The 144,179-nt window shown below is 41.8% G+C and overlaps 1 protein-coding gene across 1 annotated transcript; it reads right to left on the reverse strand.

Annotated features, from left to right (window-relative positions):
• Nucleotides 1-10,955: 10,955 nt before the first annotated feature.
• DNTT (DNA nucleotidylexotransferase) lies at nucleotides 10,956-117,641 on the reverse strand. The gene is made up of 11 exons (XM_077350952.1): nucleotides 117,615-117,641; nucleotides 116,711-116,815; nucleotides 116,048-116,167; nucleotides 101,124-101,294; nucleotides 98,520-98,591; nucleotides 96,179-96,302; nucleotides 93,311-93,443; nucleotides 51,015-51,117; nucleotides 35,684-35,947; nucleotides 31,366-31,449; nucleotides 10,956-11,931 (listed from the first exon to the last, which is right to left on the reverse strand). The coding sequence occupies exons 1-11, from the start codon at nucleotides 117,639-117,641 to the stop codon at nucleotides 11,845-11,847; spliced, it is 1,290 nt and encodes a 429-aa protein (XP_077207067.1). The 3' UTR covers nucleotides 10,956-11,844.
• Nucleotides 117,642-144,179: the final 26,538 nt, after the last annotated feature.

Consider the following 144,179-nt stretch of genomic DNA (forward strand, 5'->3'; position numbering starts at 1 on the left):
CTTAGAACATGTGAGGACCACAGGTCTGTAGCCCAGGGTACCCGGAGGAGGTGACCTTTCCCAGATGAAAGAAAGGTGAAGCTGTATGACTGTATAGATGAAGAAACAGCACCAAAGAAGAAACTGTATCAAATTGATTGATTGTAGCTTAATACTTTTGATGCCTATTTAAGAAAAGGATTGATTTCTTTTAAGGAGAAAGAGAAGACTGCACTCAGTCAGTCAGTCAGTAACCTTTTATTGGCGTAAAAAGTATAAGACATATAAAAATACGGTTTAAAATTTCAACAAAATAATAAAATGGGGTTACATGACCAAACAGATCTTAAAATGATTAAATAAACTATAAGAGATAAAATACAAGGTAGGCAGCATATTATAAAAGCATCTTAGTTAAAACTCTGGCAACTAAAATGGTTATCTCTGGGTCTTTGTCAGAGAGCAGAAATTGCAAGGTCATAGATTTACTTACAGAAGGCTTGTTTCCCAGCAAGGCAACAAAGCTGTCATCCCGACACTGCTCATATAAGGGGCAGTCTAACAAAATGTGTGAGACAGAGTCAGGGCAACCAGAACCACACGGACAGAGTCTCGCATGGTATGGGATATGGTGGAATCTTCCCTCTAAGACTTTTGAGGGGAAAGCATTCATTCGTGCGAGGAGAAAAGCTCTTCTCAGGGGTGGGACATCAAGGAGATGCAAATATGAAGGCATAATATTTCTCTGCATAATGATGCCAAAGAATGCTGGTGAGCAGACTCGAGGCTGGGTAGGTATGAGTTCCTGCTGCTCATGGTCTAAAATTCTCTGTTTAATAATCCGGAAGATACATTTTTCTTCCAGAGGTAGAAGGGAGTTCAGATCAATGCCAATGGAGACTAATTTTTGTTCAATAGCCTGGAACCATTGAAATTTAAGAGGGTCACTTTTTAGACAAGTTAAAAGGCTGCCAGTTTCTATTCTAAAAAACAGAGAAGACTGCACTCAAACATGAATTCTGGAGGGGAAGACCTTGCAATAACATCCACCAGCACCTAGCATATTGACCGATTTTCAAACGAGAGAGTAACATTTCTTCTTTTAGTTCCAGACGGGTAACCATGTTTGTCTGTAAGACCAGAATAAAGCAAGAGTTCCAGTGGCACTTACTACTTTTTCTCTGGAAAACTGAAAGGATTTAATATTTGAATCCTTTTTTTTAAAGATATGTTAAACTGAATAGCTAAAAAGCAGACATTGAGATGCAAGCATATATCTGAAGTAATACCTGTATAAAAGCATCAGTAACATTTGCAATTTTGGACAAAGAACTCAGGGAAGGATGACACTGGATTTGCTGAATACTGAAGAACCTTCAAAGAAAACATTCAGATTCATGCATCCCTAATTACATCCAAGGATTTCTGATCTTTCTAACTTGAGACCTTCTTCCTGTGCAAAGTTACTCCATTCTAAAACCCTGGAAATGAGATGACAATCTGGCTTAATTCTGCATAGGACTGTACTCTTAACTCAACAGATCTGGAAATGTGCATTTAAACCTTTTCCATTGTGGTATAACTCTTCCCACAAATTTATCTATGTAAAGCACAACCCCATTATTTTACTTTTTTTGAGCCACATTTTACATATAAATTACGTAAAGTTGGAATTGTAATTTAACAGAAAATAGAATTGGTCCCTGATAGGAACAGGAGCATATAACTTCTCGCATAAAAGACTTGTAGACTGTGTACTTCACCTGTCTTCAGTGAAGGTAAAAGGAGAACACCAGAATTTTTTGTTCTCATGTTGGTAGTAAATCTTCCACTTAGACTCTAGAAGGTAGGCACACACACCACTAGTAACTCCTTGCAGAACAATACTGTTTTCTCCATACTGAATTGTTGTCTTTCTCAGTCATATTTATTAATGCTAGGGGGGGAGCTAAATAGTCTATAGCAGGGGTAGTCAAACTGCGGCCCTCCAGATGTACATGGACTACAATTCCCAGAAGCCCCTGCCAGCATTCGCTGGCAGGGGCTCCTGGGAATTGTAGTCCACGGACATCTGGAGGGCCGCAGTTTGACTACCCCTGGTCTATAGTGTCAAACACTGCCCTTATCCACAGCAGAAAGCTCTATAGAAATGATGTTTTTTTCCCAATATAATAAAACTATCTGTTACTCCTTTATAGAGAGACATTGTCCAGAAACAAGTAGTTAAAACAGCCTTTCACAGTATTAAACACTGAGAAACCCTTGAAACATTCTTCAGGCTTTGAAAACCCCCAGAAGTGGTGTGATCACACAGAATATGGCTGGGAGGCATAGCCGTATACATGCCCACCCAGGGCCCCTCCCCTCCCCACTCCCTCCAAGCCCATGCTTGGCCATTTTGGGAGGGTTGTGTGAGTCTACTTCACTATTTATGTTCATATCACCCAATAAATGTTTAACAAATGTAAAAATGTAATAAAAATTAACTCATACCCATTCCAGAAATCCTTCAAGAAACCCCAGGTTTTCACAAAACCCTGGTTGAAAAAGCCTGGGCTAAAAAATTCCAGCCCAAGTGCTGGGATTCACCAGACAAATGTCTGACTTGTTTCCCTTCCCCCAATTTCACACTGAGTTTGCAACTCCCCTTTTCAAAGAGATTAACCATGAAGCATGGGGGTCTTTCGGGGAGATGTATCATGACTGTTGTCATTAAAGCAAAATGCAAAGTCCTGTTCCTTGAATCCAATAGAGAAGGAGTATCCCTTAACCTGGAACTGTTGTCCATAGTACACAGGCTTACTTTGCCTGTATCAGCTTTCCATGTTGTGCTTCCTATGCCTACTCAGTATGTGTGCATATGTGTCTGATGTGCCATCAAGTCACTTCCAATTTACAGTGATCCCATGAATCTCTGGCCTCCCAAACATTCTATCATTAATAGGCTTGCTCAGGTCTTGCAAACTGCAGGCTATAGCTTCATTTACTGAGTCAATCCATCTCATGTTAGGTCATTCTCCTTTTTTCTTTACTGCTTTCAGCTTTTCATAGCATTGATCTAGAATCCCCACATTTGTTTTTTGGGGGGGGGCAGGGGGGGCATGGTATTCTTAAAACTGTCCTCCAACACCACATTCCAAATGAATCAATTTTCTTCCCATCAGTTTTCTTTGTCGTCCAACCTTCGTGTCCATGCGTAGTAACTGAGTATGAATCTTGGTCTTCGGCACACTTCCTTATGCTCACTAGTGGAAGCTGCCAATGTGGGGTGAAGTAGAAGGTGGAGAAATACACAGCACCATGGGGTCACAACATAAAGGGAGTGATCCAACAAGTTATTTCTGGGGAGAAGGTTACAAGTTAGCTCAGAATGCAGAAGTGGCATTTTATTGGAGTTTTCCCACGTCACATGAAATATGTAGCACATGAGAATCTAGAGCCACTGAAGACCAGGTTATATTCATCAGATTTCTCTCAGGCTGAACTTTCTTAAAGAGTTGGTAGGTTGATGTGATATTTACAGTTCTGTTGTACTTGTTCCAATAAATTAAGCCTCCTTGCACTAATCTCCAGTCTGGATCTTCCTGTGTTCATAAAATATGGTGTAGGCACAACTGAAAATAAATTGTAACTCACACAGAGTTTCACCTACTTTGCACTTTGTAGTCTGAACTTGGAATTGTGAGCTCATTTGCGAACCTCGCCCACTGATGGCTGAGGCTTCATTGCGGATTAAGCTTGCTCTTTGCTGCCAGCCCCATTCAACTTGGATCCAACATTACTTGCATCCAAGTCTCTGACTCAGTTTCAGCTCAGAAAACCTGACACGGGTTCACCTACCAGCCCCCAGCACTACTACTTAGCTTGCCTTCCAATTAATTCCAAAAGCATTTTGGGATATAATTGCAGATGCAGCAGCCTGTCAATGACTGGCTTGAGATAAAGCCATCTGGTCAGGATGTTGCATTGCCATTTCCTCTGCTCCTTCTCAAAACTGCTTGCAGCTGAGTGCTTCCTTTTTGCAAACTTAAAAAAAAAAAGCAGTTGAATCATTTTAGCACAATATATCGTCAACATTCCACTGATTTATTCCATACAGTATTTGAGCATATTGCATACCACGTCAACTCTGCAACTTACATTTTCCAACAGCTGTTTTTCTCTTTTGAAGCAGATGGTACATTGAGTGTACCATGACATAATTCACATTTGCATTATCAGTCACAAATGCTAATGTGTTTGAGGAAACTGAATTTTTGTGTCGAGCTAAGATATTTTTAGTAGCCACAGCACTTTTTTAGTACCTTCCTGAAACCTATTAGTTTGATAGTGCAATCATTAGCAAAAAACAACTTCTGCTCCAAGCTGTGTGAGTAAGAGCAGTATTCACTCTATTAGCTGTAATAATATGTCTTGATTATATATATTATACTATCACTTTTTCCAATTTACATGTCCTTTTACTCTCCGTATTAGTTACGCAGTCAGAGTTCCTATACTGTGCAGCAAGCTGAATCTGATGCACCGGGTATTCACAAAAGGCATTTTTGCTTTGCTGCTACCTTGCAGAAAACCATAACGATAATTTCTTTCTGAAGTCAATACTCATATAAGTGCAACACTATCTGGCAGAACAAAGTTGTCACAGAGAAAATGCCATATTTGTTGCAGCCTTTGGTGATATTTGAAGAAAACATAGTTGTGTTGGTTGGAATCTGTTCTTTGGCTGAACTTCTCCATTCATGTTTTAAAATTGAGAAAGTCTGGATTTAATATACAGAATTTGGTATTGTATACTTTTTGTGCTTAATAACCTATAAAACATCCTCAACAACCTTCCTGGATGAACCAGCATCCCACTACTTTATGAGGTAACTGAAGATCTTTCTCCTTAGGAAATACACCCCTGATTTCCCCTTTCTAACCAGGCAGAGTTTCTCCGTCTCTTTCTTCAAAGGATTTAACTTACTCTTTGGCCTAATTTGGGAATAATCACCTGACTACCCAAATTCTCACTGCCAAATAATTGCTCTAGTTGTCCAGAGACTGCATGGCATGTATATCTCAACAGAAAACTCTGTTCTCTCACCTCAGTTTGTCCTCAAAGGAGTTTATCAGCTAAGGATATATCAGATACTCTCAGACGGAACTATCTTCTCTCCAGCCCATAGTCAGCATGCATATCAACTTTGACCCAGCTGTGACTATCTAATCACAGGGCTCAGAGCAGCCCATGCCCTAGTTCATAGAATCATGGAATCATAGAGTTGGAAGGGGCCATACAGGCCATCTAGTCCAACCCCCGGCTCAACGCAGGATCAGCCCAAAGCATTCTAAAGCATCCAAGAAAAGTGTGTATCCAACCTTTGCTTGAAGACTGCCAGTGAGGGGGAGCTCACCACCTCCTTAGGCAGCCTATTCCACTGCTGAACTACTCTGACTGTGATTTTTTCCCCCTGATATCTAGCCTATATCGTTGTACTTGTAGTTTAAACCCATTACTGCATGTCTTTTCCTCTGCAGCCAATTGGAACAGCATCCTGCCCTACTTCAAAATGACAACCTTTCAAATACTTAAAGAGGGCTATCATGTCCCCTCTCAACCTCCTTTTCTCCAGGCTGAACATTCCCAAGTCCCTCAACCTATCTTCATAGGGCTTGGTCCCTTGGCCCCAGATCATCCTTGTTGCTCTCCTCTGTACCCTTTCAATTTTATCGACGTCCTTCTTGAAGTGAGGCCTCCAGAACTGCACACAGTACTCCAGGTGTGGTATGACCAGTGCCATATGCAATGGGACTATGACATCTTGTGATTTTGATGTGATACAGCCCTGTTTGGCCTGTTGATACAGCCCAAAATGGCATTCACCTTTTTTACTGCTGCATCACACTGCCTGCTCATGTTTAGTTTACAATCCACAAGTACCCCAAGGTCTCGTTCACACACAGTGTTACCTAGAAGCTGTTGCTGTTGTTTCAGCACTTAGAGCCTTATTTTCTGCTTGGCCTGCTGCCCAAGAAACCTTGTACCAAGATACTCTCCAATCATTTTGTGATGAATAAATGATGGCAAGTGTGAACAGGCATATATTTCTATTTATTTTACAGATATATCCCACATCCCACAGGTTGAAGAATGGATCAGCAACCACAATATGTGTAAGCAGGGCTTTCCTGGATATAGACTTTAGATACCTGGGCAAAAAAATTGGATTTTTTAGGCAAACCAACCGGAGCTGCACTTATATACTAATCCAACTAGAATGTTTCCTGTATAAATAGTGTTGCTCCTTGGGACAAGTAATCTTCTTTGCCTGTGTCATACTGCAAAGTGCCAAGCACATTGATAACACTAGCTCTTCCAATTCTATAAATTATCTGAATATACTTCAGGCCATTTAGAGAAATTAAAACTACAACATATTGATATTCAGTTGAGATCACTGCCTTCTCTAGTCAAGGTCTTGGCAAATGACTCTGTGCAGAATGACCTTCATAGATGCAAAATCAGATATGAAGCTCAAATCTGTGCAAGCAACCTCTATGGGAAAGTTAAGCAGAAAGGAATCTAGAAGACGGAATCTGGAAAATGGTATCTTTACAGCCTGTGAACTCTGCTCGGAGGCTTTTCCCTCTTGATAGGCACCATGCCACAATATAAACACATGTCAATTAAAGTTAATAGGAAATGGTGATAGGAAGAGTTTTCTCAATGGGAACCCGAAGCATCAAGGAGAGTATTCACACTCTGCTATATGTACTGTTTAAATGCCTTTGTTCACTTGTTTGTAACCCCAATTGCATGGACAAGTGCTGGACCCAGTAGAGTGTAAATTGTTTCTGCATAGTATCCATTTGGAATATTATTGCTCAATTCATGTCCCAATGCAGCTTCATTTCCCTTGCATTTCCCTTCCCTTAGCTACTATTGTTCTTGCAGTACATGGTTCTTTTCTACCAAGCATGACAGAATACCAGCATCTGAGGTCTTATAGCACGACCAGAAATTTACCAGAAAGTAAAGCACAAAGGAAGCTCTTCTACTTTTAAAAACAATACAAATCTTTAGAGTTTAATATTACTACAAAAATTCATCAAAACAACTTGTCATTTAATTGTCAGGATCCACTGGAGCTGAGTCTGACGCCAGAATTGTCTCACTCTCCAGGGTTGCTTTCTTGTTAGAGCCTCCAAGCAGAATAAAAGGAATGTGTTTCATTTCATCCTGTTTCCCCACCTGCCAAGAAATGGGTCTCACTTTCCCTCCCTGGCTGCTCCTGGGAACACCTTTTAAATGCTTTCCCAAGGGAAGGCCAGCCCTGGGCTCACCCAATCCTCTCTTCTCAACCCAGTCCTGGGGAGTGACTGGTCCCATGGATACTCACCTGGTATTAATGAGTTCATTGGCCCTTCTTCCTGAATTTCTTCAAAGAGTTAGTTGCTCCTCTTGACCTCCTCAAAGGTCAGTACTGGCTGCTAGCTCCACTAAGTCTCAGTGCCAGTATTCCCGCTAGTAAAAATTTGGCTGGGTTGGCTTCTGATGGTGACCATGCCACTGACTCCTTTAAGTCTGCTGACTCCTGATTAGACTCACCCTGCTGTAACTTGGCAGACAGCTTCCTCAACTTCAAGGCTTGCTGGTGCAGCACACATGTGGTGGGTACTGCAGTCTCCTGAATGAAGTGTGTGTGTGTGGGGGGGGGGGGTGGAGGTGCCAAACCCAAGCATTAGCTCCAAGCAAATAATAGATCCTATCAATAATTGTGTTATGAATGTACATTTCCAAAAAAAAAAAATTTGACATTGGAATTGTCACCAACAATTTCCTCTTGGTTTATGGCCAAAAGTTTAAAATTTATCCACATTTTCAGAGTCACAAGTTTTCCAAAAAACTTTTCCATTTAGCAGTCTGTGGCTGAAACCTAAGACAACTCATAAATGAGAAATTCCTCTGTTGTAAACAGACTTCTCATGAGTAAACATGTTTAGCTTAAATTACATTCATCAAAATGAATTATGGATAGGTTTTCACAATTAAAAATCCACATTTCGCTTCCTTCCTCTAATTAATCTAATTTTACAGGACTTAATTATGTTTCAAATCCAAGTAGAAAATAATGGTATATAGAGTTCAACTTTGGTTTTAAGCACTGCCTTAGCTGAATAATTTTGTTGACTTAAGTTACATTCCAAGTTAAGTTCCACAATATACTTAACCTTGACTAATATCAATTTTATGTGAACAAAAGCACTTCTGGATTGTATTATTCATGCAAAAAAAAATTCTGTTGAACTTACCTGTGACTATTGCTCATCAAATTGTCACTGTGCAGGCACATATGGATATTGTGTAGGCCAGCCACAGGAAAATTATCTAGTTAGCATAGTCAACCAGCCCAAAGAAGAAGCACTTCCCAACTTGACATATTGGAGATGTTTTCCAACCTAAAGGACATGTGATCCAGGAAGGAGCTCTGCACACTTCCTCAATTCTCCTGAACCACTGCTATGAGCCAAAGATAAAATTTTAAAAGAGGAATAGTTCAAAGTGGAGTAGGAGGGAGGGATGTGTGCCTGCACAGTAACAATTCAATGAACAAGTTAAAAGTGCAACACTGTTTCCATTGTTGCTGTCCTGTGCAGTCCCACATGGGAGACTAGCAAGCTGACTTATCAGGAGGTGGGGTGAGCAATTCACTGGGAAATGGAATGCAAGTGTACTGTTCCCACTGACGTCTGTAGACTGGTGTTTAATGAAGGCATCTGCAAATGACCTAGCCTTGAATTGAGAGTGTCCTGTCCATGGCCTATTATGCATGGAGGGGAAGGTCCACATTCGAGGTTGGATGGTGGTGGCTAAAATCACCAATAACGCATGCCACAGGCAGCAGCCGGGCACAGATTTGACGTATGGCGCCGAAAAAGCTGTATTAGCGAAATGCGGAAGAAAGTGGAGCTTCCTGGGCAACCAGGGCGCAACCAGAAGTGGCTCCGGAGTGGCTGCGTGCATAATTGGGGAGGTCCGTGGTGTACAGGGCTTCTGGGTGTGCTTGCTCTCTCCCCTTCCATGCCCTTCAGTTCTGCCGGCAGGGCCTGCACCTGCGCATGCCATGGCCGCCCTGCTTGGCAGCTCAGCCTCGGTCAGCACTGTGCTCGCCTCCCTTCCTGTTTGCTCCACATCGGCGCCTCGTCGGCTGCAGCCAGCAGCTGCTCTGGGTTTTGCCGCCGTTGCATTCCATCCCATGCGTTTGCGGTTTGCTTCGTTTCTTCCTCCTCCACATTTTCCATGTGACTGCCAACCGTCATTTCAGCGGCCGTGCATAATAGGCCCATCTGAAACCTGCTGTTTGACCTGTGCAGCAGGAGCTGAGAACACAGGCTGTTGAACCAGGGCAGATGTTTTTACTGCTCAGTTTGTAGACAGAGCTTTTTCCCACAAAGCTGCTTTTAGTTGGAAGGCACAGTCAGTCCTGCTTCTGAGGGTAAACTGCTGGCAGATTTTAGTGGGCGATACATTATAGATCCTGCCCAAACACAGCAAACAGAGAGTATTGAGGGAATGCGTGGAGTTCCTGAGGATCACGTGACCATTAGGTAGGGAAATGGCTCCAACATTTCCACTTGGGAGGAGCTCCTCCTGCTCTGTTACTAGGCTATCTAGAAAATCTTCCAGGGGCTGGCCTGTACACCCGTGTAGTACTCATGTGGGACTGCACAGGACAACACTGATTGTCTGTTTCATCTCTCCTGTCCTTCACTTCTCAGAGACTTTGATTTCATGAACAGATCCACTGACCTAATTGTCTACTATGTTCATAGTGGAATACTACACTACAAGCCTAAGCTTGCTTCATATACCTGACATAACGTAATTGTGAAAAGATTCTCATTCTTCTAAAAGATGTTTGGTTTTTAATTCATTAAAATAAGGTCACACTTCACAGAAGTACACAGTATGTTATCTATCTTTCTTTAAATAAATTGGAGTCAAATGTTGGCATAATGAAATATGTAGTGGAAGGGGATTTTGACAGTCATGTTTACTAACACAGCACTATTTCTTTACAATAGCTTTTCCCCAAAAATCACCAGGTTTTAATTACCTTTCAGAGCCATACTTCAAATCATTCCTCCATTAGTGCTGTATTTGATGCATATATGGAACCTTTTCTAAAGTGTAGCCTTGCTATTGAATACTGAATACTGATAGTTAAATATGGAGTTTTATTCATGTAGGAAATAATTTGATAGACATGATCCCTCATGACTTTTTATTTCTAATAGGCAGCCAGTAATCATGCTCAAAGCATTAATAAGAATATCTCAAGATAGAACTAAAATATTTGGACAGTCTCACTATATTCAGTTGCTCTTAGTCTTACAATGACACTTCTGTAATTACTATAATTACTATACAATCTCTGCCATGCTGACCTCCCACAGGCTCATGTTAAAAGTTGAGAGTTGTTGTCACACTGTGAATCTGTTATAGTGTTTTGTTATAATCTGTTATGTTCAATTTTGGAACCACTGTCATGTTACTATCACTAGCTTTCAATGTATACCCATGATGTTTGATGTCAACCACCCTGAGCATTTTGGGAGGGCGGTATAGACATCCAATAAATAAACAAACAGACAAACAAACAAACAAACAAATAAATAAATAAATATTTTGTGAAATGTTTTGTGAAAGAGTAAATAAATATTTTTGTTCAAAATAAAGGTGAGAAACACAAGCATTAAGCAACTAGTAACTGTCATGACTGTTGCTAATCACATTGCCTACATCTGAGAGCTGATGTCTGCCACTTAGCACCACATAAAACTGTAGATCATTCGTTTAGCAATGGATCTAGCAGAACACAGAGACAAGACCTTTTTTGGCATAAAATTAAGCACAACTTTTATTCATAGATTGCAACTCTATTTAAAGCAGAGTAATAATGTTCATTGTTCCACAGCAGACATAATGATACTGCCTTACTAAGAGGAAAGAAAGAACTATGTAATTCTTAAAGTAGGTCTATACAGCACATTCCTGTGGGTTTAGGGTTGAAGACAAGAGTGGATACTTTGCTGGGTTTAAAGTAGGCAGACTCAAAGAAAGTGAAATGTTGCTGCTGTGTTTGCAGTTAAGCTTGCTACCATAGATGTGCATTTGCAAAGAGAGGAAGGGGGGGGGTTGAAAATGGCAGCTGCTACACCAGTGGTGATGACTCAAACCAGTGGCAGAGCAACTATGAGCCTATGTCATATGGAGACTCAGCCAGCTAGATGTCACCTTTCTTATCTGAAGCCACATGGATAGCCTGGATTCTGACATTAGGGCAGTAGTCACTATTCATCTTATGAGAAAGGAAGGTGGCATGTTTTTTAAGATATCATGGGACCTGCGTGTACAAGAGACATGACTGAGTTTAAACAGTGACTGGATCAATCCCCTTTTATAGGTCTGGTTTTGTCTCCATATTTGTATGGCAAGTCAATTGTGTGCTTTAGTTTTTTTTAGTTGTCCAGAGTTCCTAAACTGCTGTAGAAATCAAATTGCAGCAACTATATGGCATCATCTTGATTTAGTTGCATCACTATTACTCCCAAATAAAGTTGGCATAAAAATTCATCTTACTGCTGACCCAAGTGCACAAAACTAGGGCAACAGATTTTCTTAAATCCCAATCCCCAAGTACAGTAGACTGCATGTGGACTACCTGCATTTATGCAAAAGAAAACTATATCTACAAAGAGTAACCATGTATATTTAATATTTCCTTCCTAAATAATAGAGACACATTTACCTGAAAAGCCTAACTGTATGAGGTTTTTTAATGACTGGGTGTTCATAAAACATTTTAGCAAGTTTCTCTATGCATTTCTTTCCCATGGTTCAATGTAATCCAAGCCAAGGTGTGCGAAAATTTCTTCCTCATTCACAGCATTCAGAAATATTCTCTGTAAGGATTTTAAAAAGATCCATATAAGTCAGGAGAGGAAGTTAATTTAAAAATAAAATGAAATATTCTTAGCTTTTATAAAGAAACTAGAAGTCTTGATTTTATTAGGAATATCTAGAAAACTCTAGCTAGAGAAACCATCCTTAGAGAAATAACCCACCTTAGAATCATTTTAAAAATTGGTATAGAAATTGTCCCCTTATCTCTACTGAGAAATGTATGTATTACGTGAGCTAACATGTCAAATAGCTATTTTCTGAATGATTTCTTTCCATAAATTGAAATGCTTAATTTTTAATTCTAGCTTCAGTGATCGATAAGTAAGTGAAGTGTGCAGTGTACAATCTTAGTTAACATTTTCATCAATAAATCACTGCTAGAGTACCAAGATCAAACTTCTGAACGTTTTAAACTCATAATTTTATCTTAATGCATTTTATTAATATTATGAATATTCCTTTTCCAAAAGTGATATAAAAGAGAATCCTGATCCACTTGTTAATTATTTCTCTTGACCAATGTTCTTGGAAAAGAGCAACAAAGAGAACCAAAAGTTCGGAAGAAGAAGAAGAAGTTGGTTCTTATATGCCGCTTTTCCCTACCCGAAGGAGGCTCAAAGCGGCTAACAGTCGCCTTCCCATTCCTCTCCCCACAACAGACACCCTGTGGGGTGGGTGAGGCTGAGAGAGCGCTGATATCACTGCTCGGTCAGAACAGTTTTATCAGTGCCGTGGCGAGCCCAAGGTAACCCAGCTGGTTGCATGTTGGGGAGCGCAGAATCGAACCCGGCATGCCAGATTAGAAGTCCGCACTCCTAACCACTACACCAAACTGACTCTCAAATGACCACTGGTATTTTGCCTTTAGGCACCTAATCCCAGAAGCATTAACTGTACTCATGCACACTGTTTTTGTTTGTTTTTGTTTTTTTCTGACAGGTCTACAGTTATTACATGACATGAAATACATGACATTAACTGAAAAAAAATTCTTCCTAACCCACAAACTTAAGGAACTACGAACAAAGTAACCTCTTGTCCAACTTGGTTCTGTTGTTTTTATCACTATTTCAAGGACAACAAGCTCTGAATTTACAGTTCTAAAAACCCACAGCTGAGAAGAAGAGTAAAAATCAGTGGAGACAGGAAGAGAGAATTTTGAAGTCTCTAATTTCAAAATCTCAGATGAAAACTAACTTGGGAGGGGTCACAGCTCCATCAAAAATTATAATATTTTAAGCACATCCCAAATACTACTGTTTTTATTATCATTATTAGATATTTTTTCTGTGGAGTTTTTATAGGCTCTCCTGCTTTTATAACACTTTTTGATCATTAAGATATAAAAGCAGGAAAGTCTATAACAACTCTACTGGGGAGGAAATACCCTACCCTCATCTAAAAAAAACAAGGAAAATAATATATTTGCCTGGTACCTAAACAAATGGTTCATTTTATGAGGTTTTAGCACCTTTCTGCTCTTTTGCCTTTACATAAAATTTTATTACTGTTCTTTAAGATCACTACATTTTAGGATCTCTGATCTTTAGTTTTAATGTGCTGTTGTTTGGGCCATTTTTTATTTATAGTGTTGCAATGTTTTGCTGGTTGTTGTGTTATTTTTATATATTTTTAGTATATATTGTGTTTGTATTTTTGTAAGTTATCTTATGGATACTTCTGCGAGGAGGCAATGGAAAATATTTTAAATAGAGAAGAGTAATCAAACCAATCTTAAGCAAGTTTAATTGTATAGTTGTCAGCAAACAGAAGTCAAATACCAGGATCAATTTAACAAATGCATTTAACATTGGCTGGATAGAACTGCAGGATCTTTTCTCTAAAAGAATATGAAATGATTAGATTATTTCCCTTTAATGCTCAGAATAGGATCCTCTTTACTTGTGCAGTATTTAATGTGTACATGTAGCTTAATGATGTACAGGACAAACCGAATGCTGAGGCTGCATCTATTATCCAATGTTATCACCATATTACCTCAATAGTGAGACTAAGGAAAAGCCTGAGAAATTCAAGATGGAAAAATGGATAACGATCACATCATCCATCTGACCTCGCACCCCTACATAGACATATTGTACAATATGTCAGAAGATATTGGAGAGATCAGGTAGGAAAGTCTATTGCTTTGCTTGACTGTAGAAACATTTCTTCAGACGTAAAGTGATGGAAAAATACCGAACATCTACAGTCAAATAGTTCTGGGTTCATGAACTTGCCATGCTGTGATTGTTTAGCAAAAAGAAAACTCCAGATATTTTACCATCATATTGGATTTGTCCTCCTTGACAGTGTGAAAAATAAATGCTATGGCAGTTTTCCATTAGATCCCATGACCTGCATAGCCTTCCCATGAACCTTGTCAAGCAAGTCTTCTGAATGATAAGCAATCCGACTGTTGCTACTCTGGGTGGGGGTTCGGGGCTGCTCTGCATCACAGATTGGAATGCGTCCATTAGGCCTGTAGCCAAGAGAGCTCGACAGAACATCACTGGAAATGTAGGTGACAGTAATGATAACCTCTGGGATATTCAGTCTTCCTTGAAATAAAAATGAGCAATCTCCAAAGTAAGGTTGTTGCATCCAGGCAACTAGACAAGAATATTAGATCTTGTCTTGAAACAAGTTCTGTGTCCTATTAAATACTATAATAGGACAGGGCTCATCCCCTCAGGGTCAGTCTTACCCATCTGCCTATCACAAAGTTTCAATAATCCATCTTCAGTGTCCAGCTACAAGGGGATTCAGCTGCACAGCATAGCAAGTAAGACAGAAAAGGAGAGAACAGATTGCAGCATCTCTTGACACTTAGGGTCACCTATCAACCTGAAAGCTGACAGATTTTTGGAAGACGTATGTATTTGCTACTAGACATTGGACTGCATAGAGAACATCAAAGTAATGAGAAATATGTCCAATTCATGTACTTTCACAAAGACTATGGTGTCGTGGTATGTTGGATTAGGTCTGAGTGACTTTGGTTCAAAATAACAGAATGACTTTTGGGCCAGTTACTCTCTTGAACAGATTATCTGCCATTCTAAGCAGATCAACACCCTTCTAAGTGCATTAAATTTGATGGACCTACAGAAGAAGTATACAGGGCAAATAGGGCAAATGCAGTGGTAAGGGGAATCACAGTCCTCTCTTCCAAAGATGGAAATACCTTTAGGACTTCAAAATTGCATGGCTGCATACAAACCAGTCTTTCAATCTCCCCCACCGCTTAAAAAAAAACAACCCTAAGTCCATCAAAAATCACATGAATAATCACATGTTAACAAAACAAATGCCACAGACCCAATTACTGGATGGTCCTCTTATTGGCATTCAAATTTTTGCATGACTCAAAATAGCAGTTGGAAGTGATGATTTTCTTGTTGTGTATCGATTTCAATTACTTTTACTCCATTCCCAGGAGTCTCGAACACTTGGCAACATGCATCCTAAAGCACTCAAGACTGAATAATCTTAAAGAAAAGCAAAGAATAGAAGATCCACCTCTGATGACCGATGACCATGGGGGAAAACTTGACAAGGGAAGGCAATATAGTGAATGATAAATTAGACATAAGCTCAAAGGTATGTCCAAATAACAGAAGGCAAAAAGAGATGTAATTGCTCAGCCCAAATATTTCTGTAGCAAAATATCAAGGGCAATAAAGTCTTCATTTAAAATAGTGGCACAGCTACACACTTTGCCTACTAAAACCAGATCCAGAAGTACAAAAGCAAATAACTTGATGACTATCATAAAGACCCTCCGACCTGCACTGCTGACTTCTCCTATAAGTAACACATCTGTCCGGGAAGGAATCAACAGCAAGCTCACTGGTTAAACTTTGTCTATCCGTCCATAGTAAGCTCAAGCTATTTTGTTCAGCTGTCTGTAAAGCTGAATGGAGATATCATTGACTGATTCCTGTCAACAATCAGAGTTGCCATTTTGATCCACCATTTGATTTTGAGTTAATTATTACAGCATAAGACCACTCTTTTATCAGACCTGTGTGAGGGAAACATAAATAACAGAGACTAAAGGCTCATTGGTTTGCTGTTTTGGGCTGGTTGACAAATTCCTTCTTTTTGTGAACTCAAAGGACTCAGAGGTGGCCTCAAGTACAGTGTACCCTAGTGGCACTTTTGGAATATGCTAGGTATCTCTGCCTGACCATGAATGCTGTGCATGCTGGGACTGAGATCAAGTACTGTGGCTGAGTGGCTTTGCCAGCCTCACATACAGAACACTACTGAAAGTATGCAGCTTTCAAACACTGGCTAAGTTTTTTCCATGTTTGTGATGATAGTCCATTGGCTATTAGCCCTAATCAGACTTCCTGAATGTATTATCCATGACTCAGTGGTGAGGATGGGGTCATAGCCTCTGCCCCACTCCCAAAATTTACATAGTGGACTTTCCCTTGTAAAGAACTAGAGTGGTATAGTGGTTAAGAGCAGTGGACTCTGGGTTTGATCCCCCACTTCTCCAACATGCAGTCAGGTGACCTTGGGCTAGTCACACGGCAAAACTGTCTTAACACATGAACATGTTGGACAGCTGCCCAAGGGGCACTCAAGCAAAGGGGCCCCATGCTAAGCTATGTATGTATTGATAGATTGTGATATGTGAATAAACAAGAGATTTATGTAAGACTAGTGACAAAGCCCATTTCATCCAGGAATACAATGGGCACTATGCGCTGTGACCTTCCTGGATTCTGCCCCACCCCTCCTCACTCAGTCTTGAGATCCACTTAGGGCAGATTCTAATCTCAAATGACGGGTATGATTCCTGACTCCTCATCCATATACATCCAACTGGGTTGCCAACTTCCAGGTGGGGTACACCACGAAAAGAAAAGGACGGTTCAAAATTATTGTAACAGAAAACAGAACCTATCCCGGGCTATATTAAACAATTCCACAATAAATACAAATAAACGTTTATTTGTATTTATTGTGGAATTGTTTAATATAGCCCGGGATAACTTCCAGGTGGGGGCCTGGAAACCTTCAGGAAGATTAAAGAGAGAAAGACAGGATGAGAGAGAAAGAAAAAGAAAGAGTTAAAGACAATGTAGAAAAGGAGGAGGGAAAGAAGGCATCAGTTTTCCTGGAGAAAATAGCTGATTTGGAGGGATAATGGCCCTCCTATCCCAACCCCCATACAACTACACAGGTCCCCACTGTCCCCACCTGCCCATTACACCCCACATCTTCCAAAGGCCAGGGCATTCAGGCCATGTAGGGGTGAGCTGCCACTTTCCCGCCACCCACATCTTCTAAAGGTTCAGCCACAAAGCTTGCAGAGGGGGGCGGCCACCTTCCTGTCCCCCTCTCAAATTTTCCAAAGGCTGAGCTAGGCAAGAAAGGCTACAGGGGGGGCTGCCCCACTCTCACCCCTTCTCCCACATCCCCCAAAGGCCAAACCGAGTGGAGAAGGCTTTGGGGGGCTGCCTCTTTCCTACCCACCCCCATCATTCCCAAAGGACAGGCTGATCAGGGAAGGTCATAGAAGATGGGCTGCCTCCTTCCCACCCCTCCCCATCTCCCAAAGGGCAGGAAAGGCTGTTGGGGGGGACTGACTCCTTCCAACCCCTCCCCCACATCTCCAAAAGCCCAAGGGGGGGCTACCTCTTTCCCACCCTCCCCCACATCTCCCAAAGGCTAGGTTTCATGGGGACTCTCTCCCTCTCCCCACATCTCCCAAAGGGCAGGCCAGACAGGTAACGCCATGGGCTGCCTCCTTCCTCCATAACTCCTAAAGGCCAGGCAAGGCAGGGAATATTGTGGGGAGGGGGCTGCTTCCTTTCCACCCCCCCCCCACATTTCCCAAGGACCAGGTTGGGTGAGGAAGGTGCTGTATCCTCCCAGCCCCTGAGAAGAGGGAGGGTGGGGGAAAGCAAAGAACACTGTTTAAACACTGGTTTTGTTGGTGCTACTGATAAATATGTTTCATTTTATTGATAATTTACATTTTTATTTCAGAGAGTGGTTGCACACTGTTTTTCCTGGGGCCCTATAATGCGATTAAGATGGCCGTGTCTTGGGCTGTTCCCACAGCCAGTTCAGTTGGAGCTCTCTCAGTCCCACCTACCTCACAGGGTATCTGTTGTGGGGAGAGGAAGGGAAAAGTGTTTGTAAACTATGTTGGAATCCTTTGGGTAGTAAAAAAACAGGATATAAACAACCAGCTCATCTTCTCTTCTAAATAAGGCCTTATGTGATCAACTTGGGTGTATAAAGGCTTAGAGGTACCTTCCACAGTTAGAGAACAGCTGAAATGTGCATAATTGAGGGAGTCCAAGACTCAAGGGGAACTGAAGGGTCTAGTCAGCCCTGAAACGTTTGGAAGGACATATAGGATAAGGTCAGGGAAAAGATAATGACATGAAATTTGTGCAGGGAGAAGACAATTTTGTACATGATATATTTATGTACATTCTCCTTGAGAAAACTATGGTCTCCAGAGAGTAAACAATTTGATATGCCTAAGGCATTACCATACACCAAGAATGCAAATTTCACATTTAACTGGTATTTTGTTGTAGAAATATTTATATTACAGCTCCTACATTAAATATCTAATCTTTTCCTAATCCAGCAACACATATAATGACAAATAAGGTAGATGGAAAAGCATCACTTTTTGAAATGACATTATAACAAACTCTGATTGAAGAAGGAGTTTCCTAGGCATAAGCCATTGATTCTGAGCCCTTGAGAAAAATCACAAAAATGGGATTACAATATGTAATACAATTCATTCTAATCATGAATATATTTTGAAGCTTATAGGTACCAGTAATGATGCACCCAAGTTTCATTTTACCACTGGACACATTTCTTGAATTCAGAATCAGAAATAAAATGGTTGAATATATATTTTAATATGAAAAGTTTTCACAATTCCTAATCTATGAAAGTCACCCACAATGAGCTGATTAGATAACAGAGATTTATTATGCTAACTTTAGAAAACCAACAAACATTTACAAATAGCTGGAGATACTGAGAACCATATTAATAAAAAATAATTTCACAAGCCTATTAGGCTTATTCTCCTCTACTGATTTCAAAATAAGGGGGGGGGGTGTACAGATATACAACCCAAGTATGAACATGCCTAACTAAGGTTAACACATATGAACTCGTGAAGCTACTCTATACCAAGTCAAATCCACTGGTCTATTAAAACCACATTGTCTATTCTGACCAGCAGCAACATTCCATGATCTCAGATAGAGGACTTCCACATTTTCCTACTTTCTGATCTGAAGATGCCAAGGGTTGAATCATGAATCTTCTGTATGCAAAATAGATCTTCTGTCATTGCATCACAGTCCCTCCCCTTAATTAAATGGTCACTCTAATTCTGTAGATATCTTTTGTATCTGCCAGCTGATCTTTAAATGGAGATGCCAGGAATTGAATGTGCCAGGTACCTTCTGCAAGCAAAGCAGATGCTTTATGAATCATCAAGTTCTGTTTTAAAAGTTTTAATTAAGATATAGATGGAAGGCCGAGTGGGTTAGACAATTTGTGGCTTTTAAAACGGAACTTGATGATTCACAGAGCACCTGCTTTGCTTGCAGAAGGTATCTGGCACATTCAGTTCCTGAGATTGGCCTTGACCAGAGTCAAGGCCTTTTCAGCCCTGGCTCCATCCTGGTGGAGTGAGTTGCCAGCCAAGACTTGGGTCCTATCAGAGTTGACAGAGTTCCGGAGGTCCTGAAAGGCAGCACTCTTCCACCAGGCATACGGTCAAGGACAACTTGTGCACATTGTTAGATTCAAGTGGATAGCCCTGTTGGTCTGAAGTAGCACAACAAAAATTAAGTCCAATAGCACCTTTAAGCCACCCTGAGCCTGAAACCATGGAGTGGTGGTCAATAAATCCAGATAAACAAACAAATAATAATACATGGACAGGAATTTTCAAAAAGCAGCAAAACAATTGTTCCTAATGCCAGTTGTTGGAGGCCACAACCACAGAGTGCTCTTGCTTTTATGTTGTGGGCTTTCAGAATATATCTATTGGCTGCTATAGGAAACAGGATGTTGAATTAGAAAGATCACTGGTAGGGATGACAGGCTGCGGGTGGGATCTGGAGATCCCATGGAAAGACAGCTCATCTCTGAACTACAGAGATCAGTTCCCCTGGAGAAGATGGCAGCCTTGGATGTGGACTCAGTCCCATTGTGCCCTACTGAGGTCCCTGCCGTCTATAGGTTCCACCCCCAAATCTCCTGGAGTTTCCCAACCTGAATCTAGCACAGGTGGATGGGGGTAGGTCGACTGGCAACCTTAATCACTAAACTTATCCAACTGGCCCTCCTTTTGTTCCTGTTTTCCTTTTGTTAATGAAGAGCTTTTGATAGAGATTGTAACTAATTTATCTATGATGGCAGCCACAGTTTTATTCTGAATGCCTGTAATGCAGTACAACTCATTTAGAATCCAGGGCTCAAATGCAGCTGTGGCTATGTAGAATTGCACATCATGCCTTCAAGTTAAATGAAGAATTTCTGCTTCCCATCTAATAACCAGGGTTGTGTGTAGTCCTAAAAAGCTGGAATCCCATTTATGTATGAGTTCAGGAGGGGAAAACACTCCCTTTGCACACCTTCCCATCAAATTCCTCATATGTATGCTTTTACCTTTTTCTAAACCACCAGAGCCTCTTGTGGCGCAGAGTGGTAAGGCAGCCATCTGAAAGCTTTGCCCATGAGGCTGGGAGTTCAATCCCAGGAGCCGGCTCAAGGTTGACTCAGCCTTCCATCCTTCCGAGGTCGGTAAAATGAGTACCCAGCTTGCTGGGGGGTAAACGGTAATGACTGGGGAAGGCACTGGCAAACCACCCGGTATTGAGTCTGCCATGAAAACGCTGGAGGGCGTCACCCCAAGGGTCAGACATGACTCGGTGCTTGCACAGGGGATACCTTTACCTTTAAACCACCAGATGAAATTTCAATTGGATCAGAAGTTGCCAATTCCACGTTGTGACATTCCTGGAGATTTTGAGGTGGTGTCTGAAAAAGACAGGATTTGAGGAGGCACTTTGGCTGTAAAGTCCTCCAGAGGGACTAATTTCTGCCATCTGGAGATCAGGTATAATTCCAGGAGATCTTTAGGCCCCAGCTGGAGTGTGACAACTATCGGCACACAAATATAATATTGATTGATGTTTCTTGTGTAATACAGCAGAATTAATAAATGTTCAGAACAGAGAAGACTACTGTCCTCAAAACCAACAACAACAAGGTTTGGGTCTACACTAGCAATTTATGGGACAATAACCAATAAAATGCATCTACCCATATAGAGAAGGTCCCTCAAAACACAAAATATCGTTACTCATCAGATACTGCTGCCAGAAAATAGGAAAATATTCTGATAAATAGGGAAGAACGGAGCATTAATCATCATCATCATCTTTATTTTTATAGCCCACCCTTCCTAAACACTCAGGTCAGGTAATGTAACAAAAATCAATAAAAGCATAAAGCACGTAAATAATCAGGAAAACATTTCCTATTCATAGCAGGAAAAATAAAACTCAATGGCAAGAGCAGCATCCATTGGTCTCCCCCTCTTCTATCTTATTCCAGCACCAACCCTTTGAGATGTATTGCACCAACAGAGAGCGAGCCTCACTTTGAAGGAACCAGGTCTCTTTCAAAATCAGGGTCAGAACAGTTACACAGATTGTTCATTTGAGTCAGATGGTTTCAAAGTTACATGAATTTCAAATGTGTAAAAAGAAACTGGATGCTATAAGAGTCTAACAGTTGTCAAAGTTGTCCACAGGCTTGTTTATAGAGAAACCTTTCATATGCACAAAATGCAAGGCCATTCTTTTTTCTGTATCATGGAGGAGGAGCTGAGATTCTTTTAATCTTTGCTTTCTAAAGAAGGCCAGGTGCATAGAAGAGCAAATTCCCAGAGTCGGATGCATAATTGCTCTTCTGCCCAAAGAGATAAAAGCGGTGAAAGCACTTAGTAAGTGAAAGACTGTGCATCTGTTTACAATGACTCAGTGTTTAATTGTAGTAATGACTATGTGAACAACACCAATCACATTGGAAATCAATATTATAAACTCAGAATCTTTATGTTTACTTTATGGCTAATCCAGTCATTACTGCAGACATCTAAAGCAAACACTGCAGCTGGACCATGTTTAATTCATCAGGATGTTCTCTCAAGACTGACTGCCTCTCTGTTATCACCACATAATTTTAGCACAGCATCTGCCAAACTTAGGCTATAGCATCCAGTTTTGTAAAGACCCATTAAACCCGCCCCCCCTAACTTGGTGAGCAAAGCCACCACCACAATATCTTGGTAATAAAAGCAAACATAAAACAAGCATTCTCTGTCGGTACTGAAAGAAAATGGCCTGGGGGGGGAACCTTCCCCAGTTTATTAAGATGCTAGATGTGTAACAAAACATGTAGGTCAGCCATCCAGAGAGCTACCACATACAGTAGGGCTTCCTCTACTCCCTCCTCCAGACACAGCTCTAAAAATAGCCCAAAAATCATTACTGGAGTCAATGGGAAAATGTAGGAGTAATCTCTTGTACTATGTGAGGCACTGCAGTCAGGGGAGAAAGGGGGCTTAATTTTAGGGCTCAGTTAGATCCCTGCTGCATCCACTGCAAGAAAAGCCTATCATTTGTAAGCCGTGGGGGTGTGGCAGAGCTAGAGCCACTGCTCAGGCAGTGTAATGGTTAGAGTAGGTATTAGATTATCTGTATGATGTTGGCAAAGTTTAATATGCAAGGGGGGCAGCACTAGGATGCCTAAAATAATAAGACAGTTTTATTTAGAAGAGAAACAACTTTGTGTAGAAAAAAAGAGGGGGAGAGAGAGTCCTAACTAACTGTTCTGTTATCTTCATTCAGTCTGTTCTTGAGCAAAGCATAGAGGAAGTACGCTCAGAGGAACCGGAAGTCTCCAACTGAGTCTATCAGCGCCCAGGAGGAGATAAATTTTAAAGTATCAGGAAGTCCCTATACTAAGTATGCTAAATACACATCTCCTCCAATGCCCCCTGTAGGATATTCTTCATATCCTTTTGAATCATGCACACTACAGATACTGTGTATTTGAACATGGAGTAGGATTACCAGCAGGCCCCCCTTGACAGCAGCAGGGGATGGTGGGGAAGGGTTGGGAATATTCTGGAGATATGGGCATGGAGCCTGGGAAGAACAGGAACCTCAGTGGGGTACAGTGCTACAGAGTCCACACTTCAAAGCTTCCATTTTCTCCAGGAGAACTGATCTCTGCAGTCTGGAGATGAGCTGTAATTCTAGAGGATCCCCAGTTCTGACAAGCAAGCTGGCATCCCTAGAGTGGGAAGATGCAGATTCAAGTCTCCCTCTGCCATCGATGACCCTGGGTTAGTCATTCTCTTTCTCATCTTAACCTACCTCCACGAGGTTCCTTGTGAAGTCAAAATGGAGGAGAGCTAAGCATGCCATCCCTGATCTCCTTGCAGGAGAAAAATGTGACTGACAAGACTGACTACCATACTTGATCCCACAGATGAGTGGCAAATCCAATCCCATACGTTTGAAAGTACTATCCATAAGGTAAGTGTTAGTCTCTTCTACTCATAACATCCATTACCACATTATATGCATTAATTTATGAAATTAACACACAGCGGCATTAGCACAGTTCATCTTTTTTAAAAAATACTTCCTGCTTCCCAGAACTGATTGCCATTTATTTATGCAAAATATTGTTAAGCCTGCCTTTATCCCAGCTGGTTCCTGATGCCTGAAATTATGCTAAAACAACAGAACCATATAATAACTATAAATATTCAATATTACTCTCACCTACCACAGAACGTCTGTCACCGTGTCTTATGCTGCCTGGATTCTGAAGGCATACAAAGCTGAGGAGAGCGGGATGCCTCACAGTGTTTGTGAATGGGAAGAGTGAATCCAAGATACTCCTTGTCCAAGTCAAGCCAAGGTGGGGCAGGGAGAAGGTTCCCAGAAGAGACCTTGAATGGGCATGTGAGGCAGTAGCTTGACTCCAGATGTCTCCTAGCCCTCTTTCTTTCACACAGCTATCTCTGTGAAGTACTGAAGAAGCAAATGCTTGGCTCCTGGACTTTGTTGCTTCCCTGGAGTGGCTCATTTTTGTTACCTGCTATGTCTGGTCCTGCATTAACAAGCTGATTATAGAGATTACTCCTCTACTGAGCTCTCACCAACATTTCCAAAGATCAACTCCAGCTGCTTTTTAAAACAGGTAGCAGAAGGTTCAGTAGGAGGCTAATAGAACAGTCTCAGGTGTACTCATTCTGTCTGTCAATTCCTCAAGGCATTCTGGATTCATGCACAGGTTTTTATGCCTCCCCCACTTACAATGACTTTTAGCTGTGCACGGGTAGCACAGGTGGCACTGTGATAGCATAAAAGCCCTCCACACCTTTTTTGCTTCTGCAACCTGCTCTTTTCATTCAGTTCTTTAAGCCAGAAGTAGAATCATCTTCTGGTTCGAACAATGATAAATATTTTAGGTCAATACATGAAAAATGAAGCAACAATATTTTCTTTTGAGGTTGAATTTCTTATTAGCTTGGTATAATCACCAAGTACAGATAAACATCTGTACCATAAACCATATCATCAAACCTGATTTTGTAACTCAAAATTAGATTTCCCTGCACCAGTCTATATGCCTCTATCCAAGGACAAGGAATTTTATTTCAGTTATAGGGATAACTGCCTGAAATACAAGCAAAATTGTAGAAACATTAACATCTTTTAAAGTGTATAGCCTATCTAATAGGAGAATACTATTGAAGCAGATTGTATAGAAGAGTTTTCTATGCAAAAATCCAATATTTAGGAATTTGATAGAAGCAGGCCCATGTTAAAAACAAGATTCAAAAACTACATTAATAGAAGCAAGCTAAAAAGCTGCCAGCATTGAGAAGCAATAAAATCAGTAGAAGGAAACAGGAAGACTAGCTTCTATAAAAGCAGAAAAGGGGACAATGATGACAAATGGCCCGGGAAAATAGACCTTAGGGGTGGATTGGTCATTTACCTTACAGGGGAATTTTCCAGTGGGCCACTACCCTAGAGAGATGCTGGTGGCCAGGAGGAAGCAGAACTAGGCCCCAAGAACTCTGCCAATGACTTAGAGGTGATTTTGCTCAGACCCTTCAATAGGAACACCAACTGTTGTCAGCTCAACAATTGTCTTCTCCTGCATTGCTGTTGGTTTGTGGGATGATACAGTGGGCAAACTAATACCCACTACTGGCCCATTCAGCTGAATGAACATGCAGCACTGGTTTGTGGCAACACAAGGAAATCTCAGCTTGGGTCGCTCCAGGGTCATATTCACTTCCGAGTCTGCTCCCGGTTGACATGTTTTGGCTCATGACCTGAAACTCAGTAAGCTCTGGGTCAATTTGCACATCATGGAATACACATTTTTGTCTGTGACTCCTCACCCTTTGTAATGTGGTACTGATTTCACATTGCAGAATACACAGGGTCCTGCACAACAGTCTCTGGTGAGTTGCACATTTTTCTCACTTCCCGTATGTGTGATGCCTGACTCAGATTGCAACTGAGGCATGTGTGGAAAAGGACTTTAGTACTTTGCCCCATCAAATCAGTTTTCCATGCTGGGATTTGTCCATCAGGTTGGGAAAGTGGTGGAAAGGGATCCTCCATGCTCACTGAAGCTGTGATCCAAATTGGGCACCCGGATCTGAGGAGAGCATCTGTTACACAAAGTGACAATGCCAGACCCAACCCATATATGCTAGAATGTATAAATCAGTGAATCAATGTTAGGTATACTGAAGAGATGAAATTATTCCATAATCAAGGTGCTACAATAGAAAAGGCCCTGTAAACTAGCCCAGAAAATGGTTTGCAAAGCACAAACCTTCCCCCTAGTATTAGAATATGCAAGATCTATTGTGCATATATACAAAGAAGTTACTGGAAAATCCTGAAGGGGACAGCTAAATAGAACAGCAAGGGTAAGGACCTCCCTTTATTTCAAACAATCCCCCTTCTTGCCTCTGATTGGTTCATTCAGGCTTTTCCCTGTTCTTCTGAGAACGTTTAGTTTCCTTTTTCAAGAAATCTATTTAGTTCTTAATTGGCATGTGCTCAGCTTCTATGCATATTTAGAATCTGCCAACATAACGTTTCAGAAGCTGGCCATATTGTTCTTCAGTAGCAGATTTAAGGCCAGCAGCACCTTAGAGACCCATAAGATTTTCAGGTTACAAGCGTATGAGAGTCAGTGCTTCTTTCTTCAGACACAATTAGGAATGGAAATTGGAGTCTTTTGAGCTCAGTCAGTCAGTGGGTAAATAACACTTGTAAAGTATGCAAAGGCACAATGCATACTGTAATCAGCATGAGTAGAACAGAGGAGAATGTTCAGGGACAGAAAATTAGCAACTGTAGCGAGATAAGAATCCTATGTCCTCCGGTTCAGGTTCAGTAATCTTACGCTGTAATTTGCTTGGAAGTGTTTCTTTGTTTGAGAACTGCCACTCTTAGGCTAGCAATGCAATGACAGGGAATGGTGCTGGAACAGCTGTGATAGTACTTCACCCATAACAGATATTCCAAAACCTGGAACCTTCATTCTGGATATTCCAGAACCTAGAACGTGAAACTTTCATTTTGTAACTCTTAATGTTTGATTACTACAGTCTGAGGCATCTCAGATCCTTGATTATCAACCACCCAAATGCTTTCAACAAAATATGTATTTAAAACTTCTGCTCCAGGTATGTTTCTAATGTATGACTGATTCCGCATGGAAGCAGAAAACACACGCTTGCCTCCTGCTTGCAAACGTACTATAGTAAACCATGTGTTTTTTCACGCTTTCTGACGGGAGACCCCTCCCATGTTATCCTCCCCCATCTTTTTGCCTCCCCATGAAGCAGCAGAGAAGCAGGAAGTGTGGAAAACCCAAAGTTTCCCCCCAGCTCCTCAAGTTGTCAATCAACACAAGCCACCAATCCCTTCACAGCAGTGGTTACACCCTTCTGGGTTGCCACAGGGACACACCACAACAGTAAAACATTTTTCAAAAAAACGTACACTTCCGTATTGCTACTGGATCACGCCAGAACAAGAAAACATTTATGTAGATCTCTTTTGGGAATTTTTTATATGATGTTTTTATGTTCAGGTAGATTTGTGATAGGCTGGCCATGGTAATTGGACCCTGATGATTGTGTGTTCACAATGAAGATTTAAAACACAATGCACAGACGTTAAGCTAAGCGCTGCTTCATCGAACACACAGCCCCTCTTTCCCTGTTCATACCCCAATGCCAGAAAACACAACAGGAATGTGTTGCGTCCCAATCCCAATATTACTGTGCATACTGAAGAGAACATTTTATTTTAACTGAGGGCAAGTCACTTTGCGGTCCTGTAGCTATGCAGACCGCACCATTTAAAAAAAAATTCAATCCAGAAACGGGGAAGGGAAAGTGGGTGCAAGGGTGGGCACAGCACTAAAAAGACCGTTGCACATTTCTCCCTTCAGACAGGCTTGCCCCTGTTTGTGCCCTGATTCGCATCACAACAAAAAAAGGGGGAAAGGAGGATTTTGCGATTTCCCTCATTGTACAGTAAACTTGACGAAAATCTGCGCCACCCACTGGAGAGCTACGGGTTACTAGTGACATTATGAGGAAGCAGCTCTAAAACCTACGAGCAATGGGAGACTGTGCAAGGGAACAAATTCCTGATTTGGAATTGGTCTATGACTGGCTAGGAAAAGCGAGCTCTTGATTGGCAGACTCTCTATGGCTTCTCTTTTGGGAAGTGCAGTGTTCATCATTGCTAAACCTGTGCTGCATCTGCGCATAACTGGATATTGTGCACTTACTATATGACAGCAAACATTTGCAACTTGATTGTCTTTTCCATACAGTTGCAAATGCTTGTTAGAGCGTAACAGGACAATTTCTTTATATATTAATTTCCATACTGCCACTCCCAAAATGGCCCATGGTAGTTAACTACTTTCTACAGTAAAACCCCATAAAACAAGCATTAAAATTCCCCAGTTACAACCCACCTTGATGGCAAAACTCCCTCTTCCTCCTGGCTCAAGGGACCTTCTAATACTGAGCCTCTGGGGAGATCTTCCTAAGGGGAGCTTGATGTCCTCAATGTGGACTCTGATATTCTATGGCCTCAACCAAAAAACTGGTGGAATTTTCCAGGGATGTATAGATGGATCCATTTGTGTTTGTTGCCCATCGTCGGTTATATGTGGACTGTTTGGCTTTTGTGAGTCCACTGATGAGAATATCAGTTTCTGATGCTGATGATCTATTTCCTGATAGTTTTAGAAGACAGGGACAGAACTGGAAAACGAATCACTGAATCCTCCCATATTGTGTGATGCTTCTTCGGATGCCAGGGATTTTTTCTTGCATCATCACAAAGGTTGTGTTTGGCAGAGAAAGGTGGTGCCCTCTCCTCTCCAGCTCCACAGTTGAGAGTAAGGAGATTGTCTAAAACAGCCATAAAACAGCCGTAAGGTGACATGCTTAGCTGCACAGTCTGCAGTGCCTTCCCTGCTTTTGAAAGTCTTGCTTTAAAAAACAAAATCTCTGCAGGGTAATAAATTGCTTTGGAACAATACATGCCTTCTGGAGGGAACAGGCTCAGGGTAGGTCTTAGAGCCTGGCAAAGGAAGCAAACAATGGTAAACGTTTTCACCCTGCAAACAGGCCAGCAATTGCAAGCTTCTCTTCCGGACATGCTATTTTCTTGGCTTCCCGGGTCACAGGAAACAATTCAACATAAGAGCCCCAAGATGCTAAACTGGCTTGTATCAAATTCCTCTTCATGACCCAATGAAGCCATTTGGAAGCAGCAGTAGCAGCAGGGATTTTTTTGGGGGGAGGGGGCTCTTTTCAATGAAAAGCACAAGTCCAGGGAGCCTTCGCAGCAGGACTTCCCACCCTCGTCACTAAAAAATAATACTGCATTATGAGAAGAGAACAACTCTTCAGCGCTCAGCTATAAAATATTTGGTGACTGAAGAAGCCTGTCTGTAAACAGGATACAGAAGAAACGTATAATGTGCATAGGAAAAAAAAATAACTTGTCTGTGTCCAAATTTATTAGAAGTATAGGACACCCCAGAGTACAGTCTCAGACTGTAGTGGAACTAGTGGATACGGAAAGCTCTCTCTCCCAAAAGACTCAGTGTTGCAAATGGCCATGAAGCTGCCATGAAGCAACTGCTGAAATGCAGGAAGATGACAATGAACAGTAATTTATCAGACAATTAACCGACAAGCCGGTGTAAGGCCAGTGTGCTAGATGAGGACAAAAGTTATTCATCTAACTTTTTTAAAAAAATCAAAAGCTGTGCTCCAGCAAAGAAAATAAAGAAAAAAGAGGCAAAGTGATGTCACATACATACAACTATGAAGACTTATTAAAAGCTAGAGGCTAAGCTTGTTACACCCAGGAATGCAACAGGCATTAGAACATACACCTGCTCTGTTACCTTCCTGGGTTCTGCTCCCCACGATCTTGAAATCCAGAGTGGTAAAGTGGTTAAAGAATAGGTAAAGGTAAAGGTATCCCCTGTGCAAGCACCGAGTCATGTCTGACCCTTGGGGTGACGCCCTCCAGCGTTTTCATGGCAGACTCAATACGGGGTGGTTTGCCAGTGCCTTCCCCAGTCATGACCGTTTACCCCCCAGCAAGCTGGGTACTCATTTTACCGACCTCGGAAGGATGGAAGGCTGAGTCAACCTTGAGCCGGCTGCTGGGATTGAACTCCCAACCTCATGGGCAAAGCTTTCAGGCGGCTGCCTTAACACTCTGCGCCACAAGAGGCTCTTCGGTTAAAGAATAGCAGACTCTAATTTCAAAAGCTGAGTTTGATTCTTGACTCCTCTTCCACATGCAGCCAGCAGGATTGACAAGTTCCAGGCGGGGCCCAGAAATCTTCAGGAAGATGAAAGACAGAATGAAAGAAAGTGAAAGAGGCAGAAAAAGAAAGAGAAAAAAAGAGGGGTGAGGGAAGGAAGGAAGGCATCCGGTCTCCTGGAGAAAACAGCTGTTTTGGAGGATCACTGGCCCTCCTATCTCCCCATAAAACATCTCCCCATAAAACAGGTTCTACACAGGTCACCACTATTCCCACCTTCCCACTCCACATATCTTTCAAAGGCCTGGCCAGGCATGGAAGGTCACAGGGGGGATGCCTCCTTTCTTCCCCTTCCTCCACATCTTCCAAAGACCAGGCTGGGTAGAGAAGACCATGGGGGATGGGCTGCCTCCTCCCCACCCTCCAACTCCCAATGGCTGGGCAGGAAAGGCTGTAGGGGATGGGTAAGCTTCCCCCTTATTGTCCCCCTATGTCTTGCAAGGCCAGGCCAGGCAGGGAAGGTTGTGGGGAGCTGCCTCCATCCCACCCTCCACATCTCCCAAAGGACAGGCTGCCTTTTTCCCATCCCCCATTTCTCCCAAGGCCCAGCCTGGGTGGGAGCTGGATTAACCTGAGGCTGGGAGGCCTCGGTTATGGACCAGCACCTTCTGCTGATGCCCTTGGACTGCCTGAGAAAGCACTCTGCCACTGAAAGCCAATTGTGGGGGCTGATCTGGCATCTTCTTCCTCTTCCTGCTGCTTGCTGAGTGGAAGAGGTGCTGGCCTTTCTGAAAGGCCCTGCTGCTGGTAAGTTGCCCCATCCTCAGCCTCTTCCCACCCTTCATCTCCCCCAGGCAAATGAGGGAAGCCTGCTGCTTCCTTTGCCTCCTGTGTTGGTCTCAGGTTTCAGCTCTCTGCTGGAAGAAAGCATAGACAGTGGGGACTGTGTAAATACTGTTTTATGGGGGTGTAGGTAGGAAGGGCAGTGCCCCTCCAAAGCAGCTGTTTTTTCCAGGAGAACTGATGCCTTCTTTCCCTCTTCCATCTTTCTTTCTCTCTTTCATTTTCCTAAAGGCTTCCAGGTCTGATAGCTCGCTCCTCCACATGCTGGGTGACCTTGGGCTCGTCACAGCCCTGTTAGAGCTGTTCTGACTGAGCAGTGATATCAGGGCTCTCCTATTTCACAGGGTGTCTGTTGCGGGGAGAGGAAAGGGAAGGTGACTGTAAGCTGCTTTGAGACTCCTTCTGATAAGAACCAACTCTTCTTCTCCTATTTGAACCCATCTATTATGTATGTGTCCCAGGCTCTGCAAACAATTATTAATAGACCTTAATAGCAATAGTAGGCTTATTTGCAGATATACTAAAAGTGTTGTTTTCTGGAAGGATTGGACATTATTGTTTGACATGATGAGAGACAAGTCAAAATAGACAGCACTCAGAAAGAGGGTAATTGCTTTTGTGGCATTTGCAGGGATAGGAAATACCTTTGTTTTGTCATATAGGGCATGATTATCCAGCATCATTTTCTTTTCATGAGTAGCATATCTCCGCAAGTCACGCTCAAATTGCTGCAAACACATAAAAGTCTCAATGTTAGTCTTAGAAACCAAAATGAATATATTAAGCTCAAACCTGCTTAAAGAAAGCCAGTGGGATGTAGTGGTTATGAGCTGCAAACTCTAATATGGAGAACTGGCCTTGATTCCTTGCACCTTCACACACAGCCAGCTGGGTGACCTAGAGCTTGCCATAGATTTCTTAGGGTTGTTCTTGCAGAGCAGTTCTGTTAGAGCTCTCTCAGTTTCACTTACCTCATAGGGAAGAAGCAGGGGAGATGCTTTGAGATTCCTTTGGGTAGTGAAAAGTGGGGCATAAAAACCAACTCCTTTTCTTAAGAAAACACGATATTTGCAGTTGCAAGTAAAAACTCCGTCATAGCATCTGGCTGAGCACAGACCTACGTTAAATGCTTAGGCTTTCAACTGGTGTATGCAAAAAAAACAACAACAACAGTGGATTTGGAAACACAAGAGAATTGTGGATCTCATTAAGTTGGTCTTAGAAGGATGGGATGGGAAAACACAGTCACCATTTACAAGGAAGTCTGTCAGGTCCCTCTTGCTGTAGAGATAACATTAAGAAATATGAAAGTGTGATCATACATTACCATCTTCCCTGTAATGAATGTAGCCTGCAGTTCATGTGAGTGTCTTAATGGATGCTCACCCAGAGGGACTGTCTTTTGACATGTAATACTATATCACATTAGCTTTGTCTGATACAAACGGCCCCACCGATTGTTATAGTTTTACAAGAAGAGATGGTTTAATTTAAACACATACTGGACTCCATTTGCTTGTGACTCACACAATTTGTCTGAGTCAAAACCGGAGGTGTTTGCACTTTTTCAGTGAGCACAAAAGTTTTCAAAGTATTCAGAGGTACCTGCCTGAAGCCATTTAGAAGCCACTGCCAAGGAAAGACACCTCATATAATGTTTGTTAGGCCTTAATCGACACACACTGTTCATTGCTTCTCAATTACAATTTAGACACACATTGATTAAAGCATCTTAGAAGCCAGGAATGCAGTTTTAAAAGGTTCAAGGATGTTGTTTTCATAAGCATCAAAGCTTGCTTTGATTTTTTCTTAAAGGTACTGGTATGTTTCTAGCTCTCATCATTTCATGCTTATCATGAACCAAAGAGCAGAAGTACTTTGCATGTGATTCCCATTAGGGATGTAAAACAATTTTTCATGTGCCTTGGTTTGAATTAAAACATGCTGTTGCAAATGCATTCTTTTTAAGTTACAGAACGGATTCTCAACTCTTGAACATGTCTGATTGTCATATTCAAAGTTCCAGAGACAGACATCTGCTTTTCACTTTTTTGATATCTAAAATGGGCTGCTTAGTCTAGTGTATTCTGGCCATCTGATTTCTTGTTAACATCCCGTTATTGTCTTTGGTTCTTTATGTCCGGGTGGTAGCTTCCTACTGGTTGTTTTTTGCCAATTAACTGACAAGGGTGAATCTTTGTTTCTTGTTTATCAAGAGCATTTGAAATTTTAAAAGCAGCAAGATTTCAATACCAGGATAGTCCTGTAATTTGACAAGGCTCATTAAAACACAAATGTCTTCAATAGGCCCTGGAAGGCAGACACAGAAACATTGTGTGGGAGTAACGGGCTACAAATGGATAAATAAATGAATAAATATTACAAAGGTAACTCATGGGGAGGCATTCCAAAGGTCAGGTGAAACAGGTAGCTGAGACTATCTCAGAGTACAAGCAGCTTTATAAACAAGTAAAACTGCTCCCTCTGGTACTTTGGGCTCAAATCATTTAGGGCTTTAAAGTCCAGAAACAAACTGGGAGCCAGTGTAGTTGGAATAAGACGATTTAAGCTTTCACTTGGTAATCTTAACAGCTATGTTTTGACCCCATGGAGATATCTGGACTATTTTTAAAGGTAGCTTCATGTGGAATGTGTTGGCCATGACCAATCTAGACATTTCAAGGACTGTTAGACTGGCCAGGTCCACTATCTCCAGGAATGGCCACAGTTGCATACCAGTTTAAGCTTATGAAAGCACTCCTAGCTATCTCCATCTACTTATGGAGGTGGTAGGTGGGGGGGGGATCTAAGAACACTCCCAGAAGTCAAGCTTGCTATTTTAAGGGTAATTTAACCCATCCATCTGACTGTATGCCTATTCTGGCATCAGTTTATCCTCAAAACCACCACACTTCTGTTTTGCCTGGATTATATTTCAGTTTGTTCCTTCCCATTGTTTTAACCACCTTCAGACCCCAGTTAAGTACACCCAATGGAGTTTGATAAACAGAAAAGAGAGCAGAGAGTCATCTGCATAGTGGTCTTCCAGAAAAACACTTATTTTGATTTCATGAAGATCGTTTCAGATTGCAGCTGTGTTGGTCTGCATCAGAACAACTAGGTTTGGGTCCTTCTGATGAAGGGAGCTTTGACTCTCTATACCTCCCAAATCTTTTTGGCCTCTACTGAATCTTTACTGAATCTCGTTGTCCTGGTGATTTCAGGTACATCTCATATAGAACAAGAACAAAATGGAACTTTGGACAGTCCCATAGATCAACAGCCAAGGGATGGAACCAAAGGTATCTTAGTTGTATCTTCTGCAACCTATGTTCCAAGAAGGACTGAAATCATTCCAGCATAATACGAAAAAGGCTCACTCCTATCAGTTGCAACTGAATTTATTTACACATAATTGAAGCCAGTTACCCTTCCGTCTTCCAATGCAAGGAATGCCTCTTTCAGAGCACAAAGTATCCTGCTCTGTTAAGGCATCATTCTACACTGAACATTTCTTGGTGAAAGACAACCTGCCAATCACGCACAAAAACACAGGCTCCAGTTCCAGTCAAAGATAATTCACAACATCTGTAACTGTTGATCAAAAATTATTCAGGCCATTTTGATCAATTTAAAACCTGGCTGAGACATAAAAGTCAGCCAAGACGATGTCAACAAGAAGATACCAAAAGCAACTGAACACTAAACTAGAGGGATTTCTTTTAAAAGTAGTATGAAAGCTCTGGTTCCGGGCAGAAAACAGCTTGCATGACAAAAGCAATATCAATTCACAGCAAGCACAGGATAGGAGACAGAAACTGCAAGTCTGGAAGAGAAAATCTACTTTGCCAGGTGTTGAAGAGAGCTTTCTTACTTTTGAAAGCTTGTACCTTGGACATGTTGTTGGTCTTTAAGGTACAAGCTGGCCTCAAAGCTTGCTCTTCTACTGCAGGCCAGCATGGCTACCCATCTGAAAGTTTGCCACAGGAAGGTAAACTTTAACAACAGAATCACATCAGCCCATTTATACTTCTGGGAGGGGGTGTGGTGCTCAGTTCAGACACAGAAAGGGCTTTTCAGACACCTCTTATATAGAAAGCAACATGTTTAATGGATTAAAAGATTGATTCAAATTCATTTTTAAAAGAAAGCTTAAAGCTAATGGTGTAAAACAATTTTTTCAAAAGCATAAAGAAGATAATCTGAATCTTGATTCCTTTGGAAAATAAACCCTGGATGAGACAAACCTGGGTTCCTCAAGCTAAAAGAACCAAAAAACATTCAGGCATTTTTATGTTCCAGTGGTCCTTTTTGCTAAAATGTTCAGTCAATCAAACCATGCATACAGTGGTGGTGCTCATTCAGTTGTAGCCAATCCAATAAGAATTCCAAGGAAAGAGACTTCAGAGGTGTTTTGCCCTTGCCTGCCTCTGCATAGCTACCCTGGACTTCTTTGGTGGTCTCCCATTCAAATATTGACCGGGGCTGTCCCTGCTTAGCTTCTGAGATTGGGCATGATGAGGGCCATCAAAAAAACAGGAAAAAATTAAAATGCAAATCCTTCTTACCTATTATGTACCATTGCTAAACTATTTCAATTATTTATACAGAAATCTGAACATGTGAAAGTTTCATAATTTATTCTAACTCTAATTTTACCATGCAGGGTTTGGTTTGGTTTGTTTGTTTGTTTTTACATTGTCGAGCACACACAATACACCCCAGTAACAGATACCGTTTGATTCAGGATTAGAGAGATGGAAGTTCAAATGACTTTAAGATCATGATTTATCAGCCTGTGGGAAGAAGATAAAAATAGTAGCCTAATCTCCTTGGAAGAAGCATCGAATAACAGTAAAAGAGGGAAAACACAGCACAAACCCAGAAATACTTTCCAGAACTAGGGATCTCCAGGCTACCTTGCGTTATCAAAATTCATTTAGGATTATGTCCATTACTTACCCTTGATCCACTCCATCCTAACAGAGCAAATGGATACTGTTCAAAGGGGCTGACAACCAGATCCACTCGGATTGCTTTCCAGCCTTTCACGTCTTCCTCAGCTGAATCATCTGAAACAACAGAACTGCTGCAATCCGCTCTTTCTTTGTGTAACTTTAAAATTGCAAAGCATTTTTGAAAATGATCAAAACTATCAACTTTTCTGCTGGGCAGCTTTGTCTTTTCAAAGGTTGATTCAATGATGTCATAGTATAACAGCAATCCCTAGAAAGAACAAACAATGCAGTATTAATTACTTCAATTAACTCAAAATCAAATGCATATATCGCACTTTTTCAGCAATGGTTCAGGGCAGTGGTCACCAACCTTTTTCTCACCGGGGACCGGTCAATGGTTGACAATTTTACTGAGGCCCGGGGGGTAGTCTTTTGCTGAGGGATGTCACGGCCGCCGCCTGGGCTCCTGCTCTGCTTGCTTTCCTGCCGGCGCTGCTGACTTCCTGCTGCCCCTGGGGGGGCGCTGCCAGCAGCAGCTGCGCAGTGCCACGCCGAGGGGGAGCCCCAGCCATGGCAGCTGCCAGAGAACACCAAAGGTGAGCCATCAGCAGAGTGGCAGGGCAGCCCCCGAGGCAGCAACCAGAGAGGAGGACAAGGAGGAGCCGAGGCCCGGTACCGACTGATCAGTACTGGTCCCAGGACCGGGGGTTGGGGACCACTGGTTTAGGGTATGGCAATTTGGGAGTAAAGACTAATTAGTCTAGACATTACAGTCAACCTTGACAATGATTCATGTGTTACCAAAGTTGCATAGCATCCCTTTTTCCGTAGCTGGTACCCACATGATTCCAATAATATTTGTGACTAGAGGCAAACCAGGAATAAATCGGGCGCTAGGATGCAAACCTGCATGATGGCCTTTCTGAGGGCTGGCTGCATGGCAAAAGCTCTTGCCCACTCTTGGATTCTTGAGGCCCGCCTCCTGACCCAGGGGTCAGCAACCTCCAGGTGTGGCCTGAAAATCTCCTGGAATTGGACTATAGAAATGAGCTTCCCAGGGGAAAGTGGCTGTTTTGGAAGGGGACTCTACAATGAGAACTCATGTCCAGGATCCTGGAGAAGAAAGGGCTTACTTAGGAGGGGGATCATAAACGTAAACACAAGCCATGTAAAACAGAGGTGCTGTTGCTTAGTGTGTATAGTTGACAAGGAAACTTAAATTCACATTATTCTACCTTCCCTATTTAGGGCAAGCTACACTTTTCTCGACAAACATAATATCCTCATATTTATCTATGCTAGGCTTTCTGAACCAGGGTTTCATTAAATGGGTGGGAGTTAATTAATTTTTAATATATTTATTTTAATTTGTTGGGTTATATGACTATATATGGTCATGTCACCCTCCCCCCCTCCCTCCCAAAATAGCAAATGATGGGTGGGAAGGGGAAGGACCCTGGTTGGGTGTGTACACAACTATGCTTCCCAACCATATTCTGCACAATTGCGCCACTTCTGCAGTTTGTCTAAGCTTGAAGAATGTTTCAGGAGTTTCCCAATGAAAAAAAGTTGAAAAAGGCTGAGCTATGCCATGATATCCAAATCAGATTACTTTCATATGTTTTAGGAATCAAACAGGTTCACAATGTTACATTGATGTTGTAAATCAGAAAGAGTAGAACTGATCGTACATCTCTATTGCTTAAAGATTTACAGCTGTTAACCGTTTAGTTCCTGGCTTGACCTAATGAGCCTTAATGTTTGAGGTTTGGGTTATAAAATGCTCTCCTGCTCATGTAGCAACCTGTTCAAAAGAGATCTTCTATGAAGACTCAATTCGTGGCTGCCTCATGTATGGAGACAAAGTGATCAGTAATCTGAGACAGGGCCTCGCTGTCATGGCACCCTGGCTGTAAAATTCTTTCCCCAGATTAATTTACCAAGTATAGTTCAGCATTTCATCAGCTACTAGTGCAAGTACTTAGGGGAGGGGCTGTGACTCGGTAGAAGAGGCTCTGCTTTACACACAGAAGATCCCAGGTCCAGTTTAAAGGACCAGGCAGTATGTGATGTGAAAGCCCTATGGCTGAAACCACTGAGATCCACTGACAGTCTTAGTAGGCCACACTGACCTTGATGGAACAATGCAGTAAAAGGCAACTTCATGTGTGTTTATCTATGTACTGTTTGTTTATTTAGAGGGGAAGATGGCATGGCATAGCCTGATCTCTTCTGATCTCAGATGCTAAGCAGGGTTGATACTTGGGAGGGAGACCTCCAAGGAAGACTGCAGAGGGTGGCAAAGGCAAGCCATCTTGGCTATTCACTTGCCTTGAAAGCCCCTTGCTGGCATCACCATAAGTCAGCTGTAACTTGACCGTGTTTTATACACACACACACACTTATTTTTGTTTGTTTGTTTATTTATTTTATTTAGAAACTCTCTATTAACATTCAGATCAAATGTTAACATTTGGCTTCTCTCTCTGGTCTGTAGTGTTAATTCTGTAGGGCCTGTGCTGATTTTGTTTGGTGAATTATTTTATGCATGGAGGATTTTTGTCATAACTATATTATTCTTCTAATGGGTAGTTATATGTAAACCCTTTGGAAACCAGGAAAATCAAAAGTGCATCAAAAGTACATTATCTAGTGTGTGAAAAACAGGCCCTGATGGGATAAAACTATTTTAATAATGGTAGGAGTCCTAACTGAGCACCTTCCAAATTAAATGTCGGCTTCACAGAAAGGCGGCAAATAATGGTTCAAAAACTTTGATGTAGCCTTCAAGTACTAAAAGCGAAATTCTGCCTTTCTCTTCAGCCCGAAAACAGATACTACAGGATGTTTGCAGCTAAAAAGCTTGTGTTTCTGCAGCTCACAGACTCTTTTCCATGGGAGCCCATGTCTCCTTTAAATCTACAGTCATTTAAATCTACACTACCAGTGTTGCACCGAGAACTAGGAAATTATGTGCATTGATTGATTTCAGTGAGCTGAAGCCCACTTTACTGACACTTAAGGTTTCAAGCCCTCATGAGCAGAGATTATCTACAGACAAAATTTGCTAAACACAAGGTAGCAAATTATAAGAAACTGAAATCCATAACATTTCCAGATGTCACTCCCTTGGAAATCAATTTTAATTGTTTTCTCTCACTCAACATAAATTTTTTTCAAGGTTTCGTGCATTTAAATTTATGAGGAGGATAAATATGTTCTCTTCCACAGTCCCCGATCTGGCAGCCTTCACTACTTTACTGGCTACATGCTGATGGTGTTTGTTACACAGAATTTTCAAACTGATCTTTGTTCTGTCATATTGAATGCCCTGGTTTTGTTTTTGTTTTAGAGGGTGCTGTGTTGGGCTGTAGTAGAACAGCTTGGTTCAAGGCCAGGCACCTCAGAAACCTTCATCAGCTGTGATTCTCAAAAGCCCATATCTCCAAAATCTAGTTGATCTAGAAAAGGTCTTATTGGACTCAAATCTAGCTTGATCTTTTCTGTCCCATTTTTTCATCTGTTGTAATAATTTTTGTTCAGATATTTGTCTTACCTTAACATTTTGTTTTCTGGATCTGATTTCTGGTAGACATTCCTTTATGGTAATACCTCTAGGCAGCTTTTACATTTTATTTAAATTGAGATTTTACAGTGTCTCCTGCCATTTTGTAGAAACGCAAAATGGAGATGACGTATTTGCTACAGGAATCTTCGTCTAGTTTGGACTCTTCCAGAAAACATTTTACTACCTTTGGATCCCTCCAGGCAATTAGGGGCCTATTAAATAAGTCAGTAATAAAACTCATCTATGAAACACTCCTGTTCCCCTTGATGATCAAATCATGTAAACTCAAGTGGATACAGTTGCAGAATCTGCAGCTGGTGCTGGGTAGCAAATGTGATGAGAAGGGCATTTCAGAACTAAACATTTCTAAGTTATCCTTTACAGTTTTTCCATCATTAAGCAGCTTAGCAATTTGTAAAAGAAAGCAAGAAGAACATATAAAAACTACCAAACTGCAAATAGCTAGATCAATGTTTTTTCAGTTAAAAACACAATTAGGCAACAGTTCCTCGGGTGCTGACTTCAGCAAGCAAGTCAAATCTGACCCAAAGTCAGAATGCCACTTTTAAATAGCAATCAACGCCTAGGATATATCCATTGGGAGAAGGTTTCTGATTAACCTAATTTGATGAGGCACTGGACAATACCTTTGTTTCACAGAAGGCAGCTGATTTAGCATTTCTCTAGGTTACAAAAAGTCCCTTTTGGAATAAAAGCAGTTAGCCGAGAAAAACTTTAAAGGTCCTAATCCGGGAGGCATATTACCTATTGTGCCAGTATCTTTATTGAATATTTTTGCTTTAGCACACAATTCCTTAACCATCCTCCTATCTTTTCACTCATAGTTTAGGGATCATAATTATTATGAGATGTGTACTAGCCCAACTTTAGCCATGTTCAATCTGCAGCAAGTATTCTCAACCAGGGAGTTAATTAATATTTATATATATATATTTAAAAGTATCAGACAATATGACCATGCATGTTCATGTCGACCTGCCCCCCCCCAAATGGCCACTAATGGGCCTGGAGTGGGTGGTAGGGGAGGGCCCTTGTGTGGGTGTTTACACAGATATCCTTCCCAACCATATTCTGCATGATTGTACCACTTCCGGGATTACTCAAACCTGAACAATATTTCAGGGATTTCTCAATGGTAAAAAAGTTGAGAAAAGCTGATTTGCAGATTGAAGCAATCGACTTGGTGGTGGTATGGCCATTTTAGCTAAATTTTGTGGTTATAACTTCATCCTGTGGTTGAAAGGCCAATGTGTACAGTTCTATCTCCTGATAGACGGCTGCCCAGACTTCTCCCTGGTACATTTGTCAGATGTTTTGAAGCCATAGCTGGATGGTTAGAGCAGAGTAGCCTGAAACTCAACCCTTTCAAGATGGAGGTCCTGTGGCTGGGTAGGAAGGCAATGGATCAGGGAGCATGCCTCCCAATCCTGGCAAGGGTGCAACTCAATATCTCACTCTCAGCCAGAAATTTGGGTGTGATCCTGGATGCCTCCCTTTCGTTGGATGCCCACGTCACAGGAATAGCTCGCACAGCGTTCTTCCATCTGTGCCACGTGAGGCTACTAGTGCCCTAACTGTCTTTGGACTGCTTGGCCACAGTCATCCATGTAATGGTCACTTCCAGATTAGACTTTTGTAACTCACTCTATGTGGGCCTACCCTTTGACCTAGAAATTGCAGCTGATACAAAATGCAGCTGCTAGGGTCTTGGAGGGCTCATATCCAGCCGGTGCTGAGGCAGCTACATTGGCTGCTGGTTGCTGCCCAGATCAGGTTCAAGGTTTTGGTATTAACCTTTAAAGCCAGCTGCAGTCTGGGCCCCACATATATGTGACATCTCCTGTCTCTTTATGCCCCTCACAGGGCTCTTCACTCTGTGGCTGCAAATCTGTTAGAGGTTCCCCACATGAGAAAGGTTCGCCTGGCCTGAACCAGAGCCAGAGACTTTTCAGTGGAGTGAACTCCTGGGAGATGATGGAACTTTCCCAGTTCCAGAGGGCTTGCAAGATAAGCTCTTCCACCAGGTTGGTCTTTGGTTGAGGCTAGGGCGGGTAAGATCTGGGCCTCTTCCTGTGCTAGCCAGGTCATCAGCTGCTGTGCTCCCCTAGAGTCTATCTTGTAGTCTGTGAGAGGGGAAGGGTGGAAGTTATGTCACCATTTAGAATGGGATTTAATGGGTCTTAATGGGATTTTTATGATTGTTGGGGTTTTATGAGAATTTTGTGACCCATCACAAGCCACTTTGTAAGAGTGGGGGGATATAAATTTAATTATAAATAAATAAAAATAAAGGATGAGGCATGAAGGACAGACTATGTTTATTGCCTGGGTTGAGGAGCTGATAAAAACACTGGAGTAAGCTACGTTCATGCCCATACTGCTCTTGTCTGTTCAGATGTATCTCAATTGTGCTATGCAATTAAATTGGGGACTTTAGCACTTTTGACTGCCTCTTCATTTCAGCCACTATTACAAAACAGAATTGTATTTATCTTCACAAACATGACAAACTACTGGCAGCTGATTCACTACTTTAAGTTCTCACCCTGTAGGTTTTGCAATATTTTTGAACTCCATGAAGGTATCAGTCATCATTCATAACCTCCAAGAGCATGCCAAGGTCTCAGCCGGTGTCAAACGTCAACAGCCCACTGACTCCCAGAGAAGCTGTGGCAATTCAAGCTAGCTGAGTATCTGAGCTAGAATCTCCACCGAGCTTCACTCGACAAGCACAAATGGTTCTGTCTTTAGACAGCTGCTAAACCAGTCAGCATGAGTGAGACTGTAATTGTTTTACATAGCAGGAAACCACTGTTCTACCAACAGAAACACGTGGAAACTGTTCGCCTGGAAAAATTACAAACGGCATAATTTTAGAGTCCATCTAATATGCAAATTTTAAACTGTCATTTCACTTTTCTTTTTCAGTGACCGAGCTATAGCCTTACCAATAAACTATTGTGCTACTTTCCTGATAAAGTTTAGGCAGGAAAATGTCAGGGTAATTCAGCCAATTAAGATGAACTCACATTCACTCATCCACCTAAGATTTTGCTATTTCTAGATTTTCAGACCATAAATTCAAGTTGATGTGAGGATACTTCTTCTCTATCCAGTCACTTCAACAATATTTGGAGGTCAGAAAATCATCTATTCAATATTAAGGGCTAAACCACACATCGTGTTCGAAACTGGTTATCCCCCCCCCCTAATTTTTTTTTTTTTTTTTTTTGCTAAACTCCATGAATCTGTCTTATCCCCATTTAAAGCTGTTGATGCCTGTGGCCATCGCTATATCCTCTGGCAGGGAATTCCAATTTTAATCAGTCATTGAGTAAATAAATTTTTCTGGCCTGAAACTACTGCTCATTAGCTTCATTGGATGCCCTCAAATTCTAGTATTTTGGGATAGAAATGGGGGGGATCTCTATGTCCACTCTCTCTACCCCAGGCACAATGTTATAGACCTCTATCATATTGCCCCTTAGTTGTCTCTTATCTAAATTAAAAGTCCCACACTGTTCAGACTTTCCTCACAGGAAAGGTAACCCTTTGGGGGTCCTCGGCAATGCCTGTCAAAATCTCAGAAGACAGAAAAGTTGCTGAATAAGATTTTCAATGGGTAGAGTTTTGGTGTGCCCACTCTTGTCTCAGTGACTGAACAAAGCAAAATTTATGATGTAATAAAGTTGCCAAAAAAGTTGAACAAACCAGGAAAATTATTTTCTACCACAAATTCACTTGAATTGGAAACCTGTGGAATATAGCTTGCCACCGTGCAGAATTTTAACTGGCCATTCTTTTAAATCTCAGCACAGCTGTTGTAATTTTTTTCATCAATGGTATGACACCATTCAGACACAAGATTGGTTTTAGAACATTCAACAGCAATTTTGAAATGGTCTATGAGCTCTCAAAGAACTCTGCAAGCACTGGTTTCACTGTAGTTGTGTTCAGAGTTCAACAGCTAAAAGCCTATAGATTTTCAATAGAACTCAAAACATTGATTTTGGGCCCCAAGGGCTAGACTTTCAAAATCCAAGTTATCAAAATGGGAAAGTGCCATTGGCTTTCAATGGATATTAATTTTGATATTATCGTTCATACTTTCAATCACAGCAGGCAATGTTGCAGAGAGCAAAAAAGACAGCCTCCCAAAAAACAGTGCTGTATAGCTGCAAGAAACAGAATGTCAAAATAATTCCTCCATACTTCATTTTAATGCTCTTAGTATGAATTATTAAATCATAGTAACCCACCTTCAGTTCTTGTAAATGGTAGAAAAAATAAGATATTTTAACAAATGTTTTGGAACAAACTTACTAAAAAGAATTATGGGAAAACAGATACTTATCGGAATATACATTGTTGATTTATTATTTCAATGTAATTTATTAGATGTCTTGAAAAACTACTAATTGTCAGAATGGACAGCATTTGGGGCGTAGTCAGTAGTTACTTGATTATTTTAGCCACATGTCTTGCTCAAACACTAGCTGAAATCTAATTGATGTTTTTAAAATGACTTTTTCACACCACTTTGGCTTCATCTGCAGCTGGGCATGCCGGGTGGCCCTTAGGTTGAAATGTCTGGCAGCTGTTTCAGTGGCCCATTTCACTTCCCCCACTTGGAAGGGGAGGGCAAAATGATGGTTAAACAGCTGAATTGAACAAGAGAAAAATCCAGAAAAATACTCGATGAAGACTTCCCACAATCCTCAGTTCATGAGCCTTGAACCAGGCCAAATTCATCACAAATTTTGGCTCATGAACCATTTTGTGCCCATGCCTATTCAGAAGTATTCTACAGAGGGCTGGACTAGAAGACCCTGTAGATCCCTTCCAACTCCGTGATTCTATGATTCCAAGTGACAGAGTAGGAGCTTTCAACTCTACCTCTGTGAGCTATATTCCACAATTTTAATGGCAACAGTTCAATCCCATCTGCTCTATTCTTATACCAGTGTGTGTGCTTTATATATGTCTTTATTAACTATATGTGTTTCTCCCTCTTTAAAATCTTCTCAATAAACTAGGAAAGCATTCAATTACTATTCCAAGGCTCTTAACTCCTGGAGGCTTGGACTCTCTTGCACCATCCTCTCATCTACGCGCTGAAATATTACCCCAAATACAGGCTACATACATTTATTATAAAGCATATCAATATATACTAATGACTAGCCTACAGCATTCCAAAATGCAGCCCACAGGGAAGTCATTTTAAAAGACCCATGAAGCATGTTTAAAAGCATTTTTAGAAAACATTATCCATCGACTGCAATGCAGCTTTTCTGTTTTATTGTTCCCCTTTTAAGTTGAGAAGAGTGTGTGTGTGTTTTTTGCCTCTGTTCCTAGCCTCTCTTATTCCCAGTGATGCCACTTCAAAGAGCATCGCAGGGTTGACTTACCCCATTAGTTTTTCAACAGCTTTTAGGGAAGATTTGACAATGTTAAACTTTCGGCTGAAAAAAGAAGAAGCTTGCCTAACTACTGAACTTCGAGGAGGAGGTGGGTTTATTCATAGTTTACAAGTCAAATGCTGCAGAATCCTCCTCCCTACAAAGCAGCTGAAAGAAAGACAACATTGTGACCCTAGTGACATTCTTTGATGCATTTTTAAGCTTTGAAGCAGCTGCCCAAAAGCAGAGGAGGAGTGAGTACAGAGGCAGGCTTACTGTCACAAGTATGAAAGTGCTTTCCATTTTTATAGAAATCAAAGATGCCTTTTAGAAAAAAGTAAAAAGAGTATAATTTTCCTCTTTGTTTTTTTGGGGGAGGGGAAGGTGTCCCCCCCCCCTTTATTTTGATTACGATGGCAGCAGATATCTTGATAGTTGGAAAAGAATTACAAAAATGGCACAGTACCGGGCCTGTTCCACATGGTGGGGAAATGGGGGTATCCATTACGAACCACAGGGGCTGCAGGGGAGGAATAAGAGAAAATGAAAGGGTTCCAAGTTTCACCATGCTCAGTTGCACATCATTTTTCTATTACCTGTTCTGTCTTTGCAGATTCATATATTCACTCATGCATTTATAGAATGATAATGAGGAAATGTGCTCAAGGCACATTCATTCAGGTCTTTGTGCATCCCAAGTACCTTTGAAGAATGATTCCAAGGTGGCTCTTAGACTGCTAAATCCTTTGATTAGTTAAATTCCTTGATAGCTCACCCCCTGAGACTTGCCATGCACTCTAAAAAGTACATCTTGAATGCTCCCTGGTCATCTAACATTGGCATACAGAGGCTCAGTGACTGCTTCACAGTTGAATAAATGGGTGCATCAGGGACTTGTTAGAACTTTGACATCTTTCAGAAGCACTGCAAGATCCTACTAGCAGGAATGGCTTTTTGGTTGATGGGGCCAATTCAATTGCTATAACCTTGACCGTGTTAATTTTAATTGGCGTTTTCCAAAGGTTCTAGGTTTTTCAGTGGTACCCACCTTGAACTTGTAGAGTTGAAGTTTAAATAAACGAAAAGTATGTTGTGGAGTAAATTCTGGATAAAACAGTACTGGATATAACAGAAAGTATTTAATACAATTCTTCTTGCAATTTGGAAAATTTCCCTCACCTACCCAGAGAACTGCAGTCTGCCTGGGGAGCACAATATTCCAGAGAGGAACTACCTGCAAACAGGATACTTTCTTCTCGTGTTTAAAGATTTAATATTGCAGGCACCTAAGCTTCTATGTTGATAACTACAGAACCCGCGAAGAAGGAACTCTGAAACTTCTTGCCATAGCAAATTATGCCTGTTACCTCTGGCTGGCTGGTTTTCAGAGAGAGACTGAAAAGCTTTATTCTACTCCTCTCATAATGTCAGGTTAAGTACTCAGAACTACAGATCCTCATACACACACATTAATGGGCTGAGTCCATGTACAATGACTGGCATGCTTGCGGGCTGAACAGATGACTGTCAGAAGGCTGAAAAATGTATGAAGTTAGTGTTGAGGAGAAGAACACTATCAAACACTTTGACAAATCTTTTAGTGGCAGGGAGCTGCTGAAACATGGCTTTCTCCTGTGCCATTTGGAAAAGATGCCATGAATTCTTCTGTTATTGATGCCCCTTCCAAAAACTGGAACAATGCTGACATGAGAAAGAGCCACAGTATTAATTCCTCCCACATGATCTCAAACTTCTAACTTTGTTAAGTGGTGCAGAAAGAAGCCACCCCTCAGCTTCTTCCAGGCAATGAAAGGTCATATCAAAAATGACCTTTAGGGAATTTAAACTGAAGAAATCAAACATGACTGTACAGGGAGGTTTGAACTCCACTCCTTCTATTAAGTCAGGGGAGCCCAGGTAAGACAACCAACCTTATATTCAAAATAAATAGTGAATCTTAGTAGTTATGAAACAGAAGGAAGCTTCAGCATGTAACCCAGCCTTAGAAACAAACTTCAGAATAACAAACTTCAGAATAAAGAAAAAGGGAGTACCTAAAAGACAGCACAGTTGAGTAATCCAATAAGAACTACTAAAATGGCTGGAGGTTCAGGTGAAAGAGGGTAATGATTTGAACAGCTGCACAGCTCTGTTAGGAAATGGAAGAGCTTACTTGAGTAGGGATTGACATGAACCAGCTCATTAAATAACGTTTGTGATGCATTTGGGCTGGTTTGTGGTTCACCAAGTGCAGTTCACGACAGGTCAGCCAGCACAAATTTTTCATATACTTTCAAGCAGTTTGGGGAGGTTCTTGTGATTTGTGAATAGATACATTTCCAGACAGTCTCTCCACTCAATCTAAATGTTTATCAAATTTCAAAGCAGTGGGGGAGACTTGGAGGGCTGGTCAATGATTATCTGGGAGAGGTCCCCTGTGACTTTGATGTATCTACCTTTCATAGGGTCTATTCTTGAACTTCCTGAACCTGTGCCTGTTAAAATGACCACCTGTCATTTCCCCAGAAAGCACTTTTCTGGGTGCACCTTTGAGGAGGAGTGCAATTCACACCCTGTAAATTCAATCTGCATCAGACTTGTAGGGCAGATAGAGAAGAGTCAGCTATGATAGTTCTTGGTTTGTGAACCAAGCATGCCGTAAACAGAGCCACATTTTCCCAATTTGTGCCCATCCCTATCCCTGCCATGCTCAGAAGTTACAAAATAGACCTGCAAACAAAATTAATATGAACTCTGAAGAAGCTTGATTCTTCCAGTAAACAACCTACCTGAGTAAACAGAGAATGAAGGATTGATTATATTCACTAAGGATAAATAACAGATATAGAGGAGATCCCACTCATAATGAATACAGAGTTGCTAGCAGATATGGAGTCTCATCAGTAAGCCAGCCAAGAAAAAAAAATAGTAAAATTTGTAAGCATTACATTGAGGAATGCAGCCTTACAAGAGGCAAAAAGAGAATGATGTTTGCAATATTAAAATGCTGAGGTATTATTTTGGAGGATGCCTCTTCATCCAATGTCCCACAAATGATGAGAATTTAAAACTGAGACCTTCTGAATTAAGGGATTCAAATATTGGTACAGACACTATATATATAGCTGCTAACCTGAAAGAAGGTCTGGCACTTTTGAACAAACTTGGTTTGCATCCCAAAGAATCAGAAAGAACCCAGAAAGCTGACAGAATTGAATCCAGTCAGGTTTTCTACTGCTCAAAAAGGAGAAGAGGGTCCTTTGATCACCAAAAAGGCTATGTGTAAGATCACATGTCCTGCATGGATAAAATTCATGTGAGCTGGGGCTATAGTGAAGAGGAGGAAATGGGTGAGGTTAACAACAAAAAATGTGTGGATTGAATTCTTAGCTTGAATCCCTCAAAGCATTTGTGAAGATGGAACGCTTTCCATCCATGAAGCATAACTTTCCCCCAACCCAAAGTGTCCAGTAAAATGTTGCTCCTCAGGATAGGGGACGTTTTGGATTGCAGAGGAAAAGAGAGGACATTAAAGTTCAGTTTCATAGGTGGAAATCCTTCCATCCACAAAAACATTCCAGTGGCTCCAGGCCTATGCTTATTTTAAATGAATTCAAAGGATGGAAGGCAAAGAAGAAAAAGAAATTCTGGGAAGGTCTACTTTTCTGTCCTTCAGAACCTGTCTTTGGAGACTTGTGGGGCTGCAAGTACAGGGGAAAGATTTGCCTTGTTTCCAGTGTCTGGCTGGGGGGAGGCCTGGGCAGGTGAAGTTTGAGTTTCATGTCACTGGCTTGCTCCTGAGCCATTCCATAGGCTCATGTAACTGCAACTTTCTTTTCCAGAGAGAGAACTGGAGAGACCTTTTTTTTGGGGGGGGGAGGGGATCTGTAATTGGGACCCCAGAAATATAATCTATTGCCAACTTGGAAATATTGTAGATGAATGAGCATCAGGGTGAGATTTCCTATACTTGGTGTGTGTGGCTTGCAGGCAGTTCATTCTACACATATTTGAGCCTGTGTCTGATATATCCCCCCCCAAACAAAAACACTTTCCTGGCTTGATCTTAGTCCTTTCAGGTTTATAGCATCACGGGGACACTAATTCTGTGAGGCCTTCCGAAATGCCCTCCCCTTCATTTTCTTAGGGACTTTGATTATGTTTTGCTGGGCTTCTACTGACCTCGCTTTTCTGTTTGCTTATTTTTGCTGTTTTTTCCTTCAGTATAAATAATGGATGGGGCACCGTCTTTGAATGGCTATAACTCAGAGCCCCATAAAGCCAATTTTCACCAAACTTGGAGAGGTAAAAGAGAGTCAGTCAGGAAGATGCTGTGAGTTTGGTATCTCTAGCTTGCATGGGGTCAATTCTATACGATGCCTCTAAACCTCCTGAACCTGTGTCTGACATTTTTCCAGAATGCAGTTTCTTCAAGACTCAATCTTGGGGAGGGTGGTGGTAGCATATACTCTATAAATCCCATCATCACCAAACGTGGAGGGCAGATAAAGGAGAGTCATCAAGAGATCTTACGTGAGTTTGGTGTCTCTAGAACACTAGAGTCACACTGTGTCACAAACTTCATAAAGACCGTTTACACACAGGAGGTTTCATGCCGGGCTGCAGTTTTAGTCATGGCAGGTTGCCCCACCTCTTCCTGCACCCACACGGGGGAGCATTTGGCCTGGTGCACCTCATCTTCCCCCAGTTTGTGCTCATGCGTGGGAACTGAAGCAGTGAATTTCCCAGTGCGTAAATGGTCAAATTGAGTCAGTTCTAGCATTTAAAAAATGAACCATGCACGCCACAAACCATGAACCAATATGACCTGTATTTTCCCAGTTCATGCCCATCTCTTGGTTTGGTAGCTTTACTGCTTGTTTTTATATTGCAGAAAAGAAATTAAGTAGCACTTTATGATTAATCAGATTTATTTCAGCATAAAGTTTTATGCGTCAGATTTCACTTTTTCAAATGCATACTATTATACTGTTCATATTATAATCCCATTAAACATCTGAAGAAGTGAGGTCTGACTCAAAACAGCTTATGGGGGAATGAACTTGGCTAGCCTTAAAGCTGCCACTGTCTGACTGACTAAGTAAAAACCTAACACTGCTGCTGTTTTGAAATCCCTTTTTAAATTGATTGTCTGACTGCCACAGTAGTTGTAGCTGAAGCAAGCCAACCAGCCACCCAACAAACATTTTCATCTTAAACACATGTCTTTGTCTTCCTGTCTTGCTCCCAGATTGGTAAACTGAGGTCCAGATTTTTTTTTCAACCAAGGAAAAACCTTTAGGTCCCAAACCAAATTGGGTAGTGGCTAAATTTGGTTGCCACCATAGTGAAAATTCTTTGTGCCATTTTCCAATGCATGGGGTAGATTTGTATGCCTTAAACATTTGGTATGCCTTAAAGAGCATCATGGAGAAAAATACTTACAATGGAAGCAAAAATGTGCAGTGAGCAGATTTACATGGACAACTCCCATATGAAAAAAGCACCCAGGTAGAAGGGCTGTGATTCAGAGGTGGACCATTTTGCTTTGCATGAAGAAGGCTCCAGTTCATTCTGTGGCCAATTAAAAACGATCAGGTAGTAAGTGATTTGAGAGACCTCTGCCTTGGACCCTGAAGAGCCACCACCAGTCAGAGCAGGCAGTACTGACTTTGATAGACCAATGGTCTCACTCTTTCCAGGGTAACGTCATGTTCTCAGGCAGTTTCTATCACCATGGGATGACTATTGTGAGAAAGGGGCACACATTGGTTAAAACCATTAAAAGGAAAAAGAATGCTGTGACATTATTGTATCATGTTAATCCCATCTCCCTCAGATAGCACTATTGCTTCATTCCTACAGACTGATTCCCTACCTTGTATTTTCAGTGACTTCTCCTTGTAACCTAACACATGTATTGGCCCATATATTGCTGAGCTTAGCTGATTTATAGATTATAAGGAGTTTCCCTCCTCCCCATTCAGTTACTTGAGGTGTTTTGATAAAATGCCAGCAACTAGAGTCATGGACATACTGTTACACTATTGGATTTTGCTTAGGAAATAAATTTCAGGGTGAGAATTACCGTGTATCAACCTGTAAAGGACAGTTTCCCCCTGGTCATTCTGGCAAGCAAGAGAGCTTTTTTGTCACTGTGGCTGGGGAATAGCAAGAAAAGCAGATTGTTTAGCACCCCTCACAAATTAACACAAGCCACTGTGAGATGGAAAAACAGCTTCTGAGGTGTTGATTGGAACAGACAAAGCATTCTGTATCTACATAAGTTAATCGTTGCATTCTGAGAGTGCTGAATGCAGTGATCTTAAGACAATTTGTCCAACCTGCTTTTTCCAGACGTCAATCACTTGGTGTAAGAGTTCATCTTCCTGCCTTGCTCCGGGAATGGTAATCAAAAAGTCTACATCGTGTCCCTTCTTCTTTTCCCTGTCGATAACAAACAAGCAAGGCAAAATAAAACCATACAATTTCCACTGAGACTCTCAAATCCTACTTTCAAAGTGAGTTCCCCCCCCCCACACACACACACACACTTAAAAAAATGTCTTGTGGAATAAAATGATAGCAGTGTTTCCTAAAACATAATCAAAATGTAATCTCTTATTTCTTTTATGAGGTCTGTCGTCGTTCTTTGTTATGCAATAATTTAAAGTGCTTGATGTTTTTCATCTCTTATTCAAACTAGATAATGCAGATCTTCTGGGTAAATTGTGGTGTTGCCTTTTTTTTGGTTTGTTTAATCCTAAAAAACAAGGCATTAGTCTTCTGTAAGGAAAATTGCAGTTGAGGTACAGATCTAGACGTGTTTTATTAATACAAGGCAGTAATTTCTGATAAGCTTAGCTGCCTTGTCACTGTCTAATGTTCTGGTTTAAATTTTGATGGACATTTTAATTACAAAAAATAAAGAATGTCTGGGTACAGGTAATTTATTCTCTTTCTTCTCTACAAACATGAAATGCCAGCAATTCAAATGTTTCTTTCAGAAGGAATAAATGAAGGCCTTTTCTGTTTTGGCTTTAACAATGGAGCATCTCCGAAGGACGGGAAATTCTAAGCACATTTATTTGTATTTCAGTGACGAGAAAATGATCTCTACCTGCTTCTGAAAAGAGAATAAAAATGAATTATGGGACAAATAGTCTTAGAGGAAAGAACAAGGTTCTTCCTTCCTCCATAGGAATGACCCAGGGCCTTTCTTTCTATTCCAAACACTCCCAAATTCTGGGCAGCATTGGTCATTGTTGGTTCAAAATTGCAGCCTTGAGGGCTGAGAGACTGCTAATCAAAGACACTTGAACACCTGGAAAAGTGAGTCACTACAGAACAGTAGAGGATCAAGTACAGGGATAGAATCAGTGTACCATGTATGGGAAAATCCCATTCCCCGAGCTGCAATCAAAGATACCAAGAGAGGGTACACGATTCTTCTGATCTGAAAGTGGCAACACATATTTTCAGTCTTGGTACCTCAGAGCCCACACACATGAGGAGCATTGCATGACATCCTCTCAGTACACATGATATCTGTGCCAGCAACTTTATTCATTTTATTTTTATGTTTATTTATGTTTATACCCCAGCTTTTGCCCTGCTTGAGGAGCCTATGTCTTTTCCTCCCCTCTAAGCCTGTTTGTTTGTTTATTTGTTGTATGGCATGTGCATTATGTAGTCAAGAGATTCTAGATTGTCTGGCAGCCAAGCAAGAGAAGTTCAGAGGTGATTTGCCATTGCCTGCCCGGATATTCCTTGGAGGTAACCCTTCTTAGACCTAACCGGGGCAGCCCTTTTAGCTTCTAAGATCTGATAGGACTGGGTTTACCAGGGCTATCCAGGTCTGAACAGGACTCATGAGACATGTGCATCCTGTCAATGACACCTGAACTTTACACAGAAATGTCATGGCCTGAAATGCTCGCATGCCATCACCTTTTGACTCCCTTGTTTACAATTCTTTTCTCTTCTCCCTTGTGTATATTTCTCCTGACTGAGGACACAGTTCATGGATTTGACTTTTTAAAAAACACACTAGTTCATGAAAGCTTAGGCCAGACAGTCCCACAATATTTTTGTTGCTGTTGTTCTGTCAGTGGATGGCATCCATACAACAAGCATACATGTTTCCACTATGAAATGGAGAGCCATCTTGGTAGTCCTTAAGAATGGCAGCCTCTAATCTGAAGAGCCGGGTTTCATTCCCCACTCCTCCACATGCAGCCAGCTGGGTGACCTTGAGCTAGTCATAGTTCTTTTAGGGATGTTCTGGCACAGTTCTGTCAGAGCTCTCTCAGCCCCACCAACCTCACAGGTGTCTGTTATGGGTAGTGCAAAGCGGGGTATACAAAACAATTCTTCTAAATATTGCTTGAAAAAATAATGTCTGTTTTCTGATTACTTTACACTCCAAGGTGGCAAGGGGCAAGCATATACACAGGGAGGCCCATACTAGTTCCAGAGGCATTCTGTCAGTTTTACAAAACAGATAGGGCTCACGTCTGGCTATGCGAACCTTGGCAGCTGGATGTATATCTCTGACATCCTCATCAAGCAAGTGTTACTCACAGAGACTTTCACTGGGCTATACTGGGGCGATGGGTATCAGTCATAAGCTTGATAAGATCCGGAGCCAAGTACATGCTCACTTCATCTGTTTTGTAGTGGTGTTTGTTGCAAGAATTTTATGGCAGGATTTCTCCTGCCTCCTAGTTCATTCATCTCACTTTGCAGCCACTCAAGTTTAGTTCAGGTAACATTTTCAACAGAGAGGAACAGCCGACAAATATGAAGTTACAACTCAAGCTTGTCAGAAAAATCACTCTGGGCACTTGTCATCTCCCGAGTGATTTTTTGAGAAAAAGAAACCTCTCTTGAAATTTTTTCCATTAAAAAAAATAAGTCCAGACATGTTTACCTGGAAATCAGGAGCAGAAGGAGATGGTGCAGGACAGACACTAGAACTCTAAAAATAACATGAAGTTGCAGGTAGAGTTGGGAGAGGCCTAAAAAAAACGTTTGGTGGTGCTCTAGAGCAGTGGTCCCCAACCTTTTTATCACCGGGGACCGGTCAATGCTTGACAATTTTACTGAGGCCCGGTGGGGGGGGTAGTCTTTTGCTGAGGGATGTCACTGCCGGTGCCTGAGCCCCTGCTCCACTTGCTTTCCCGCTGGCGCCCCTGACTTCCCGTTGCCCGCTGGGGGGCGCTGCCAGCAGTAGCTGTGCAGTGCCGCGCCAAGGGGGAGCCCCAGCCATGGCAGCCACTGGAGAGCACCAAAGGTGAGCCAGCAGCAGCAGTGGCAGGGCAGCCCCTGAGGCAGCAGCCAGGGAGGACAAGGAGGAGCCGCGGCCCAGTACCGACTGATCCATGGACCGGCACCGGGGGACCACTGCTCTAGAGAACGTTACTAAACTAACTTGAAAATAATGAGTTATGTTAGAATAACGGTCAATTTACCTTGGCAAAAGTTCTTATACATTTATAATGCCCTGAGCTTCTCCTCTGGTCTTATTGCTCACTTGTCTACATTTCAGTGTTTTTACCACAAGTTTTTTGTATCCTTCTTCCATCCCTCCCTCTTACGGACCAATCTTTTCAGACCAGGGCTTGATACTAGCTCTCCTGCTCATGGGTCTTCTTTTCTCAATTTTATATTTATATTTATATTTATATTTATATTTATATTTATATTTATATTTATATTTATATTTATATTTATATTTATATTTATATTTATATTTATATTTATATTTATATTTATATTTATATTTATATTTATATTTATATTTATATTTATATTTATATTTATATTTATATTTATATTTATATTTATATATTACCCGCCTCCCCCCAGAAGCTTGAGGTGGGTTACAATTCAAGATAAAAACCCAATATATCCCATAAAACCAATAAAACTAATACATATGATTTAAAAATCCTATTGAGTGTCTTGGGAGTGACCCTCCAGCTACCATTTAGTCTTTCATAGACATATGACCTCCATCTTGAATGGAATCAACTTCAGCCAGCTCCCCCTTAACCACTGTCTACTGCATCTAGGCACTGAGATGATATTTATTGGAATGTAAACAGAAATTGTCAATGGAAACAACCAGTGCTGTCTCAGTCCCTGATGCCCAAATGAAAAGGGTCCAGGGCAGATGTCGCATCCAGGAAAATCAGGAGCTATTTGGCTGCTGTTCGCTCAATTACCTTCCCCAGAAAAGGTAGATTAGACACTGGGTAGTAATTGGCCAGCTGCCTATTATCTAAGGAGAGTTTCTTTAGCAAAGGTCTAACAATCACCTCCTTAAGGGAGCTGGAGAAACAGCCCTGTGTGAGAGACAAATTAATAATATGTCTCAAAGGGCCACTTATCATTGCATAGCATGATTTTACCAGCCACGAGGAAGAAAGATCTAAGGAGCAGGTAGTTGGTTTCACAGTCAACATCTGCAAGGGTGAGCAGGCCCAAAAGAGTCTAAAAAGAACCAGATGGTGCAAGCAGAGCCCCCATCCCATTATTAAAATCAGCAGCCAACTCCAGGTAGAGCTTGGATACTTTGTCCACAAAAACTTTTGCAAATGAATCACAGATGAGAGCCAAATCAGTATCGGTTTTAGGGCATACCAAAGAAGTGGTCAGTTGTTAAATCAAATTGAATAACTGAGCTAGCTGCAAGCTAGTGGACGCAATGGAGGTGGCAAAATAATCTTTTTTCAGTGCTTTCACTGCCACCTAATAGGCCTTCAACTGGGATCTGTAGTGTGTTCTCACAACTTTGTCCAGTTTTTGTTGCTAGTTCTGTTCTAGCCATCTAAGCAACTTCTTAAAAACTCTTAGATTCTAATTATTCCAAGAATCCAAAAATAATATGAGAGCGCAGAGGCTGTCAGAGAGCAATTTGATTGATAGCTTACTGAAAACCTCTTCCAAATCTCAACTGAGAAGGCTAGCAAGGAGGGGTGGGAGGAAGAGTGATGACCCCAATTTGGGCCAGGCAAAGAAATAGACCTTCTAGTAGAGGGAAGAAATTCTCTGCCCAGTTGATAAGAGAAATGATTCTAAAGAGTGGAATGATTACTGGTGTGTTCAGAGAAGGAATTTGGGTACTTGATATTGTATTTCTGCCTTTTGAAACCTGATAATGATGTCATCTGTTCAGTTGTGTCTGACCCTTGGCGATTCTGTAGGAAAGTCTTGGCCATGCATCCCTGTCTCTGACTGCTTCTTTTAGTTGGTTTGTGGCCATCCCAGTATCAGCTTTGATCGTGTCGAGCCAACGGATCCTTTGGCAACCACGTTTCCTTTTGCCACTGACCATGCCGAGCATTAATGATTTTTTAAGCAAGTTTGATCATATGATGTGTCCAAAGTAAGCGAGTTTTAGCCGTAATATCTTGACTTCTAATGACATAGTTGGTTTGCTCCTCTCCAAAACTATCTTGTTGGTAACTTTGGCTGTCCATGGTATTTGCAGCATTCGTCTGCAACACCTGAAACCTGAAGATTTGGTTTAACTCAAGAAAGTATACTGGAGCATTTAGGAAATACTGAAACCAAAGCCTCTCATCTCAAAGATTCTGAGATTCTGTTAAAAGCTTTAAAACTCTCAACTGCTGGAAATATGTGAAATGTAGTTTGTCAAAATACTAAATTACCACAGAGTTCATTATAGATTTATGCAAGATATTTCACCCTTGATTTCACCTGACCTTTTTGCCTTTACATTGAATAAAATATCTTGTTTGTTTTTGAACAGTCATGTGTCATTTTCAGATGTTTGTTAATGAGATGGGTCTTGTCTCTTCCCTCAGCTTCCTGAGCTGAGAAATAAAAAAAATACAATAAAGTGACAGGCTGGGACAGCCACTTATCTTCAGAAAAGAAGAAAATAAATGGTCTGCTCAGCCAGAAAGGAAATAAAAATATGGAGGGAAAATCCTGCATCTGAGTGATGGCTACTAGTATGTAGTCTGTTTCATGTGTGGGAGTCAATACAAATTGGGATTCTCTGCTTAGGCTCTCCTCTGCAATGATAGTGTCCCATCAGCTTGATTCAGTACCAGATGCAAAATCATGATATATTAACTAGGAAGCATCACTCAGAAAGCTACCAAAATGCTGGTTGGTCTCAGCATATCAATCAAGCATTGGCCTCTACTTTGTTATGTTCTGCTGTGATGTTCTGCTGTGCATGGCATCTTGCTGTTACTGTTACCAGAACCATTCCATAGCTGGGTACAGAGTTATCAGAATGCATGTGCAATAACAGCCATTTACTTCACTGACAGATGAATACTACCAACTCTGTTAATCCCGGACCATAGTCTTGATCAGGGCCAATGAAGGAACAAGACATAATATCTGCCTGCAAGTTTGACGTTCATCAAGATCACCTTCTATTTCACAGGCCACCAACAGAGAAGCCACTATCTTTGATAAGTATATTCCAAAAGGGCTCTGCAACCAGATCTGGTTTATAAATTTTCAGAAAGGGCCACCAGTTGATGTGATAGAAGATGCATGCCATTGAAACGCCAAATTATAGCAATGGTAGCCTTTCAGTGTGCTCAGTAACTAAATGTCTGCGCACTGGGGCTCCCCATCATTTTTCATCCTATATGAACCATTGGAATTCTGACACAGGGTGGTAGATGCAACTACAAAATAGCTGCTGTAGGAAGCAAAGCCAACCACAAAATATCAAGGATTTAGGTTATATGTAATTCTGAGAGTAACTCTGAAACATTTCAAGCAGGATGCCTTTTGAAATTGCCAGACTTGTTTTAAAACAGTGATTACCAAAGTGGGAGCTACTGCCCCCTGGTGGGTGCTGCAGCAATCCAGGGGGGCGGTGATGGGCCACAGGTGCATTTGGGGGTGATGAATAACTATTAAAATTAAAAAAATTAATTTCCAGGGGGCGCTAAGTAATATTTTTTTCTGGAAAGGGGGCGGTAGCCCAGATAAGTTTGGGAACCACTGTTTTAAAATATTGTCTTCAATACATATAGCTTACCTTCAGTCACACAGTGAAGATATTTCTACACAGCCAATCAGAACTCCACTGGCCAATCAGAAGTCCTGCTGGTCAAGTGCCCCATCTTTCAAAAAACACTTCGTAAGTACCAGGAAAGGCATTGATGGGCACAATGTTGGGAACACCTGCTCCAGGCCAATGCAAGACACCAAATCCAATATATGTTGCCATTTGTGTTAGGGTAGTTACTCTTACATGTTACTTATGAAGGGCACAAAGTCTTATGCAACTCGTTATACTTAGTAAATACCCAAAAGTATTTGTACAGTCTACAAAAAGTTCTCTACCCTGGACTGACTTGCATCTATACTTTCAGATTTTTGTCCTAGTAATACTAACTTATCTTACAGGGTAAGGAATCTTAATGCGTATGCACAATTTGGGCATTTGAAATTCTACTATCTAAACACTAAGTCTTTTTATAGCTGTGGGAGAGTACCTCCATCAAAGCATTTTCTTAAAGCATTATTGCAGGAGTATCAGCTAAAACCAAATCCAAACTAATTATCTGTTTTGACACAGCTCAGAGAATATCATATTCTGCCACTACTATATTCTCCTGCAGTTCTGAGGAACTGTCTGCCCCCCCCCCCAGCATCTACAAAGAGTTCACTAATGGAAAGACACGGACACCCTTTTCACAGAGCGTGACAATCTGTCAAAACCTTGCAAACCATTTGGTAATTTTCATGCTCATATAGAGTTCAAGTGCTTACAGAGGGGAAGACTGGACTTCCATTTCTGCTCTTGCCTCCAGGTAAACTATCAGTTTGTTGTAACCCTCCAACCCCTTGAAGTGTAAGAAAAGGAACTAACGGCAAATCACATGCCTGCAAGATTTAATGCCTGCATTAACCAGATATGTGACCAGAAAACAGAAACAGAAAGTAAAGTTAAAGGCTGTATCTCTGGACTAAATGTACAGCCCTTTGGAAAGTTCGACAAACATAACCTATTTAGAATCCTTAATGCATCCCCCTAGGGCATCAAGTTCTCTCCATGGATGATTGAAGGTTAGATCTCCTGGAATTGTGTTCATTCCTTTTAGTAACTTCAAAAAAGATGTTAACACCAGATTATGCTCTCAAAGTCTGTTCAAATGTCCTGGCCAGAGACCAAAATACAGATTTTGTAACCTTTTTTTTTTACCATTGTATTCTAATGCTGCTTCTTATTCATTATTTATAGCTTGCAATTCCCAAATGCTGAACCTTTTGATGTTCAATTTCTATAAATATTCAATACTATAAATATTCAATATGATATGCAATACATCCTACCTAAATTGCTTATAGATTGCAGCAGGATATGATGCTTATATGAATACGCTGAAAGGTTGGAAAGATCTTATGGGTTTTTTTTACAAAAATGGTGTTCTAAAAACAGTGTTTCAGATGCAGTGTATCAGCTGAATTCTTGGATCATATCCTACAATATCAAAATATTTTATGAATGCAATTATCAGAAGATAGTTCATACAGAAACAGAGATGGCTCGTCCTAAAATATTGCACTAGTACTAGACAGTAATTTTTTTTTCAACTGGTCTAAAATACATGATGCTTTACCTAAAATAGGATGCATTATTTATGCTATGCTTTATCTGAGGATTTATAGTGGAACGCTGTACTGCAGGGCACAGAATATGTCCTGGGAAAACTCCTGGAACACTCAGTCTGTGCTGACCTCATCATTCTTTGTCAGACTCTTGGACCGGTAGGATCTCAAACACTCTCAGTGCAACAATAGTTCAGTTGGTCATACCTGTCCATCATTTATCATCATCTTGCTCTATCATTATTCAGCTGACATGACAATTGGGCCTTAGAACACATTTAAAAAAAAAAAACACCACCAAGAGTCAGTAACTAACAGATTCTGAAAGGCGAAAAAAATGACTTAGTCTGTGGTGAAGCATTTGCCATTGACTTGTCTGCTTCCTTTCCCTCCAAATCTCTTTCCCTTGTGCTTGCTAATTCAGTCTTGCTAATTCAGCTCAGAATCCTTGTGGGTTTTCTTGCCCCACTTGTGACCATTTTGGGACTAATGTTTGTTGTTTTAATATTGAAAAATGTTTCCCTGTTCTTCCTAATGTCAGTAGAAGTCAGTGACCCCCCCCCCCCCCCCGAGGAGCTGATATGTGCCAACTAGTGTATTTCCCAACATCCACTTGTTTCTTCTCCAGAGAATCTCAGCTCAAAATCAGACAGCCGGTCCTGGATTTCCTCCCATCTATTAGATTACGAAATGCTTCAGTAGAGGCATCACTTTTCTACCAACAGTCTATTCATAAATGACTGCCTCTATGACCGTTTATGCACTGGGAACTTCACTGCCCCAGCTCCTGTACAGGAGCACAAATCGGGGCCGGATGAGGCACACCAGACAAAATGCTCCTCCATGTGGGTGCAGGAATAGGTGGGGCAACCTGCCATGACTAAAACTCCAGCCTGCAGCCCAGCATGAAACCTCCAGTGCATAAACGGTATATTACAGGAGAAGTCTTCTAACATTTTGTGACTGAAGCCAGCCCTTCCCCATGGTAGCCATTTTGTGATTGGTCACACACCAACTCACAGCAGCCATTTTGTGGTGACCCAGCTCATTACTGTTTTTCAAAATTATAATACCCAAAAGTGCAACAAGATTGTGGGCCCCTGTCTAAAATCCTGCTTGTGTCATATCTTGCATAGATGGTTTTACCCATCTTCTTCTCTGCTTCTACTCTTTCTCTTTTCCATCCTAACTTCCATTATTTGTTTAATTCTTTCAGTCTACCAATTTGGTAAAATATTTATCTCCCTTACTCCCACTTCTAGAGTCTCTTGTGGCGCAGGGTGGTAAGGCAGCAGAAACGCTGTCTGAAGCTGTCTGCCCACGAGGCTGGGATTTCAATCCCAGCAGCCAGCTCAAGGTTGACTCAGCCTTCCATCTTTCCGAGGTTGGTAAAATGAGTCCCCAGCTTGCTGGGGGGTAAACAGTAATGACTAGGGAAGGCACTGGCAAACCACCCCATAGTGAGTCTGCCATGAAAATGCTAGAGGGCGTCACCCCAAGGGTCAGACATGACCCGGTCCTTGACAGGGGATACCTTTACCTTTACTCCCACCTGTCTCCCTTTCTTTTCTTGAATGTTGTTCTTTCCTTGAGAGTTCTTTCCTCGAGAGTGGTTTCCCCCCCCCCACACTCATTCTCATAATTTCAGTTCCAAAGTCCTCCCATGTTTATAGTGATCAGATAGACCGATTTTGATGGGCCCATCCCGACTTTGGGGCATTTGCCCACGTCCCGCGACGTTCTCCTAATGTCCTGATTTTTTAAAATTATTTAAAAAAAAATTTTGGATGCCACGCAGCAGCCCAGCAGGCAGGCCAGGCTCTGGAGGCCCCTGGGCAGGTCCCCGGGCTCCGGGGCGGGGCTTGTGCAGTGCTCCCCACTTTGCTCAAGCAGGACGCTAGCTGGCCAGAGAGGAGGCAAAGGTGAGCCGGGCGGCAGGCAAACAAGGCAGTCACAGCTGGAGAGAGTTTTCCCCCCCACCCCCTCTGCCGAATAGGAGCCGCTGCCCGCCGCCCCCTCCTCCTGCAACAACAAACAAAATTCATAGTGTAGGCCTGTCAGATACAGACTGGGAAACTACTGGAAATTTGTGTTGGAATATGCAAGATCTGTAGTGTGAATGATTCAACAACATACATGAAGAATATCTACAGTGGGCACTGTATGTATAATTAGCATATTTAGAACTTCCTGGTATTTTTTTCAAATGATCTCATTCTATGTTTAATTGGTTCAACTGGAAACTTCCTGATCCTTTGAACATGCTTCCTCCTTGCTTGCTTTCTGATGAAGAACACAGTTATTTCTCTTCTGAATAAAACACCCAGGCAGATGCTCTGTCAAATTTATTGAAGGCAGCCACTGCTTGGGCATTCCAGTTCCCTAGGATACTTATCCTGGAAGACTTCAATGTCCATACCAATGAGCCCCCCTCCAGTTCAAATTCAGACCTAGTACCCTCCATGGTGGAGCGAAGGTTCTTGGAATTTGTTGCTGGTCCCACTAATCAGGCAGGCCACACGATGGATTTGATTTTGGATGCCAGGATAGATGTAAAAAATTGGGATAAATCAAGTGTCATGTTCTGACTGCTATATCCATAAAGTCCACTCTCCAAAGCATCCATTTTCTCCAGGAACAGATCTCTGCAATCTAAACATGAGTTGTAATTCCAGGGGATCCCTAAGTCCCATCTGGAGACTGGCATCCCTACTGGTTAGCCAATTCTTTTAGAACTGCCTTTGTCCTGACATCTGTATGACCTCTCTAGCTTTACATTCAATACAAAATATAAGGAAAAGTGAAGCTCTTGCATGCAAAGGGGTTCATCATGCCCACTGAATTCTCACATTACCAATAACATCTTGCAGCGAAGAATGATAGAAACTGTAGCTCTGAGATTTGCCTTTGCTTTGGTTTTGTTTCTTGAGCTCTTGAAGAAAGGTCTGCAAACTACTGAGCAGTGGCGATTAATAGTATTTTTGTGTTGCAAGTGTGAAGAAAACGAGAGAAATGAGTCATACCCCCATTTCACACATTCAAACAGCATTAGTAATGCTAATAGACAGTTTTAGTCATATCATTTCACTGTCTTTATTGAGTAGGGAAGAAAGTAAACTGCCACAGGGAAATAGCTCTCAGAAAATGATAGCTATTAGGCTAGACAGCTGAAAAAAGTTACCAGGCTATGCAACTAGCATTGCAAAATAAATACTGCTTCTCTAACCTCTCTCCCCTTTCCTGTTATCTTTTTGGTTGGTTTTGTTTCAATCAAAATCTTTTAATCTTCTTTTTTTTTATAAAGAAAGCGATAATCAGTCAAGACCCAAAACACAGAACTCTGTCATTTAGAATGTCGCATGGAAAGACTGAACAGGAGTGAACATACGAACAGCCAGCTTTAATTTGATGAAAGATCTCGTTGAACTTCTGTATAGAGCATATAGTACAGAATGAATTCAGGTTTTTAAAATTATTGTTTAAGCTGTGATTTTGTTTTTCATGGCCAATGGCTTAAACAAATATTTACTGCAGTTATTAAAATATAAACCAAAGAATACAGCTTGAATCCATCTGTAAGTCATTTAAACAGCCAGATAAATGCTGATTTCATTTATATGAGAATTCCTTTAGAAATAAGCCAGGTGAAATAAAATCCAAACATTATACAAAGATACATCAACGTACAGAAATTGGGAGTCACTTGTCCAGGTTAGGTGCAAGTTAACTGGGAGGCTAAAGGAGTTTTTGAAATTATGATTAGTTTATGAATTACTTGCCTTCTAGGGGTACACAAGCCACCCAATTATATTTTATATTATATTCCCACCTAATACATAATCCAGTGCTTCTACATTTTCCCAGAGGAGGAGGGAGGCTTGACATGTTTTTGTTCTTCTTTTGGGAAGCATGAAGGCTGAATGTCCAGCCAGGGATAGATGAAAATGCCTACCTAAGGGCCAAATTCTGTGACCCAGCAACAAACACCCTCTGCTGAGGTGCCAGGATACTATAGGTGGTGCATTTCAGATCTGCATTTCAATCAGCTCCACATTTTCCCACTGTTAGTGAAATTTGTACAATGGGAAAATGGTTTAAGGGCTTACCTAGGGCCACTTTTGCAGTTGCAGGGCTGGGAACCAAGCAAAGGGAATGGACATCCAGCAGTGGGCTGGGATGATTTGGCTGGGCTTGTGTAGCCAATCAGGCACTGGGCTTTAGTCTGGTCCTCTCCTCCAATCTATGGGGAGCCAAAGCCCATGGTAGCTACACAATCAGCTCAGGAGACCCCCTCAAGGGGTCTTGAGCATAGGGCTGTCCACATTATGCCTAGCTCCAAGGCTGGTGTCCCCAGGGCGATAAAAATCCTTAAAATAGCTAAGGTTCAAGAGTGCTGCCTAAAGTATCTGGACACCTAGATAGGGCCCAAGAGCCATTTAGCAATACCAATTTGAATGAACTATTCACTTTCCTTCCATGTTGAACCACTTTGGCAGGCTTAATAATTTTAGGAAAAAGGACAATCCAGTTTGGATCTAACCATCTATTTGTCATGGAAGTAAAAAGTCTTTACCATATGGATATAGAACTATATTGTATATGGGTCTGATCTGATTGGCTGATCTGACATCAAAGATGAAGATTTGCATGGGATTGGATAGGTCCACTTGTCATTCTTAAAAAGGAGACTGGTTTGGGCCCATTTAGTGTAAATACCTGGATATTTTGGATTTTACCTTATTTTCAGTCTTTTGTGGAAACTGGGCTATTGGATGTTAGGTAGCAGTTAAGGACTGCTTCCATTTTATGCTGTCATGTGGAATTCTGCACATGCTCTGAGGAACCTGCTACCTGCTGTATTGCTTTTCATTGGAATACATCTGGACTTTTGTGCTGTGTGCTTTTCCTCTGAATGTTGTTCTGCGTGGTTCCACCCGTTTTTGAATCCAACTATCTTTTCCCCTTTTTTCCTTCTCTTTTACAATAAACCTTTTTTTTATAAAGACATGCTTTGCTTCACTTATTAAAACTTCTCTGGGATATTTCTCTCAATCTCTTCCCCTTGTGCTAGATGGCACGAGTGCTCCCAGGTTGGTTATTTTGTTACTACTGTAGTACTGCACTGAAAGTCTACCTTCTCAACGGGTTAGTCTAGATGTTTTCAGGTAGTCCTGAGTGGTGGCAGCTGGTTACCCCTAGTCTACAGGCATTTCCCTGCAAGGAAAGGCACCATATTTCCCTTCCTACCATAACATCCAGCTCTAGTCCTTAGATGTCAAGGGAATCACACAATTTTTGAAACCCGTGTGAGACCCCTGGACTTGCCATCTTGCAGTTGCTCCCCCAGCAGGTGGGCTGGAGGGAAAGGAATAATCAACCCACTGACAAGTCATCTGATGCTGGATCCGAGCCCTATGCTGTGCTGGCGCTCCTACGGTTGTTTGTGGACTTTTCCCTTCCTAAGTAATATGGTGTGTTGTTTATTCTTCCCTTCACACCTCAGTCTGCAAACACTTGTTAAACTACAAAAATGGCTTAACCAAAATTAATGGTCCCCAAAGTACCTTTGTAGGGAATATACAAGGCAAAAAAGAATTCTCCCCAGGTCTGATTTCCACTGTGTACTCTGTTAAGAACAAGAATGGAGCAGAATGAGCACCAGTTGTACAAGCTCTAAAATCTTGGGCATTTGATCATATAAACCATTGCTGGGTCCAAGCTCACCCCAGCTTTTTCCTTATGATCTCTATTCTTTCATCTGCAGGGGACAAAGACACAGGATTGAAGCCAGAGGCAGGACTTAATTCTCTAATTCATCTCAATGCATGGTCAGAAGCAACAAAGAATCACAATGGCAGGGAATACCAAAGAACATGGAGTGATAGACATCACAGAAGCCATCTACAATCATTCTTCACATATTCAAAACTACATTTTTTAATTTAGGAAAAAAACTTCTGTAGTAACCCGGGGACTATCTTAGACTAGACAGATTGTAGAAGTGTTTTCCCACAGGTTTATCAGTCTTGTGGTTCCTGATGGACCCAACAACATTAATTAGGCCATCAAAGGCTTATCACATGCTCATCTCCTAACATTCTATATGCCATCAAATGCAAACAATGCCCTTCCACTCTCTATATAGGACAAACAGGACAAACTCTACGCCAAAGGATAAATAGACACAAATCTGACATCAGGAACCACAAGACTGATAAACTTGTGGGAGAACACTTCAGCCTTCCAAGACATTCAATAGGTGACCTCAAAGTGGCTGTTTCATTACAAAGGAACTTCAAGACCAAAATGGAAAGGGAAATTACTGAAATGGAATTTATTATAACACTCAGAACAATGGCATCCCCAGGACTCAACAGAGACATTGGTTTCTTAACTCACTATATGTGTTAACCTCCATTCTTAACAAACCCTCAGGAAAGCCCAATGTTCTCTCTATTTTAATTTATCTCTTAATTGGAATAATTGATTTGAACAATGCTTGGGGGGGAAAGCAGGAGGTAAAAGGGCAAGATCTCAGCTAATTGCTGTCAGCAATTTACTATCTATTTGCCCATTATTCTCTTAATGTGCACATTTACATTTTTATTGTGGCCAAATGTTTCCCGTGCAATTCCATCTCAAGTGAATACAAACAAATCCACTTTCATTATGCTGTATGTTTATTTACTCTCACATTCTACTTACATGTTTTAACAGATTACTTTCATTCCATGACACTGTATCTGAGGAAGTGAGCTTGCACACGAGAGCTCATACCTTGAATAAAACTGTCTTGATCTTAACGTTGCTACTGGCCTCTAAATTTGTTCTGCGGCTTCAGACCAACATGACTACAGAGAAGTCTACAGCAGCACTTTCTTCTATATCAAGTACTCTGTAGCCCATCCATTCACGACAGGTCTGAACAAACATCTGATTAAACAGCTGCCCTTATTAATGCAACAGTTACTCTGATGCATAGGGCTACCCCAAGGCTATCCTAGTTTGATATTGCATACCCTTCTGCCTAGCCTGTCATTTAAATGGATCCCTTATAGTGTCATTGGGGAACTATGCTAGAGACAAACAGAAGTACTATTCCAGCCAGAGGATGTTGCCCAGGTGCAAAAAGCCCTGAATCTCTATTTATTTACAATAAACTAAAACTGTTTTTTCCAAAGGAACAATGGAGAGTATGTCTCCATTCTTCGATGAGGCTCCCTTCACAACCACATGCTATTTCTTGGATAAATGATGCCATTTGTGTATGAGAGTCCACTGGTATGAAAGCATACAGCCATAGGTGGACTACTTGATGATGCCACTACTTTGGTACTATCCACAGGTCTTGGTTTGACACCTATGGCAATATTTGTGCTTATCTGTCACCCTGTGCCATAAAAGCCAATGGCTTTGTCAACAGACCTCTGTGGCTCAGTCACCATACAGAACCATGATTTGTTTTATCTAGGATAAGTATGAGCTTGGATTCACCAGAGCATTTACATGGACAGAAGAATTTCTGCCCATGAAGAATCACTTTGTCAATTTTGCTTTCCGTTGCTGTCCAAAATGTGCCCCAAAATGCAGCTCCTTGGATCCTCTGTGCACAAGGAATGGCATTTTGAAGGACTTTGGAGCTGCAAATTTTGGTATTAATTTCTCAGACCTTTGCTTCAATTATAGATTACAGCCTTGGTTAGTCCAATAGTTCTAATAAAACCATCACTATATGACCTTGAATTTTGCTGCTATTTCCATTCCAGTACACAGAGCCTTCTCAGTCTCAAACTATTATCTCCCATCTTCTTTCTTTTTTTTTGCATTAATTACCCTGCTATTGTCCCCACTTATCATGATTGTTTTTATGTACTCAGCTGTGCACATCCTCTGCAGCCTACACCTTTCCCCTGATAACTCCACAACAAAAAAAAAGCTAGATAGAAGCTTTCTTTTTTTTTGCAAATGAAACCCGGGAAGTAGGACATTGTGGCAATAGATAGTGTCCAGGAGCCATTTAGCAATACCCAGTTTTTAAAAAATAAAATCCAGTGGGGGGCATTGTGGCTGAGGGGAACTAGGGCAGAGAATATGTGGGGAAATGTGGAAATTCCATTCTCACTGTGCTGAATCATCAGCAATAGCTGTATAATGTGAAAAAAGAAGTAAAAGTACAAAAGCAATTTTAGGGCTCTCTTTCTAAATTATCCACAATCCTAAGAAGAGTTACAGCTTTCTAAATCCATTGAGGTCAATGGATTTAGAAGGGTGTGGCTCTACCTAGGATGGCACTGCCAATGTTGTTTGCCTCTCAGTGCAAACAATTTGCAAAGAATCAGCTTTATATGAGCACCGTCAGTCACAGAAAAGCCACCATGAAGGAGTGAAGGAGGTGTAACCTGGGCATGCAAAAATCATCCGAGATTCTTAGGCAGCAAGCCAAAATCCTTTTTCCAAAGCTGGTACTTCAACCTACAGATGTTGCAGTCCTTCACTGTGCTCTCAAGCTGAAGATTGCTCCTGTTTTGGCTTAGGTCCAAGATGTAGTACAAAAAAAAAACACCCTCCAGACTGGGTGATTTCCATCAGTGGAAGAAATTCAATATTTTTAACATCCAAAACCAACACTGTGGTTAAGCTTTGACTCGCTGGCAATCCAGTCTCAGGTTTGTGTAAATAATACAACTGTACCTGGAAGCCATCCCTTGAATTTCAAGCTTTTAAATCTTAGGGAATGTAACATACCAATCTGTCACTGTTGTATATGAAGTCATAAAATACATGGCTCGAGTTTTCCTTTTGCTGTCTTGGCAGATCTTGTAAATTGCATTCCCTTCCAATCAAGCATTTCAAATGACATCATGGCAACTTCCTGCATGCATAAATTTTTGAGAGTGCCAATCAATGCTGAAGGGAGAAAAAATAACTCTGACTTCTTCAAAAAAAGACATGTGCCCCAGTGAATATTGATGCAGATTCGGGACCAGCTGTACTCAGCTTAAATGTTAAGAGCATACAGGCGGCAGGCGGCAATACCTCAGTCCTTAAGCATCTATCTGGGTTTGCATACACACAAAGTAACTGTCAGCACTTTTTAGAATTTGGTGCAGCAAGTATTCTAACTGTGCGATGCCTGTGCAATGTTATGCAACAGATTCGAGAAATACAGCATTTTTTGATATTGAGACACAGACAATAGGTCCTCAGGAGAATATATATATTTTAATGACCAAAATAACCATAATCTAAGACTGAGTACTCCAATAGGCAATTATAGCCCTGTTGGTGGCACATGATTCAGGTCTTTAGTGCTGTGGTTAAAGTTGTCAACAGCTTGGAGGGGGAAAAGATATTCTGTTCCTTTAATAGAGGCTGAGTATTTAGAAGTGGGGAGTTGAAGCTTTTCATAGCAAGAATTAGAAAAAGGAGAGGAGGAGGAGGAGGAGGAGTTGGTTTTTATACCCTGCTTTTCACTGCCCAAAGGAGTCTCAAAGCAGCTTACAATCCCCTTCCCTTCCTCTCCCCACACCCTGTGGGGCTGGTGAGCTATGACAGAACTGCTAGGTCTGAACAAAACTATCAGGACTGTGACTAGCCCAAAGCTACCTAGCTGGCTGCATGTGGAAGAACGGAGAATCAAAGCCAACTCACCGGATCAGAAGCCGCCACTCTTAACCACTACACCAAACTGGTGTAGAACATCACCTGACAGCTAGTGTGGTTGTGTGATGGGTAAGAGTGGTGGCCTGTAATCTGGAGAACTGGGTTGGATTCCCTGCTCCCCCTCCACATGCCGCCAGATAGATGACCTTGAACCAGTCACAGCTCTTTGAGAGCTCTCTCAGTCTCACCTACCTCACAGGGTTCCTGTTTTGGGGTGGAAGTGATTGTAAACCAATTTGACACTCCTTTGGGTAATAAAAATTGGAGTACAGAAGTGAGCTCTTCTCCTGATATATTATATCAGATTAAGCCTCTAGCAAAGGGGCAGGAGAGTTGTTCTCCAGGTCACTGGAAGAGCTAGCTGTGTTTGCTGAGGAAAATCTGGCTACAGAGTCTCACAAGTGCATAAAAGAAGCTGAAAGTCTGAACAGACAACATGCACCAGAGTTCAGCTTGGTATAAGAGAGCTTCAAATGACAATCTGATACACAACTTATTTTTGTTCTGTCCATCTGCCGAGTCCTCGTACATATATTGCCAGACAGAATGTTGGACTAAGAGTGGAAAGACCCAGGTTCAAATTCCCCACTGGCTATGAAGCTCAGTAGCAGTGCAATCTTATGCAGAGTTACTCCAGCGTAAGCCTATAGATTAAACTGAAATAAACTAAAAAATACAATACTAGAAATATCAAAGAGGCACCAGTAGAAAAGAACTACATATAAATTTATTAGCAGGATCAGCAGAAAAGCAAGTTTCAAAGTAGCATCTACAGCAAACATTATCCATAACCAGTGTAACAGCCTATCGTCATATATGAAATGAGGAACAAAAATGGTTATAATCAACCCAAACCCTATCCAGATTAATGAAATGGGTAGCTATGCTGGTCAGGAGCAACTGCACAGAGTCTGAGTCCAGAGACACCTTAAAGACCAACAAAGTTTACTTCTGGGGATAAACTTTTGTGTGCATGCACACACATTCAGGTGTGAAGGGAGCATGCCCACAAAAGCTTATACCCAGAGTCAGACTTTGTTGGTGTTAAGAGTACCACTGGACTCAGACTTTGTTCCTCTTGAAAAATGTAAGGCAACTTTTGACACCAAAAAGACGGGTGAGAAGCAGAGGAGAGCACGTTCCATATCAAAGAGGCCATAACTAAAAATGCCCTTTTTACAACAGTCAACCTTACATCCGCCAAAGATTTGGAACAAGTGAAACACTGAGGTCAGCCAGTAAGAAATAAAGAAATATTCCTTTATACTGGGCTGGCCAATGTCTCTCTCTCACTCTCTCTCGAAAGAAAGAAAGAAAGAAAGAAAGAAAGAAAGAAAGAAAGAAAGAAAGAAAGAAAGAAAGAAAGAAAGAAAGAAAGAAAGAAAGAAAGAGGGAGGGGGGGGAGGCATGAAACAGCCATCAGGTTCGTGTGACCTGCATATGTAAATAACACGTACTTAGACTCTCAAACCATTTTTAATTCAAAATTATTTGCACACAGTCCTGTTTCTTACAAGGTAAGCAAGTTCCATAATTTCTGCAATATTTGCTGCAATTTTTTTCATAGCAATTCCACTTACGGTTGAATTATGTTTTCCATTTGCAAGCTCTTATGAGGTTTTTTTTTAATGTAAATTGTTCAGAGTCTTGACAATCTTTCAGAAATCTCACTGTACAAGGTCCAGAGGTGGCATATCTGCAGTTACGTATTTTCTCAGTGCTTCCTTCCAATTGAATCATAGAATCATAGAATCATAGAGTTGGAAGGGGCCATACAGGCCATCTAGTCCAACCCCCTGCTCAACGCAGGATTAGCCCTAAGCATCTTAAAGCATCCAAGAAAAGTGTGTATCCAACCTTTGCTTGAAGATTGCCAGTGAGGGGGAGCTCACCACCTCCTTAGGCATTCTATTCCACTGCTGAACTACTCTGACTGTGAAAATTTTTTTCCTGATATCTAGCCTATATCGTACTTGAAGTTTAAACCCATTACTGCGTGTCCTCTCCTCTGCAGCCAACAGAAACAGCATCCTGCCCTCCTCCAAGTGACAACCTTTCAAATACTTAAAGAGGGCTATCATGTCCCCTCTCAACCTCTTTTTCTCCAGGCTGAATTGCTTGGATCCTGTTTAGTGGAAGCTGAATGCTACTTTTAGCAAACTCTTCAACCCCCCTACTGTCTCTGCGGTCTGCTGTATCCACCCCCTCAAAAAAAAATCTGGACTGTGAACCCATCCCAGAAACAGAAATGGAGTGAACCAAGAGTCTGCAGTTAAGGGGTGATGAAAATACTCTCCTCTTTTTGTCCTCCTAGCCATAATGTCTTCAGCCAGTTTAAGACCTTGCTCCTTCTGCACAAGTTGGACAATGCACTTTCAGTGCACTTTAGAAGTAGATTTTCCTGTTGCACACAAGGAAATCCAGCTGTGAAAGCAAACTGAAAGTGCATTATCTAACATGTTTGGGGGAAAAAACTCACTAGTATCCAGACCAGCAGTATTTAAAGTTTCACCATCAAGTCCCCTCACTTGTTCCATCCAAAATAGCAGAGATGGTGAATTTATTAGCACATAAACTACCAAGGAGTTGCTAAATTATAAAACACATTAGTGGAGAGCCCAAGCCATGGACAGATTTGCTCAAACAATAACCTAGTGATTGCTTCAGTTTCATTAATAATATAGCAATGGGAAAGAGAAAGGTCAGCTGCATAAAAATTATTTACTGAAATAAGTGGGCAGTGTTTGTGGTTATTAATTATGAAAGCTCTGTATTCTTTTTTTAAAAACTCTGAGTTTATGAAGCTATTTCTTGCCCCCTTTTTTAACAAGGGGAAGAAGAAAATTTTGAAGCAAAGGCAATTTCCATTTACTAGTTCAGATTTTTATTATCCAAAAGAGAGTTGTTTGTTTTGGAATTATATTTCTATTCTCCTTACTCAGAATCTCATTAATATATATAAACTAATAAGTCTGAGCTATTATATTTTATTGTGGAGGAAGCAAGAGGAGGGTATTTTTCTTTATTGAAGCTCTAATAAAAGTAACAAATTACTTAATGGCATTTGTGTTTGCTGGGTTAATGCATTTTGGTGGGCTGGACAAACTGTGCATTCCGTTCCAGCTCTCTCCCTCCCCTTTCTGGGCTGCCAATGAATTATTTCATTGTCATCTTCACCAACAAAACTTTTGACAACAAGCTCTTTTAAAAATGCACATCTATTCCGGCATGTAAAAAAAAAAGAAACAATTCCTTTGAATCTTTCAAACCATAACAATCCAGCCCATAGCTCTGTGCATGCATTAGTGAATTTGGGCACCTCTATAACTGGTCTTCCCTATTAATTTTAATGGAGAGCAACTCCATGCATGTGAATGTTTTGGCTATCTCTTTTCTGAATGAATTTGGCAAGTCTAAAGTGTGCTGTTCCAGTGGAAAATCTAGCGGAGACTAATTAAGTACAGATAGTTTCAAAAACATCCCATAACACAAAACTTCCTCTCCTGTTTGGCTAACTGGCCCAGAGGAGCAGCCATCCATAAGAGGAGTTGTTGCTATTTGGTTCTTGCTCTGTTGTTGTCAAAGTTCTATAAACATGACAGCTTTCCCATTAAAACCTTTTGAAATGAAAAAAATTTTGCTTAAAATTTGCTCAAACAAAAACCATCACGCTGTTTGGGCGGTTCTTTACCATCAGATAGGAACTGTGTTGCTGCTCTCCATGAAGGGCTGCAGGAATAGCTGCAACTACTGCACAGCTCTTTGCACATCTGGTCAAGTCAATGAGACATGAAAGGGATTCATTTTAGAAAGTTAAGCTGTCTAAATATACCAAAGTTTCCTTCATGGTGAAGATATTTCCTAACAGACACCTGACATGTGACATCTTGAGGCTCGGAGCTTTTTGTAAACTTACAAGAATGGTGCATCATTATGGGGAAAACCTGTGCCATTAAGGCCCATTATGCACGGCCGCCGAAACGGCGATTTCGGGTCACGTGGAAAACGCGGAGGGGGAAGACGCGACGCATACCGGTTATGCACGGGGCGGGGCGCGACGGCGGCAAAACCCAGAGTAACCGATTATGCACGCGCCGATCCGGGTGCCGCTTCTGGTTGCGCCCCGCTCACCCGGAAGCTGCGCTTTCTTCCGCGTTTCACTGACGCGGCTTTTTCGGCGGCATGCACCGAAGCTGCAGCCGGTTGCAGCCGGCTCCGTGCGTTATCCGTGATTTTAGTCACCGCCATTCCACCCCGAATGTGCGCTAAAACCCCCGTGCATAATGGGTCCAAGTGGATCCAAACATGTCGTCCTTTACATAAATGGTTCCTCATTTATAAGTTTTAAGTTATTTGCACCACAGGAAAATACTGATATAGATACAACTCTATCAGCTATTCTTTCTCAGGGAAATCTATTGTCTCAAACACTATATTGTGGGTGGGGATGTTTTATCCATTGTTCTCCCCATTTTCCTTCTTTGTTCCCTATATTGGCTTTGATCTCCCTGTAGAATTTGATTGAAACTCCTTTTGATAACCAATGAATGCCTCCATATGCTGGGCTTCCTTCTTACATTTCTGCCTCCTTATGTCTCTTAGGGACAAACTACACAATATGGCAGGCAAGTGTCAGGTCATACATCAGGGGAAGTCACCTTCAAATGACGAAGGACATGTGGACCCAGGAAAAAGGGGCAACCCCACCAACCACTCGTGCTGCCGGCAAAAGTCGGGCAGGGAGCAACTTCACCCACTTTGCAGCACTGAGCAAATGAATGCTTTTGAAGGTGAGTTCCCTGATGTTCGTCAGACTGAGGGTATGATCACACTTATGACTTGGTGTGAATTTGGCATATTACACCCTTATTCTTCCATTTGTTCTTTGCATTTTAATGACATTTTATGTCTTACAAAACCCACATCTGCTATCTTTTGTACACATCCTTTTTTCTAGCTCTATATCATTTCTCTGGAATGATCTGCCTCCTGATGTATTAGAATGTCTTCAATCCATTTAGGTTATGACACTTTGGTATTCAGAAGCCTAAATCCATTCATTTCTTCATTTCCTTTCTTCTTGCTTGTTTCCATTTCCTTTGCCTAATTGTTTCAAAACCCTCTAATAGCAATAATTAGAGCTGAAAACATGCGAGCCATCTAGATGGCAAAACAAAAATCTGGTTTCCTGTGGGTCACATCCATTATGCAGACTGCAAAAATACGAACACCAATTCAAAAAGTACCATTGTTCTTACCAGGCATGTGCATTGAAGTATATTTGCCCAAGCCAAAAATTAAATACATCTATCCTTTTGACCATTGTTCCAATACAGACAAACTGTGGGTTGGATCCTGTACAGCAGTGGTTCTCAACCTGGGGGTTGGGACCACTTTGGGGGTCGCATGACCCTTTCACAAAGATTGTGGCAAGGCAGTCAGCTTGGCCTTGGGGGCGCCTTGCAGGGTAGATCAAGATAGAGCATTCGTCTGTCTGGAGCAGCGGAAAAGAGCAAGATCAGCATGGTGGGACAAGAGGCTGAGCTGAACTGAGAACCCCGGGGGGGGGGACCAATTTATATACAATCATGAACAATGGATCTTCTGGCCACTGGTCAGTTTCAGTTTAATTTCTGTGAAAGAACATTTGCATAATATTATCGTTGGAGGTCACCACAACATGAGGAACTGTATTAAAGGGTCACGGCATTAGGAAGGTTAAGAACCACTGCAGTACAGCACTTCCATGGGTGCCACTGCCAACCTACTCTTCACTACTGTCCCCTTGGGGCTCAGCATTTGAAAAGTATTTGAAACTAAGTTCCTTATACACAAAAGACAGTTTCCTTGCAAAGGTCTGCAAACCTATATGAATAAAATATTGACAGACAAGAAGAAATGTATTGATATACAAGAGTGAAAGGAAGCAAAACAGCAGTGGAATAGTGACAGAATGTCAGGCTTTTGCTTGTACCGCTCAGCAGGAGGAACAAACAATGCTATTTAAAGCTGAGGGAGTTTGGAAAGTGTAAATGGATAAGCTGATCAGACACAAAGGCGAGATATCAGCTTCCTAGTGCTTTAGATTATGTAGAAGGGACAACTAAGACATTAAACTTGTCCTTTCTTGACATTATAATTAATTATCTTAATTTGTCTCAGTCAGCCAGAACAGTATTAATGGCGATAGTTTTGTTAGTAAGGTCCCATACAGGGGAAAGCATTTAGGGATTTCTGCTCCAAATATTACCTCATCAATATTTTTGGATGTCTTTAGGTTCAGTTTTCTAGAGTCTTGGTAAACAGGTGCGGGGAATTTCATGGAAATTTCAGGAATATTCTGAACGAAGGCCTGTTTGTCTTCCATGTTACAGGTTTCCTGAGTGACAGGATGGAAGTGGGAAGGAAGCAGCTTTTTCAGGCAGGGGGATAAGGTATCAGGAGGGACATTACAAGTTGTACTTAAATTGGTCAGATTTTAGACCAGAAAGAACTTAAAATCACAATGAAATAGGCTAAGAAAAAGAATCCGAATGAAGCAAGCCTAGGTGCAGTTTCACCCCCCCCCCGCAACAAAGCTGTTTGAGTGTAGGGGGGAAAGGCCAGTGCTCAGGAGGACAGGTGGACAGAAAAAACAAGGTCAGCAGATCATGAGTCAGGTACAAGAGCTGGTAAATTAGTGTTCAAGGCCAGACTGTAAGTGAAGCAACTAGTTGACTTTGGGGGTGGAGCCAGGAGTGGGCAGGATTCAGGGTGGGGAGAGACCTCCCCTGAGTATAATGCTATAGAGTCCACTCTCCAATGATGGAATAGTGATAGGAGAGAAGTGCAGCAGGGCACTGACGGAGGGAACTAAGCAGAACTGTAGTGAGAGAAGAGAGGGGAGACGCTGTCCCACACACGCCCATTCAGAGGCCTGCAGTCTTCCACCACGGCCTCCACTGGCTGAGGGGGTGCAATGCGGAGTCCCCACAAGGCTCTCTGCATTGAGGCTGCAGCTGAAGCAGCCCATGGAGGGGAGCCTGAGGAAGGTGCTGGCACTGAGCAAGAGCAGGCTGTTCAGGCTGACTCTCCTCCAAATTTTGTGACTCATCAGCAGCTGCAGGAGGAACCTGAGCTGTCTTTTGGGATGAATTTGGGGGTCAGGTCTTTAATCTCTGGAGTTCACCCCAGGCACTGAAAGGAGGCTGGAGGAGAGACTGGGCATCTCATCAACAGTTCCCCAAACTCCAGCAAGCCTTCTGAGGAGAGGGATGAAGAGTGGCTGGAGGTGGTACAAGAACAAGAGATGAAGGTGCACTGCACTCCACAGTGTTCAGGCTATCCATCTGCTTCACCTGAAAGTCTACATGCTGGTGAACATGTGTGGCCTGCATATCTAGGGCAGCCTTGCCCAGCACACTGACCAGCTCATTCGGTGGTGAGTTGAGCTCTCTCAGCAAATGTTTCATTTGCAAGTCAAGGGGGACGTGGTGGATCCATGAAGGAAAAATGGCTGTAGCTATCCTGCCCCTGTCCAGTGTCTCCCCTTCTGGGCAAGATCCCTTCATATCCATTCCTGAGACAGTCATAGTAGTGCTTAAAAAACAGTCAGTCAGAAAGAGTTCCTCATAGCAAATAACCCAAAATATAACCCCCCAAGTCCAGAATTGTATTGGGGACTCAAATAAGCCAGAAAACCAGTATGGGGACTTCCTAAAATCCCAAAAATACATTCCCTCCAAAGGCCCTAGTTCTGTATCCACCAGTGGATGCAGTATGATATCTCTTGCCTCAGTTCTTCCAGGTTAAACATGTCTGCTTCATAAGGACACAGAGGGTTTCAAATTCCCACCAAGACATCTTTTGTTAACCACTAACAAAACTTAAAGCTCAAGAATAGGGAACGAGATGGGACTAGAATAAACACGTGATTTGAAATGTTGATTTTATGAACTTAGGCAGAATATGAGTAGGTTGACAGGGAAGGAGGGATGTGCCACTGTTTGTCTTTTGTAGCCCTTCCTTGCATACCCAGGGAACTGCTGATTGCCACTATGGGACGGTAGGTGAATTTCCTCCAAGCCAGGCTGGATTCTGCAGATTTTCTGGAGGGAGAGTCATTTGGGCATTAAATTTGGGTCACTGTGGGTAGGCAGGTAGTTGTAAGTTCCTGTATTGTGCAGAGTGTTGGACTAGATGACCTTGTAGGTACCTTCCAACAAATATGTTGATGTGGGAGAAAAGGGTAACTCAAGCAATAGCTTCGGAGGTGGAGTTGAAAGTCTGTAATGGACAGGGGAATTCCCCTCCCCCCCAAAAAAAATCCGCTTTCTATCCATTTCTATCTAATCGCTTTCAGGGATCCAAATCATTATATAACATTTTCAGTGTTCAAGTCCCTTCACACATATAGTACAGACCTTAAGCCAGTATTATCCCCGCAGTGCAGGTAGGGAACTGAAATCAAGAGAGAATGGCTAGCTGAAGGCCACCTCATGAGATGAGTTTTGAACTTGTAGTGCTGGGATCCAGGAATAATTCTTTCAGCTACTCTGCTGTACCACTTCCCAGTCCTAGACCCAAGGTTGTCCAGATCTGTTTGAATTAATTCTTTCCTGCGTACATCATATATCACTCAAAAGCTTTGCATTTCAGTCCTCTTCTGTGATGCACATTCTCATAGTTGTATGTGAGCCTACTGCAGGTATATGTATGAAGAGTTTCTATCTACTGTATACCATTCTCAGCTGTTAGTTCTTTCCTCAAAGAATTTTGGAGATTTTGGTTTGATGATGCTGCTTAGAATTCTGTGTGAGACACCTAATTGCCCAGTATTACAATTCCAAGGGGAGAGGAAATTATGGGGAAAATGAAGTCTGCATTCATTTTGCAAAGTTGGCATCATTTCTCATAATCTGCTTCCAATGTGGACTCGCAAAGTTAATGCTACTAGCATGTATAAGGATGTTTCAGCACCTGACTAGACCAATCATGACTTCTTCAAACTACCAAAAAACCACTTGATAATCCCACTGCCATAAAACACTACTGCTCTCATCATTTAATTTGCTCGAGGTGTGCTCATACAGCACTACTTAGCATGCTTCATGTACACTTTGAAAACATGTTTGATGCAAAATTTACCTCCATGCATGTTAACACAGTGGTTCTCAACCTGGGGGTCGGGACCCCTTTGGGGGCCGAATGACCCTTTCACAGGGAACGCAGCAGGGCAAGCAACTTGGCCAGGGGAGGGGCCGCTGCCACTGTTGCCACTCCTCCTAAAGGCGCCCGCGCTCAGCTGTCAACCACTCCAGCAGTGCCTCCAGTGCAGTGCAGTCTCCTGCCAGGCGCTCCAGGTGGCAGTGCAGCTCAGCAGGACAAAAGGCAGAACTGAACTGAGAAACCCCGGGAAAAAAACCCAATTTATATACAATCATGAACAATAGATCTTCTGTGAAAGAACACTTGCATAATTTTATGGTTGGGGGTCACCACGACATGAGGAATTGTATTAAATGGTTGCAGCATTAGGAAGGTTGAGAACCACTGCATTAACATAAGACCATTTACTTGTGCAATTTCTCTTTAATACAAATGATGTTTCTACAATGGCCTGATATTCTCACAACATCTGTGTCGTAGAATCCTGTTCATAAATTATCAGAGCATATAACGAGCTGAAGTTTAGCGGTAGTATTTGACAAAAGGAACTCTAGCACCTAAAATCATCTTGATAACTCACTGTGGTTGCAAACCCACCAAATTACCACTGCAGTACATTAACACATTCTAATAGTGCCTGAGGACAAGTGAGTTTCAGTGAGTGTAGAACATTTGGGAGAATATATGTCTTAAGACAGTGAGCATAGTTGATGGTTTCTTGTCTTCCCCTGCTGAACATTTAGCTTCCTGTCCTATTGAATTACGCAGAATTCAAATTACACTTTCTCTGCTGCCAGAAGAACTTGGAATGAAGCTCCTCTGTTACCTTGATGGTGTGGGAGCCACTATTCCTCCCTACCCTGGTGAGATACATTGAGAAGAGCCCAATCATGTAGCTCATGCCCCAAGTCTTCCTGAAGGCTGCATAAAATGAGCAAGAAGGCCAAGTAGGATGGAGAGGGACAGGATTTAAGTACCCTTGCCCCATTTCTCCTTTTTTGCCAGTTCTACCATGGCCACTGGTGGGGGTTAGAGTTGCCAGTTCCAGGTTGGGAAACACCTGGAGATTTGAGAAGTGGAGCCCCAAGAGGACTGAGCACAAAGCTTAGTGGTCTTAAAAGGGCTGCAGTTGACCATGCAGATATTCAGTAAATTATGCTACAAGAAAATAGAATAAATTAATCTAAGGGCCACCGGGAACATTCGGACTTTTCAAATTTTTCCATGTGCAAAGTGCTAAAATTCTACATCCCTCCCTTATTTAGTGGGTGTCCAGGTCCACTCTCTGTCTACCAGGGGGTGGGGGAGGTAAGGTTGCCAGATCCAGGTTGGGAAATTCCTGGAGATTTGGAAGTAGAACTTAGAAAAGATGCAGACCCCAATAGGGTACAATGCAATAGAGTCTACCCTCCAAAGCAAACATTTATTTTCCAGGGGAACTGACTGCTGTAGTCTGGAGATGAGCTGTAATTCTGGGGGTCCAGCCTGGAGACGGGCGTCCTTCCTTACCATTGACATGCTTCAAGTTATTGCACTTTCATATTATTGAGCATGTGGTTTCCTTTCCATAATCAAAAATACCCAAAGTGCATTTTATTTAAACAAGGATATCCTTGCCACACACAAAACTGCTGTTCTTTTGACACTGCTTTGTACTAAACGGATTAAATGAGCCATGAATATCAACATTTAACCAATAATAAAAACTATCTTTATTTATTTAAAATGTATCAGATTTGCTTCACCTGAAAAGGCTAATTGAAAAGGCTACTCAGGTCAGCCCCCGGTATTAAAGTTGACAGAATCGCATTAAACGCTATTTAAAGGATGTGAACAAGCTAAAAGAAAAATTAAACCAGGGCCATTAAAATTTAATTTGACTTAGCCATGCCATTAACATTTTGGTTTTATGCAATGGCAGGCTTTCTAAAAATATGCCTGTATAATTTAGAAGCCCAGAGTTGTCAAGTGGATAGCCCTTGCGCAGGAAAAATGACGATGCATGACCTTAAGGGGAAATGATAGAAAGAACCAAAGGTGATAACTTCATTGCCTCCCATGGGGACCTGACAGCCTCCTCTTATGCAGCAGGAGATAGATCATTCAGATTTGCAGCTAGTCCCAGGCAGCTCTTCCTTTTTGAGTTTTACTCTTGCTCACTTGGCTCTAATCCCCTCCCTCCCCGTTCCTCTGAACCTTGTCTGCATATCATCACCAATATCCACTGAGACACGGCAGGAGATCACACAGATGGGCAGTTGAACAGGAGAGATAATTGCTCGCTACCGTGAGCTTAGTTTAGAAGAATCAAGCTAATCAGCAGCTACTCCTTGTATCAGCTTGCTCATGATGAAGGGAATTAAAGAATGCTCGTGAATTATATTACTATCCACTCCAATGTGAAGTTCACTGAATCTGGTGCTGACTGCAAACAGAATTAAATGAATTCATACCTCACTTGAACAATATTTAAAATGCATTAAAATGGCCAGGAAGAAAACTGTCGCACTAGAGGCCGAAAGAGGTGATTGCCCCCATTTCTTTTTCTTCTTTCATACTCTATGGGAGAAGACAGAACTTCTGGGGGAAGCAGAAGCAGAGATCTGATATGAGTGGGGGAGGATAAATCAGGAATAGAGTTTTAGCCTCTTTTGATTTACCATCACCCAAACTAGCCAGGCAAGCAGATTCTTAACTGTGATACCACCAGGTTCCCTGGACTTCTTCACTCCAGGAAAATTCAGAGGGGATGAGGCTCCCTGGAGAAAAGCTGTAGGTAGCATATGGTAGAACAAGAGAAACACCATATTTATCCTCGGACTCATGCTGGCATTAATTTAACACAGTTTCTTCAGACATATATTGCCATAAGGGAATCTACAGGAAAGTTCTCTCTCGCACACCACAAACAGTTGGGAATGCCTGAAAAGGAGGAGCTGCTCTAGTCTCAAATCAGATAATATACATATCAGGTCTCTGTCTGACTTGGGATGACTTGATGGGTGACGTTAATAGTGAACTGGTATAGCCCACGTTAGATCTCTTCTCATTTCGAATGGGCGCTTTCACACATGCTAAATGATGCAGGTTTAGTCTTCTTTAGTGACCATTTGTAACTGTTTTAACACAGTAAAATCCAATTACAAAGTGCACTGGTTGAAAGTGCATTATTTAGTGTGTTTGAAAGCACCATTGGCTATTTTGCTGGTCAATGGACTATAAATAAACTGAAGGAACGAATGAACGAACAAACAAATGAAAGAATGAACCATTGGTTATTGCTCAGGGTGGCTGTTTCTGCACTGTGAAGCTGGAGGCAATCACTGGTGCAGAAAAAACTGGGGAGAAATGCCCTCCACCCAATAATTTTTCTCATTGTTTCCCTTATTGTGACTGCTGTCTGCCCAAGGACAGGAGACCTATTGCAAAAGGAGTGGAGAGAAGGATTAGAGATAGCAGAGGCCAGGATCCCAACACAGAACACTCAAGCTCTTAGTTGAACTAATGGCTCCTGTTAGTTATATGTAGAGCTGTAAGGGTGGGGAGATTAAAGTGATAGGAAGAAAACACTTCCTTTGGGACCAAAGGATCATCACTAAAGAGAGGGGATAGAAAGAGAGTTTATTAGAACTCTGAAAATAGGAGGAAAGACCTTTTTAGGCAGCCCTTCAGATGGGCACAAGCCATGATGGACTAAACTTTCATTTAGGGACTCCATCTTGTCTACAAGGCAAGGGAAATGGAGAGGAGGCCCATCCTGCAGACCTAAAGCAATTATAAACTCTCCCTTACTGGAACCTGAAATAAAGCCAGTCAGATTTAATTTAGGAAAGTGTGTGTTTTCAGCATGTTTTTACCTCAGAATCTGAAAGCTTAAACAGAATGTGTATATTATTTTATTTTTAAAACTTTCTTATAATTTGAAGTCTGAGCTCTGGAAACTCACCAGGTCTATTTGGTTGCATAGCTGGAGTAGCCACAGGTTTCTTCTGACCTCTCAGGGGTCCAATCAGAAGCAACAGGGGAGAGCTTGCAAGTCCATTCCTTCAGAGGGCCACATACAAAAAAGTGGGAACTAAGTGATCTTCAGAGGGCCACATACAAAAAAGTGGGAACTAAGTAAAAATTGTTGACTGCCTAAAGTATCATTCTTTGCTGTACTTATTAGAAAGCAGAAGAGGAGGGGAGATTTCCACATTCTTACCCCAGTTATTTCAACCTGTTTCAATATTGTTTCTTCCTCCTGAGAGTTGTTTTCAAACCCTTTTCCGTTTCCCTGCACTAAATTTTTTCTAAAAATAGTACACAATTGCTCACATTATTTGTGCAACAATAAATCGAGTTTAAAAGCAATATGGAAAGAAGCAAAATGGGAAACATTCACTCATTCCTGCAGAGGAGCAGTGGATTTCTTTCACATATAGGATTTCTTCCTCGTACAAAATTGACCTCTAGTCCACCTTGGTCATTTCTGATGGGGATTATTTCCTACTAGGAGCAGTTCAGCACCATGCTAAAGCATAACATAGCATGGGAATCCCCATCCCATGTGGATAACGGTTTCAGTGTAGTGGTGGTATGTTGGGCTTGCAGCTGAGACACCCAGATTCAAATCCCTCCATTTCTGCACGGAGGCAGCCAAGGCACACTGCCTCCTAGTTATAGATCCGTGCCCACTTACCGTGCGATTTCTGGGTTCCTGACAGGAGTCACCTCTCGCTTTATCCCCCAGACTTGTCCTGGGTGGGTTTTGCTTCCTGACAAGCCAGGCAATTGAGCAGAAGTCAGGACAACTTGCTCCCGCCCCCCATTTTGACTTGTCAATCACTGTGACACAGAGTCAACCACCAATCACCTTGCAGCACTGTATTCTCGCATTCTTGTGACCCCCCCCCAACTCTTCCAAACATAGAAAAATATTTTTTTACAAAAAATATCAAGATCCATGTAGCAATGCAGAGCTACCTCAACATATAATGATTTAAAGTTAGCCAAGTGGTGTTTTCAAGTCTCCCCCGCCCCCTCCCTTTGCAGGGGAGCTCAATTTGCAAGCAGCGCAGAGAGGTGAAGGAGAAAGCAGCCGCTTTTCCTTGGCTACGCAGCATGGCTCCAAACAGAGCAGCACAGTGGGGCAACAGAAAAAGCGGCAGGGAATGGCTTTGGCTTTGCTGGTGCAGAGAGGTGAGGGGAAAACGCGGCGGGGTGAACCACCTCTGCTTCGGCTACTTCCCACATGGTCAGGCTACAATCCCTTTAAAAAAAGGAGGAAAGAATGTGTCTCTCCCCCTCAGATCCACCTCTGCAGTGCAGCTCCAGGCCCCCTTGCCAACCCTGCAGAAGCAGGCTTTGAAAAAGTCCTTCGAAAAGGAGGACTGGGGGAGGAGATGTGATTCTTGGAGGCGGGTGGATGTGTGGGTAGTTGGGAGGGTGGGGAAAAGGACAACTCGAGTTTTTCCTTCCTGACATCCCTGCTGTGACTTGTTGCTCGTTGTCTCCTGCAATAAAAAAGGGACTGCAGATTTATCCGCATTCCCTTATTGCAGGGCAATGGCCAGGCAAAGTCATGCCAGCGCTGGGAAAACCATGGGAGGGAGGCGACATCATCTGAGAGCCTGAATAAACCCTGCAAACAAAGAGCAGTGAAGTGAGGAAAATAACTCATGCAGTAATGGTCATAGAGTTGTTGTGAGGATAAAATGAGAATGGGAGAACTATATATGCCAAACTGCACTCTGAGGAGAGTGCCAGATCTATGATATTAACTCTCTGCTAAACAAGCAGGCAGTAGACAAGCCTGGATTGCTGAACCTGTGCCCATGTGATGGGAGATACATGCCAGCTGGCTGAAGAAAATATTTCTTGCCCTTTAATAAAGGCTTAGCAGGATGTCCTTTACTTCTCTACCTTGGAAAGCTTCGGCTGCCCATTTCAGCAAATTAAGTCTTTGTTGAAGGGCTAGGACATTTTTCTCTAGACCTATTGGCAATTCTATGCACACTGCTTTGTAACCTGGAAATGCTGAATGAGAGGACAAAACTTTTGGACAAAATCGTTTGTACACCAGCCTGTTGAGACTTTCAAATCAAGCAAGGCTTCCCAGCAAAGGAGAGGTCCTCATCCTTTTCTTTAATTTCTAGGAAGCTGTTTAAAGCAGAATTTTCTACCTGAGTTTTTCTGTGATTAGTTGTTGATTACTCACCAAGTAATTATTAATTACTCATCAAGGCTTGCAACAATGACCATTGTATAAATCATCGCACAAGGTTTATATCCTGCTCAGGATGCGGCCTTGAGCCTTCATTTTTAAAAATGTAAATGGTAAACTGTTAATTTAAACTGTTGTACAAACAACATAACGAGAAAGGGACACAAACTGGGAAAATGCACAAACCTTTAGCCAGTCCAATATGTGAGGTTCATGCTAGGGTAGAATAAATAAATTTTTGTGGTCTAGGATGCTGAAAAACATGTGTACGGTTTGCCTGCTTTTTGTTTTTTTTTCATTATTGTTGAGTTTTTAAGAGATGTCTTGAGTCTCCTTCTTCAGAGAAAGTGCACGATGCAAATTTTAAAATAAATAAATAAGTAGACGATTCTTCATTTCTGTCTTGCAAGGAGCTTTGGAAGATGAGCTGGAGCGGTGACTTCTGCTGAACAACTCTTGAAAAGATTTATATGGACCAAAACTCTTTTCTGGGGCTTAAGTAATAGAGTGGATTGGTTCGCCTCTGGGGAGAATCCTGATCTGCAGTGGAATGACTTAGCAGAGGTAGAACTGAGGGCACAGAACATATCCAAAGGCTCTCTTCAGCCTCTGCCCTTGACAGAATTACCTAATCCCACCAGGATTTGCTTTACGTGAGAGAGGATGCAAGCCATCAACTCAAGTGTTTACTGAGCAAAAATTGCTGCAAGCTTCCATAGCACTGATTTCCAAGAAAATGTTTTTTTTTTTAAGCAAGATTGCTTTTAGGTGCAGGTTTTCTTTTCCTTTGCTGTAGCTTCTTTTTGGCCTAAAATGGCACCAAGCAAAGGCATCATCTGAGATACAGTCAAAGCATTCTACAATGACATCAGGTACTATAAGTAATTTCAGCTCTTTGACTAGACTGCAAGAAGCTTTCACTGACAAAATACCAATGAATATCTAATGTGCAGATTTAGTCTGCTCTGATTTAGTGACATGTGAGAAGCTATACTCAGGTCCTTGACAGTGTTTGCTCAATCTCACACTCCTGATAGGTACCTTTGAAGGTGCGAAGCCTTTCGTTGTTATCACAAATGGCTCAAGAACTGTACATGTCAGCAAAAGAGAATGGGAGGGGCAAGACCATCCATTCCAACAAGAGAGGAAGAGGAGCAAGAGACAGAGAGATGCTGCAGCTCCAAGGGGGGGCCATGTGAGGGTTGGGGCACAGGAAGGGTCTCTGCCACCAAACCATGGCTGCTTTCTCTCCCTTATACTACGTTTTTTTTTTGAAGACAATATGCAAACACAAGAAATGAAGCCCCCCAATTGCCCTCTGCAATCTGGCTCTATAAACTGGTACTACAAACATTTTAAATTCTGTTTTGGTGTCATTGTCATAATGCATTCTTGCACCATATGTAATCATCTGTAGTGATAATGCAATTGTTCTAATTCTTAGTACAGTGCTTGCAACATATTTTCTGATGTACTTCATGTGTTCAGTCAACAGCTCCGCTAAATAAACATAGACAGTGTGGGTGACAAAGAAGGAGATATATTTAATCTTTTATCACAGCTGTTCTAAATTTACATGGCACTTGGTGCTCTGCAATTTCTGTTTTAAAAATCACCCAACTATACATGAAATTGCTCAAAGGCATTTTTAGCTTCTCCAGCCTGGTGCAGCAAACACCCAAACGATACAAGTCTCAAATCATAGAGTAAAAGAGCAATACGTAAAATTCAGTTGGGTTCTTTAATTCCATCACATCACATATCTCCCATAAGGTACTATCTTACACATCTTTCCTCAAAAGAAAAGCACCACAGCACTCAAGAAGGGGGGGTTGCTTTATTACCAAATAAATATGCAAGACCTGAACTACATAATCTAAGACAGCCTTTCTCAATTTTTTACCATTGAGAAACTTCTGAAACATTCTCCAGGCTTCAAGAAACCCCAGAAGTGGTGTGATTGTGTTGAATATGGTTGGGAAGCATAGCTGTCTACATGCCCAACTAGGGTCGTTCCCTTCCCACTCCCACCAGGCCCAATATTGACCATTTGGGGAGGGGGTCGGGGGTCAACAGGACCATATATGATCATATCACATAATAAATGTTTAACAAATTTTAAAAATATAGAAACAATTAATATTAATTGCTCTAATATATGGAAAAACCCACAGTGGGAAGAGCATGTCTGAACCATTTCCAGCTGTCCAGACTCCATTTCCATCCGGACATGCTCCACAGGCCAATCTGGGTGCGGCCAGATTGGGCTGGCACCTAGAGTGCTAGCCCCCACAAGCAAGCCACGATGCACTAAGAAAGCATCACAGCCAGATGCAGCCTGGCCTGGCAGCCGCTTGCCCCAACCACCCATATGCCCAGCAGGCCGGGCAACCAGTGGAGGCATCGGGGGTCCACATGCTGCCCGGCTGACCCACCGTGAATGTGCCTCCCTGACTTGGCTGCCATTCCCCATGCATGCCCACCCGACAGTGCCATTGCAATGGGCCCACCTGCCACCTGGACAATCTGCTATGAACATACCACCATGCCACGGATGCCACTTGCCCTGCACACCCAGCAGGCCACCCAGCTGCATCGGGGCCCCCTCACCCACCCACATGCTCAGCAAGACAGCTGCCAGCAGAGGCATGGGGTACACCCGATGACCAGCCAACCCACCGCAAGCACACCACCCTGGCCCAGCCGCTGCTCACCCCACCCACTTGACCAGCAGGCCAGGCAGCTGTGGTGCCATTGTCAGAGGCCCACCTGCCACCCGGCCCACCTGCCGTGAGCATGCCACCTTACCCCAGCCACCACTCACCCCACATGCCTAGCAGACCACCCATCTGCTGACCAGCTCACCGCAGCAAGCATGACACCTGAGTACAGTGCCATCAGGGGAGCCACATCTAACACCTGTTGCACTTCTGACTGCAATCTGCTTTCTCTCTAGTAAACATTATAAAGTTGAAGTTGTGTTCAGCCAACTTTCTCCAACTTTCCTGGGAGTATGCTGCCAATAGGGAGATACCACTCTGCCAGTGTGGACCAATCAGTTAAAACTGCACTGCCAATTAGGGTTAAGCAGTGCAAACTACATTCTGACAATGAGGGCCAATCAGTTTAAATTGCAATCTGCCAATGAGGGCCAATGTGTTCAAATTGCATGAAGACAACTCAGTCCCTACCTGATTGGTTCTCCCTGGGAGTGTGCTACCAATAGGGAGATACAACTCTGCCAGTGAGGGCCAATCAGTTCAAATTGCAATCTACCAATGATAGCCAATCAGTTGAAATTGCACGCAGACAACTAAATCCCTATCTGATTTGCCCTCCCTGAGAGTGTGCAATCAATAGGGAGAGAATATTCTGCCAATAAGAGCCAATCATGGGTCTTATCTAGTCTATTCCTGTTGTTTGCTGTGTGGAAGAGGTGCTGGTTTCTTTGAAAGGCCCTGTTGCAGGTAAGTTGCTCCATTCTTAGCCTCTTCCCTCCCTCCATCACCCCCAGACAAGGGAGGGAAGCCAGCTGCTTCCTTTGCCTCCTGTGTTGGTCTCAATTTCATCTCTCTGGTGGAAAGAAGGACAGACAAGTTGCAAGGGAGGCAGAAATAATTAATATTTCAAAAATAGAAGGGAGAGACAGAATGCAATTAATGTCTTAACTCAATCCAGTGAGTCAAGGGTTCCTTCAGGAAGTGCAAGGGCATCAGCAGAATGAGCAGGTCACAGGTTGTGTCCACAACCCAGGCCTCCCAGCCTCAAGGTAATATAGACTGGCAGTAGCCTCTCTGTCCTCACTCTGTGAAGACTTACAGTCTTCTGCAGACAGCAACTGTCTTGCTAACATGGTGTAGTGCCTTTTAGACTGGAGCTCTCTTCCAGAACATAGCTTGGTTCCTTAACTGGCTCAGGAGAGCCAGGTGTGCTAACAAGGCAGGGAGCTGCAGCTGGAGGATGGGCAGAGGAATGAAGAGCTCCTGCAACAACTTTGGAATCTAAGCCCTGGTTTGTCTGTATATCCACTACCTCCTTATCATGCCCACGCAACTGGAGATTGAACATATAAATAAAATAGTAAGAGGGTACTGGGAAGAGCTGGGACTCATTGCCTACCAATGAGGTAGGCTGTCTTGGCTGTCCCTTCCCTGATGGGCCAGCTGTCCAACCAATGGCCAATCAGGAGGGATGTCCTACTCATGGCTGCATCCACCTCCATTTTTTCCATTTGGAAGACGTACCAACCCGATAATTGGGAGCTAGGAGGAAAGGTAGAGGGCCTGGGATTCTGGAGAGGGGGAAACAAAAGGGTTCCCATTGGTTCCCACTCCCCTGCCACCAGAAAGGTCCACCAAGGCCTCTTCGGGCCTTGGACGGCTTGCTCAGGGGGGCAGGCCTAGCACCCACTGTATTTTTAGATATAACAGGCTTTTATGCTAGTGTTATAATAGAGGGATCATGTTGGAGGGTGTTGAACTATCTGCCATCTTTTGCACACCTCTGTTGTTCCAACCATTTATCTCCCTTCCTAGGTTCATTACCAGAATCAGAGCTATGAATAGGGAAGTGTTCTTGGGGTGGGGGGGGGGGTTGGAAGTACAATGTCCCTGCATGGTTCTTTTAGACACACTCAGGTCTGGTTTGATTTATTTAGATCAGAAGAGTATTCCAAATCTCCGTCAGCCAAAAGTGGTTAGTAAATTTATTTGTTTTATTTATTTATTATGTGATTTATCTACCACCATGCCCAGGGTTACTAGCTCAAGGCAGTTTCCAACAAACCATTAATACATAACTATAACATTCATAAATCACATAATAAATAAATCAAATCAAATATAACATTAAAACATAATAATAATTAAAATCTATTTAAAATATAATGCCATCTATTAGCCCGTAAAACTCAGTCCAAGGCTGTTGTAGCATTATTTCTAAACTAGTAATATAGCCCGCTGTATGACGAATACAGCGGGCGCTAGCAACTTACAGTTTGGCGTGTCCCCCGGCAGCGGCTCTCTGGGGTGACGGCTCTCTGTGGCGGCGGCCTGACATGGCGAGAAGCGCTTCGCTGCGCGTGGCTCGCAGTTGCTGGGGCTGGGAATCAGAGGGACCAATCCGATTGGTCCCTCCAATTGTCTGTCCAGAGGAAGGGTCCAATCCAGACCCTTCCTCATCACGGACACATCCCGCCTCAGAACCCCTTAGCATTTTATTTAGTCCGCGGCGCCCGCGGCGCCGCGGGCAGTGTTTAGATTATTGTGATGTTCATAGATAATAATTAATATTTGACATCCTGTATAGCATGTATACCATGACTTGCAAAAAACATTACATTTCTGCTGCTGTGAAAGTGTGATCACTACCAGTGAGTAGTTCCTTATACTCACTTGTATGTCTCATTTCTTTGCAAATCAAAGAGCTGGATAGATAAAATCTGAAGGCACATTTAACAAAAATAAATGTACCACATGGGCTGAACAGATTGCTGAGAACTATTTTAGCTTGTGTTGTCACATTTTTGTTGGTATCAGAATCTCAGGACCAAAATTAAATGAGTAACACGTGCTTCCCTCTATATCAAAAGCAAAGGAAGGAGGAAACACAATAATCACATCTCTTTTTCTCTCACATATATACATGTATCAGAAAACTCAGAAGGCTCCATATTTCTAAGACAACCAACAAAATCAACTCCGCACATCCACTTTTCCCCCAAAGGCAATATTTTCCCTTTGTAACTGAGCTATCCTAGCTATCTGTTTGCTTGTCTAGTTGTTCTGTCCTGTAACAGAATATTTTACAGCTGGCTCAGCCAAGGAACCTGAAGAACTAAAATGAGGAACTAAAATGGCACTCAAGGATTTTGGAAGTCCAAAACTAAATTATATTCAACAGAGACCGATCACACACAAGGAGAAAAGACTGGACTGGCAGCAGCATGGCTGTGGGGCTAATCCCTACTTACGCATGATGTTGCTACCAGCCTGGGCCTCTCCTGGCCCTGGCTCACATGGTCTGCAGCAAGGGAACAAACACTGCATTTTCAATGTTCCCTTTTTTGCTGTGGCCACAATTGGTAACCAGGCCAGGCCCATGCACAGGGAGAAGTCCAGCTCCTCCCTGTGCTGTGGTGGTTGGGAGGGGACCAAAAATGCCCCGCTCAGCTCCACAGCGTTTCACAGTACCGCATGGTCGAATGGGATACATGTACAGAGGGGAAACATAGAGGGGGAAAAGTCAGGTAAAATCAGGGATAATTTTTTCTGAATAATTCTTAAGATCAAATCAGAAAATGCACAGACTACAGTTCATATGTTTCAGGCTAATGAGAGTTTCTTGTGGTATTCACAGTGACTTAAAATCTTTATGATGAGAGGCTTTTCCCCCAGTGTTTCTCAAACACTCTAGTACAGTGGTCATCAACCCCCAGTCAGTGGCCTGGTGGCAGGCCGCAAAAGCCTCGCCACTCAGCCGTGGTGAGGGAGCGGGAAGCACTCCCCCCCCCACAGTATGGCACTCGCCAGGCCTTCGCTCAAGGCCCGCCAGGCGCCGCGCTGCATGGAGAGAGGCACGGTCGCCGGTATGCCAGCGGGTGCAAATGCAAATGCACAAAAGCTCCGTGCATGTGCGTTTGCACAGAGCTGCCACGTGTGCGTGACGCTGCCAGGCCACCCTCTCCCTTCCACCCCTACTAGCGGTCCCCAGCCTTAAAAGGGTTGAGGGCCACTGCTCTTGTACACTTTCTTTGATTATTCACTGGCTCTTCTGCTTTCCACCAGGCTGGGACACTACATAGTAGCCAAACCCCTTTCTGAACACTCTTTTTGAGTCTAAACTCAGTTTTAAGCTTTCACAAGGTAGTATGTAACTACACCAGACCAGGGATCTCTCTACTCTTCAGAGTGATCTTCTTGTTTTGACTGGGTAAGGAAACTCTTTCACTGGAAGATCTCTCCCTTTTTCTTTGCCTGAATGGAAGTCTTTGCCTAACTACCCACTCTTCCTTGCCAACCATCCCAGTACTCTATCTACGGTAAACTTCTGGTAGTCAGGGCTGAATTCAGACAGCGTCAGTACTTGACTATTCTCAGCTAAGAATAAAATCAGACTGAATTTTTCCTCAGCATTCAGCTTTCAAGTCTTAGCTGATACTAACCAATCAAATTCCTGTCACTCAAGGTTCTCTGCTTCTGTGAATAATTAACTTTTCACAACACTTCTAAGTGCAGTCCATCACAACCTCAAATAGGATACATCCATCTTTGAGATTATCAAGGAGGTGAACAGATATTGTTGTGCTTTATATTAAGAAATACAGAAGACCAAAAAGTGATCCTTGGAATCATAAACAAGCCTTTAAAAAGATAATGGAGCAATAGACCTATATCTGAGATAGAGAAAAATTCCAAAGCTGAATTGCCCTCAATCTGTCCTTCTAATACACAGTATTTCGAAATCCTTAAGATTTGATATGTAAACTCGAAATTTTAAGAGTGCATGCCTTGTGCATTAAGATATCTTGATTAATATTCAGTTCCAATTAATCCACACACCTATATTCATTGTTAGTCCTTAACTACAATGTTGTACAGGAGGAGGAGGAGCAAAGGGTGCACACACAAGCCTGGGATCAAATGTTCATGCACATTTTATTGTCAACATTAACCACTCCTTGGTTACCAACCTCCAGGCAGTGGCTGGAAAATGAATACCAAGTGACAGATCAGTCTACTTGGAGAAAATGGCCACTTGGGAAGGTGGACTCCATGGCATAATATCCCATTGGAGTCCTTCCCCTCCCCAAACTCTCCACAAAATAGTCCATTGGAGTCCTTCCCCTCCGCAGGCTCCAACCCTCTAATCTTCAGGCATTTCCCAACATGAAGCTGACAATCCTAACTACTACAAGGCTTACTTGTGGTAGCTGTTGTGTGCCTCTACTGTGTTTCAATATAAACCATCATACAAGGTAGAAATAGTCTTATCAGAGAGATGGAAAAGCACTACAAAAGTTGGTGTATAGCTTTCTGGGATCAGTGACATGGTCTGTAGGACACAAGGAAATGGCTCCAGTACTGGAAAGAAATCTATAAGGTGCATAGCTAGTATCAAGGCAAGCCAACCCAAATGAGGATATTGAAATTTAGTAGCTGCTGTGGGAAAGTGATGAGGATTAGTGACCCCCCCCCTCCTGATTTGATTATATGTATAAGTGTGAGATTAGCAAAGTTTGTGTATTTATCTTCCAAATTATGGAAGTTATCTTCTGTTTTATGGCTGTCTATCATCCAACTGAAGATTTGTAAACAACTCCAGGATAGGTCCTACCCTTCCTGCACTGATGATGAAGAGTAGATTTCTGGAAGATTCCTTAGCTGCTTTCATTGGCACTACTTTGGAGAACTCTTCTTAATGAATCCAGCTTAAAGTTCAACTGTGTTCCAATGTGCTGCATTCCATTCTCCTTCTCATTGTTAATGATCTTAAAATATGGACAAAGACTGCAACTAATAGGTATCACTGTCTCAATGGATACACATTTCCAGTGGCTCCCCATCAAGGGCCTACTCACTGAACCAACTAGATAATACTACATGCAAAACTAAACATGAAAAGGCCTTCAAGAAATTCTACCAGTGTTCTTTGCCTGTTTCCTTTCTTCTTCCACATGTCTATGCCAACAGAAGCAAGTATATTCTCTCAAGAGGATACAGGACTTAAAAAAAAAAGCCAATAGGATTATGATCAAGTCCAGCCCAGCATCAGAAGGACATGAAAAATTTATTGGCATACCATTATGCATACAAATTCCTTGTTCTAATATAACGTTCTTGTAAACTGAGCTGTAGAATTTTACTGATTTTAAAAGATCAACGTTACTGTAAAAAAAAAAAAGCCAAGGCATTCCTCATGACAATAAATGTGACAAATACTTTAAACAAATGGGTTTATTTTCTTTGTGCCACTTCCCACAAATCAAAACCCATGATTTATTCAACTTACCTTCTGAAACCCCCAGTCAAAGTCACTAAAGCACTGGAGGAAAATCTCCACACAGTATCCTTTACAATAATGGCAATGGAATCTGCTTCTGCCTTTGATACACAGCTAATGAGGTCTTCATAGTGCAGAAATCCTGAAAATCAAGATTATATAATAAGTTGGGGGCAATGGGCATAACCTAATAGACAACATATAGGTTTGCCTCTAAGACTTATGTTCAAGTTCTAGTTGAAGCATGAACTAATTGCAGCCAATGCACCATTCACCTTTATTTGCAGTCCATTGGATTAAAAATTAGCTACTTTACAGGATTTGAATAATCATAAAATATCTCAGAAATGCATTAAGGCAAATAGACCATTTTTGTAAAAAAAAAAAAAATTCCAACAGAGGAACTAATGACCAACATAGTTCCATCCAGAGCTTCCCAGCATGAGTGCACTTAGCCAGTCACAATGCTGTCTGCATGTAATATATGCAACACAAGGCCCAGCAGTCCTCCAGAATATTGATAATTTACTAATGTACTTGAAAAAGTTTTTAATACCACATCTCCAAAGACTTGCTCAAGTTGGCTTACAGCTACAAATGAATATTGTTACAAGAGCTGAAAGGGTTAGTTAAAAGCCTGGGTAAACAAAGGTTTTGGCCAAGTGCCCAACAAAAAGTAAAAAAGGTGAGCCTCAAGGCAGGAGAGCTTTCTGAATGTTAGGGACCACCACTGAAACAGCCCTGTCTTTGGCTTCCAATCTCCTGATCTCTGACAGAGAGAAGGGCTTCAGAAAAGAAGATCAATTAGTGGAAAATATAGGCCAAGGTGGTCCTTGATAAGAAGGATTTTATGCTATCTCTACACATTGTTTTTTAAATATTTCCTAAATGATCTAGGCAATACAGATTTCAAAATATTTTGAAAATAGGATTGTTCAGTTATTAGTTTTTCTAGCATTTTTGCTCTCAAAGTTTCTGTTGTTATGAAGCCAGAGGCTATGAAACATTCCTGAAAAGTGAAATGGAAGACCTCCAACAGCAAAGCATAAGTTGCTGCATCTGTGTTTTTTTTAAATAACCTTCTGAGATGTCCCAGCAGCCATTCCATTTAAAGCTTCTCCTGAAAACCAAACCAGCACAATCCCAGAGGTTACTCCTTTAGCATAAATACATATAGATCTGTATTTTTTTCAGCTTGTTAGCTGAAAAACACAGACGACATCTCAAAACACTTACTGCCAAGGCAGAGCTCTGCAAGTATAATTAATAGGGAAAATATGAACAGTCTGTTTTAATCATAGCTATTTATTTATTTATAATCCACCGGTCTAAAAAATGGTCTCATTCAGGGTTGCCAGGTCCCTCATGGCCACTTGTAGGGGATGGGGGGATAGAGCTTCCAGAACCATGTTGGGAAAGTCCTTGAGATTTGTTGATGGAACCTAGGTTCACACATTGGGTTATGCACGTTAAATATGCTTTTGCAGTTGGATTTCCTGTGCAAAACAGGAAGTGCGTTGAAAGTGCATTATCCAATGTGTGTGGAATGAGCCCTGGGACCATTCTGCACATATTGAATGATGCACTTTCAGTTTATTTTTGTAACTGGATTATTGTGTGCAGAAGAGTATAATCTACTTCTAAAGTCTATTGAAAGTGCATTATCCTACATGTGCATAATGGACCCTGGAAAAGACAGGGAACTCATTGGGATACAATTCCATAGAGTCCACCTTCCAAAGAATCCATTTTTTCAAAGGGAAATGATCACCATATTCAGGAGATGAGTTGTAATTGCCAGGGATGTGCCACCTGGAGGCTCACATCTCTAGTCTCATTATGAGTAAAACTCTGATCTGAGTCACATCAGATAGGATTGTGGATTCCATTTCAAAAGTATTTTCTGCCCCCATGCTGCTCTGCCCCCTTTTCCTCTGTGCCCTTTAAGAGATTTTAAAAAATGGTGAGGGAGCTGCCTGAGTGTTCTGCTGGACATTCAGGCTACAGGCCCTATTGAGCTCAATGGGACTTATGTATTGCAACTGCATTGTCAGAGATCCATGTTATGGTTTGTAGGATATATATTTTAACAGTCTGACTCAGAAGAGAAGACAAAAGGCTTGGACTTAAAAAAATATTGCTGCCTATTTTAATAGTTTTTAATGATTTAAATAGTTGAGAGGTGAGTTTATAAATGTTTTTATAGGAGAGGTGAGTTTATAAATGTTTTAAACAATGAATTCATCCACATATAGTCAACAAATCAATGGGCAATGGGCAATGCAATAACAAATAAATCTAATATACTTGAATAAACACCAAGGACAAATCAATCATGAGATGGAAATATGAGTTGTGAAGAAGAGGAAGAAGTTGTTCTTATATCCCGCTTTTTTCTACCAGAAGGAGTCTCAAAGTGGGTTACATTCTCCTTCCCTTTCTTCTTCCCACAACAGACACCCTGTGAGGTAGGTGAGGCGGAGAGAGCTCTGATATCACTGCTCAGTCAGATCAGCTTTATCAGTGCTGTGGCAAGGCCAAAGTCACCCAGCTGGTTGCATGTGGGGGAGTGCAGAATTAAACCCAGCTCACCAGATTAGAAGTCCACATCCCTAACCACTACACCAAGAAGTCTTAAGCTTTACAGGACAGAAATGACTAAGCCATTTTCAGATGAACAGATCTGAGGTTCGCACCTCCTCCAAATTCTTTTATCAGAATCAAGTTTCTTGTACAGCCATAGGCCTTTTCAACGTGCACAACGCATCAAAAGCAAACAAGTGCACAAGTTATTTTATAAATTTTATATGTTGTCCTTATCGTTTGTGCAGTTTTGATTTTCAGACTGGCTTGGTTCCATCAAGAATGAAGTCCTACCTGCTGTCTGCATTCTTGTCAGCTTCAAGCTCTTGTCCTCTTTTACATCATCTAGCGTCCGCAAACCCATCCTGTACCACTTTTCGGAAGTCTTCAACCCCACTCCAAAAACAGAAGTAAATTGCTAAAGGTAATGGGGAAAATATTCAAATTACTGAGCTGCAGAACTTTTGGCTACCTCCTGTCTGAACCAACAATTCTTCATAGTATCCATTTGACATTTTAACACAAAGACAAGTATTTTAACTCCAAACAATGACCACTGAGTTCAGGAGGAGACTGGTCTGTAATCTTACTCAGAAAGCTCCCAGTGAGCCTTGGAGTCCAATACTGGCCAGGAACAAACCAAATCCCACATCTGCCATTAGGGTAGTGAGTGCTCAGCTCCTACCCAGCCAGTGGCAACAAGAACAGGTTCAAGTCCACTGCATGATTTCTGCTGCACTGCCAGATGAAGTGACCCCTGTGTACTGCTTGGCAAAGGTTGTCCAGTTCAGACTGAACTAGCAGTGGTGCAGAGGAAGGTGATGTGGGGGAGCCATTCTCCTCTGCCAGCAACACTGGGGATGGCTCAAAAAACACAGACATGTTTTTGTGTGTCTCCTATCTATTTCAATTGTATTGTTTTATTAGAAGATTATTGTTATGGAAATGTTGTTTTTGGTATATAAAGCAAATGTAAAGTAATATTGCAGAAGTAGAATGTATGTCATATTATTTATATGCATTTTTGCCAGTACAGTATTTTCCAGACATTTCACTGCCATTCACAGGATCTGAGAACAGACTGTACAGCCCCTGTTATAATTGTCCCTTTGTGATGAATCTCCTGCCTTTGAATGCAGGCCATGCTAATTTTATCTCTTCTTTCTAATGAGATTAATTTTTGGAAGCAATTATGATAAAGAAAGGCAAAGGATGAAAATCCTGGACAATTTAAAATACATATTATGTTCCATTTTAGATACACAAAGAATGGAATTACCTAGTCTTTGTGGAAAGCTCACTGTTTGTAAGGAAGTGTGATTATATTTTGCAATCTCATTTTTCAAACATTATTTAGATTTTTATCTAGTAATTTTTTTAAATACTTTGTTTGCTCAACAGGCTTTAAATGGGATCAGAAGAATTTACAGTAGTCATATTAGTTCTTGAATAAAAGAATAAGTTTTTTTTAACCATGGACTCTATCAATGGCACTAAAGGAAACAAAATTGAAGTTCTTTGTCTCTAGAGAATATTGTTTCTTTAAAAACTTTTGGTAAAGTTTGCTGTTTTGTCAGTCAAGTGAAGTGCATTTATACCTCAGCCAGAACAATACACTTTGAAGTCAGTCCCAAGTGATTCAACTAAACTAACTTCCAGGATGATTCCACATTGTTTGTACAGCAAGGGTCCCCAAAGCGGTGCCAACCAAGCAGTTTTAGAAAGTGGCTGGGCCAAGTGGGTCTTTTGCCCACCAGGGCTAGTGGTTGGCCTCTAGAGATTTGATTGACTATACATATTTTTTAAAGCTGCTCTGGCAGAAACTACTGTCAACATCACAAGGATGCACAACTGAAGATAAGCTAAATGTACATAAGAGAATATTTTAAACAAAATGTTCATTTTAAAAGACATTCTATTTAACAGCTTCTGCCTGAAATGTTGAAGATTTACCATTAGAGTTATGCATGACCTCATTCCCTGACATTTTGTGATTGACTTCGCCTCTTGTGGAAGCCATTCAGTAGGTGTTTCTGCCTCCTGTGGCTGCCATTTTGTGGTTTTGTCCACCACTCATGCAGAATTCCAAAGGTCCACATGTTGCAGAGTTTCCTTGCATATAAAGACATGAATTCCAAACATGTGCAAAACACATGCATCTGCCCCCTACACACAAATATCCAGTTCTCAGGTTAACAGAAGTTTAAAATGCATTCCTTCTAGAATATACAAAGCAGTTTTCAGAGTGGTTAAGTTTCCTGCTCCAAAATGACCAAGTATAATAACAAGGCACCAAGGTTTGTATGAAACTTATGGTTATAGTCCAATTCTCTGCATGGATTCTTCAAGATGGATTCTCCCAGTGGTTTGTTGCATATCCACGGGGATTTTAGCACTATATTTAATGAAACAGCTGCCGATTAAGCATTATACCTATAATCCCAAAAACTTTTAAATGGCAGTTGGGCCACAACTTGAGCTTAAAAACCAACCAGTTGAAGGATTTAGGAAAAGGCCCTATATCTTGTTGAATCACTGTTGGTGCCTAAGAACATGCCTGCTGCTACCTGTCATTTGCACTTTACTACCTTATCAGCTGCAGTTCAATATATACATATAGATAAAATAGCTATACCTTAAATGATCTGTAGTATTCACAGTTTAAAACAGTTTCCACTCTATGACTCTCTCCTTCTTCTATAATGTCCTGTAGATGTAAAATGCAGAATTTATAGATTCATTATACAAATGAGCTCATATCTACAAATTCATCATGCTCAGCTCCTTAATGCTGACTGTTCTAGTTGAAGTGAATGCAGGCAGGATACTATGAAGTAATCCAGGAGAGTAGGTAGTCCTTTTCCCCTTCTGATTTCCACTTCCTCTCCTGTTGCTCTCTCAATTGCTGCTGTCACCTCTTCGAAAGAGCCAGTTTGGTGTAATGGTTAGGAGTGTAGACTTCTAATCTGGCATGCTGAGTTCGATTCTGCACTTCCCCACATGCAAGCAGCTGGGTGACCCTGGGCTCGCCACGGCATTGATAAAGCTGTTCTGACCGAGCAGTAATATCAGGGCTCTCTCAGCCTCACCTCTCTCATAGGGTGTCTGTGGTGGGGAGAGGAAAGGGAAGGTGACTGTAAGCTGCTTTGAACCTCCTTCGGGTAGAGAAAAGCAGCATATAAGAACCAACTCTTCTTCTTCCTCTTCCTTTCTCTCACGCCAGTTCTCCTCCCCTCCATCTGCACCTACTTTCTTGTTCCTCCCCTCAAACCTCCTGCCTCCACTTTCCCCCGTCCTCTCACTTCTCTATATTGATGCGTTAACCACCACCCCAACCACTATCTGTATTAACTTCTGGGGGTTTCTGCAAAACTGTACATTGCCAGGTTTTTAGAAGCATCTCCTCTTTCTGTGCATGGACACATGGTACAGATTTTTGATCGGTACTTTGGAGCCAAGTTCAAAACTAGACAGATGTTATAAAATAATTTCAGATGGCAGCCATGTTAATTTGCAGTATATTTGAGTCCAGTATTGCTTTGGAGAGCAACAAGATTTTGGGGATATAAGCTGTAAAACAAGCTCCCTTCATTAGAGTAGGTACTGAGATCCATAAGTCTTTATATCCCAGTCAGAAGGTGAGAGGAGTATTGTAAATAATGCTGGTAAAGGATGCAAAGGTCCACTGCATATTGTAACCAACTTGATTAGACTGAAGGGGAAATGCTTGAGGACAGACAATTAGCATCTATAATAAGATAAGCATCCTATGTCCCTATTTGGCAAGTCAGGAGGGGGGGCATTGTTTTGAACTTGTTAATGAACTCAATATAAAATACAATTCAGATTCAGGAACAAGAAAAATTGAAGTTTGATATTTTAATCTGGGATTTTGCTAGATCTGGATTTGTTTTTCTGTTTGCACTTTGTTTGGTTGCACTCATACTATATAAAGATATTATAATGCATAAATCAAATTATAAATGAAATAAGTAAATTTTATCATGGGTACCCCAGTACTGGGTGGTGGTGGAAACTGGTGTCAAACCACAGCTGAGTTATGGTGACTTCGTAAGGTTCTCAAGACAAGTGACATTCAGATGTGGTTTGCCATTGCCTGCCACTGCATCACAACCCTGGTATTCCTTGCAGGTCCCCCATCCAAATACTGACCCTGCTTAGTTCTTGACCTGACAAGACTAGGCTAACCCGGGCTATCCAGGTCAGGGCCCAGTACTGGTCATTTTATTATACATCCAGGAAGACATTTTTCTTTTGTGTATTATTCTGGCTCCATACAACAATACTCCATTCAACTAAAGTTTTTAAGGTATATGACTTTCTCTATCTTACTCCTGCTGCGAAGAAATGGTACAAGGGAGGAGAAAGACTATAGACAGTTGTTTTGGGCTTGGTGTCAGTCCAAAACAGGGGTAACAAAAAGTAAGGACATTCCAACTACCAGAAAAAGAAAGTTGGTATTCCATCCCCCCAATAGTCTAAGACTCAACCTTCTAACCTCATACAAGGGAGAGGGGGGGGAGTGTTAAATCCATGGGTTCAGAGACCAGGACACTGGGAGTTCATTTCAGCTCTTTAATGTGACCAAAGCTCTTAGGTGCAGAGGATCAAAACTGAACCAAGAAACCCACACAAACTCTGGATTTATATACATAGTGGAACAACAGGATCTTCCTCTCAGTACGCACTAGGGGTCAGTTTCACTTTCAATGGACTGGATCCTGCAGATGAATACAACAAACACTGGCCAACTGTGTACTCAGTATTATGATCCTGGGGGGGGGGGAGACCTCCAAACAAAGAACTTGAGAGACAGTCAACTCTTGGAACTTATATTTCTTTGCTTTCCCACAGAGAACCAGCCAGGTTGATTAGACCTTCCTTCTAGCAACTGCTGCTCCCAGTGACCTCCTCATCCACCCACTATCACACCTTTCCCTGCCATGTCTGTTTTCTTCTGAGGGGCAGAAGGCTGGACTAAAGAGTAATGCCTTCCAGTGTTGTGGTTAGCCATTCTCTTCCTGTCCCTTAGCCCCACTGTGGCTGGACATTCCAAGAAGGTGGGGTTCTCTCTCAAAGAACCTACCTTTGTTGTCGCTGATCAAGACCAAGCTGTTAGGCTCTTTCCTTACAAGTGTTTTGAGCCACTATTGTCTGGAGATGTGGAAAAGAGACCAGGTATTAGTATTGCAGGTTCAGAGGTGGCTGAGGTACTTACCTCAATGACTCCTTTGACTTGTTCTCCCATCCAGGGCAAGCCTTCAATGTCCTTTGCTTTCACTATAATAAATGGAAGGTATTTCAGCACAGATGCTGCTCTCCTAAATGCGAGGCAGGAACCTCTGTTTTCTCTGAACTCATAGTTTTCAGCCAGTATTTCGAAGGCATCCTTGATGGGATGGGAAGGAGAGGGAGAAATTTGTAAGGACTGATGCATTCCACAAGCCACCAAGAAAGTTTAAAACTTCTAAGCTGTTGTACAGATTTCCTCCTACCGCAGCAAATACAAAACAGCTAACCCATTGTGACATTTTGCTCACAGGTATACTTAATAAAGGACCTTTCAGTGAACCACCATATGGCCTCTGACCTTAAAAGAGAGAGATGAGCTGACATACAACCACCAATTTGGGCAAATCTCCTGAGCCTGAGAAGGTGAACTAGTTACTGCGGTTTTCAGAAATCTGTTCATATCTCCTACCAAGAATGTCACTGTTTTTCTGTGCTTCTTCAAAACAGTCAGACAGTCTGTGGCAGGACCATATTCTTAAATTGAAATTAGCCAGGCTGAGGGGGAGAAAATATTTGGAGGACATTGGAGTGAACGAGAAAGGAATCAAGCACATCTCTATTCTAGACACTGATCCTCCTCCACATTAAATACATTTGCTGCTTGAACATCTCAGTATGTCAGCCAAATTATTCAGATGTCATAGTATACCCCAGACCTTTTGAGGTTTGCATTCATAACATTTTTATACAACTACAAAATTCACAATACATTTCTTGGAGGGACGGAAAGAAAGAGGAGAATTACCAAAATCAGTAAATATATTTACATAATCCATATTCACCCACACTGCAACCCAACAGTCTCTCTTCCTGAGCTCATACTTGGTCCTATCCACCCTCAGGTCCATTGGCCATGGGGACTTCAATGTTAATGCCAAGCCTATCCTAGCAGGAGCAGTTCAAGGCTTCATGTCTACCATGACAACTATGGGCCTGTCCCAGAAGATTCTGGTATTTATGCATGCAGCAGATTTGGTTTTCTATGGGGATAAGTTACATGGTTTGGTAAAGGGGGGATTTTACACACTGACCTTGTCACAGACTAGCCATTATCAGTGAGACTTATACTCTTAGACACTCAGAAGAACCTTCATAAAGGTAGTGGGGAAATTAGGCTGAAGGTTCCTGATATCTCCTGGGGATTTTCTGCTCAGAAAATTTTCTGCTTTTGGAGCCAATTCTGATTGATCTATGAAACATGGAGATGATCCAGGCTGTGAACACAATTGCCTCTGAGTACACAATTGCCTCTGTGATGGCACCTCACCTTTGACATGGCCTCCCCTGTGAGATTCTCCCGGTTCCTACTTTACTTTCTTTTAGATTCCATACATCTTTTTGACCAGACTTTTAAACAAGGCTTTTAATCTTATTTTTGTTGGGGGTAGGGTTGTCTTATCATCTTTTTAATAGTCTGCTTCTATTTTATAGTTTGTTCTTATGCTGCTTTAATCCAATGGCTGATCTTTTAATGACTTGCCTTTAATATTAAGGTGATTTTAATTGCAAGCTGCCTCAAGCAGGACTCTGAAAAGGCAGCATAGAAATATTCTAAATAAATAAATGTTCTCATCAGGTTTTCTCTAATAATAAACTGGCAGGCCTAAGGGTCTTTCTGATGTCTCTCTACAACTGATGCAGGGCAATTCAAAATAGAGATTTATACAGGGGAAATGAAACAGCTATGGTCCTTAGTGGACAATATAATGTCTGGTCACTCACAGACTCTTACAGTGCAACCTTGTTCAGAGTTACTGAAGTCTAAGCACACCAATTTACATGGGCTTAGATTGAACTATGTACTATTAGAATTGTTCTGCTGGTACATTTGACATTAGGAGTATGTTGCTTTTTTGGAAAATACAGTTGCAATTGCAATTAACCTTCAATTAACCCTCAATTAACTTTCAGACCTTCAGGTCCCTGAAATACAATGGAGGTTCACAAGTGTCAAATGCTTTCTTGCTCAAGTTGACTGGAGTGAGACAACACCTTATGTTGTCCACTAAGCAAAATGGCTGTATACATCACCAGTGTGAGGGCCATTTCGCACGGGGATCTTTGTTGCAAATTGGTCACTGAATGAAAAATCGCCATTTAAAATAGTGGAATTCGTCGTTTTGCATACCTGGCTTTGTAGTGGAATCAGTTGCGTTTTTTAGCGTTTCCCACAGGCTTCCGGTCTCGGCAGAAATCGCTAGAAAGGAAGCGCTATTGCCAAGCTCGTCCCGCCCCTGGCCGTCAAGCAGCCAATGGGCAGCCGTTAGCATGCTCCCAAACAGCCCCTTTCCCTTTAAGAAAGGTTTTTTTAAAAAAAAAAACACACCCATTGTAACGAATCTGAGTAGATTCGTTGCAATGGAGAGACCCATCCAGCTGCCTGGGGTGTTTGAGCTGTCGTTTGATTGTTTGATCGTTAACACGCTGGCTCCGTTTGATTGTTTGATCGTTAACACGCTGGCTCCGAGTGAAAAAAAAAAAATCCCCCCCCTCTCACGGCCCGATTTTCGGCTGAATGGAATGTGTGAAACTGAAGGTCACTTAGTGACTGAAGGGGAGGGACTGAAGCCGGGGAAGCCTCTGTTTGAGCTGTCATTTGATCATGGCCATGCTGCCTCCGAGTGGAAAAAAAAAATCCCCCCTCCCCCCCCCCCACGGGCGCGATTTTCAGCCGAAACAGTGTGAAAAATAAAGGGAAAATACATCAGCAAACGGGCTTCTGCGGGCTTCTTGTGCTTAGTGACTAAACTGCTCTGAGGAGGGACTGCAGCCTGGGAAGCCTCACTGGCTAAACGGAGGCTCGCCGGTGCGTTGATCTCCACTCGCTCGGGGAAAAAAAAATGGCGATCGCTTCGCCGGAAGTTTGGAGGACAGGCTCAGGAGGAGGGACTTTGAAGAACCCACAACAATGGTAACGCACAGGTCTTTATCGCTATTGTTGCAGATTGGTTGCAGGAGTGTATCGCTATCCGGAGGGTGAATCCACTTTTCTGGATTCCCCTGAAAGCGCCACAACGAAGCGCTTTTGGCGGGTCGGTTTCAGGATTGTTGCAGATTGTCTACGACGTCGTGGGTTATGGCAAATTAGTAGCGTTTCCAATTAGCAACCATTGTGCTATTTTGAAGCCGTGCAAAATGGCCCTCAGTCTTGATTCATTGTATACAAAGACCAAGATAGTGTTTACCAAAAAGACACTATCATCTTGTATCCAATGGGGGAGGGGGAATATCAAAATGTACATATGTCTTAGATGAGCATCTGGAAAACAGATATTGTGAGTGGTAAACATGTCATGTGCACATTTTAAACTTGGTATTCAAACCTTTATATGGCTTTTCCACATTCTCATTTACTCACTGTTAAGTTCCTCTTTCTTCATTGGGGATTCCTGCTCCAACATGTTTTTCTCCCTCTAATGGTCAATTTGATATCAAACGATTTATTTCAACTTAAAATCTGCAGGCAGATAGCTTAGAAATAAAGCTGTTTGATGTTGAATTGACCACTTGAGGCAGCAAAATGGGTGTGAGATGAAAGAAAAAACCCAGAGAAAGAGGAATTAAGTAAAATGAGAATGCAGTTTATCTTGGCCTGATCTAGTTCCTCATGTTTCTAACATTCTGTTCCCTAATTTGCTAATTATGCTTTGAATTTTAACATGTTCCTTCTGCAAGTTGCAATGTCGGGACTAGATAGAAATTACAGAATACCTTGAAAATAAAATATTTTAGGACTTGCTTATGTCTTTTTCATATACTTAGAAATGATCTGTTCTCCCTTGCTCATTCAACACCTGTTTCTCCTATCATATACAAATGTGGCAGATGTTTCGCCTGCGGACTACATTATGTTTGGGGATGCCTCATTTACCTCCCTCTTTTCTTTGTGCTTTCAGTTAACCTTTGTGCTTTCCGTTGGCTTTATGATATTAAGACCCAAATATCTGGGCTTGAAACAGAACTATGTGTATATGCATGTGCACTAATCTTCCTTCGTTGGGTCTCCTTCAGAAATATACCCACACAATGCCTTTTGGAGAAATGCGATTCACATCTTACCCCCTCAACAAAACTGAATGCCACTTAGTGAAAGGACCACAATATCAGAAGTTTTTACAAGAAAAGTAAAATGTTTGCCTTAAAGAATAATGGCAACCTTTCTAACTGAGGAAAAGACAGACTAATCACTTAATCATGTGAGGTTGCCCAGCCTATCAAGATAAATGATATTAAACATAATGCTGTTGCTATTTTGGGTTGGAGATGTATTTTCTGCTAGTGGGTGGACAGATCTTGGGGGGAAATGTGTTATTGCCTTAAGAAAACTAGAATGCCATGTCTAGTCAAATATTGTTGACAGTCAACGGAACAATGACAGTAAAGCTTTTTTGAATGGTGTTTTTATTGCTCAATATTTTCTCTGTCTACCCAGAGCTCATTAAGATATTTTAAATAAACAATTAGACTAACACTAGATGTGTATCCTTCACTAAACAAAACATTGACCACAAATGCTGAAATAGATTATAGAGTTGCATTTTCTTTTCATACAGCAAATCAGCTTGTTTGGATAGACTCAAGTTTAAAAGACAATTTCTACTTCACTGCTCTCCTTTCTGTTTACTGTGCTATAATATGAATTGGCCATTACAGAAAGAGGAATATATATCATAAATGGCACAGACATACCAAATATTTAATAGTGTATGTATGGCTTACATCTTAGTACAATGCCTCTTTTTTGTAGGGCACAGAAAAAATGTACTATCCTTTGCGCCATAGTAAACTTTCAAGTTTCCTGGGTTTGTTTTGTTTGTTTTTTAAGGATAAACATCTTAAGGCATTAAAGCTATTAAATTAATTCAGCCAACATTTCCATGTACAGCACATCTGTAAATAGAGGCACACCATTTTAAATTACATTCACTTATAAGATTTTAACATTACCTTCTAAACCATGATATTCATTGTTGGCCTGATTTTGAGTTAGAAGAAGAAGAAGAGTTGGTTCTTATATGCCACTTTTCCCTACCCGAAGGAGGCTCAAAGCAGCTTACAGTCGCCTTCCCATTCCTCTCCCCACAACAGACACCCTGTGGGGTGGGTGAGGCTGAGAGCGCGCTGATATCACTGCCCGGTCAGAACAGTTTTATCAGTGCTGTGGTGAGCCCAAGGTCACCCAGCTGGCTGCATGTGGGGAAGCGCAGAATTGAATCTGGCATGCCAGATTAGAAGTCTGCACTCCTAACCACTACACTCCTAACCACTACACCAAACTGGCTCTTAAACAGTATAGGGGTGGGAGTGGGGGGGTTAATGCTACTTCCATTAATGAGCCATCTTTGAAGTTCCTTGAAGGGTTGTTTTTTCCCCCACCCTTTTTTGGCATGCAATGTTCCTCAGAGATTTTTTAAACATTCTAAGTTGAGCACTATAGCACTAAACCAGTGGTTCCCAAACTATTTTGGGCTGTTGCCCTCTTGGCTTCTGGGCCACATCCCTAATGTCTCCCCCCCCACACACACACACATAGAGGAACACACACCTCTTTCCTACTACCAGTTCAAAACAGAATATATTGCCTACACTTACTTTTTAGTTTATTGTTTGTTTATTCATTCTTGGTTTAATAGACCACCCCATCCCCTCAAGCAACTGTTGTGCAACCATCATATTTTATTATGGAAAAAATATACAAGTTCCTCGCAAAAGTCATTTGTAAAAGCCACTTTGGGTCCTCGGGGGGGGGGGGAAAGCAAGCAAGCAATGGAAATCCCATGGTCAGGAGCAAGCAGCAGAAGGCTTTTCCAGCCTAAAAGCTGGAGACTTTTGGGGGAGGGTTGCTAACCTTGGGATAAGAAATTCCTGGGACAAAGCCTGAGAAGAACAGAGGCTGAGGAGGAGTTTGGAGTCCAGTAGGAATGTGATCCCATCCAGCACATCTTCTGAAGCAGCTGTTTTCTTCAAGAATCTAAGCAGGGTTGGCCCTGGTCAGCACTGGGATGGGAGACTACCAAGGGAGTCTAGGGTCACTATACCCTGAGGCAGGCAATGGCAAGATACCTTGGAACATTTCTTGTTGGGAAAATGCAGCAACAACAGGAAGAGTTGGACTGCAGCCCCCCCCCCTACTGCTCCAAAATGTCTCCTTGCCCCCTAGATCCTTCCACCACCCTCGGCTGGGACACACTTTGGGAACCCCTACACTAAAATAATATAGTACTTCAGTGCTATAGCAGCACCACTGAGATGCCTGACTCCACTGACACAATGCAGTAAAGGGGCAGAAAATGGAAGAAAGCAGTTTCTCTCAAAAGCAAGTGTGCTGTATGAGCAGGCAAATAAATGCCACTAGCAGCCTATTATTAAAACAAGTCTGTCTGAAATGACAGGGGGGAAATCCAGCCACTAAAACAGAATCCTAAAACAGGAGTTTGAAAATAGCCTTAGAGAGATGTATGTTTGCTTTGGCACACCTCTGACCGCCCTCTCATGCCATTCCTGGGGGTCCCCTGTTCTCCAGGAGCAGCATTGCAGGAGCACAGGGACTGCAGCAGAAAGAGTGAAGGAAGAAAATCATCGTCTATTGACAGAAACCCCTCTTCTCAGAGAGATCCAAGTTAGCTTCCATTTCTCATCACCACTGAAACCGTATACATTAATAATGCAATCCTATATCTATTGATTCCAATGAACTCAGAAGGGTATAACTCTGCTGAGGATAGCACCGTAAGCCTATGAGTAACTTCTAAACCAAATCTCTTGAAATAAACATGAGACAAACATAAATATACTTTTGGGCTTTGTCATTGACCTCTTGTGTAGGATACATTCCTAGTGGAAGGTGCCTCAAGCAATGAACCTTGCTTGCTCAGAACAAACCAACGCTAACTTATAGCTTAGGTTCATGGACAATAGATTTCTACTTCACTTTTTTGACTTACCGATTTTTTTTTAACCTAAAGACTTTCAGCAGAACAAAGTATACATTGTTTAGAGGATATATTCCCTTCAGTATATTTCAGACCATAAGAAGCCAGACTCTATTATGAAGCAAAGCAAGGGTGTTATGTCGTTGATTTAAATGACATTCAAATTTATTTGTTTACTAAACTCAGATGCAGCAGATTTGTTTTTTTTGTTTTCTGTGGTAAAGAACAAAATACACAATACATTGGGGTGAATCCTCCATCAGCCCTCCCCAGGTGCAGAACTCAACAGGTGTTCTTCCAGTATTTAAGCATTTACTTCCTTATTATCAGGAGTAATGATAAGAGGCCAGCACAATTCAGCTGAATGTGTAAATAATGAGACTTAGGATTATGGAACTATACATTCCTGACTTAACTACTTTCTCCACTCAGGATTAAATTGCATTTGTCCGTAAGAAAAATGTCCTTCTGAATTTTACTGCAGTTCAGTGTTAATATTCCTTGCTAACCAACCCTCTTGGGAGGAAGAAAGAATGACAGTGTTTATTTTACCACATAAAAATCACACTACAAGCTTGAACTGTGCCTTATGGAAGGAGATGGGAATGCAACAAGGCTTTGGTGCATGAAAGCAAGAAGAATCATTTGCTATTACTGGTCACTGACCATATTAATGTTTCATTACAGGAGCAAAGAAAGATATTAAACTATCTCTGGATAAAGACTGTCATATGATTTTACAGTCTTAGACATTTATTAATCCATAGTCATAGAGGGAGAAGCACAGACTGCTATTAAAATGTTTAAGATTAGTTAAAAGAAAGGTCCAAGGAGGAGTTGAGTGGGCTATTTAAGCAATGCATATTCAAAATAGAGCTGTGAGCAAAACCCACCCACCAACCCTTAATCAACCCAAAATGGAAAACCAAAACTAAGGAAAAATCAAACAAATAAATGTATCAGGCCCCACAGTATGGATCCAAAAGTCCATGCCACAGAGCTACATATATATATATATATATATATATATATATATATATATATATATATATATATATATATATATATATATATATATATATATATATATATATATATATATATATATATAATTTATATATTTTTTTCTACAACCCGTGGGAAATGCTAGGTTTGTAGATATTTTCCCCAAATGGCTCAAACAGCAATGTCTGCTGGGGGAGGGGAGGATTTGGATATCATTTTGAGGGGCTCCTGCACAGAGAAATATAAATAGAGGGAGAAAGCAGTAGTGTGGAAAGGAGATGAATGGAGGAGTATTGATGAGGGGAAGAAAAAAAGTTGATAGAGCAAGCAACCAAGTGAGTGAGAGTGGAGAAATAAAAACAGAATGAGGGAGAAAGAATGTGTGGGGCCATTAGTTGTTTAGCCAAGAGAACTGAAGAGGAAATGAAATGGAAAGAAAGCAGAATGGAAGGAGTTGAGACCTTTCTAGAGAGGTAATCATTGGTGATTTATGCACTTTCAACTCTCAACCACTGCCAGTCATCTGCAAAGCAGGGTCTTCCATCACCCAAGATTCCTGAGTAAACATAACAGTCATGGGATAAGAAATCAAGTTCTCTTATGGGTTAAAAATGGCTTAAATGACAGGAAGCAAAAAGTAGGAATAAATGGACAGTTCTCACAACAAAGAGAAGTAAGCATGAGGGTCCCACAAGGATCGGTACTGGGGCTTGTTAATTTATTCATAAATGATCTGGAACTAGGTCTTGGGTTGTTATTGAAATGCTATATCCCAAACTGAAGCTAAAACTCAACTTGAAGCAAAAGGCAAACTATCTCTAACTGAAATAATACACCAACTTGAAGAGGCATATAGGCATGATGGCAAGATGGCATGTTGTAGTAAAATAAAAGGGGGGAAAGGATAGCAATCAGTATATTTACCAGTTCTGGAGAGGGTAGAGGCACAGAGCAACATGACCAGTGCAGAGGGTGTTCTGAATTGGTCCTGAATCAGAAGTACACTTTGGCTTGACAAAGCCAATGTTTTTATATGTTTTTGGAGAGGGGATCATGCTGAGCTCATGATGGGGGCATGATAGGGGGAAAGTGAGCACATGATGGAATTTTCCATGGATAGGAAGTTGGGAAATGGCCTAGCCAGGTCCAGCGATGGGTGCTGATGAGCTCAAATAAAGGAAATCATCATGTCTCAATGGGTCTAGCTATAGAGGTGGGGGAAGCGATTTCCCCTGGCATAATGGCTTAGAGGGAGTTACAGGTGCAAGACTAAGGAGATTGCCTAGAAGCTTCTAGGCAAACATGGCTCTGCTGGCCACTCAGTCAGCAATACAAAGGGGGAGGAGTGTAAGGCAAGACATGGCTCAAGCTGCAGCTTTCATGCTGAACCTGTGGCTAAGAGCAAGCTGGGGAGAAGATGGAGTCTGGCCCTTCTGGGCCTTGGTAGACTTTAACAGTGTCTTGCTTTGGTATAAGACTAAACTACTGAGGAGTGCCACTGGTTGTTGGGGACAGTATGCCACTCTATAGAACAGGGTCCTGCCATAGATAACACAGAAGGTAGCCCCATGGTCATGGAATATATATACTGAGGAGGGAGTTTTGCCTTGTCCCTTCAGTGCTGTCTTTCTAGTAGGAAGACTGTTTTAGAGGGATTTTAGATTATAAATGTCCATCAGTTTATTTGGTTTGTAGGCTGTTCATTATAATTTCTTGAAGTGGAACTCATTGATTGATTTTATCTATTTTATAAATGTACTCCCACATATATCCTTTTGTATAATGAATGGCAGGATATGGTTCTTTTACATACAAAAACAAAATGTTAGAAGTGCTTTTTCAAGTAAAATTATGTTACACATGACCACCCTGGATTAATAGTAGTCCAGATACAGGGCTAACCCCAAAGTCATAATGCGTCTGTTCAGACATCACATGAAACTGAGGTTTAATTATCTTAACAATGGCTATCTTCTTAATTCAGTTCTACTCATTAACAGCAAACAGGGTTGCCAACCACCAGATGGTAGCTGATCCTGCGTTGACTAGATGGCTTGCATGGTCCCTTCCAATTCTATGATTCTATCTCCTGAGACTAAAACTGTTTTGGAAGGCAGACTCCATGGCATTAGACCAGATTGAAGCCCCTCCTCTCCCCTAACCTCCCCATTCTCAGGGAGATACACACCACTCCGTTGCCCATTCTGGATTGTCAGCCTTTGAAGAAAGTAGAGGAACCCTTGCAGAGATGGGATTCCATAAAAGCTACCTTCCAATGCTGCCATTTTCCTACAGGGTAAATTATCTCTAACTTGGAGAAGAGTTGAAATTCTGGGAGACTAAGTTTCAACACTACATGCCACCAGTGGTAGGGTATGGGAAACACATGGTTCCCAGATTTGTCTTGCTGCTCCCAGCTTCAAGGTAACCTCTAGCAGCAGAATGTAGAAGGTTGCTAATTGGGAAATCCCACCTGTTGGATATCAAGATGCTTGGATCAAGAGAGTTTTGTTTCCCTGCCCCTGCAGTGCCACTAGCCAATGATAAATTACTGTGAAGCATTGCCCTGTGTTACAATGCAGGCTAGGATAGCAGCCACTACCTGTAAGAAGGATTAGTCAAGATAAATCAGAGATAAGATAATGGCCATCTGTGAGCCAGACCCTGAATTGCTAACCACAATTAAAATAAGCCACAACCTTGTATTGTATCTGAAATAAACCAATATGGTATTGCCATAGCATGATATGGCACAGATTATATAAACTGATATCAAACAGTGTACAAATAAATCTGGAATCTATGCTATTGTAGACACAGGTCAAAACAATTACAGTATTTGCTGGCGTATAAGATTACTTCCCCCCCCCTGAAAAACATGCCTCCAAGTCGGGGGGGTCGTCCTATACGCCGGGTGCACTTCAGTTAGGATAGACATAGCTGCCCATAGTGGCCCATAGTACCGTAATGTAATGTAACAAACTCTATTTTGAGTGGAAATGTTAGGGGGTCGTTTTATACGCCCAGTCGTCTTATACGCCGGCAAATACGGTAAATCTTAAATTTTATGTATATATAGGCACATTATTGTTTTATGTATATATATACATTATTGCTATTAAATCCAAATATCAGCTTTAAAGCATATGTTAGTTACTATACTGAATGCAAAATAACACAAATTTTAATCACCTAAAAGTATTCAGCAACAACTAAGAGAGAAAGGCTATTTAAGCTTCATTATGCTCGAGAAACTGCCATGTTAACAAAACACCTGTTTTCTTGCTTCACTTGACAGCATGGAAAATGTCACATTTAATTGCCTTTATAAAACAGCTACTCTTTTAAGAGAGAAAACTGGGGGGAAAGTGAGGTTTCAGATTCCCACGGGTCACCTCTAAGTGAAAAATCCCTGTATTTATCAAAGAGTGCAAAGCCTAACGCAGACTGCAGCTCTAACATAAAAAGCTAAAAATAGTAACGCCAAGAAAAGCTATCACCAAGCTACAAAGAGAGAAGGGGAAAGGCAATATATTTACATCTTAAAATAAAGTGGTTATAACAAGATGCCTTCACCAACACATAATTCAAGATGGTTTGGACCTAATTTGCAAGCAACATGGCATTCAGCCAGAGACAATGTGTCATTTAATGGTTGGTTGCCCACAGCTTGTATGAGTAAATTATACTGATGCTTCATTTCTGATCCATATTTGTGCAAAAAAAAGTATCTTTTGGAACATTTTTTCCAAGCCTATGAATTACACCTTAGCACCAGCCTGAGTTATAGAAGTGGCAAGAAATATCTACATTTTAAAACCTTTTCTGAATAGCTTCATGGTTAGTATAACTCCTTGTTCTTCATATCAAGAGCAGGCCCTACTGCGCAATATATGGAAATTTTGAAATTAGGTAATGTTTGGAGAATTAGACAGCCAAAAGATCAAGATTTTACTTCTTTTCCAGACAGACATCAAACATATTCAAGAACTGATATGTGCTTGATATCAAAAAGTTTAACATTGAATTTAGACAAAGCAGAGAAGGAGAACGAACAGAGTAATAACATCACTAAAAAAAGGAGATTAAATTACATATGTAGAAAAAGAAATACACAAACAATGTTCTTTCAGGACTTTACAGAAAGGTTAGTTTTAGAAAGCTGAATAAGAGAAGATTTAAAAGATATTCTGAATTTTAGGTTTATAGCAGAACATAGAAAAAATTTTAATCAAATAATAACAATCCAAGAAATTTTTCAGGCAATAAAAAATACCAGAAAGGATGAAGCACCAGATCTGGATGGGCCAATAGTGATGCATTATAAACATTTCTAAGAAGTATTAGTGATTCCACTACAGAACTAATGAATGAGATAAAGAAGGAAAGATAATACCTCTGACCTGGCAAGTGCTATATATTAATGTTCATACCTAAAGAAAGCACTGGACGTTGTCACAATCATACAGACCAATGTCTTTATTAAATGTAGATTGTAAAAATATATTTATTTATTTATTTGTTTGATTTCTACACCACCCTCCCAGCAAGGCTGGCTCAAGGCAATAATGGTAGAAAGATTAAGAAAATATATACCAGACCTTTCCATACATACTAACAAAACAGGCTTTGTACCAAAGATATATATGTTATACAATAGTCAGTTCATAATAGATGCAATTGAACTTCTGAATAAGAAAAAAATAAGGCAGCATATCTATTTTTAGATTTATAAAAAGTGTTTGATAATATAACCTGGTCTTTTTTATTGAATGTACTCTATAATATTGGCTGTGGCTTGGAATTCTGGAACTGGATACAAGCCAAATAGATTGTTTATCATAATTGAAGCAAGGATCATTGTAAAGATGATGAGGAGGATGTTGGAAAGAACGTTGTTTTAATATACTGGATCATGGAAAGTAAACTGAATAATTATATAAATAATTTTGTACAATCCTTTCTGTACTCCTTATCTTTATTATATTATTTCTTTCTTCCCAGAGTGGGCAGTATACCCCCCACAGGGCAGTGATGAAGCAGTGAGGCATTTTGGGGCATTAGAGGACCAACAGTCTGACTCCCACTGCTGTGGTTGTATTTTCCTAGTGACAGATGTTATAAGGTGATTTGCCATTGCCTGCCTCTGAGTATAGTGACTCTGGACTTCCTTGGTGGTCCTCCATCCCAGTGCTGACCAGGGCCAACCCTGCTTGGATTCTGGAAGAAAATGACAGCTTCAGAAGGTAGGCTGAATGGAATCCAATACCTGCTGGGCTCCTCCCCCTCTTCAGCTTTTGGCCTTCAGACTCCACCCAAGATCTCCAGGAATTTTTAACTCTGGGTTTGCAACCCTCCCCATTTTGGAGGTTAGAAAAGCCTTCTGCTTCTTGCTTCTGATTTCCATCATTGCTTCTCTTTCTCTTGCTCTCTCTCCTCCACAATAAGGACCCAAAGTGACATTTTAAAATGACTTTTACAAGGAATTTGTATATTTTTCCATAATAAATATGACCATTGCACAACAACCAGGAAATTCATCAGGAACATGGGGTGATCATTGATGCATCCCTTGCAATGGAGGCTCTGGTCACAAAAGTAGCATGCCAGGCATTTTCCCATCTTCACCAGGCAAAGCTACTAGAATAGTATGACCCGATTTCAACATTGGTAAAGCGGGACACCATTGACCGGGGAGGAGGGGGGGTTCTTGATTAAAAATTTGGTCTACATGGAGCAAAAAGTTTCATAGAATGCATAGAGTGCAAAAATAGTATTGTAATATATATATTTTAATTTCAACATAAGTACAGTTTGCCAGGTGCCCCCAGATGTCCCTCCAAAAGTGGGACAATCTGGTCAACTTATACCAGCACCTTACCTGACCCCATAGGGACGTGGAGGCAATGGAAGGGCATAGGTCTGGCCCAGCCCAGTTTCTGCAGGCTCCCTTTGGAGAAGAACAAACTGGAAGACAGCCCAAGTATAGGTATGGTTCTGTTCACAAATCATCTGAAAATATTTCTGTGCTGTCACTTCCTGTGATGTAGGAGTGGCCTGCTGATGTCACATCTGGTGGGAGTGTCTGGGTATTGTCACATGTGACCTCTGGAGTTGTGGCAGGATAGTGTGGCCTACTGACATCACTTCCGGGATTTTTCAAAGCCTGAAGGCTGTTTCAGCAGTTTCTCAATGGTAAAAAGGTTGAGAAAAGCTGGCTTAACAGCTTGAGCACTGCGTTTAATACTCCACATTGTAACTTCCAAGGGAGGACTGGTAAGTAGTAGCACAAGAAAACATGTCTGAGTTTCTAGCAACCAGAAAAGTTGTGTGTCCAAACAACTCCAAATGGTGGATGTGGGGAAGAAACCGATTACATGCATTTCTACAGCAGCCTCACATTAGATCCCATTAGACCCTGCTTAAAAAGATGAAATTAGGTTTCTGGGGATTCTTTTGCTGCAGGGCTAGTGAGGGGGCAATTCAGGAATACACCTGAAGAAGCAAATTTTAGTGTGGAAAGAGATGCAAAAGTCAACCCTTTAAAAATGAAAATCCAAATGATATTGCTAGTATAGAAACAGTCCTGGTGTACTTTGTCATCAGCAAATAATGACTTTGTCATCAGCATACAACAGAACACTGATTTTTTGCTTCTAAGGCTGGGAGTTTACATGTTTAGGAACAGAGCTCAATAGGGCAAATTGTGTTAAGTAGAATTGTTCCAAGATCCTATGCACTGAACTCCATGGGACTTACTTTTGTGTAAACATGCATAGCATGTATTCTCCTCATCAGATGTCACCATATCCCAAAAACTTTCCAAACAATATTTAAAATCAATACTTTGTATCTAAAAGCACCTGCAGTTTATTACAATAATCCAAATTTGGAATAAAGTTACAGACATTACCGTGAATTTTTTGTTGTAATTATTTAAAGTTGTCCTCCTCTGACATGCATATTGAGAGACTGTGGCGAGAAATGAAGTGTCCAGTGGATGCACAGATGCAGAAGAATATTCTTCAGTCGCCTAGACAGAAGAGGAAAATTAGCAAATTGACATTGAAATCTGAGTTCGGACTTTATCCTTCTCAGGAATATATTCACCCTTCTTATTGTCATGCTAAAAACACCCAAAGGCCTGATCTAGCTACAAGTTGTCAGGATCCCAGACTCGTAAGCAAGAAATCCTCGTTAAAAGATAGATTCTTTATTCAAGCTGTATCACACTGAAACTCAGAGGCAGGTCTGGCTTTGCCAGGCCAAGCAGTAAATTATAAGACCCCATGACCCCACCCTCAATAGCAATTGGTAACAAAGTTATCCAGCTAAAACATAACATGAAACTACCAGGTACAGAGTCCGGGAAACCTGCCAACGAGGAATGTTGATAAAACTATCCACTGCATGACCTTGCAGCTGCAACAGCGCCTAACTTCTGGAACAGGGGTAGTCAAACTGCGGCCCTCCAGATGTCCATGGGCTACAATTCCCATGAGCCCCTGCCAGTTTGACTACCCCTGTTCTAGAAGCTAGCAAAAGCTGGGAAAGAGGTTATAGGGGAAATGGTTACATGTTTGCTAAGATGGGCAAACTGAACATCAATCATGGTAGAAGCTGCAGGATTCTGACACAAGTATTCCTGCCATTCTAGCGACAAGGAGAACGAGCTCTGGAACTGATAATATTGGAAAATAATATATTTATTTATTTTATTTATTTGTATTTTATTTATATCCATACACTCAATGGACTCCAAGCAAGCTATGGCAAATGAAAATTCACAAGCACATAAGGGTCTACTGACAGCAATATCTATTGATAGCTCAAATGTCTGGATAATCTAACACATTCATACCATCACAGATTGAACTTTCATATCACTTCACATCAGCTCCAAGCATAATGCTTTACAGGGAAGTTATTGAACATTTGGCTCACAGACATGGCTTTGAATCAGCGACTCTCAAAGGGCTGGCTCAAGTTTTGAGATATCTGTTGAAGCCTTGGTCAGGATTCCCTCTGTCTTCAGAAGCCAGGAGACTAGCTACCAAAGACAGGGGCTTGGGGGCTGTTGCATGCAGACTGAGACACATCCTCCCCAGACACCATTGTCAAGTGTCTACTTTATTGACATTTTGGTATCCATAACAGCTCTTTTTATTTACACTCCTCAGTAGCCTCTGACTCTTGGCTATTTGTGGGTTTCTGTTGGCAATAATTGGCAATCATTTTTTTCTTCTTGTTGTTTTCATTGTTTTCAAGCAGCAGAACAAGGTTTGAGTCCAGTGGCACCTTGAAGATCAACAAAATTTTATTCAAGGTGTAAGTTTTCATACGCACACAGAGTTGCCCCCAGACTCCCCAAGAGTTGAATGCAAACAAATGATTGCCTTACATATTTAGCTTGTTATTCTTGTAAGGCCCTTGACACTGTTAAACATCTTCATGGTGCTGTGTACTAATATATGGCTCACCTCTGCATCTATCTGCGGACTTGTCATTCGCATTTCATTGTGTCTGAGTAAAGTGCACATGCACATTAAAACTTACATCCAGGTGCCACTCGATTCAAACGTCATTCTACCCACCAAGGAGAGGCACACTTTACTTATTCACACATGGGTTTTGTGCCCCAGCCAGCTTACATCACCATTTTCACCACCTCCATTCAAGATCTGAGAGGTAGGTTATGCTGAAAGGATGTGATTGGACCAGGATCACCCAGTGAGCTTTCAGGGCAGAGTGGGGATTTGAACCTGGGTCTTCCAGATCATAGTCAGACACTCTAACCACTACACCAAGCTTGCTCTCATCTAATTGTGCATTTCTATGAGCAGGATCTGTGTTCCCAGCAGCTTTGAAGAGCACATATGAACTCATAGAACAAGTATTTCAAAAGAAAGTGAAAGGCTTCTGGGCAACACCCCAGTAGCAAACTGGCTCCAGCCCTAAGCAGTAGCACAGAAGGGCGATGCAAATTGGTTCACAACATGACCAGGGAGCCCAAGAGAAGGTAGGGCAGACTGGATAGTCCCGCTGCCTGTTCTGAATGGTGTCAAATATTTTGTTTTCACATGTCATTTTTAAATAAAAACTAGCATTTTAGTTAAGAAAATCAAATGGGTCTGATTCCAAAGTCCAGATTTTAAAATGATTTTAGAATCTACGAATGCTTATTGAATACCCTCTCTATCCTACAAGAGAACCAGATAGCCAGGAGAGCACAGGGCAGCCCTAAACAGAGTTGCATCATTCCAAGTCCATTGATTCAGTGGAGCTAAAAAACTGTAATTCTGCTTTTGATGGCTCTGCTAGTGACTTGTGGCAAAGGTATGGTCAACAAACCGAACAACAGATATAAATGTTTGTATGAGGGAATAGCTGTGTTTGGCTAAGAATTCACTGTCATGAACACAGAGAGCTCCTTCCTTTCTTAACAAATGTGATTCACAAACTCAAAGTATACAACCGCTTAGTTTGAAAGCATACTAACCATTGTTCCAGATGGATTAGTTCTGAATTGACAGATTTAAGGGGGAAGGGGGGGGAAACCAGGTACACAGTGGGAAGCTTTCTTTCCATGCTACTAACAGAGACATGACTGTAATATATGGGACAAAAGAGTTTTGCTACACTAGATAAGCTATTATGCTAATATTATTTCATGTAAAAGTTGCCATTATATATGATCCAGTGGAGACCGGAAATTCATTCACCTATTCAATGGACTTGTATTAGGATAATTTATAATGATGGTAGTCAGCACAGTTTTCTGGCAATTTTCGCTGTGTGTTTTGAAGGGAAAGAAATTGCTCCATGTGTGTCTGAGCATTGCCTGGTGACTAGCCCAAAGGGATTCAGTAGATTACAACAAAATTATTCAGACGATAATAATATAGTGTGTGCATTATAATTCAAAGGTGATCTTTAAGATGCAAACATCAAACTATGTTGCAGCCAACTTGCCTGCCAGAAAACACAGTTGCAGTAGAAAAGATTTGGAAGCAATCCTGATGGTTGGAAATTAACAGAATTCATCTCAGAGCTTTACAGAGTTGGGACTCCTGAGCACTGCAGTTGTAACAACGTAATCCAAGAGCAGGCTGAAGAAAGCACATATTCAAGTGTGATTTATTATTAACTATGGCTTCAGTTAGGACTGCCCCTTAATACAACATGATTAAGTATCAACATGGTCTGGGAAATAGTTTAATCACCTAAAACAAGCTCCCTCTATGGAAACGTTATACCTTTTGAGATGGCTATTTTACACAGAAACGGCCTTTGCAGAGCAGGACAAACCAAGGATTTTCTACATTAGTGGCTTCACAGTCCCTTTCACAAAGTGAAATTCCTCCCTGACCTGTTGATGATGATGATGATTATTGTTATTATTATTTTGATGTATAGCCTGCCACTCCCCTCAGGCTTGTGGCAGGTAACAACACATAAAACCCCATAAAACCCCTAATACATAAAAGCCTCCTACAAAACAGATACACCATCTAATGGTGGGCATTATCTAATGGTGATGAAGTTGTCTTAGTAGTTGATATACAATCAATTTTCTATTTTCATATAACCTCCAATGTCTGTAAAGCCTTCATCTCCACAATGCCCATATCCATAATGCCCATATCCATAAAGCCCAAATGAAATCAAAACCAATGGCATTTTACATTTATGTGTTCATGTCTGTATCTTCCCCACTTCATTTCATTTTCTTACGGCTTAAATAAATCTCATTCTGTTTATCACTTAGTGGGCTAGAAGAAGAAAAGGTGATCATAATACCTAGTCAATTTTTCTTTAAACTTGTTAGGGGAAACTAGAATTATTCAAATGGCCACCTCGCTGTAAAGCTGACACCTAGATGCTGTGTGTTCTACCCCCTTTCAAAACAATGAAGACTGCAAGAGGTACCAAGAAGTAACAGACACTTCCTCTAAATGTTTCTATTTTCTCACACCCAGTTTTCATTCACAGTTATCTTAAGATCCTAAAAGTTATAACTTGCCTACAAGCAGTAAATGACTAGGATTACCAACTCCAGGAGGGGTCTGGAGTTCTCACAGAATTACAACTGATTTTCAGATGATAGATCGGTTCCTGTGGAGAAAATAACCACCTTTGAGGATAGACTGCATGGTATCACATCCCTATTGAGCTCCCCTGCTTCTCAAACTCCAAGCACCACCCTCAAACTTCCAGTAACTTCCAAAGACAGAACTGCCAACCAAATTAAGGACACCTTATTCACTCACTCACTTCCTCCAATCCAACAATAAGCAGAAGCCATTGCTGCTCCAGACCATCCCCTTAGCTGCCTCTGTCTTACAAAGAACAGGGCTGAGTGAGTCCATCCATGTGCAAGAGACAGTAATATAGAGATTTCTTTTTCAGTGATCTCTACCTGAATGTTGAATACATACATATGAACGCGTGGATCTGTCTTATCCTGAATCAGACCACTGGCCCATCAAGGCTACTATTACTGTTTCTATTCAGATGTGTAGCAGCTGCCACTGCACCACAGCCCCTTACAGGTTCAAGTTGCACAGATCTTCTCTCCTTCTATGTCCCCTGTAGGGCGCTACATTCAGCAACTGCAAATCACCCAGCCCTAAAGAAGTCCAACTGGCCTCAAGCAGGTCCTTTTCAGCCCTGGCCCCTGCCTGGTGGAATGAGCACCACAAGAACATCAGGGCCCAGAACTAGCACAATTCCATAGGGCCCGCAAGATGGAGTTCTTCCACAAGACTTATAGTTGAGGCCAGTTTAGGCAAACGAGTATACTAACATCAAGGGCCTCCCCTGCTGCAATCCAGATGGCTCTTCCCACCTGCTACCTTATGAGAAGAACAGAATAGGGATGTCACCTATTGTTGGATGTTTTTTTAATTATTTCAGTCTCGATGTATGCTAAAAACTGCCTCAAGACAGCAAGTCCGATTGGGACAGTCTATACATTTTATAATTAATAAATACATACATACTCTGGAATGGGGAGACAATTGTAGCCGAAGAAGCAATTGCGAGGAGACCCAGATCTAAAACCCAGTAGTCTCTCAGGGCTGCCAAGAGGGGGAACTCTAGGAACACAAGTTGAGGAGCCCCGACCACTCTATGAGCTCACAGAATCGGACAAATCATGTTGGTTGAGTCCAGGTAATATGAGGAGGGCTTCAAAGGAATCTTTGTCCGGCAGCCCCATTGGCTGTTGGCAGCTCTAAATTTGTAGCCCATAAAGCAAAACAGATCATCTCTAAAAGAAAGCAAATATTTTGTCATTCAACAAAATGGCTCGCTGTGTCTTCCTTAACAAGGTTCCATTGGAAATGAGAGCCTCTTTCAGGCATTGTTTCCAAAATTATCTCTATAAACCAACATCCTTGCTCTTCTAATGGTGGTCTTTCCAGCCATTTGCTCCCCCAAGCTACTTTGCTAGAATTGCTACTGATTGACTAGTAGAACTAAATATTTTTTTAAAAAATTTAAATGTTATGTTTATTTTCAGATTTTTAGCCTGCCCTTCCCCGTGGGCTCAGGTTGGTTTCCAAAAAAAAAAAAAAAGTTAAAGTCAGTTTAAAAAATCTCAGCGCAGGGGGGGGGCAGAGAATATATGTCTCTGAATGAGAATCAGGCAGGAAGGCCTGCTGAATTCAGATGTTTCCCAGCCCCCTACCATAGGTCTGGAGGAACAACAATGTTACGCACTGTACGTCCCGCGTGGAAGAGCTCTGCCTGAGTGAGATTGGTTTTGAAGATGCAGCAGAAGATTGAAACAGCTGATTGGAACAGAGGGCAACTGTCATTTTAACGCCATCTGTGGGATTTGTTTAGGATATATGTTGTATGGAATTGTGGGTTTTAATTTTTATTCAATTTTATGGGGTACTCTGTTTTTATTGTTTGTAAGCCGCCTCGAGACAACCTAGTCAAGAGGCGCGGGGTATAAATCAAATTATAAATACAAATAAATAAATACAAATAATGACTTGATCATCCTGGACTCTCTGGACATAAAGGTTCTGTACTACAGCCCCCACGATAGACAGCGCAGGACACTCTGAAATAGAAAAACTTTGCCTGCCCAGCGGTAAAAATACAGCAGTCGTATTTTTTCCAGAAATCACAAATAAGGAATATTTAGTGGAGGCCAAAATCTGAGGCAGCTGCCTCATTTTACCTAATTGTAGCATCAGCCACCTGCAGCTCTCCACCTCCTGGGCTAGCCTGACCTTGTCTTGTCTCACCAGCTACCCTGTAGCAGAAAAGTCCACACCCTCCTAGAGTCCATTATTCTGTCCCTGACACTTGTCTAAAATTAGCTGATCACAGTAAAACAAATTTCTACTTCATGTCACTCCAATTAAATTACAACAAAAAAATTAATTTGAAACCCCTTAAAAACCAATTAACCTTTATTTCAACTCTTACTGGGTCCTCGAGGCAGCAGAATAGCTACACAATTCTACCGTTCAGCTAGGGCGACATCATGAGCTGCTTTCAAGATGCCGGCAAAAAATTAAGCCTTTTCTCCCCCTGTATTATTTGCAGCCGTTTTATTGCATTAAAATTGTTATTACTTTGATAAGCGTCATGATTAGACAAAGTTCATTTGAGATACATGCTAATTAGTATAAAACTAGCTAAGGCTCTTCTTCTTACACTAGCCATTTATAACATGAAGTATTTACACCCTGAATAATATGGAAGGTCTGCTAGGATGTCACCCTCCTCCCTCTTAATAGCAATGTGTTCATAAGAAAGGGGAAAGAAGCATGAACAATGAGCTGCAAGTTGCTCCCGTCTTTGAAACACCTGCATAGCGTAATAATTTGAGAAGGTTCAGAGAATGATTAGCAGGACTACCCTGATGTCACTGCAGATCTGAACAGTCAAGAAGGGAGTCTAGGTTTTGCCGGTCTGCTGCTAAAAGAGTATGAAGAGCAGAAGTACAATGTGAAGATTCAATAGAAACCACCATGTTTCTTTTCTTTTCTTAGACTGAACCCTAGTCCTGAAACTGGACTGGAATAGAGTTGTGCCTGCAGATATAAACTGGATTCGTTAAGACATTGCAGAAGGGAAGCTCGGAAGACTTTACTATTACCATACTTGAATTATAGGATTCAATACAATAATTTCTGTATCCAGCACACTGCTAGGTTTCCCTTTAATTAAACTGCTGTGCTCTGTACCGTTGTCTCAAAAAAAAAATTCAGTTAGAGATGTTTAACTTCTACTTCCTGTGGTTTATATCCCTTTATATAAAATGTACATATTTAATGCATTTGTGCAGAGCTGAAGATCTGGGAACTTTGCCATTTCTGCACTCACAACAGCAGCAGTTTAGCTAACTGTGCCCCAGTTTCCTCTGATACCTTTGCAGCTGCATCATATTCCATGTCATGACTCAAAGCACCTTTTGCAAACTGAAATAATTCACCTTCTAGAATTCCCCATGTAGAATTCCCCAGACCACAACTCTGCTCCTTGCCAGCAGTTACTGACATCTGCTGAGATACCTCTTCTTGACCCTTAAAAAAGACTGGTTAGCATTATTACTCCATAAATCATATTAGTCTCACACCATCCCTCTGTATGACTAGTAAGCAGTAATTCCACTAAACTTACATACAATTCCTAGAAAGCAATTGATACAACCCCTCCTCTCAATAAGGCTGCATTCAAATTTCAGCTAATTCTAGTTAAAAACTCCAAATTCTCCTTCTCAGACTTTCACCTTGGATACCAGATTGTACGAAATGGTGCTGATTCTCAGTAGTATTATAGTGCCAATGACTTGAGACACACACACACAAAAGTGTGATGAACAGGAAGTGGTGCAAAGAATGCCCATGCCACAGAAACGGTGTTTCTATTCCAAATCAACAGCAAAAGATGCAAAAATCTACTCCTGGAAAAACTGGATGAGTTATGGGGAAGGAATTGCAGGTTGTTACCAATGTCACCTGGAAGTACCCCTATAACTAAGCCCAGATAGTAACTACATCAGAATTGACTGGTATGACACTATCCGTCATCAAGAACTAGATCATGATTCCCCAGGCTGTGCATTTAGGCAAAACGCTTTTGGCAAATTTTAAAAGTGATCAAGATCACACAGCAGAATAGAGATTTGAACCTGTATCTCCCATATGCAATCCCAAGTGACCCTCTACTATATGTTATCTGCTGTGTGTTACATGCTAGGCAACTTGGTGCGTATTCAGATAAAGATGTGAAAAGAGATGGGTTGGTTTATAAGCTGAGAAACTAGGCAAATATCTAATTGGAATTTTAACACACACACACACATACTTTCCCCTTGGTCACCACAAACAACAGGCATCAGGGCTGGCAAAAGGCCAGGCCAAAGCAAAGCTGCTGCTACAAAGCTTTCCGTTATCTGAGTCACAACACCATAAGCAATATCTTACTCTTCACTACCCATGATTGATGGTATAAAACCACACTGGCCACATAACTGTTTGCTTCTTAGGATTCTTTAGGCTTCTCAAAAAAAAAATAGGTCCATTTGCTTAAAAATGAGCTCAGACGAGAAGTGAGAAATCTTACTTACAAAGAAATATCAGGCCTAAAGAGGCTTCCACAAAAATATTTGGGTGGTTAGTGTTACCACACAGCTGGTAAAAGTTAGACCCCCTGGGGTTCTCCAGAAAAGCAACAGAATGACCCAGTCATCCTGTGTAAATGGTTGGCTTAAACACAAAGTGTTCAGACCCATGTATGATCAGGGGAAGGATATTCAATCACACACATCCCTCTTTCCCAGCTCATTTCCCACCTCCAGAAAACACAAACAGGACTGTTTTTGCCTGCCTGAGTTGTGAGAAGGCTGGATGTGGTAACTGAAGCCCAAAAAGACACTTTTAGTAAATGGTTAGCTTAAAAACAAAGTGCTCATACATACCCCTGTATGAACGGGAGAAGGGTGCTTGATCACTCGCTTCCCCGACCTTTCCCAGCTCATTTCCCACCTCCAGAAAAAACACAAACAGGACTGTGTTTTGCTTGCCTGATCCCAAAAAGACTGTGGACACTTTGCAGAATATTCTATTGTACCTTTGACAATATAGCTTTGCGGTTGCGCCCCCCCCCCCATATGGGCTTGCCTCTGGTTGCTCACTGGTTGCTCACCAATGGGATGTGAGATAAAAAGTGACAAATCCACTTTTTGCGATTTCCCTCATCCTGAGGCATATCTGGGCAAAACACGAGCCAACCCTGGACAGCCTCAGGATACAGGTGACATCATTTGGAGAGGGCTCGAGAACCTGCCAGCAACCAGAGGTTATCTAGGGGCAGATTCTTCGTGCAGAAACGGTCTCATTTTAGAATTGTAGTTGACTAGAAATTTATTCAGATTCATACAACATTGTTAATTCATCAAAAGTTGCAAGTAGTCCATACCAAAAGTTGTAAAAGTCATTTACAAGTTGCTCAGAAAGCCATGGGAAAAACTTGACATCCCTGCAAACTTAGTGTATACAGAGAATGTGTGAAAGCCTTGCTTATAACAGCATTTAAGTCTTTTTTTTTCCTTTAGAGGATTTTTATGCCTCCTCTCCAGGGAACCTGCCCAAGGCAGCTTACAAATAAAGTAGTCAAAATTCTTAATTAAAATTCAGCATAAACCAACCAACCATAACACAATAGCGTAGATAACTAAGCAATTAAAAAAATAAATACCATTTTCTTGACTAAAATAAATAAGTAACGAGGTGGTAAAACATCAACCCCTTATTTAAAAACCTGGTGAATAGAAACAGTTTGGCCTGGAATCTAAAAGAACTCAACGCAGGCACCAGAGGAGCCCCAAAGGAAAGGATATTTCACATGCAAAGTGCCACTACTAAAACAAGCCCTCTCTGAATGCAGAGCTGGAAAATTTCTTTAGTGGCCCTGATCCTCAGATTTAAATATCCACAGATAGAGGCCACACATCGCTGTTAGATATATATATTCCATTGGTTCAAGGAGCTTAGCATGATCTTGTTCCTATAAAAGACCCTTAAATATGTTGTAAGGTTGTGTTCTCTTTGCCAGCATGTAAAGAAATGCTGCATTTTTTACATAGGGCCATTCCGCACAGCACTAATGTTGCTGAAGTCTAACTGTTGTGTAATGCTATTTTTTTAACATTATGCACGACCTCGTACACAATCCGCAACACTCCTGCAACACTCCCGCAAAAAGGGCTTCCATGTAGCACTTTTCGGGGAATCGTAAAAAGCGGATTCCTCCTAAAAAAAAACACTTCACTCCTGAGAACAACCTGCAACACATATGAAAAAGACATGTGCATTCTCAATATAGCAGTAGAAAGAATGTCCCTCCCTAGCTCTCGCCCCCGAGCTTCTGGAGATTCAATTGCCATTTTTCCCCCCTTAAACCGATGAAAGCAACGAATAAGCTTTTCTTCGGCTGAAGTCCCTCCACAGAAGTGCTTAACAGTAAAACAAAGCTCCCTTCTGCAATTGTCTTTAAATTTTCCAAGCACAATACAGCCCCCTGTTCAACATTGCCTGTTATTTTCAGCCAGAAATTGCACCCATCGGGGGGGGGGGGATTTTTTTTTTACTTGAAGAACATGTAAACGATTAAGCACTAGCTTCTATGCCAGCGAAAAAGGTCTTTCTGAAACATTGAATGAACAAAAATCCGTTGCTACTGGTGTTTTGGGGTTTTTTTAAAAAACAGTTTTTAAAGGGAAAGGGGTTTTCCGGGAGCACGAACACAATAGTTCATCGGCTGTTCTGTTTGATTGATGGCCAGGGGCAGGAAGAAGCATGGAAAAATACTGCCTCCTTTGTTGCAATTCCAGCGAGACCGGAAACTTGTGGGTAACGAAAACAGCGCTAGTGGGAGAGCCTTTTTTCCGCTAGAAATGGCTGTGTGTGTTGTCAAGACCTGCCGCTATTAATTGTAGCATTTTACAATAGCACTTACATTTAGCTACATTGGCAGTTGTGTGGAATGACCTATAGTTTCTTAGACTATTTTCCTTGTCATTTCTGTAGATGGTCTGTTATTTATCTCTCTGAAGGGAACCTGCTGTGTGTCTGGGATCTGAGCTTTTGTTTACTGCTGAGCATTCCATCTGTTTCTCATGGTTCTTCCACCCAAATCTATACATTTGGAAGCACCATCCCACCCATTCTTTTATCTTTCAATAAAATCTCAATGAGACAACTTGTAGAACAGAAGTGCACTGGTTCTACAATCATCTTTTCAGTACTACATTGCTTAGCACTGAGCCATGCACATAAACAGATACCTAGAGCCCAGCTATAAGACCGGTAAATAAAAAACACTTTAAAGTTGGCTTTTCCACTTCCCCCACTGTAATTTACTATCACTTCAGGCATCTGTTCCAATTACCACCAGGGAATGATTCTGCATTCATTACAGTTGGAAACTTCTGTTCATAATCCAACTCTGTCTGAATAAAGTGTTAATTAGTTGTAGTTGCTGTCATTGTTAAGTTGGCAGCCCGCAGGCAGCTGCAAAATGTTGCCACTGCATCAGACTCGGAGATACGATTCCACTAGGTGCACACAGAGGACTTGCGTGACTTATAGCCCTGATCAGAGATATTGGACAGTAACTGCTGCATCAGCAAACACTCCCTGAAAAGTGCACCATTATGTATCTATTTGTGGAAACAATGTCTGCCAGGATGTTCAAGTATGAATTATGATAAAGTACACATGGAGGTTTAATTCAGGCAGTGTGGTGCTAAGGAAATAGTGCGTAATCCCCGTGACAGGCACTGATCACAGATTCATATTAAGCCATAGAGACTCCTGGGTCTCTGTATCAACAGCTAGACAGTAGAAATGTAAATACAGGATAAAATGGAGGAGAGCAGAATGATGTAAGGCAATGGCCCCCAACCTTTTCCGGGCTGAGGACTGTTCCGCGAGAGGGGGGGAGAGGGAGGACCAGACACCGGCATGTAGGGGCAAATGCGCATGCACGGAGCTGCCACACAAACGTGCATGCATGGAGCTGCCATGCCTGCATGTTTGCACCTCCCTCTCCCCACCCATAGCACAGCGCTCGCTACACCTGAGTGATCGGCCGACGAAGGCTTGAGCTAATTGACCGCTTCATCGGCTGATCGCTCCCAGCGCAGTGAGCGCCACGCTGTGGGATGTGAGAGGGAGGTACCTCCCTCCCCCCGCAGCCCGGTACCAAGGCTTTCACGGCCCGGGGGTTGACAACCCCTGATGTAAGACACTTTGACTGCCCGTGAGGTAGAAAGGCAGGAGCAAAAAATGCAATAAGTTAGTGTGTGTTGCATGAATCAGCGGTATCAGTTCTGCATGAGGAATAAGCCCTGTCTTATTCCCTGGTGGGTGCCAGGGCAAATTCCTGTGTCCCCATGATGTTAGCACCAGTCCAGTGCCAGCTGAGGGCTGGTCTGAATCACGCCCTCGGTCTCCCCACAGAAAGGCTATGCAGATTCTCCTGTGGTCCTTTTCATGCCACAGCATTAGCAGCAGATTTCAGGCCAGGCCTGTGTCCCCTGCCTATGGCATCCCAGAGGGGGCAAGAAATGCCTCAGTCGGCTCCATGGAGCAATCCCACCTTCATGAAAATAACCCCCTTCCATTCAGCGGAACCTTTCAGCCCCAGCTGCCTGGTGTGGAGGCAGAAATCTGAGGTATGTAGGGCCTGCCACCAAAAATGGTCCCCCATGGGGACACAGGAAGTGGCAGGGCAAACAGGCCTATCGCAAGCAACTGCTGGCAGCCTGGCATAACCACCACTGTGCGGAATCAGTCCTGAAAGGGTTTTTTGTAGCTGTTTAAGGTACAGTTTCCCTGGCACTGGGAAGGTGGGAGAGTAGGTAATCCTAGGTATCTTTTATTCCAACCTTGTCCAGTTGATCAGACTATAGATACTATATAATTACAAGGCTGCGTGAATTTTAAAAAAAATCTATCTGTCTGTCATAGTCTGCTATGTAAGGGAGGGGTAGCTCTGGGGAATATCTGCCCTAAACCTCACATGTTTAGGGGCCACAATGAAGCTTCCAATGTCTATTTCAGTGTATATGTATACTCTTAGGGGCTTTTTGCACGCCTTCAAAATCGCACAATGGTTGCCAATTGGAAACGCTATTGATTTGCCATAACGCACGACGTCGTAGACAATCTGCCACACACCTGAAACCAATCTGCAAAAAGCGCTTCCTTGTAGCGCTTTCAGGGGAATCCCAAAAAGTGGATTCACCCTCCGGAAAGCGCTACACTCTTGCAACCAATCTGCAACACTAGCGAAAAAGACCTGTGCGTTAACATTGTTGCGGTTTCTTCAAAGTCCCTCCTCCTGAGCCTGTCCTCCAAACTTCCGGCGAAGCGATCGCCATTTTTTTTTCTCCGAGCGAGCGGGGATAAACGCACCAGCGAGCCTCTTTCTGTTTAGAGGCTTCCCTGGCTTCAGTCCTTCACCTTTAGTCACTAAGCACAAACCACAGAAAAGCCCGTTTGCTGAAGTATTTTCCCTTTATTTTTTTACACATTCATTCAGCCGAAAATCGGGCCCGTGAGGGGGGGGGATTTTTTTTTCACTCGAGGCAGCGTGGCAACGATCATACGATCAAACGACAGCTCACATTAGGCAGCTGGATGGGTCTCTCCGTTGCAACGAATCTACACAGATTAGTTACAATGGGTCTGTTTTTTTAAAAAAAAAACCTTTCTTAAAGGGACAGGGGCTGTTTGGGAGCATGCTAACGGCTGCCCATTGACTGCTTGACGGCCAGGGGCGGGACGAGCTTGGCAATAGCGCTTCCTTTCTAGCGATTTCTGCCGAGACCGGAAGCTGTGGGAAACGCTACAAAACGCAACTGGATTCCACTACAAAGGCAGGTATGCATAACGACGAATTCCACTATTTTAAATGGCGATTTTTCATTCAGTGACCAATTTGCAACAAAGATCCCGGTGCGTAAAGCCCCTTACTTTTACCTTGATCATGCAATTTCTTTGTTCACAAAAGAATATTGGAGAGAGATGACATGCATCAAAGTTTCTCCTTGTGCCTTCTCAGTCTAAACTTAAGTACTTTGTCATACACATCTGGAAACCAATTATAAGCATGTTTACATGCAGCTTCTAATTTTTGGAATGCCAGCAGTAAAGTGATGAAACCAAAGTATTGCAAATGGAGTTGCAAAAGGGGGAATGGAACTTGCTGAATATTGCCCCAGCAGATCAGGGAATACGCAGGAAGAACCTTGGTTATATCGTAAGGAGTCTGAAGTAAAAAGAAGAACTGGCAAAAATCTCCCAGCCCTTAAGACAATACGCTTTGAGTCCAGCTCAAAGAGTGCCTTCCAGTGCTCTCTAATACGAATGATCAGTCATAAGGTAAAGGTAAAGGTATCCCCTGTGCAAGCACCGAGTCATGTCTGACCCTTGGGGTGATGCCCTCTAGTGTTTTCTTAGCAGACTCAATACGGGGTGGTTTGCCAGTGCCTTCCCCAGTCATTACCGTTTACCCCCCAGCAAGCTGGGTACTCATTTTACTGACCTCGGAAGGATGGAAGGCTGAGTCAACCTTGAGCCAGCTGCTGGGATCGAACTCCCAACCTCATGGGCAGAGCTTCAGATAGCATATCAGCTGCCTTTCTGGTCTGTAAACTAAAAGAGAAAAGACTCATACCAAGTCCAACAAAGAAAAGGGGGGGGGCGACCACATTGGTGCCTATAGGGAAAAAAATCTTCAATATAAGACTTGATGTGAAATGCATTGAAACCCCAATGCATTTCACATCAAGCATATATTAAAATTCTTCCCCTACAAGCACCAGTTGTTGTTTTTTTCTGTTTTCTTTGTTGGTCTGTAAACTAGCCATGTCCTTAAAGTTAATACTGCCAAAAATTAATAGAGGCAGAAATTTTAATGAGAAGACAGATGCATCTCTAAGAATGTCACCCACATTAAAGAAATCTTAATTGTTGATACTTCATAAATGTATTAAATCTGCATACATTTTCATATGATTAAAATAACAGCCTTGTACAGTCCAAACAACATTGTTGCTTTGTTTCTAGTGATGCAGATATGGGTCACAGCAGGAACCACCTTAAAAGAAGAATTCCCTGCTGGGTAAGAGAGAAAGGAGGACACCTTCCCTAAGATGGATCCCGCCCCCTACGGCTTTGATAAGCAATTGTGTTGAAAAATAATTGCTTTTTTAAAAGTCTGTTTCCTGTTTAATTTGGGACACCATTTTACACAATCAGACAGTTGTAACTAGTTAATTTAACTGATTTAGCAGATGAAATACAGCTGCTGTTTTCATTTCTATGATGTTCAGAAAAATCAATGTATGGAAAGCTCCATTATTTATTTTGTAAAATATTCTGGTCTTTAAAAACATATATAGTTATCTCCATTATACCGTGGTTTTTTAGTGTTGCAGGGCATTCATTGAGTACAGAGATCAGTTTCCTTTTGGACCCCATGGGGTTCCATCTGGTCCCTAAAGCCCAACCTCCAGGATCCATCCCTAAATCTTGCAAAATTTCCCAGCCTAGATTTGGCATCTTTACAGCAGGAACTTGGCTTGGATCCAGATGGCAGCAGTGTGGGCCCAAGAGGTAAGGTGCCATGAGCACATCTTATTTGACCCATACCTTGAACCAGCCTAATATTTGGGTATGGTTCATCAAGACAATTCTTAAGAGAATTGTACAAATAACATAAAACCATGTTCTTTGGAAATATAGTTTCATAAAACAGACTCAAGTGCAATTTCTTTTTGGCCTTTATTATAACATTAGAGTGCAATATACAGAGGATCTAATACAATCACAGATAGTTATGCTTAAATCTCACCTAACAACTACCCTCTCCTGCTAATTTCAACAGGGCACACCTTCCTTTCACTGGATTAGCATCTGAGAGTTCTGACAGTAATTGCCATGCAGATAGCAAACTATGGAACGATTTGATTTACAAGATGAGCCTAAATCCTGCTTTGTCCAATATCAGAATGCAAGTCTAAATTTATAATTCTTTTGACTTAAAAGCAAAATTCCAGCTTTGTTTATATTTCCCTACAGAATACCCTGATCTCAAGGTATGTATTCATATTGACCAGAAATGAACAGTGAAGGTCATCCTAAAATACATTATTTCAAACCGCAAAGCCACATGTTTACAATAAAAGAGTATATGTACAGTAAACTGAGAGCCAGCTTGGTGTAGTGGTTAGGAGTGTGGACTTCTAATCTGGCATGCCGGGTTTGATTCTGCACTCCCCCATATGCAGCCAGCTGGGTGACCTTGGGCTAGCCACGGCACTGATAAAACTGTTCTGACCGAGCAGTGATATGAGCGCTCTCTCAGCCTCACCCATCCCACAGGGTGTCTGTTGTGGGGAGAGAAAAGGGAAGGCAACTGTAAGCCACTCTGAGCCTCCTTCGGGTACAGAAATGCGACATATAAGAACCAATTCTTCATCTTCTTCTAATAGAGTAGACCAAGAATTTAGCCCACAGTCCAACATACCCCTCACTAGTTTAAAATTATATTTTCCATTAAACATTAGATTGGATCCAAAGTATGGAGATTTTATTGATTTAGAAAATATTTGATCTGCTTCTCCAGAATCCCTGGTCAAGGTAACTCAGAAAATAAAACAAAAACTCAGCACAATGAAAATTAACAATTAAGAACCCAATATTAAAAACCCAGCCAGGGCATAAAAACAGCATAACAAAATGAACAGCTTAAAAAGAGTCCCCAAATAGTTCTCAGCCAAAAAAGCAGACTATACAAATGATGGTAAAAGCTCAGATTAAGTTGCAATGTTACTCCCTGTACTTAAGGAATCCATATAACGTTGGAATATGTGTCATTTACATCCTGGCTGCGATAGTAAAGGTTTCATTTTTGCTCACAACTTTCACTAGTCAGCAGAAGCAAGCGATGTGTGACATTACAAGGTTTGAAAAGCAAAGGAAAAAGTATGAATATTATTCTATTTTCAGTGTCCCCTTCCTTAAATATCAGTATCTAATTAGTGTAAAAGTTCTTGCTTCCACAAGTGGCTGGTATTGCTTTTAAAAGGGCAAGTTTACGGTTCATTTTGCTCCTTAACTAAGCAAAAGTGTCAAGGCACTCTTCACAAAGAAGTGAGTTGCGGCTGAGGTGGCCGTCTTTTACTCTCCATTCAGAACTGAAAGCCCCGGGTGAGGCTGGAAGGCCTCTCTCTCCGCTTCCATTTGCCTCAGAGAAAACCAGACAGGTGTTCAACCGTAAGATGAGATGCAAAGGATTCCCCCACACACCACAAGCCCAGCACAGAAATCAATTAACTGCCTCTTGTATTCTGTAAATACAAGCTGAAGAACCCAAGAACACAATAAAAAAGACCAAAGGGACATACTGGGAACTTTTCCATCAGAGTCTGAGAAAATGAGCCGTTAAGTAGCACTGTAGCAGTACATCTGTTCTACCACACATCCTAGGAACATTCTGTCAGGTTCTAAGCCGTTTATCTGTTGTAGAAAGGCAGTATTTAATGCACAGTTGACTGTTACATAAAGAACTGGGCATGTCGCTACTGCTGGCATCATGAGAATTTGTTTTTTAATTCCTCCAGATGAGAATTTTTAGAGCCCTAGTCACCTTTGTTATACAAACACTAGCCCGTTTCAGGTGTTAGAGGTATCTAATCATAAGGACCAAGCGTATATGCCCATGAATTTCGCAGTACTTTGGCATTTGCCATTTTGATTAAGTAAAGAATTCTGTTCAGATGAAATTATAACTGTGCATGTTGGAAGGATTAGTGATGGTATAGTCTTCAGGTTTGTGGGGTTAGATATCATCAAACTTAACTTCAGAGAAAGCCTAATGAGTGTCTCATGTTTAAATTCCTAAAGGCAGGGGTAGTCAACCTGTGGTCCTCCAGATGTTCATAGCCTACAATTCCCATGAGCCCCTGCCAGGAAACGCTGGCAGGGCTTATGGGAATTGTAGGCCATGGACATCTAGAGGACCACAGGTTGACTACCCCTGCCTAAAGGAACTATTGTTTCTACTAAAGCTTGCTTAAAATATGTCCACATTTTATTGTTAAGCTTTTCTTGTGTATTCCACTGTTCATAAGATAACACAGGAGACTAGGGCAGAGTCTACACTTACTTTCTTTATTCCATTGTCAATCCTGTTGAATTCAGATTGCTTTGAACTCGGGTCTTCCTCTCCCCCCTCCTCCCCACTGAAACAGGAAAGTGTTCTACACGTGGTTAGGGTAGTTCTGAAGGGGGGGGGAGCCAAGCCTCTTTCTTTCTTTTCTTGAAGGGGGGGGAAGAGGAGCCAGGCAGGGAGCCTCTTTCTTTTCTTGGAGGGGTGGGGGAGAAGATAGAAAAAGGCAGAGGAGGGAAGAAAAATACAGGACCGACAGAAGTTGAGAGAAATTAGGGGCTTCTCCTTTAAGGCAAGCGTGTCACATGACTAGGTGTGGCCTATCAGAGGTTCTCTACCACGGAGCTTGGTTTCCCAATCCAGATTTTAAAATATATTGAGCATTAAAAGCACTCCAAGATATTGCACAATAAAGGTAGGGTCACTCTGGATCAATCCTTCTTGCTGTAGAAGGAAAATTTAAATCGCCCAAAATCAAAACGGAAATCGCATTCTGTGTAGAGGGCAGGGACTGAATAGACCTGGGATTGGAATAAAAGCTCCATGCAGTTTACACCTAGATGTACAAAGTGATCCAAAATATATTTTTGCAGTGGGACTTGCTCCCCAATAAAGGTATTTGGGATTATCTGGCATATGTACTCACTGTTTTTCTCTCCCCAAGTCACCCAAAGCAACATACAATTAACCTAAAGAATGCTAAAATAACAAAGACAGCCACAGAATTCCAGCAAAAAAGAGGCAGCTATAGTTGAAATGGATCTATAGTTAATTATGCCCTAACCTTCATAGGCGTCAACATCACCCATCAACCAGCCCCAAGAACAAATATACAGTTAGCACAACACTGACTGATTCCGCATAGACAGAAAAGACCGGGCCCATGCCCATATGGCAGCAGGGCTAATCCTAGCAGCCACACAATATTAGTGCCATCTCGGCCCTATCCTGAGCTTGTCATGCTTTAGGCCCTCCATTGCCCCATGGCAAGGGAACAAGGATATGTCTGTGTTCACAGTCCACCTCGGAGGCCAATGGGTCCTATCCAGTTGAAGGCCTGTGTGGACAGAGAAAAGCCACGCCTTCCAGACCCAGGTCCTACCCCCCTACGGTGTCCCAAAGGAGACAGAAAACGCCCCACTTGGCTCTGTGGTGTTTTGCAGCATTTTTTAAAAATTGCACAAAGGGATTGCATTGTAATCCACCTCTCCCCCCTCCCGGTGGGGACAGAAATCCGGGGTGGATGGTGTGCACCCCCGAAATAGGTCCCCTGTGGGGACACAGGAAGCAGCGGGGCATACTGCTCCACCACGATGCACCAGCGGGATCCCAAAGCAGCGCTGCTGGTGCACAATCCGTAACTGAGAAAACATATGTGCAGCTGAAATCACTCTACTTGGCTCTGCAGTGCTTTGCAGTGCCACAGAACTGAGTGGAACTTTTATTTATTTTTTTACATAAAGGTGGGATTGCACTGTAAGAAACCTTCCCCCCACCCCACCCCACCCCACCCCATGTGGCAGAATCTTTCCATCTCGGCTACATTGTGGAGACACAGAAATCCGGGACGGACGGTGTGCACCACAGGACACCAGAAGCGGCAGGGCATGCTGCTCCACCAATAGTGCACCAGCGGGAACACAGAGCAGCACTACTGGTGCGGAATCAGTAACTGAGAAAACACGTGTGCAGCTAAAATCACTCTGCTAAGGCAGCTAGCCTATATTACGCAACCTTAATCCAAATGAGGCAAACCACAGTTTAGAAAAAGAGGGGAAATTATTAAGCTATGTGTAGGGAGACAGACTTCTTATCCAGTACTCCATTTCTAGTAGTAGAAGAAGATGGAGGGCTGGCTTTCTGTACGCCGTTTTTTACTACCCGGAGGAGTCTCAAAGCAGCTTACAATCACCCGCCACGATCACCCTGTGAGGTAGGTGAGGCTGAAAGAGCTCTGAGAGAACTGTGACTGACCCAAGGTCACCCAGCTGGCTGCATGTGGAGGAGTGGGGAATCAAACCTGGTTCTCCAGACTGGAGGCTGCTGCTTTTAAGCACTACACAAAGCTGGCTACACCAAGTTAGTAGGGCTGTCTGCTCTGGATAGGGGAGCTGGTGGAGATTTGAGAATGGAGTTTGAGGAAGACAAGGGGCTGGAGAAGCGATGGCCCTTTGTGGGGCATAAAGCCTTGGAATCCCCCGTCCAAATACCCATTTTTCTCTCCTCTCTCCAATAAGTCTTCAGTTGCAAGGCAGAAGCTCTGTTTAACAGGATGCCCTTTAAAATTAACATATTGCTTAAGAATATTTGATTGCATATGCACAGCTTGCCTTCAATCACTCAGTAAAGTTCCCTGTGCTGGGGTAGCATTTGGTGCCAGAGCAACTTCTTAAAGAATACCAGCTAAGGGCCAGGCCCCCTCTGGCCCTATCCAATTTCCAAAAACACATGTGCCAGAAAAGGTGCTGGTGGTTTTGCCACATGCCAAAAAAAGGTGTGGCAGGTTCTCTATTGGAGACCCCTGAGCTAGTAAAAAAAAAGCAATAACTAATACAAGCACTCAGAGAAAACAACACACAAAGCATTCCAGGAGCACTGTAGCAAAATAAAGGTACTGGCTCCCTGGGGTTCTCTGAAACATATAGCTCTGATCCCAAAAGCTGCAAACAAAAAAGCCCTACATTTACTGCCAGCATGTGAAGAGCACCTTTGCTTAGTAGCTCATCTATTACTATTTTTAAATTGTTATTAATATCCATCAAGGACTTGCTTGCAAAACAGCAGTTATTTACAACAGACAACTCTATTTGTTTTGACTAGTGTAGCTATCAACTCAGATTCTGTTCTCAAATAATTCAAAGCCCCCCGCCTCCCAAAAAAAGGACCTTTCTGTTTTATAATTTAGAGGCAATTTCGTTCAGCTGTGTCTTGCCTCGCTTATTTTTTCATTGCACCTGCTACAGATACACTAATAATTCATCATAGGGTAGATTTTTTTTCATTTGCTCTTAGCTGAAATATCATGGGACATACAAATAAACTGCCCTTGAAAATCTGTACTGACACCAGCAGGAATTCGATGTGCAGCTTCACCTATAAAATGAAACTGAAGCTCTCCTGGCAATGTGAGTCAGTCTAAAATGATGTTACCCCTTAGGTGAAAATTTTACAGGCAATGATGTTAAAGACTATGTTTGTTACCAGTTACGTGACCATAACTCTCTACAGGACTTCAGCCTGTCATCGTGCCAGGATTTTAAAATAGTCCCCCACCTAGCTATCTGCTGTGAGAAAAGATTACTTCCAGGTAACTGTTACCCAAAGCGGCAGTTTGCAATTTAGTTGCGGGGATTAGTTCAGAAGACTGTGAGAAAGGAGGGCAACCAGGGATCCTTCACCTACGAATATCCAGGTTTTTTCTTTTTAGAGACCTCTCAAATAAACCAGACAGACGTTCAACCAGAAAGGTTTCTATTTAAAAGAGAAAGAATTTTAAAAATGCACGCAATAAGTACACATGCAAAAGCTAACTAAGAGAAACACAGGGAAGAGAGGGGGAAAGCAATTCCAGAGAAGGGTGATAATTTGACGATCTTTAAGAGGTCCATGGAAGCAACAAAATGGCCAGTATTTTGTGAGAAAAGTGTATATGAGGTGTATATGAAGGATACAAGGTGCGCGCGCACACTGCTGGGAAGGGTCCTCTTGATATAGGGCAGAATGTACCCTTGGGCAAATATATGCCAAGTTTGCCAGAAAAACAATAACTTAATGGACTTTCCTTAGGTGGACAATAATGTGGGAGTGGTTTGATAAGCTTACAAGTAACAGGCAGGAAAGTTAAATGGGTGAGGTGAGTAGAATTAAGCATTGCTTAATTCAGGTAAATGGGTGCAAGGAAGTAAAATTAGGTGTTGATGGGATTAGTTCAAGGGTGAGACAATAGGTTTTCGGAGACACATTGTCCCAAATAATGCTCCTCCTTAGGGCATTATACTTCTAAAGTAGTTATACTTCTAAACTCTCCTTCATGCTATTCTTCAGGGTCTTCTGTTCCCCGAGAACAACATTTCGGTGAGAACTCTGCACATAGTGGAAGGAAAAGAAATCCCCTTTCTCCCATCAGTTATCAGCAGAGCCCAATCCACTACAGAAAGAAGAAATTAGAAGCCACTGGACTCATTAAAATGTTTTATTCTACCAGAATTATATATTTAGTAATGTATCCAGGACATACAAAGATTGTCTGGTAGCCAGGCAAGGGAGGTTGTGGTTTACCATTGCGTGCCTCCATGTCATGACTCCTAGTGGAGGAACTACATCCAAATCCTTGGAAATCTCACGTCCAAATCCTAGCCAGAGAAGCTTAGCTTCTGGTCCCCCTATTCCAATAGAATCAGGCTTGCCTGGGCTATCCAATCAGGGCATTCCAACATAAGCCTTGAAAACCCAATGGGGTTGCCATAAATCAGCTGTGATTTGAAGGCACTTTTCATCACCATCATCTAATATCCAGGATTCCCTTCCTTTCTTTTTTCTTTCTTTCCAATAATTGTTGCAATAAAAGTAAATAGACATTTAGTAGCACCTTCAAGACTAACACAATCACTGAATCTAACATCAATTTACAACCATCTCAGACTCATTCATTTGCTCATTTTCTAACATTGTATATGCTATTAAATGCCAACAATAGGAATTAACAACAGAAGTGAGAACTAAAGTGTCCCCTTTAAGAACAACAAATTTTAATTTCTGGTTATAAGTGAAAACTGAAAGCATGAATAGTGAGATAAGAAGCTAATATCTCTGTTAAACCCAGGGGGGTTCCACTGACCTTTGTGTTGTAAATTTGTAATTCATCAATCTCTTGTTCCTGTCTGCTTCTGAAATTCCTCTGTAACAAAACAGCTACTTTGAGGTCCCTCATTGAGTGCCCTGAGACACTGAAATGTTCCACTACAGGTATCTCAGTTTCATGATTCAGATTTGTGCCCCCTTATCCTTTGGTGTAAGGCTTGACATGTTTGCCCTGTGTAGAGAATGGAAGAGCGTTTTATCTATATGCCTATTTGCTGCTATTTATATGTCTTACCAAATGTGTTATTCCAATTTTAACTGTATTGATTGGTCAGTCACTTATGCATCTTTACTCTAATTAGCCCTTCCTGGCAACTAACCCCCCCTCCCAATATGTAACATTTAAGGAAATCTGTTTCAATATAACCATAGAAGTGTGCATCTACACCGGCTCATCTCTCATGTACCGCGTATACCCAGAATTGAACTTTGTTAGCCTTGGAAGTACCACTGGATTCAAACTTTGCTCTCTCTTCATTATCTCTTGTATTTTTCATTTACTGTCACTCACAGGTCTCAACAACTGATTTAATCCAATCTCAGCTACAATCACCCAGTTACTTATGCATCTCGTCTCTAACCCTTCCTGGAAACTAACCCCCGTCCCCTCTCTACCTACATATAATGATTGAGGAAATTCTGTTTCAAACTTTGAAACTTTGACTTAAACTCTGATCATGTGCTTAGAGTTAGACCATGCTTTCTCATCCAGGTTTTCTGAAACCCTGGGGTTTCTTGAAGGCCCTGGAAGGATTTTTCAAATGGGTAGGAGTTAATTAATTAATTATATATTTGTTAAACATTTGACATAAGATAATATGACTATATATACAGTCAATGTCAGCCCACCCACCCCCCCTTTCCGAAATGGCCATTGGTGGACCTGGGGGGGGGGTGAGGGAAGGGGGCCCAGGTAGGCATGTACACAACTATGCTTCCCAGCTATATTCTGCATACTCGAATCACTGCTGAGATTTCTCAAAGTCTGAAGAATGTCTCAGGGGTTTCTCAATGGTACAAAAGTCGAGAAAGACTGGCTTAGACCAAAGTTCCCTCCATTTATTTCAATGGAGCAGCACAAAAGTCATGGCTGATGGTTCTGGTGAACCACACAGGTCACCTTGAATCACTTAGGATACTATTCTTTTCAAAAAGAAAATTTATTTTATTATATGCCAGAAAAGCATAAATTATCATTTTCATTCTTGTACCACTAAGGAAAGATGTGTTATAATTGGCCAATCTATTATATATTATTGTGCAGATGTTCCATGAGACATAACTGTGTCAGCTAGAACCTTTGGCAAGGGAAGGGCATTAGGAGTATTAATTGTTCTATGACATATTTTCATAGTTCAGTAAGAACAGTACTAAATTATCCTGCGCCATTATCAATTCTAGTTACATTTTTCACATCCTTTGGTGCCCATCTGGTGGCTCTCTTAGAGTAACGCATGCACTCCCATGAATTTTATGGGGATTAAATACTCTGTTTTGTCGGTTGGCTCTGCTGGTGGTGAAATATCTCTGAAATAACAGACATAGAAAGAAGCTATGACCAAAGATGAAGATCATATAGACTAGAGTGTTTAAGAGCTGCATATTCTAATCTAGAGAACCAGGTTTGATTCCCCATTTCTGACCTTGGCCAGTCACAGTTATCTAAAAGTTGTTTTCCTTTACCACGTCTGAGCTCTCTCAGCCCCATCTGCCTCAAAGGGTGTCTGTTGTGGGGGGAGGAAGGGAAAGGGGTTTGTAAGCTGCTTTGGGACTCCTTTGGGTAGTGAAAAGCGGAGTATAAAAAATCAGCTCTTCTGCCTCTTCCTCCTCCTGGTAATGTAGATACCAACACGAGGAGAACACTGATTATAAAGTTTAGAATTGTACTTTTACACACACACAAATTATCCTCTGTATTCTTTATGATTCATTTTTGTTGAGTATATTTGGGTTAACCTTTTTTACTGAATGATGATGCTATTTTGTACTTTCATCTTTTAACCTGTATTATTTTTTTATTATTATTATAGAATTTGCTGCATAAGCAATGGTTAAGGGTTGCAGGATTGTATTTCTTTTTAAATTTTATTTATTTGTTCATTTATTTATTTTAGACTTGTAGGCCGCTTGTCTCCAAGCGGTCTCAAGGCAGCTCACCACACATGACAGTCAAAAACCAGTATACAATAAATAATATCTTTCCTCTTCCTCTTCTGGTCCCTTCCTTCCCATCCACAGGACCTCCAGCTTCACAGGGTTGAGCTTCAAGTGGCTTTGCTGAAGCCACTCCAGCATGGCTCCCAGACCCTTGGCCAAGGATTCGAGTGGAATGTGATATCACTTCTGGGGGTGTGGCAGGGAGGTGAGGCCAGTGGACACCACTTCCAGGCTCCTCAGTGCCTTAAAAATTATTTCAGGGGCTCCTCTTTGGTCAAAAGGTTGAAAAAGGCTCATCGTGGGCTCAATATCCTAGTAAAGGTAAAGGTATCCTCTGTGCAAGCACCGAGTCATATCTGACCCTTGGGGTGACACCCTCTAGCATTTTCATGGCAGACTCAATACGGGGTGGTTTGCCAGTGCCTTCCCCAGTCATGACCGTTTACCCCCCAGCAAGCTGGGTACTCATTTTACCAACCTCGGAAGGATGGAAGGCTGAGTCAGCCTTGAGCCGGCTGCTGGGATTGAACTCCCAGCCTCATGGGCAAAGCTTTCAGACGGCTGCCTTACCACTCTGCGCCATAAGAGGCTCTTCAATATCCTAGTACATTTTGAAATAAAAATACTATTGTGGTTCTTTAGCACACCAGGTTCAAACCTGCTTTCTGCCACAACAACCTGCTTTCTGCTACTGTGTGTGCCTTGGAAGAAGTGTAAGCTACAAATCAAATAAATAAATCCAGTAAGCTGGAGGGAACGCTAGTGGAAGGTCTAGCCACAGAACCCCTTATTCTTTTTCCTTGGAGATACTGCCTTGAGGAAAATGCTCATCTTACTAGCCAGCTGGGTTTATGCTCACAATTGTATTCCATGCTGTGTGAAGGGAATTATGCTTCTTTTGCAGCACTTCTACTTCTGGTGTGATTTAGCCAATAAGTGCAAAAAAAAACAACAGTTTATGTAATAAATCAAAAGACAACATTACAAAAACCGCACAGCACCTTAAAACCCAACTAAACACAATAAAACAGACAAGACAATATAGGATATCCTGCTAAAAGCAACTTCTAGAAGAGCTTCTCAGTTAATTCAATCAACTCCCTAAAGAATCAAAACTTGTTTTAAAAGTGCTGTCTTACAACCCTTTTGAAAACTTAATAACGATACAGCTATTCTTACTTCTTATAAGAAGCAAATTTCAAAGGGAAGGAACTGCCAGTAAGAACATGCAAGGTCTTGTAACCACAGATCCAGCTTCATAGCCAAAGAACACTGATAAAAGATATGGACAGTCTGATGGGTATGTTCTGGTGCTGGAGAAGACTCTTGCAAGTCCCTTGGACTGCAAGGTGAACAAACCGGTCAGTCCTAGAGGAGATCAGCCCTGACTTCTCCTTATAAGGCCAGATCCTGAAGATGAAACTCAAATACTTTGGCCACCTCATGAGAAGAAGGACTCCCTGGAGAAGAGCCTAATGCTGGGAGCAATTGAGGGCAAAAGAAGAAGTGGACGACAGAGAATGAGGTGGCTGGTCGGAGTCACTGAAGCAGTCGGTACAAACTTAAATGGATTCTGGGGAATGGTAAAGGACAGGAAGGCCTGGAGGATCATTGTCCATGTGGTCGTGATGGGTCGGACACAACTTCGCACCTAACAACAACATGGGTATGTTCATATGGAGGGAGATGTGACCTTTTCAGGCATGATAGATGATTGTGCATAATGAGAAGAATGCTCTACATGTGATCCTTCCAATATTATTATTTTGTCTCTTCCAGCTAACTGTAGGTATGCTAAGTGTCATCAAGTCACTTACTACTTATGGTGACCTTACAAATTAATGTCCTCCAAAACATCATATTATAAACACCCTTGTTCAGGTCTTGCAAACTAAGGAACATGGCCCATTCCAACAATGAGCTGGGTCTCCCTGCATAAGCACCAAAGATAACATCTGCACACCCAAACACCCCACTACTTCATGCCTCATCGACGGGAAGGCTCTGGTTGTTCTTAAATGTAAACCTGATTATTGTAAAATGTTTAAATGTTTTCATTATTGTTCTATAAGGATGGGCTTTGAAGGGGCTGGGGCCTTTCGATTGGCCCCTCACCTGACTGGCCGGAATTCTTGTCAGTCCAGGTGAGGGGCCAATCGGAAGGTGCTGCACACTTTATGATTGGTCCATTAGTGTATCCGAGACTCGACCCATCCCCCTTAGCGAATTATTTATACCGCTCCCCGAGTGGTTTACAGATGTTATATGCTGCCCTAACTCCTCAAGGAAGGGCAGCATAGAAATGTGAAAATAAACCACCAAACAAATAAAAATGGAGAGAAAATCTTGAGAGAGGGAGGGAAGTGGACAGGACCATCATAGCTCCCCTTCTCTGAGGAAAGCCTTGGTACCGGTGTGCTAAAGTGGCAGCAGATGGGGCACCTTTCAGGTAAATCATTCTGCTCTATTGCTTGGCAGGGACTTGCCAGGATGGAGTCTTGAGCAGGTGGTGGGGAAACAAGATGAGTTGCAGATGAGGTGTGGAGACTTCTCAGAGTAATCACTCAGATCCCTCCAAGCAAGTAGCCGTCTTCGTCTGAAGCAGGACAAAGTTGGAGTCTGATGGCATCTTTAAGACCCACAACATTCTATTCAAAATATGAGCTTTGATGTGTATGCACACTTCCTCAGATACAATATCCACTTGTAACTGAAGAAGTCTGCGTGCCCATGAAAGCTCATACCTTGAATAAAACGTTGTGGATTTTAAAGGTGCTACTGGACTCAAAATTTGTTTCACTGTGGTCCCATGAGATTTC

Source organism: Paroedura picta, chromosome 8 (genome assembly GCF_049243985.1).
Source record: "Paroedura picta isolate Pp20150507F chromosome 8, Ppicta_v3.0, whole genome shotgun sequence".
Classification (NCBI taxonomy): domain Eukaryota; kingdom Metazoa; phylum Chordata; class Lepidosauria; order Squamata; family Gekkonidae; genus Paroedura; species Paroedura picta.

What these genes read in the sequence shown, in the direction of transcription:
- DNTT (XM_077350952.1), bottom strand. Translation starts at nt 117,641, where the DNA reads ATGACAAGTCCGCAGATAGATGCAGAG. An exon ending in TTGCCCATCTTAGCAAACAT is followed by an intron (nt 116,168 to 116,710) that starts GTAACCATTTCC and finishes TCTTCTGTCTAG; the next exon opens with GCGACTGAAGAATATTCTTC. An exon ending in CCCTATATGACAAAACAAAG is followed by an intron (nt 11,932 to 31,365) that starts GTATTTCCTATC and finishes AAATCCTTACAG; the next exon opens with AGAATATTTCTGAATGCTGT.